Source organism: Rattus norvegicus, chromosome 8, assembly GCF_021556685.1.
Source record: "Rattus norvegicus strain SHRSP/BbbUtx chromosome 8, alternate assembly SHRSP_T2T, whole genome shotgun sequence".
In the NCBI taxonomy this organism is placed as follows: Eukaryota; Metazoa; Chordata; class Mammalia; order Rodentia; family Muridae; genus Rattus; species Rattus norvegicus.
The window spans coordinates 123,704,526-123,848,704 of NC_141541.1; the positions used below are offsets into that span (position 1 = coordinate 123,704,526).

The following is a 144,179-nucleotide window of genomic DNA, read 5'->3' on the forward strand; positions in this document are numbered from 1 at the left end:
TCTGCGATAGGGTGGGGCACTCTGGGTCACCTACACTGTAAGTAGCACTCCATATCGGTACAACCCCAAGAACCCAGAGAACTCATCATTGGCTTCTCAGGTTGAAGTTGGGTGGCATTTTTACTTTGGTCTCATCCTTGGTGCCACATCTGCGGTGGATAGACATGTGTTGGCATCATCCTAGGAAAAGTCACAGCAGAGACTGTCACACTGCTCTGTCCTTGTCATCCCCAGACATAGTAAAGAGTAACAAGTAAAATATACAAAGGGGGAAATGGAGTTCTGTGTTTTCTGGAGTTACTTAAATACTCCCTCCCACAAGTTGTCCTTTAAATTTGACTTTTACATGGCCTTAGGAGGGAAACACATTTATCTTTGTGGCATTGGAGATTCATGGGTTTTTAAAAGTAGACAATGGACACCAAGGACAAGGAAAAGAAAGCATTTTCTTGCCCACCTTCTTCTCCATTTCTCCTGTCCTGCAGGTAAAGTGGAGAGAGACTTTCTTGTGCTGTCAATAGGGCTTCTCCATTTGTTATGTCAAGGATAAGTCACAGTTTCTAGATCCTCTCATTGCAAAGCCAGCAAACAACTGGAACTGTATTATCACAACCCTCAGAGTGTTTGTTGTGATTTCCCAGTGACACACAAGGCAGGGGCACTCTGTCTGAGGAGGATTTTCCTACTCAGCCCCTCCATTGTTTTCTTAGCACCACTATTTAAATAAGTGAAATCAGTTAATTAACTTCTCAGATAGTACTTGCATTATTCAGCAGATGGTTCATTAAAACAGTCTTCTCACAGCCTAGGTCTCTCCTCCCTGACTGGGCATGGCTGCACATGTCCTCACAGTAGGATCCACATCCTGTCTGTACTCAAGAGAGGACTGGATGAAGGGACATGGTGACCTATATTGAGAGCATGGGTGAGCTGGGAAGGGTGTGCATGGGTGTATGCTGTGAAGAAGTATTAAAAATTCAGAGTGATTCATGATTTGAGAGAAAAAAAATGCCGTGGTTGATTTGTGGTCTCCTGGGCTTTTGTGTCCTGAGGAATTTCCCTTGCTGCATTGCATCTGCTTCTCTGTGACCCACTGGTCATGACTCATGGCTTTGTGACAGTGGGCTGAACATCTGCTCAGGTTCCTACACATAGAGGAGATTTCTAACCATCTCAGAGATGCCGAATGTAGCTGAGGCAGCAGGCCTGATATGCCAGTGGGATATTTGTCAACGTGACCCAACCCACAGTCATCTGGGACCCTCAACTGAGGAAATGGCTCCATCGCATTGGCCTGTGGGCTAGTCTGTGAGGCGTTTCTTTCTAAATTAGTGATTGACATAGGAGGACTCAGTCCATAGCGGGGAGATGATCCTGGGTGGATATAAAAAAGCAGTCTGGGCGAGCCTTGGAGAGTAAGACAGTAGATGGAGATCCTCCACAGTCTCTGCTTCAGTTTCCCTCTCCTGGTTTCTGCTTTGGTGTCCCTTAATAATGAGTTATAACCTGTAGGCCAAATAAACCCTTTCCTCCTCCAAGTTGCTTCTGTCATAGTGTTTTATCACAGCAATAGAAGGCAAGTTAATATAGCCGGTAACTTGCTTTCCAATTCGCCGGGATTCTGAAAAGTGCAGTCATCTACCCCTGGGTTTGAGAGTCCACGCCAGTGTGGCAGTAGGAGCGTGAGATGTCTGGTCATACTGTGTCTACAGTCAGGAATTAGAGTATAGACAGGATGTGCAGCTCAACTATAAAACATCAAGGTGTGTCTCCAGGTACGAGCCTCCTCCAAGAACCACCAACTTCTAAAAGTTCCATAACCCGTCAACCCCAGCACCAGCTGGAGAACAAGTGTTCACACACGTAAGCTTGTGGGGGACATGCCATCCCCAAAGCACAGCACATGTGTTTCCAGAGCAATTGGTTTCAGTCTGCCCCAGATCAAAGCACGCACCATCACTCCTGTAGGATTGGCCTGAGGAGTAGACACTCCAGAAGAAGCCCCTGGTTCTTACGGCTGCTGCGTGTTCTGTCTTTGCTGAGTTTGAGTATTTAGCTATGTCTATACCACTTTCCTATAGCTTGGCCAATCGTTCCGGATGGAGAGACTGAGACTCCTCCACCCACTGTATCACAGGGTAACTGTCACTACAGTGAGAAGCAGGGCATGGTGCACGGAGTGCGTCTTGCATTTGAAGATGCTGTGTGGGACTAAGGGAAGTGCCAGGGTCTTTTCACACAGACCCCTCCATGTTCTGAGTTTTGTTTGAGAAAAGACTCAGGGACTTATGGATCCCAAGCTGGTTTTGAGCTTACTACGTAGACTCAGGTAGCTTTGAATTCCTGATCCTCCCAAGTACTGGGGTTATAGGAATGCACCGATGTGCACCGCCACACCCAGATCTTCCTGCACATCAATGGCTAATATGTCACACAGATAATCAGTCCACATGCCATCTGTGAGTGCTTCTTCCACAACCCCTTGATCTAGAAACCGGAAGTCACCTAAATTCCAAAGTAAAAGAATGTTGTTTGGGGCTGGAGTGTGTTTGCTAACATGCATGGAACCCAGGGATGGATTTCTAACACCACATGTTATAATAATCACTGGCCTTAGGAGGCGAGGAGGAGGCCCAAAGAGGTTCAAGGTCATGCTTGGCTCTGTAGTAAATTAGAGGCCATCTTGGGCTACAAGATACATTGTGTCAAGATTAATGAAGAGAGAGAGGAAAAAAGGAAGGAGGAAGGAAGGAGGAAGGGAGGGAGGGAGGGATGGAGGTGGGTAGGAGAGGGAAAGGAGGGAGAGAGGGAAAGGGAGAAAAGAGAAGACAAGAAAGGTTGTTTGAGAATAACATGTTGAGTTGACTGCATTTGCTTGCACCCTTGATAAGCCATTGTCTGTGCTCTGAAGGGAAGATGCATAAATCCTGGCTATGCATTTCAGATCTTTGTCCTTAGCTTTTAGGGTGAGATTTGGGAATCTGCCAAAAGCAAAGAAATACCATTTCTTGGTCAGTGAGGAGAGAAAAGAAGGCAGACAGTCATTTCAGCATTCACAGCCAGGCCTTTCATAGGAACAGATCGTCTGCAGTGTTGTAAAAATAAGGCTTGGCACAACAGTCATGAGAATGTACTATTCTCACAGAAGACTCCAGTTCAGATCCCACGCCTGGCAGCTTGGGACCTAAGCTCTGAGAGACCAGACACCTTCTGGCATCCTTGTATTGTAAGGTACCCACCAGTGAAGACCGCTTAGACATGGGTTTAAGCCAATAGAAAACCTTTATCAGCAGCCAGTGACTACACTGTGCTTTTGGGATCCCAGAGTAGCTTTAAGCCTTTTTGAGGGTGAGCTTTTAAGCACAAAGGCCATGTTCTGGGTCAACATCAGTTAACAAGAACGGTTATCCAGAAGCAGAACTACAGAAGCAAAAAAAAAGCAAGGTTAGTCCATTCGAGGCTTTCCCAGAGACTTTGACGGATTAGGTCTTTATTTTCATTTCAGGCGGGTGGTGCTGTCTACGTGCTGAGTTGTATGGACTGAATGGCACCTCCATCATCATGGAGTCAGTTGTGCTAAGGTCTGGGACCCTGTTATGTTTGGGCACGGCACATACGTGGTACACATACATGGTACACATACTAACACACATTTCCACCCCATGCACAATTAAAAATAAAAACGAGACAAGACGCAGAGTAGAAATGTCTAGCAACTAGAATGTCTGTTCAGGGACAATAGAAAGAAGAGGAACCTCAGGGCTGTGAACTCCCAATGAGAAGCTCGTGAGGATGAGTGGTGTTCACTAAGAGTCAGTCATGCACCAGATGTATCTGTGCACAACCTTCCTCACAAGTTTTTCCACATTCCACAAGTAGAAGAGCTGAGACTCTGAAGTGACTTCCTCAAGACAAGGCCTGTCTGGCGGCAAACCACCACTTCCCCACCGCTCTGGACACACAGGTCTGGTTACCTCTAAGGGGAATTGTCAACCGGTGCAGCCCATTGTGGCTAATGGTAGTCTAGTCCAGGGCAGCGACTTTTCTAAACCGTCCCCCAGGACTCCTTTACCTCAGAATCCTGCCTGCGAGGAGGAGGGCACTCCATCACTTAGAGCCTCTATGAACATGTGAAGCAGTTTTCCAGATGTTTTCCAAATCAGGACGTGTGAAAACCTTCAGCTGTGTGTGAGCCCCGCTAGGAGAGCCAGGTGCCAGGTTATTCGAGGAATGTAGAATGTTTGCCAGAGAGACACAGCTGTCGATGTTTCCTTCTGATGCCATTTCTCCTCTGAGAAGAGTCTAGAGGAGGCTGAACCTCTCGAAATTTCCTTGGAATTCCCTTTCTTCCAAAGATTGCATAGAAACTGAACAGCTGTGGTCGCCTGTCCTCATTGAGATAATTTCCAGTGTTGTTAGATAACTTCTCACTCAGAGTAATACAGGAGGGTCCTGCACAGAGGGCCTCTTAAGAAAGGCTCAGAAAAGGGGGATCCTCACTCTTTTCCTCTCCACAAAAACAGTAATTTCTATTACACTAGCAATTGTAGTCCTTCATGATTTTTCTTTTTTTTTTTAAAGTTATTGATCCATTTTGTGTCTCTCTATGTGTGTGGACATGTGTGCAGGTGTCTGAGGAAGCCAGAAAAAGACATCGGATCCCTGAGAGCTCAGTTCCAGGTGGACGTAGGTGGATACTGGGAGCCATCACAGATCTGCAAGAATAGCAAACGCCCAGAACCACTGGATCTGTCTTTCTTAAGGAAACTCTTGGGCTATAGATACACAGTTCAGAAGTAGAACACTTGCACAATACACAAGAGGCTAGGACTAAATTTGTGTCTGAAATTCAGGATTAGAAGTAAAAAAATGAAGGGGTTGGGGATTTGGCTCAGTGGTAGAGCGCTTACCTAGGAAGCGCAAGGCCCTGGGTTCGGTCCCCAGCTCCGAAAAAAAGAACCAAAAAAAAAAAAAAAAGATACCATTCCTGTGGCCTTTCTTGAAAGATGAATATCCATACCAGTACTGGTTTTCCTGCTTCTTAAGAATTAGCTACATGGATGCGCATGTGTGAGTGTCTCAGTGTGTCTCAGTGTGTGTGTGTGTGTGTGTGTGTGTGTGTGTGTGTCCCTTTTGTGTTTGTTTTTTATGTCTAAGACAGAGTTTCATGTGGCCTATGGTAGCCTCAAGTTCACCATGTAGCCACGACTGAGCGGTTCAAGAGACAGGTAGACAGAGATAGCAGACAGAGTGTCCCTGAAGTTTTAGGTTCTTGTTTTCAGAAGCCATTGCAAGAAGAAAGAAAGGGAAGGCACGGTGGAAGGTCATCTAAATAGGACCAATAGGGGAGAGGGGAAGGCCTCTCTAAGCTAAGGCAACACCCAATAGTGGACCCAGCCTTAGAGCCCTTCCATCCAGAAGAATAAAGCTGTTATTTTCTTTTTGTCATCTGTCTTTACTTGATATCTGTGCAGGGAAGGATCTTGGCAACCCCCTAATCCAATCCTCCTGCCTCCACCTCCCAAATGTGATGATTAGCGTCTCCCCTCACTACTCCTCCTCACAGCAGGAGACACACTGGGTTCTTGATCTCCTTAGCCACTGGATACCTACTTTTCTCATTGCTGCCATAAGTTCTTGGTAATATGCCTCTTCAGGGGAAGAAGGTATTATTTTAGCTCATAGTTCCATGGTGGGAAGCCATGATACCTAGGGCTCCCACCTTGCTGCAGGAGCCCGAGGCAGAGTCAGGGCCAGGTTGGAATCCCTAAGATATCCTCAATGACCAATTTCACCTCTTAATTGTTTCAAAAACTCCCAATACATCAACAAAATCTTGGGAGCTGAGAGTTCAAATACCTGAGCTCGGGGTATGTCTTCTACATTTAAACCATCACATGACAGAGCCCCAGAAATGAAACAGGACAGAACCGGAACACAGATACCCTTTGCCAGGCAAGAGGACATTCAGCCACATACCCACTAGATATTCCTCTGGGTTAACCAGTGACCTCTTTCCCCCTCATGAAGCACTTCAGCAAAGTAGACAAATATGACATTTTTGTGTATCAACAAGAAGTCTCACGCCAGGAAACTTGGTCAGCTTGAGCGAGTTGGAAGCCCTGGAACCCAGAGAGGATGGTAGGAACTTCACCTGCATCCAACTAGGGCCCTGTCATGGGACCACACCCCTATGACCACATAGATCTGAATAGAGTTCTCCATGCTAATGAGGTACCTAGAGACCCTGAGAGTTAGCCAATAAGCTTCCATTCCTGGAATTCCTTCCTGCAAAAGGTATTTAATATCTGGTCTATGCTGAGGAGGTGGTTTGCACCCATTTTGCACGATGAACAGTTAATAAAGTTTGGAACCAAGGACTGTCTCTTTCATCAAGAACTACCATGAGGAGCATGGAGAAGGCACTCGTCTACAAAGCTGAGCTGTCTAAGTCTCCTGCAGAAGGCCCCTCTGTGCTTTCAGACAAGTACGGACAAGCTAAGGAGATAAGATACGGATAAGATAATCACTGATGGGCTAAGGAGGAGTTCCCTTCCTTGGGCCCCAAGCTCCTCAGCCCAAGGACCTAAGTCCATTCCCAATTCCCTGCGACTCAGCAGCATCTGGACGTCCAGGAGTATGGAATCCCCTGGTCTGCTGGACCCCCAATCCTCCATTCCCAACTCCGCTGCATGGTTTCCAGTGGTGACTGGACACCCAGGAGTCAGGGAACCCCAGCTTTGACCTCCCACATCTTAGGCTGCATTTTCCCACCCCTTTGTATCAGTGCTTCCTGCTAGCCCATCACAAGATGGCGGGTGTAGAGTAAATGCCTCCATGTTTAGCTTGTCCAGCGGCCACGTTCCCATACCCCAGCAGTGGGGTTAAACACAGAACCACACAGAAGAATTAGTAATGTGAAGTCTTGTGTCTAGGACCTAGAGCTGAGGAAACGGGAAGTTGAAAGCTACAGCACACAGCAGACCAGGGTGCAGTGTTCTTTGTACCAAAGTGAGGATGGGAGCCATGGAGGGAGTGAGTCTTCCTTTATGGAGAAACCCAGGGATGGGTGGACGAGTAGGGGCAGAAGGAATGAAGTGTGTGTGTGTGTGTGTGTGTGTGTGTGTGTGTGTGTGTGTGTGTGTGTTATGCAGGTGTGTGAGCAACTCTTTGTACATGCATGTGGAGATCCCAAGATGAGGTTAGGTGTCTCTTTGTATCATTCTCTATTTTATTTATTAAGGCAAAGTCTCTCACTTGAACCTGGAGGTGGCATTTGGCTAGTGTAGCGAGTCAGCTTGCTCTAGGAATCCCCACATCTCTCCACCTTCTAAGCGATGGGACTCCCGCTTGCCCGTCTTTCAAGTGAGTGCTGGAGATCCAAGCTTCTGTCCTATGCTTGGTTCAAAGCACCTTTCCTCCCCTGTCAGCACTGAGAAGGACTTTCATGAATGAACATGTGGTGATGCCCATTTGTAGTCCCTAAAATGACACGTGGTGACACAGATAATTTGTTTATTCACATTGTCGGCTATGATTGCTCCTACATTAAACATCAGTCAACTTTGGGAATCTTTCTTTTTCCAGTCTAGATTAAATAATAAACCACAACAAGGAAAGGACTGGAAAATAAACACCAAAGCACTTTCTGAGAGAGTCAAAGGTGTCAGTGGTGTGAGCTCTGCACTCACAAGGATATGACTTGAATTACGCTCCGGTCATCATGTGCCTGTGGCACAAGTGACATTTGGAAGTATAAATTGTTCTACCAAGAACAGACTTGGAGGGGTATTGGGCAACAATAACACCTCCTCTGAACTGTTCTTATGAAGGTTCTCAAAGGACATGCTGCTTCTCCTGTGCCTTTCCAGTTGATAAATCTGTCTCTTCTCAGTTGAAGGTGTTCTTCAGGCAATACACATGGGGATCAGTCAGGCAGTGAATCTCTGAGGGAAGACTGCATTGAGAAGCCTCCTGCATCTGTAGCCACAGTGAGTTTTTCTAAAACATGCACTTTTGAAACAGTTCCCTCAAGAGTGGGTTTGAGTCTGTGGACCAACCTGTGTTCCTCGAATTGGCATTTTAGCTCTCAGGTGACGCTGTGTAGTTCATGTAGTTCATGTTCTCTGTTCTCTTGGGGAAAAGAACAGGTAATGGATATGTATTATAAATGAAGATATGTTACATTGGATTACAGGCTAGGGGCTATGTAGTTCAGCAGTGTCTAGAAAGGTTGAACATCTGGCAGCTCTTCAGTCCATGAGGATTGAGCAGAACCTTGAGGACTGGATCTCTCAGTAGCCCCAATCTGATGCTGAAGTCTTGGGAAATTCCTGGAGAGCAGCTGGTCTTCAGTCCACATTGGGAAGCCAAAGAGGCTGGCTTCTAAGGGCAGCAAAGGATGGAGGGGCAATAATAACAAGGAGGGAGGGAGGGAAGGAGGGAGGGAGGGGAGGAGGGAGGGAGGGAGGAAAGGAGGGAGGGAGGGAGAGAGAGAGAGAGAGAGAGAGAGAGAGAGAGAGAGAGAGAGAGAGAATGAGAGATGATTTTGGTGAGCATTTTCATTTGTGGGAATACAGAAGTTGCCTAGAGAATTCTCCCAGAATGCCAACAGTTTGATCTTTTTATTCCTTGAGCAAACAGCCATGGACATTTAATAAAGTGATTCTGTTCTCGCCTTCGTTAGGCTACATCTCCTGGTGGGCAATTTAGTTTTTACCTGAGAGAAGCTTCTAGAATGGTTCAGGAGGAGACATTTATTAAATTAGCTTTGGAATCATGCTGTCTTCAGAGTTAAAGTATTGCTCCCTGCTCTGCTTTTCTGTTCACACATCCCCAGCCGTGTCGTCTGTTACGGCTCAAAAGTCATTAGCCCCCAAAGATAGCACAAAACCATTATGAAGGAACAGAGATGCAACAGAAACAATAGGATCGTTTCTTTCTTCTAACTAAACCTGTGGGGCAAATCTAAGCCCCACCCAAGATTCAAACTTCTCGAAAGTTTAAATTAGTATCTAGAGAAATGAGAGCTCCAGGCTTGGGGAGATGGCTCATTTGGCAAAACACTTGCCAGTTATATATGGGGACCAGGGACTGGACGGGCATGGTGGCTCTCCTGTAATTGCAATACACAGGAGTGAAAACAGGAGATCTTTGGAAGAGCTGGCTTGCTAAACTAGCCTGTCTTTAAGCTCTGGCTTCAGCTGAGAGAAGCTATCTCCAACGAATAGGGTGGAGAGTGATCTACAGACACCTAGACAGCTACATGCATGTTTAAATGTCTTTCTATGTGCAGGCGCCACCTACACACGTGAACATACAGACACGTGCACATCACATACCCATGTGTTAGCCTGCGTCACACCAGTTTGTAAAGTTCCTCCACTTTGGTTCAAATGTGATAATCCCTGAAATGACAGTATTTGGTTTTCAGAACCGAAACAGTTTGTTCAAATGCTTGCCCTCCTGACTTTCATAGCTGATTCTGAGATAGCCTGGCTTCAAGCGTGTACTATGACCAACTCATCAATAACTCACATGGAATAGGACCTTTCCCAGAAACCTATAAAGATGTGCCCCCAATCTGTCATGTAGGACTGAACATGCAGAGTCCCCACCATGCTCTGTCAGCTTGTCTACAGTGATAATAACTCTTCTAAGGGACCTCTTACCAGAATGACAATCTACCTCACTATCTCCTTTTAACTCCAAATCCCATGTCCTTTCAATATACATGCAGATCTCTCTATATATCTATATATTTACATATCTCTATATGTCTGTATATAGATCTATTTGTATATCTATAGTTATATATACCTATTTATCTATATACATATTTATATATACACATAGATAGGTAGATAGGTAGGTAGGTAGGTGGGTGGGTGGATGGATGGATGGATGATAGATAGATAGATAGATAGATAGAGAAAATAGGTATAAATATTCCTTTCCCATACTTTTTTCTGCCCATTGCTGAGACGCTAATGGAATACTTCCTCCACTTCTATCTTAGATGTTGTCTCATGAGTGATTTCTTGCCTGGAGGTTGCAGTCACTCAACATTGACTTTCATACCCACAGGTGCTATCTATTCGAGCCAATAGGACATGCCTTCTGTGGTAACAGAGAGCAGCTTTGAAGCTACTTCTGTCCTTGCAGAGTGGCTGAGTCCCAGCTTGGTTTGCCTGGGGAGTTGACTCTGAAATGGGGTTTGGCATGTAGGATATTTATTAGTAGTTTTCCAGGAAATCCGCATACGTAGATGGGAGGAAAAGGAAGCAGAAATGAGCAGAAGATATCGAGGTGGTGATGCAGGCCCAATGTTCATTCAGCCCAGCTCCAGAAGGAGCTAGAATGATCCAGAACTTTCCTGACTGTAGATATGGATGGCACAGTATTTGCCCAGTCATGATCACCACTCACTGGAGGTTGACTGTAAATGAAAGAACATGGCCTTGTGCTCCCCACATCTGAGGCAAAACTCAAAAGATAGATCAGGTAAGCTGCCTTCCCTAAGGATTCCTGTTCAGACAATCTAGCCTACTTGGCAATTTCCAGACCAGTAGACCAGTGCTCTACCTCAAAAACAAAATGAAAAGGTAAGGACATGCAAACTTGTCTTCTGGCTTCCACACATGCATGCACCTGCACACGTAAACATGTACACTCTGTGTGTGCGTCTCTGTCTGTCTGTCTGTCTGTCTGTCTGTCTGTCTCTGACTCTCTCTCTCTCTCTCTCTCTCTCTCTCTCTCTCTCTCTCTCTCCACTAATATATTCTGTAGACTCAGAGCACTATTTGGCATCTCCCAGGTGCTCATTAGAGATGTGTACGTTTGCATGAGTGAATTTTTATACAATCCCCATTAAAGCCAATCTGCAGCCATCAAAATGGTTCAGGGCCATTTGCAGAGTCACACCATAGCTCATCCCTGTTATAAAAACAAAACAAGGCAAACAAACAAGAACCCCAGAGAGAATACCATCCAACAGCCATGGAGTAGTAACAAATTACCACAACGGAAATGCGGCGCATCCCGAGTTCATGAAACTGTGAAGATTTGGGTCTAATCCTTCTGCCCTTATGAACCAATAACCTTCTTTGTCTCCATGGACCCCATCGACAATTTCAGGCAAAGTGCTGGTGTTTACAACTATGCATCAAGGCTCCCAACTGATTCACTAATTGGGAGTTTTTATGAAACAATAAATAACATTTCTCCTTGTTTTTCCTGGTACAGAGATAAAGACTAGATAAATGGATTCATCAGACAGGCGTCCACATGTTAACCTTATTTATGGCGGAAAGCAGGTGGCTCGGATCCATGGCCCTAATCAGGTTTCCGGATACATCCCATTGCTTTCTATTGTTCATTAATAACCCCCCCCCCCCGCAATTCTCTGGATCAATTCAGGACTTGCAAGTACTGGGTCCTGAGGAAAGGAGCTGCCTGTGCTGTCAGTGTAGCTAGGAAGAGTGGCCAGAAGAGAATGATAAATTTTATTAATTGCAAGCTTTTGATAAAGAATAAGCACCCCCCCCAGCTGCATCCAGATCTTAGAGCTTCCTAGAATGGCACAGACCAAAAGGCTCCATCAAATATCACCCAGCTGTAAACTCTCTATAGTTTTAATCTGTCTTAACTTTTATAGTTTTCAGAAGAATGGGAAGGACGGAGCATGTTGATTTTGCCACTGGATTTGATCTATTTTATTTCCATTTTCCTTCCCCTTTTCCCTGCCCCATCTTTCTCCCTAGCTCCTTATTTATTTTTTGTCAGAATCTCCTGCAGCCTAGGATGACCTGGAACTAGCTATCCCTTGAACTCCCACCTCTTTCCACACCCCGGGTACTTCTTCCTGCACACATATACAAATGAGCACACATACATACATATACACAAACACCCCATACATCATACACACAAAATGTACACACATACACTATACACCACACACAAATACACACACACCATATACCACACATACACATACATACACACATAAATGTATACAGACAGTATATACCGCACACAAATGCACATTCACACGCATCATACACACACACACACATGAATGTGCACACACACTATACACCATACAGACATACACACATAAATGTACATGCTATATACCATACACACCACACCACACACACACACACACACACACACACACACACACACACAGAGGCAAAGGAAGTGTGTTCTTTAGCTACTGCGCCCCTCCCCCTTTCTTCCCTTTCTCTTCCTGACTGCTTTTTCTGTGGATTTACAGTTGCTTTCTTCTGTGTCACACCTTATAACCCCAGATGTTTAAAGTTAATTCCAAAATGTTTTTTTTTAAATTTCCAGCCATTCTGGAGATACTGAATCACTGATTTATATAAACAAAGACCAAGAAAAGCACACCAGAACTTGGAAGCACATTCACAGACAGCAGTGTCGGCTTGTCAGGACAGCAATGAGTGTAGGTACAAAATGTCAGAGCCTCAAGACCTGGAGCTGTGAGTAGAAGAAGCTCAACATCTCTGGCGAGTCAGTTTTCTTGGTGTAGGCTTCAAGGTTGGGAGAGAACTGAAGATCCAGGGGGGGAGGCCAGGGGCTGAGCCCCAGCTTGCTTCACTATGGTCCCGGAAGAGTACAGATTGCTTCACTAAGGAGTGTGGCACTTCCTGTGTCCAGTGGCCACTTCTGTAACCCCAGCACAGTCCAGTCTGAGGCAGGAAGACCTCCCTGAGTGTCAAGCCAGCCAAGGCTACGTAATGAATTCCAGGTGAGCCTGAGCAGTAACTCCAGACCTGTCCCAAAAAACAAAACAACAACAACGCAAACAAAAAACCAAACCAAAACCAAAGCCAGGTTAATGAATGAGTAGATAAATACCAAAACCGCCGAATCTATGCCAGATTGAGGACCTATTCATGACAGACAGTAGGTAAAATTCTCGGGCCATGTAAACAAATCCTCCAACCTCATTGAGCTAATGCACCTTTAATTCTCATCAATTCTAATTACATCTCTGATGAGCAAAAGTATTTCCGTACACTTTAGAGACACCCAAACAGGGTGGAAAACATGTCTGAGCTGTGGTCTGTCGGCTTGCAACCAAATTGCGGAGTTCCAGGCAGAAGCAGAGGGAGGGGCTGGGCAGATGGGGGACCTGGTATGTGTGGTGACGGGGCGGGGCAGAGGCTTGGAGAGTGACAGATCACATCTCACAAGTCCTGTGTTAGTCTGCATTTCAGCCCTCATTTGCTGTGTTTATTCTTGACTTAGCACCGTGCTGATGGCATTTTGAATATTACTTGTGTCTTATTACCTATTATCTTCATCTTAGCCATAAAGATTAAAGGGGATCCAAGAATTCATCCGTGGTATTACAGACAGTAGCTGATTTGTATCCGATCCAAGGCATCCTCTGACTTCTGTGACTTATTTTCTTTAAGATCAGTGAAGACAGGGGAGCCAAAGGCTAGCCAACATTCAGTTCGGTTGGTCGGTCGTTACCCATAGGTGGAACGGCAGCGACAAAGGTCTTTTCTGATCCTTCTTCAGGGATCTGAGCTGAGCTAGGTCAAATGAGAAAATCTCAACAGCAGGGGGAACAAACAAACAAAGCAAAGCTAACAACTACCTTGAACAAAAACAAACAAAAAACACAAATAAAATAAAAAACGAAAAACTCCAAACTTTTCCTCTTCCAGCCCAGTTCTTTTCACTCCTTACAGGAGGCCTCGGCAGGTCTGGCCCTTGTCCATCACTGTGTGTGTGCTTACTGCTGTACAGCTGTCTGGGGAAGTCTAGTCGGCCACTTAGATATCTAAATGGGAAAGCCACGAAGACAATTATGAATGAGAAAAAAGTCATGCTGTGGACTGCTCCCATTAAAAACCACCTGTTGATGCAGTGACAGGCACAGAGATAATATTTATTAACAAATGATTTACCCCTCTGATGTGTGGGAGGCTGGGGAGCATGTTTGATGTATTTATAAATGATCGGTTCTCCGTTTGCACTGTTTAATAAACAGTGCTGAGTTCTATAGAGCAGAGACAGCTTTTTATTTTCTCCCCCCAAATTTGTTCTGGGATCTGTTTCCTTTTTGGCCAATTGACCTGAGAACTCTTGAGTGGCCCGGCTTCTCTCTCCACTTTGAAAGACCTGGGAAATTGTGTCTCCAACTTCTGGAAATGAGAAAAATCTTCCTGTCTCTAACTGAGCTGTTTTTTGCTCAGAATGGTCTTTTGCTTTATTTTTCTTGGAGTGTTGGGGACTGACCCTGGTGCTTCATGCAGAAAAATCATCCTTTTATAATATGTTTCTTGACTAACTGTGATTCCCTCCTTTCATTTTTCTCTGATAACATTTCAGATTCTAGAACCATCTGAGCATTTCGAGAGGGTCTTAATGGCTACAGAGTTCACCTCAAACTCCTTTGGGCAAGCACAATGTTTAAAACCATTCATTCTGGCTGATGATTTAACTCTGTTGGTAGAATGATCGCTCAGTACATGCCGAGCCCTGGGCACTGTAGAGAAACAGATGCAGTGGATACCTGTGATTCCAGCACCAGGGAGGCAGGAGGAGGAGGATCAGAAGTTTTAGGTCCTCCTCAGCTTCACTGTGGGTAGGGAAGCCTACACTGCACAAGACCCTGTCTCAAACAAGACTGAGCAAAGAAACAAACAACAAAAAAGAAAGTTCAAATGTTTAATGAACATCCATTTCTTACTGTAGGATTAAAGAATGAAAGGGGGCATTTTTTGAACTTTAAAGGAACATTTAGGGTTTATGGAGGCATTGTATGTGTTAATGCTAATACAATAAGGTGAATGGGATAGGATTTATTTTAGGGTGAAGCAAAGGGGTGCCTCATTGTAGGAATCGTCTTATGGGGTTTGTTGCCTGTAACCATGCTTAGCACACATCGTACACTCTTCTGTCAGTCCCATTGCACTACCTGGGCTTTAGAGATAGAAATGCAACAGAACCTAAGCCAACCCACGCTTTCCTTGCCCTTGGAATACGTTGATAGTGCATGGTCTTGGTGAAGAGAAGAAAAGAACACTGGGGATTTTGCAGAGAAACTTAGGTCAGTGTCACTCCCAGATTCTTCCTGGAAGAAAGGCAGGAAGCTTGATGGCCCGGGAGCTGGCATCCTGGCAGTCATTTAGGAAATAAGAGGAAAGCTGAGCTCAAGGCCGATCTTACATCGTGAAACGATGCTAACAAACACCAGGGATAGATTCTCTGTTGAGATTCAGAGCTTGAAGATGAAGGTAGTGCTTCACGGGTAAGCACCGGATTCAGAGAAGGGCTACCTCCTTCTATTCAAGCAAGATTTTATATTCTTCACTGAAAGACTGCCAAGGTCCTGAAGCCTGGGCTCCCCTGATCTGATGCAGGCCCCACCCTCGGGTTCTTGTCAACTGTGCTTTTCCATTCCGACGTTCTCTCTTGCAGCTTGTGCGTGCAACCCCCTGGATGTGCTGCTTGTGGTTTTTCCCAAAGCAAATGCCTATGATTTGCTTCCGGGACTCTCCTTCTCTCTTCAGTTCTCGGGCATGCCGTCTGGATGTCTCCAACACGAATCCGGGCTCAGCCAGTAAGTGCAGTGCGTTTCTCTGATTGCTGGTCTCGGGGACATCATATACACCTGTGGCCAAGCCGGGTCAATCCTAATGAGCAGCACTATCCGTAGGGCTCAATCAGAAAAGAGGCTTGAGTAGTAATTCAACAGAAGATCTACTGTAACGAATTAGACAGGAGGGGCTTTCAAGACCTGCAGAACCCTGGTGACTTGAATTTGAGCCCTAGAACTCACTAAAGGTGGAAGGAAAGAATCAACACCACCAAGTTAACCTTTGGCCTTTATACATGTGCCATAAAATGTTTGCCCACGGACACGCCCATCGCTGACACTACTAATAATGTTTTTAAGGAAATAGGAATGATGTGTAGAGAATTAGCTGTGAGGGGATGACAAGAAAATCTCTGGAATGTCAAACATTTTGTTCCAGGGTCATATTAATTATAATGGGACAAAGGGGGCTGGAATTGAGAGGTTAAATGAAAATGGCCAAGCCAGTTCAACAACAGAATTGGGGTTCAGAACACTTCCCATCTGTTTCCTGCATTTGATGCAATTCCTTTCTGAGTGCAGTTTTCAGAGTGAGCCTAAAAGGGAAATGGAGACCTAAGCATTACCAGCCTTCCTTGTGCTTCGAAGGGTTTGCTTGGTAGTTTATTTAATTTTTTGTTGGTTTGTTTGAGACAGGGTCTCCTGTAGCCTCAGCTGGGCTTCTCATATAGCCTAGAACAATCTTCCTGCCTCCACACCCCCATGCTGAGATTACGGGCACCACCATGCCCTGTGTGGTGGGTTACCAATAATCAAACCCAGGGCCTTCTGCATGCTAGCCAAGTAAGTGTTCTACTAGCTGAGCTTTGGCCCCATCCCCTGCACTAAATCATTTTAATCTGAATGACAAATGAATAGAAATAAGGCACTGAGAATGTACATGTCGGCATTTGAAGACATTGACTTGCTTTGCATGGGCCCTTCTTCTCCAGCTTCTGGGAGGTAAATTACCCGGAAGTCAAAAGCAAAGGAAAGCCCACAATAGCAGAGTCTGCAGCTGAGCCATGTGCTCTGCTTTGCGGCCTCAGTGCTACAGGACACTGACAGAAGGCTACTTGTATCAGTCACAGTCACTCATGCAATCTGACGGACACGACATCGCCCAATGAGAACATTGCCAAAACACGGGATAGTCCAGAAACACTTCTCAGAGCAGCTGGCCCTGCTCCCAGAAGTGACAGCCTTTGGAAGCCAAGCTTTCTGTTTTTTCTCAAATACTGCCCAAGTGAGAAGGCTGTTGGAGCAGAATGGAACTTGACACTAGGAACACAGAGGGCTGGAGAGGTGTCTCGAAGGGTGAAGAACTGGCTGGGTGCCTGCAGCTATGAAGTCCTGAGCTCTAAAACCAGGACAGGTACGATACCACACATTTGTACTCCCAGTGTTCCTGTGGTAAGATGTGAGGTGGAGACAAAATAAGCCACAGAATTTTGTGGACAGCTAGCCTGACCTTACTCAGCAAGTCTACAAGAGACCCTGTCTAAAACAAGGTGAAAGGTGAAGATGGAGATCTGAGGATGCTCTCTGACTACCATATGCGTACTATGTTGTGCTTTCATCTCTGTGTACACACACACACACACACACACACACACACACACACACACACACACTAGAAATAAAATGAGAGAGATGTTCCAACCTCCTTCCTCTTATTCTTTAGATTTAATTGTCTATGTTTATTTTATCTGTTGCGTGTCTGTCTGTGTGTATGTATATGTACCGTTTGCATGCAGTGCTAAAGGAGGTTTAAAGAGGGTGTTAGGTCCCCTAGGGCCGGAGGTATGGACAAGTATTCTGCAAGAGAACAAGTACTCTTAGCAACTGAGCCATTTTCCCAGCCCCTCTTTATATTCTACATGCAAGTCTGGCCTGAGGCGGGCACGGGCACGAGAAAGGAGAATGAAAGGCGTGAATGAGAACCTGAGGCAGAGGCAGGAACCACTAAAGACTAACCATTAAAAACTGAGAATGTGACACAGTTAGGAAGATTGGATTTCTATTCTTCCCCATTAGCATGGGAATCTAACAAAATGTCTATCCTGAGAATTCTGGAAGACCAGACTACATTGTTGAGTGTTCTCCCTGCAAGGAAACCCAAGCTCCTCAGAGAAAGCATGTATGTGCAGTGACTACAGAACATGAGCCGCAGGTTCTCTGGTAGAAGACAAGCAGCCTCTCAGCCTTTGAGAAAGATGGATTCTCATTTGTTCTGAGTTCAGGTAATTCTAAGAAAGAGTGGCCTAAAAAAATACACAGCTTGGGAAGAGATGGCTCAGTGGTCACCTGCATTTGCTGCTTTTGGAAAGGACCCAGATTCAATGCTCAGTACCTACAACCAACTCACAAATACCCTTACCTTTCTTTCTAAGAGATCTGATTTTTTTTCTGACTTCAGGAGTAAAGGAGTGCTGTACAGGCATACATTTGGGCAGAACACCCATACCTATCAGATACACCACTGTGTGATGACAGCTAGCATTTCTCATAAGCACTGACTCCTGGAGGGGGCTCATGGGATTGTTGTAAGTTTTTCAAGAGGAAGAATTTTCAAATTTGGGAGAATCACCTAGCTTTTGGAAGACTGAAAGGACACATGACCAATGACGAGCCTGCTCATTCAAAAAAGAGTGAAACAACTTGGCTAACTTTGTTGGTGTAGCCAATGGTTGGCAGTAGACCAGCTGTCCATTATGTGATGGATAGATGCATACTATGATGTTTCTATATAAAGCACTGCTGTTTGGTAACTCAAATCAAAGGAGCTAACTATAGGATACATGTAACTCCAAGAGTAGGTTTCTAAATAAACATGGTGAGCGTCAGAAGTCAGAGTAAATGACTGTGCAGGCTGAAACCTGACATACTTGGAACTCTAGATACAAATGCTATTAGGCCCATAGTACTGAAAGGGATGCTCTTCCCCAGGTCAGGGAAAGTGGAGGGTGGGAATGGTGAATTTCAAAGGCACATACATAGCTGATTTTGGAGGGTGATGTATACACTTGTGGTCTGGCTTACTGTGAGAGTCTCAGAAGCATGTCTGCATATCTAGAATCTCAAACATCAAATCAAACAATTAGATTTGTTTGCTCCAATCATGTCTCAGTAATCTGCTAGACAAAGGGGAAATTCTACCCATGTCTTAGTCATAATGATGAATTGGATATTAAGAGCACCTGAAAACGAAGGCTACCTGTTAGGTTGAGGAACAGAATGTTTCTCATGGAGATGAGGAGGTCCATCATGGTGGGAAAGGCTCAGTAGTTTCCAAGATGTTAGAGCTATTCAATGTGCCTTCTCTGTTCTTGTGTACAGATGTGTGTGTGTGTGTGTGTGTGTGTGTGTGTGTGTGTGTGTGTGTGTGTATGTGTGTGTAAAGGCACTTACATGTAGAGGTCACAGAACAGGGTTGGATACCATTCCTCAAGAGGAATCCACTTTGGTTTTTGAGATAGTGAATTTGGATCTTCCCAGGTATGCTAGTCTTGTGGACCAGTGAGCCAGTGAGCCTCATATCTCTAATTTTATGATGACTAAGAAAAGATGGGAGTTGGCTTGGGTGAGTCTGGAGTCCAGAGAGGGGAGAGAAGACATTGATAACATCTATTTCCAGGAGGATAGGTAAGCAGAGAGAATATGGGTTGGGGAGGGAGGCAGGCAGGAGAAATGCATGGGCTACTCTGATAAGATAGTAGAAACTTGGGAATGGAGCAGCAAGGGTGCATGTGATCATCATTGAAAATGCACTAAGACTATAAAAGTTGCAAATTAGGGCTAAGGAGATGCTCAGCAACTGTATGCAAACCAGAGGACCAGAGTTCAAGTCTCCTAGAGTCCATGTAAAAATCAGTATGAGGCCATGTGTGCCTGCAGCCCCCAAGCTGTGAAGGTTGAGGCAGGAGAATTGATTGGCTCTTCTGTTCACTAATCCGGGTTTAGTGGGACTATGTCTCAAAGGAAGGAGATGGACTGAGTTAGGGCAAGATTCCCATCCTAGTGTCCTCCTAAGGGAATGAGATGGTCAGTGACAGAGCAGGATGTCCATCCCAATGACCTCCTTTGACCTTAGCACATGTGCCCACTGATGCACATAGCCACGTACATACACACACATACCTCACATGCACATGCACTGCATACACATGCACACAAAGACATGTAGACACACACTGAATACACATGCATGCTCATGCACAGCTCCCCAAACAAACAAACAAAAATATAAATAAATGAAAAATATGATCCTTCTTAGGTCCCAAAGCTTGTTAGATGTTGTACTGACTGGTTTTTGTGTCAACTTGACACAAGCTGGAGTTATCAAAGAGAAAGGAGCCTCCCTTGAGGAAATGCCTCCATGAGATCCAGCTCTAAGGCATTTCTCAATTAGTGATCAAGGTGGGAGGGCTCAGTCCATTGTGGGTAGTGCCATCCCTAGGATGGTGGTCCTGGATTCTATAAGAAAGCAGGCTGAGCAAGCCAGGGGAAGCAGGCCAGTAAACAGGACCCCTCCATGGCCTCTGCATCAGTTCCTGCCTCCAAGTTCCTGACCTGCTTGAGTTTTTGTCCTGACTTCCTTTGGTGATGAACAGCAATGTGGAAGTGTAAGCTGAAGAAACCCTTTCCTTCTCAACTTGCTTCTTGGTCATAATGTTTTGTGCAGGAATAGAAACCTTGATGAAGACAAATGGTACCAGCATAGTGGGGTATTCTTGTGACAACCTGACCATGTTTTGGGGAGGACTGTGGAAGGACTTTGGAATATCTGTGGGTTTGGTTAGCTAGGGCTGAAGAATCAACTGTGATTAACAAGATACCAGAACTACTAAAGCGAACCTTTGCATTACCAAGACTAGTGATGCTGGTCAGCTCGAGTTAAGAAATTAGCAGTGATTAAGAAGAGACCAGCATCACTGAGGTAAAATCATCTGGGAAGTGTTTTTTTTTAGAGCTGTGTTCCAGAGATCGCTAAGGTTGTACCTCATACTGTGGCTGGACTTGGTAGTGTGTAAGAGTCACCCAGGTGGTACTGGTTTTGAAGGCATGAAGGGTTCATGAAGAGCAGCTGAGGCTGGGCACTGGGAGAGGCCATGGAAGGCCATTGGTGAAGGTGCAGCCTCAGTTGCAGTGGCCCAGGACTGAAGGGATCATGCAAAGGAGTTGAAGCTTGGCACCATGAAGAGAGCCTATGAGAGGCTATTTATTGGTGAAGCTTAGCTGTAGCAGAAGACAGCAGTGATTTGGAGACACCAGTACCATGAGATGACCACCAAGAGCAGCAGCAGCAGTGGAGAACAGGCAGCTGGAGCCCAGAAGACAAGGTGTGTGCTACAAAGGGAGAGCTGGAGAAGTGACCCAAGCCCTTGGAGGAGCTCAGAAGATCATGAGTGGATTCCAGGCATTGGATGGTTAGAGTTTAATTTTGTTTTTGATTGTAACTGTTCCTTGATATTTTTCCCTCTTGAAGGAAGAAAGTATTTTAGGGGAGCCCACAATTAAGAGACGTTGAATTGTAAAAAGACTTTGAAATTTAAAAGAGATTGGATATTTTAAAGGAATTGCAATTTTAATATGTAAGAATTTGTAAAGACTGTGGAACTTTTTTTTTCTTTTTTCTTTTTTTCAGAGCTGGGGACTGAACCCAGGGCCTTGCGCTTGCAAGGCAAGCGCTCTACCACTGAGCTAAATCCCTAACCCCGACTGTGGAACTTTTAAAGTTATTTAGATCTTGAGGATGAATAAGAAAGTAAGGGTTGAGGCTTAATAGTTATGTGTTTGTGTGTCAAGGTGACAAGAGGTTAATTGTACTGGCTGGTTTTGTGTGTCAACTTGACACAAGCTGGAGTTATCACAGAGAAAGGAACCTCTCTAGAGAAAATGCCTCCATGATATCTAGCTGTAAGGCATTTTCTCAATTAGTGATCAAGTGATGGTACCATCCCTAGGCTGGTAGTCTTGGGTTCTACAAGAAAGCAAGCTGAGCAAGCCACAGGAAGCGAGCCAGTAAGTAACATCCCTCCATGGCCTCTGCATCAGCTCCTGCTTCCTGACCTGCTTGAGTTCCAGTCCTGACTTACTTTGGTGATGAGCAGCAATGTGGAAGTGTAAGCTGAATAAACCCTTTCCTTCTCAACTTGCTTCTTGGTCATAATGTTTTGTGCAGGCATAGAAACCCTGATTAAGACAGATGTATATGTCTTTTAAGTTTATACCCGGCTTTCACTTTAATTATTATTGATTTTATTGAGACAGATAGCCAGGCTGGCCTTGAACTCCCAATGCTCCTGCTCTGCTTCCAAACTGTTGGACCTACAGGCACACAGCTTCATTAGAGAGCACAGCAGGCTTTCTCCTATGCTTTCTGCTTCCTGGCTCAAGGCATCCTGGAGCTTTCCCTTCATCTCTAATGATCTTGGGTAGAATTAAACCCCGAGGAAAGAGCACTTCAGAGAGGCTCACAAGGCCGAGAGCATGACTTTGCTCATGAAGGACGTCTTTGATACAGTAGAACAACAATGATATTATTGTCACCCAACAACTTCATTCTGAGAACAAGAGCTATATATAAGTCCTAAGAACGCGTTCACTGGTCTCAGGAAGGGCAGCTTTGTGAGTGAGAAAAGAAGCCGTTTCAGCACCAGAACAAGCACGCTTTCTGAAGAGCATGTTGCTGGGGTCACAAAAATGGCAGCTGGCTCCCTTAGATGTTCCCATCAGTTCTTCCTCTCCCCGACATCTGCGTTCTTCAGAGGCTCAACATTGCGTCTTTGTCTCCTGCAGATCTCCTCGGTCCCTCGGACTCCTGAGTGATGCTTGGTTGTCACTCAGCATTTACCCGGGGATCCGAGAGCAGATTGCTCAGGCCTCCGAGCCACGGCTGATTAGAAAACCCAGCATTTAGTAATTAAACGGTGAGATGGGTGTGAACTATCTGGAGTTATCACAGAATGAGTCTGGCAGCTGCTGAGTATGAAGGCTTTTTTTTTTTTTTTTTTTTTTTTTTTTAAGAGAAGCACTCGGTCTTCAGGATGTCTCAGGGACCCTTCTAGCTGCACCTTGGCTCTAGATTTTCTAACACTGCTTAATCATCAATATGAATCACACGATTACATCATGGTACGTGGGCATCCTGGGGTTGGCTGAATGGCCTGGCAGTTTTCAGTGCTATCTATGGGAAAGAGTGAGGCCTTCTAAATTATCTCTTCCTTTCATATACCCCAACAGTAATGGGTTTTGGAGAAATATTGACCCTTTACTGGTCTGTATTAAAATGTGAACATCACCAGGAGTCGTGAAGCATGACTTTATCTCCTCAGAGCTTGTACCATTTCCAAGCATTCTCCTGCTGAGAACCTTGCTAATACTGTTTCTTTCCTTCCCGGAGCTAGTTAACAGACTCCCTTATGCACGCTGAATTGTAATTGCTGCTCGGCTCCTAGAGACTGACTTTTCCTTCTGTTGGATTGATGGTCAGAATTCTTTTTTCCAATTTTCTGGTTTCCCATCAGCTTCCCATTCAAAGAAAAAAAAGTGGGGCTGGGGAGATTGCCTGCTGTGCAAGGGCAAGGACCAGCATTCAAATCCCCAGAACACACAAAAGATAGATCTGGTAGCACATATCCATAATCCTAGTTCATTAGATAATGTTCACTGTGGGCAGCACCATCCCCTAGGCAGGTGGTCCTGGGCTGTGTAAGAAAGCAAACTCAGCAGGAGCCTGGGAGTGAGTGAACAAGCAGGGCACTGTTCCTTTTGGTTTCTCTTTCAAGTTCCTTTCCAACTACCCTCAGTTATAGACTGGGACCTGGAAGCTCAAATTAACCCATTTCTCCCCTTGCTTTTGGTCAGAATGTTTTTGTCACAGCAATAGAATGGTTCTATAATACAACCTGTGGCTCAAATTCCAGGTCTTGGTGTCATAGAATATGTGGTACAATTTTACTCAGGATCTGAGGACAGCAGTAAGGGAGTGGCTCTGTTCAGAAGGATTTAGAGGTGTGGCTTTGTTGGGGTAGCTGTGTCCTTGATGGAGGAAGTGTGTCGCTGAGGGTGGGCTTTGAGGCTTAGGAAGGCGCAAAGGAGACCCAGCATCTCTCCCTCTCCCTCCCTCTCTCCTCCCTCTCTCCCCTCCCTCTCCCCCTCCCCATCCTCCGTTTCCTGCAGATTGGTTATAGAATCTCTCAACTACTTCTGCACCATGTCTGTCTGTGCCCCATGATTTCCACCATGATGACAATGGACTAAACCTCTGAAACCGCAAGCCAGCCTCAGTTAAATGCTTTCCTTTATAAGAGTTGCTATGGTCATGTGTCTCTTCACAGCAACAAAACAGTGACGGAGTCAGGGTCCATTTTACATCCTGTTTTCTTTAAGCTGGGGATCTTCCCATTTTACATTCCCTGTCCAATTTGAAGATTTTCCCCCCACTGCCTTACCATGTATTTAAACCAATATCTGGACTCAGTAAGTCCTTGTTTTATCTTTGTTTTTTTTTTCTTTGTGAGATTCTGTAACTCAGGATAGCCTGAGACTTAGGGCTACTCCCCTGCCTCTGCCTCCCGAGTGGTCAGATTACAGGCAGTAACCACCCAGTTCCGTTTATACAATATCTCACTGTACATCCCTTAAGCTATAATCCATTCTTGTTTTGGACAGCCACGGTGTAATAACTACAGTTATTTTAGCTAGCATTTGTGCCGGCTAGTTGTAGGTCAACTTGACAAGCCAGAGGCGTTTGAGAAAAGGGAAATTCGATTTAGAAAACGCTCCCACCAGACTGGCTTGTGGACAAGCCTGTGCTTGCATTTTCTTGATGGATGGTTCTTTGATCCAACTTACTGTGGGTGATGGTAGCCCCGGGCCGGTGGTCCTGGGTGCTATAAGAAAGCAGGCTGAGCAAGCCAGTGATCAGCATCCTCCATGGCCTCTGAATAATTAGTTCCCATCTCCTGGTTTCTTCTTCTTTCAGTTCCCTCCCTGACTTCCCCGAATGATGGACTACACGGTGTAAAATAAAACCAATTCGCTTCCTCCCTAAATTGATTTTGGTCATGCTGCTTCAGAAAACCTCCTTAGTTAGTTAGAAACCTTAACTAAGACCGCATTTATTTTAAAAGTGCTATTTAGCAGGTACCGTGATGTGTTCGAGATAAAATGTACATCAGGGACTAGCGAGTTGGCTCAGGATTGAAGACCACGAGCTGCTTCTCTAGAGGACTTGTGTTGGATTCCCAGCATCCGCATGGCAACTGGCAACCAGCTGTAACTTCGGTTGGCACTGAAGTTCTAAGAGACCATACATCCTCCTGTAGCACAGGAAGGCGCTGGGCACTCATGTGGTACACAGACATGCATGCAGACAAAACCAGACATGCCTATACACATAAAACATTAGATGCAAATAAGACATGGTATTGAACATGTCATCCATATTTACATATGGTCAAGTAACCAGTTAAATAAATGACTACATGTATTGTGGCAAGATTTGTGTTGTTAGGAGTCTCAATGGGACCAGATATCGGGGGCTAAAGCCTGACTACCTCTGTGTGCATCACTTCTGTATGTATCATGTCTGTGTGCATCACCTCTGTCTGCATCAGCACCATGTATATCACCTTTGCTTGCATCGCTCCTGCACACATTACCTCTGCTTACACCACCTCTGGGTGTATCACCTCCCTGTGCAATGCATTTGTGCTTGTGCTGTTCTTGGAGGCAAGGCAATAGCTGAAACCTTTTCTGTGTAAGCGGGGGATTCTTTCAAGCAAATAAGACAACAAATGCAGCCTGGAACATTCCAGGAAGATGCAACATGAAGCAAGGAGAGCAGATGTGGCAGTGTGAGGTTATGTTTCAAACCCTCCTAAGGGCATCCACTCCAGGAGTCAATGAGCAAGAGGAAGGGCAAGGTGGTGGGGATGGAAGGGCAGCATTGAGACTGTGCAGTAAATTCTGTGAAATGACATTTAGGCTCTCTACTATGGGTCCTTGACTCTCACAACAGGATCTGAACACTAGGAGTATCATCAGCCCTGAAGGGCTTGCTAGAAATAGACTAAGATTGCTTTTGGGTAAGGGTCATAGCTAGGGGCCACATGACACACTCCGGGTGGAATCTAGGGCCAAAAAGACCTTAACCCTCCTTTCTTCCCTTAATATATGCAAACAAACCCTTTCGATCTATGGCACCCAGTGTGTGTGTGTATGTGTGTGTGTGTGTGTGTGTGTGTGTGTGTGTGTTTGCCTATCAGGGCAAGAAGGTGACCCTGGAACCCTTGGAGCTAGAGTTACAGGCATTTGTGAGCTGCTGACGTATGTACTGAAATATGTGTACTGAGCTATCTCCCCTGTCCCTTGAGCACAAGTTTTAGTGCCATCGGGGTGGACTGTGAGGGTTAATCCTGATTGTCTACTTGGTGGTATTTATAATCACTGAGGAGACAGACTTCTGGGCATGCCATTGAGATATTCCCAAGGAGGTTTAACTGAACAGAGAGACCAACTTCTTGCTGTGTCCCCATCCCATCCCATCCCCTGTCAGATATTTTGTCCATAGCAACAAAAGTTAAGGCAGAGGCCTAACAATATCTTTGTGTCCTTAGTAGAACTTATTAATAGCGTTAGAAGATGATGACTTTGAACGGTGTATGGTTATCTCAGGGTCTTATTGCTGCTTTAGTCTGAGATAGCCCATGGCTCTTATCCGTTACCAGGATGGTTTTCCTGAGTACAGCCAGACTAATCCCTTAGCAGCCAGTGTGAAAGTTCTTTAACTTCAGTGGCTTTGGGAGTGTGCAGAGTCCATCCATCAAGAGCTGGATATTGCCGGTTTCTCTGGTTCATTTGTCACAGACAGTAATGATCTAGAGGACCCCGTTTCCTGGTGACTAGATATTTCTTTCTCCACACATCTCTCTGGGCTGTCACATGTGACAGACACTGTGCTCTGAGGAGGCTTGCTGGGTTCTCCTTCACCGCTGCTGAGGGAAGTCCTTCAGTGAGCTTCTCATTCCTCGCAAATTTGCTGTAGGTCACTACTGATGCCCAGTGATTGCTTAGCTCTCCCAAGGCAGAGACTCGGATTCCACTGCAAGTTGCCAGCACATGCGACAGAACCATGGCTTTTACGTCCATAAGTGGCTGTACCCTGTCCCCCTTTCCTTCTTGCCTCTGTCATTTTCCTCCACAAAGCAGGTCAAGCAAATGTTAAAGAATGTTGATCCATGTGCAGTTAGGGGCTTTTCAGGACTTCTCATGCACCCCTGAGGTAAAATCCCACCTCTCTTTTGTATCCTCATGGATCCTCTTGCTTTAGTCCCACACACCCCTCAGAACCCCATTTGTACCATTCTTCTGTCATCATCATCATCATCATCATCATCTCTTCCTCCTCCTCCTCCCTCACCTCCTTCTCCTCCACCTCATCCTCCCCATCTTCTCCTCCTCCCCCACCTTCTCCTCCACCCCTCTGCCTCCATTTCCTCCTCCTCTACCTCCACCTCCTCCTCCTCTATTTACTCACCATCATTACTGCTCATTGCTCCAATCTAAATACTCATACCCATTCTCTCATTCAGTCCTTTGTTTGAAGCCTTTAGAGCAGCCAGCCATTCTCAAACATACGGCCCACGCCTGCCCTCTCCACCCTTGTTTTCTATCTGCCCCCCTGAAGATCCTTAACATTGATCATCACTACTTTACAATTTAGAATACATACCAAGCGCAAGGCCCTGGGTTCGGTCCCCAGCTCCGGAAAAAAAAGAAAAAAAAAAAGACAAAGTAATTAGAATACATACCATACTTTTGTTTTGCTTTTTTGGCATTTTGTTTGTTTGCTCGCTTGCTTGTTCTGTGTTTGTGTTCTGTGTTCCTGTTGGTGGTGGTTTTCAAGACTGGGTCTCCCTGTGCAGTGCAGCCCAGCGCTAGACTCCAAGTTGCTTTTCTCAGTGCTAAGCTTTCGGGCGTGTACCCCTGAACCTGCCTCCAGATGTTGGTTTCAAATAGATACCACACCCTGAGGTCTGAGCACCATTTCAAGAGGAAATCATGTAATCCTTATTTATTTGCTTGGGACCCAAAGAAAACTAGAAGCAGCTGCTCTCGCCGGTGTGCGTTCTGTTTACTGTTTTAGGGTCATTATTTTCTACATTCCTTCTGTAAGTTCTCCTTGAATCCTTCTGTTTATAGAGCCAGTAAATAATTATGTGAGAGTCAGCACAGCCGAGTGAAGAAAGTCATTGCAGATGGAGGGACAGCATTCAGTGGCCTGCTGTGGTCCAGCAGGCCTGTCCAACATATTGTTCAAGACAGGGTTGCAACACTTTTTTAAAAGAGTCTTTTTTAATTTAAAGTTTTGAGTGAGTATGTATGTGAAAGAGGAGGAGGAGGAGGAGGAGGAGGAGGAGGAGGAGGAGGAGGAGGAGGAGAGGAGAGGAGAGAGAGAGAGAGAGAGAGAGAGAGAGAGAGAGAGAGAGAGAGAGCAGTCAAAGGTTTCCTATCTCTATAATTACAGTCAGTTGTGATCTGCCTGATGTGGGCCAAACCCTGGTCCTCTGCAAGAGCAGTGCATGTTCCTAACTGCTGAATCCCCTCAGCCCCTGTACAACTTTGTGAGTTTTGGTGTGAGTCCTCGTTGGCCATTTGTGTAATGAAAAAAGAAAAAAACAATATAACAACCAACCAATCTCCCTCCACAAAAAATGTCATGTGTGCGTGTGTGTATGTGCGTATGTATGTGTGTGTTTATATATGTATGTGTGTGTGTATGAGTGTGTGTGTATGTGTGTATGTATGTGTATGAGTGTGTGTGTATGTGTGTATGTATGTGTATGTGTGTGTGTGTACATGTACAAATGAAAATCAAACACCTTGGTTTTGTTTGTTTGGTTGGTTGTTTTGCTTTTGAGAGTGGATCACTGACCCACCTCAAACTTATCAAATAGACCAGGCTGGGGCATCAAGACCCTGAATCTTCCTATTTCTGCTTCCCCCTTAAGGTAGGTTCTGGGACCAAACTCAGGTCCTTGAACATTTGAGGGAGACATTTGACCTACTGAGTCCTCTTCCCAGTGCAGGCAGGTAATCTTAACCCATATCAACATATGGGTTGTGTCTAGAATTTATGCAGCAGGATGGTAACCAGGTTTCTGGTTCTAGAATTCTATGGTTTGGTGGCAAAACAAACTAAAGAAAGATCTCACAGGTCACTACAGGACTAATGGCTTTCTTGGAATTTTTTTTCTTTCATTCTGAAAGAGAAGAGCTTGGGCAGTATTTGGAGTCGGGTCAAGGGTATACTAATTATTAATTGTGGGTTAGAGCTTTCATGTAGAAACAACGAAGGTGCATTTGACATGCTTACTAATTACTCCAAAGTTTTTTTTAATACTTGGCTCATACTATTTCCCTACAGCTATGGCAGGGAAAAATCTAAATCAGAGCAAACTAATTTCCTTAGAGATACAGTGGGACTATGTTTTGAAACACTGCCTGGCGTTCGGTGGTAACACTGGGCTTTTATTCCATGGTCGCACCTCTGTTGTTCTGACATTTTATTCTTAATTGTTCCCTTAGTGACAGTGGTTGCTACTGCCCCTGTGAAGAAACGATAGCAGGGGAAGAGAGCTGGGAAGAACGAAATCGGAAGATAATTCTGGAAATGGACTTTCTTTTCTATTGCAAAGGAGGCAAAGTTTGCTTGTATCAAACGTCATTGCTAAAGTTCTAGTAAACTGACTGTTCTCCAGAGGGCGGCCTCCATAATGAAAAGACTGATTATTTTGGCCTAGCCAGGAAAGATTTGGTCCATTAGGCAGAAGTGACTTTGTTAATGATAATACAGCCTTCCTCTTATCAGATAGAGCATGAGGAGGCCCACACAAGTGACATCAGTGCATTTGGAAACCTGGTGAAGAACTGTGGTGTATTGGTGGCTTATATCACTACTATGTCAAAATGCCTGACAGGAAGTGATATAAAGGCATGGAAGGTTTTCCTGCCTTACAGTTCAGGATGATTCCTTTCATCCTTGTGGAGAAGGTGTGGGGCAGGAGCCAGAGTCTGTCTAGTCACATTGCTTCAACAGTCAAGAAGGAGAGAGTGAACAGGAGGGAGGGCTGGGCCAGAGAACCTCAGGGCCTACCCTAGACTTCAAATAGCAAGACTCTACCTCCTGATGGTTCCACAATTCTACCAAACAGCCAGCAGCTGGGGAGCAAGTGTGCAAAGACAAGGAGGCATGAAGGGCAGACCACATAAACCATAATGATAGTAACGGCCTCCATAGAGGACTATATGGTTAGTTAGCCTGGCTAGCAGCCCTTTGATGGGTTCTCCCATGTGGTGTCTCTCTCTGAACTGCTCCCAGGTAACTGACAGGAATTGAACCTATCAGAATACAGAAAACTTCTCTCCATGTTCCTCTGTGTCTCATACTTCCTGTGAAGTAAGCTAGCCTTTGCTTCAAAATCTCCTCTCTTCTCTTCTACATCAGCACCTTGGGAACTTCCTGTAACTAAGGAGCGGTGTGCGTGTAAAACCAAGGTGTCTTTGTCTTAGTGAGCTTCACGATGGTAATTATCCCTGACAGTATTGACAAAGCTATGTGAGCGGGATGACATGGTTGAGGATGCTTAGGATTCAGTAAGAAACCACAGGCTGGCTTTCTTCAGGGCCAATGACATCCTTAGACACAGAGCAGAGCATCCCTGAGACCAAGCAGGACAGAAAACACCTGCAGCCACCATTTTGGCATAAAAATGCCTCTTCTGGCATTAGCAAATCTTCATGCCTCTCAGAGAGGCATAAACTTAATTTCCAGTAGAACAAGCACCAGCGAACTATGGTTTCACATGAACAGCTAAGCAGAAATCTGTGTTTCTGCAGCTGGCTCTGGAGAAGACTTCAAGCTCGATATCTCATGAATACCTCAGAGCAGACTGGTCACATGACCCGAATCCCAAAAGTACTTTGATGGAGGTCTGTGGAGAGACTCTCAAACGCCCCACACTGGCAGAGTTGGTGGTGATTGTACAGCAAGAAGTTCATAGCGTGGGTCTCTATGGGTGTGAGCAATGTGTGGACACCAGCTAGGAATGCCACTCCACTGTCCGGGCTGCGGCCGTGCTTGTTAGATGGAGTGTGGAGGGTGGGAGATGGGGGAGTAAGGAAGGAGGAGAGAAAAAAATAAAGGAGATGGGGAGAGAGTGAGAAGAGTAGAGGAGAAAATGAGAATGAAGAGCAGACAGGAGAAGAGGGGGGAGGGAAGGAAAGAGCTAGGGAGAGAGAGGGAGAGAAGGAGTGTGAAGGAGAGAGGAAGAAAGAACAAGAGAGGAAGAGAGCATGGGAGAGGGAGAGGGAGAGGGAGGGGGGAGGGGGAGGGGAGAGGGGGAGGAGGAAAGGGGGAGGGGGAGGGGGAGAGGGAGGGGGAGGGGGAGAGGGAGAGGGAGAGGGAGAGGGAGAGGGAGAGGGAGAGGGAGAGGGAGAGGGAGAGGGAGAAGGAGAGGGAACTTTTGTTCTTAAATTGATGGCACCTCTCCCTGCCTGGAGCATCTTGAGAAACAGGAACTTTTTTTTTCAAGAGCAGTTAGCACCTGCAGGAAAAGTTCCACCAGGGAGCTCCTTAGAGGGGAATGTGTGTGTGTGTGTGTGTGTGTGTGTGTGTGTGTGTGTGTGTGTGTGTGTGTGTGAGAGAGAGAGAGAGAGAGAGAGAGAGAGAGAGAGAGAGAGAGAGAGAGAGAGAGAGAAAGCTGCTTGCCTTCCTTTATAGATGAATATTGCTTCCAAGGACTCCTGTGAATGTTTTTCCAGCCTTGCCTGAATCTTCCTAGCTCACATCTGGCCCAAGTTGCCATCCATTTATCCTGAGATGACTTTTTTAAGGATGAAAAATGAAGGGTTGCAGGATGATGGCTCCCTGCTGGGCAAGTGGTCTGACTAACCGCTTGGGTCTGTTTGTAGAGTGTCCGTGCTTGGCTTCAGGACTATATCCGTGCTTTAGCCAGCGTGGCAGGAAATACTCCTACCTCAAGGAAGCTTTGTAGGATTGGATGTAAGCTTCGGGGACACATCTCCGCTGCCATCCATGAGGTATCATGGTAGAGAAATGCAGGCCCGCTCAGAAGGGGCCCTGGGTTTGAGTCTCAACTTGCTACATTGACAGGGGCACCTGCAGAATGTGGAACTTAGAGAGAGATCCACGCTCAAGGCTTTTCTAGTGATGTGTTTGTCCCCCTGTCCCCAATCTCCCCTCTCTTGCGCATGCGTGTGTGTATGTAAGTTAGAGGACTATGCCTTCCTTAATCATTCTCTACTTTTGGGGATTTTGTTTGTTGTAGTTTGTGTTCAGCCTTCTTGTGTGTCTGTACACCACATGAGATTCTGGTGCCCTTGGAGGCCAGCAAAAGGTTTCAGATCCTCTAGAACTGGAGTTACAGATGGCTGTGAGCCATCTTGTGGGCTCTAGGAACTAAACCCAGGTGCCCTGTAAGAGCAGCGAGTACTTTAAACCATGAGACATCCTTCCATCTGCCCCATTTAATGATTTGAGACTGGATCTCTCAAAGGAACCTCAGGCTTGCTGCTGGTTCAGCCAGGCAGGCTGGGCAGCATTCCCCAGGAAGCCTCCACTCTCTGCCTGTCCAGTGCTGACATCACACGTGTGCACCAGTACTTGTGTTCCAGGCCTTTTATGTGGCTGCTTCAGTTCTGAATGTGTCCTCAGTACTTGAGTGACAATTGCCTTCTCTGGGGAGGAAGCAGAATTTGGAGATGTGTTGTGGCCACTGAATCACTTTCTGTGTTGTGGCATGTACTAAGTTGCGATAGGTGGCGTGGGGACAAGGAACCAGGCAGAGAGATAGCAGCCCAAGCGTTTCTCACACTTCCTAGCCTGAGGTAACAAACATTGGGGACCAAGATTATTAAATGAGCCATAACTCGAGGCGGCTTTAAAGTCCCAGAGAACGGCCACTGTAGAATTCTGTGTGGATCCTGTTTTCTCATGCAGCACTGTAAGCTGTGCACACAGCCCAGGCATCTAAGGAGGCAGGGAGGAGAGCTGAAGGCAGGGCAGGCTGGAGACGCTGATGAGGGAGAATTTTAATATCAGGGCATTTCAAAGGAAGGTGCTCTGCAAATTCGCAGTTCAGAGGCTGGACGGCTGTGTCTCGGGAGGAGGGCAAACATCAGAAAGAGCAGGCCTCAGCAGAACAGAAACTTGAGTCCTGCCAGCTCCAGAGTGAGTCAAGGTGGTCTGCCCTTAACCTCTTCCCCTCCGGGAAAGGATGCAATCTCTGAAGACAATGGAGTCACGTCGGCTGGGTCTTACGTGGCTGAGTTTCTAACACTGGCACTGAAGAAAGATTGACCTATTTTGAATCTGACGCTGCAGATCAAAGTCTTGCGTGTTGTATTGATAGAAGAGCCTTCGACGATACCTTTTCCGATAACACCCGTCAATGATTTTAAAGTACCACATGCAAGTAGGGTAGACTTCAGAGAAGTCGGGTATCCCATTGTTAAGAATCAACTCGGATTCTTATATTTATAAAAATCAAGAAGGGATGGTGATTATCTCCGGAATTGCAGGTAAGATGTTTGATAAAGTCAACCTATTCACAGTTTAAAGATTATTTTTTAACCTACTTCAGTAGAAAAGACCTCTCTAGGTCTAAAAATAGAATTTCTAGAAACTATCAATGAAAGGTATACTTACCTGACACATTGAAAGCACCTCTGTTGGGGTTAAATCGAAGCATCATCCTGTAGATCTTTGACAGTGCGATGTCATATTAAATGCACAGTTAATGGGTATGTTGGTTATGATCACAGGGTAAAAGTCCCTATGCAAATACAACTGATATTCAGGTCGGTGTGAAATCAATAAAACAATGAAGAACAAGCTGGAACAACCATGCCAAGAGAGGAAGAGGCCAGCGGACCTGTGCTCTGTGAAAATTAAGAACTTACCCGGCAAAGAACACAATTCACGGTAACGAATGGCAGGGACCATACAGCCGCATGTGAGAGAAGGACACTGAACTCACAAAGGCATCAACTTAAAATGGACTGAAGACTCAAACAGAAGGTCTAAAGCCACAGGAGGAAGCAGAGGAAGCTTCTCTGGCATTGGTCTTGTTCTGGATGTAAATGTCAGAAGTCCAGAAACAAGGAAAGTAACAAGGAAAAGCCGTAGCTCTGTTGCAGCAGACAGACAGCTCACAACATAGAAGGAGCCAACAACGCAGAGGGAGGACTTGCAGGCCAGATGTCAGGAAGGTCACTATTTCAGGTACAAGAGCAAGGTCTACCTCTCGATAGAAAGGAAAACTCAGTGTGAAAATGGGCAAAGATACGAGTACGTATTTCTCCAAAGGAGACCCGAAAATTCCCCAGATTTTAATATCGTCATCAAACTGAATTCTTTAAACACTACAGACTAAACACAGAAGTCTGTTGATTAGACTAGCCAGTGAACTCTGACCTGACCCTCAGTGTTTGCTGAGGGACCCTGGGTTGCAGAGTTGAAGCCTCAGCAGCAGCATGTCTCATACCTCTCCATGTGAAGTGGCTGTTCCTGCTCGCCCCTGATGATTCAAGGCTCTTGGAACAGGTTGTGTAGGGAGACTTGGGCCGACTTGAACAGCTGCTGCCTGAAAGTTTTCTTCTCTTCTTGTCTCCTCTCATGGTCATGGTTGTCCATCAGAATCCAGCCTGGATGTCAGTCCTGTCACTCTGCCTTGGCTGTCACACTCCCACGGAGGAGAGACATCCCTCCATCTGTGTCGTCGTGCCCATTTCCTCTTATTAGATGCGAGAAGTCATATTACTGCTTCTTTGCCTCCTGTTGTTTCGTGAACTTATTCTGAAAAATCAGTGCGAATAGAATTAAGGTTGTTTGCACGATGCAGAGTAAGCCAGTCCTTACAGAAAGAAGTGCATGAAAAAAAATAGGACAAAGCAGTCTAAGATAGATCTTGTATCAAGATTTTAGGACCAGGAAATGCCTCTCTGGGGTCCCATCATCTCCAAGGTACAAGGGAGAGGATGGCACCACTGACTTCACCTGTTCTCCCTATCCACATGCACTGTGGGAAACTGTCCTAGGTATCCCACCACAGGACCCCCAGTGAAAACAATGATGTCCCATTCTTCACTTGGCATGGAAGAGAGGCCAAGTAAATTAGCTTTATCATCAGAGACAGAAGGCAACCTACCAGGTAATTAAATGTATATCACTGCATCCTGCATCGGTAAGACATCTGTTACTATGACCAAACAGCCGATGCAAATGCCTTCAAAGAACGAGGGTGTCTTTTTGGCCCATGCATGTTTTTTTGGCGCCTGGCATTACCAAATGTGTCATGTCACTGACCCTTTGTCCAGCAGACTGTAGTGATAATGGCATTTTACTCTTCAGAGTCCCAAGCAGACCCATTTCATTCTCATCAGTAGGAAATATCTGTTTCTTTCATGTCAAATGCTTCTTCCCCCCTTCCTTCTCACTTTAGCTCCAAGGTCACCTCTTCTCAAAGACATTCCGATGCCATGTCCACACAAACTTTCCTCTAGATTCTCCATTGCCCCAGGCTATATGATGGTATACTGCATGTTTCACGGTACATTTCTTGATCCTTGAGGGGACACCCACCAAGTGAAAGAGGGTGGTTCTTTAAAAAAAAAAAATCTCTCAGCCTACCAAGCTGGTCCAGGATGTTATAGTTAATAGGGTTACTCTGACATCATCTAGAACCACCCAGGAGACAAGCCTCATGCATATGTAAAGATTTTCTAGATTAAGCTAGCCAATATGGAAATAATCATCTGAAATGTGGGCGTCTCCATGGGATGGGGCCCTGGGCAGAATGAAAGAGGAGAGAGCAAGCTGAGCAACTAAGTTCATTCCTCTTGGCTTCCTGACTGTGGATCCAGCATAACTCACTGTCTCACATCCCTGCCGCCATGCCTTCCCCACAATGATGGACTAGAGCTTTGAACTATGGGATGAGATAAACCCTTTCTCAAATTGCTCTCGTCATTTCTCCCCTCCCGACAGGAATAAAGAAAGTGACTAATGTGTTAGCACCAGCTGAAGAAGTAGATTAATTGGAGAAGGAGAGCGAATGAACTTAGCAAGGTGATCCTGATGATGTGGAAACAGGACAATGTCCTCAGCTTTAAGGGTGGCTGTGCTGGACTCTGGGACTGCTATAGCCGAGCGGAAGTACAGCCAATTGCAAGTTTCTTCTATAAAAGTTCAAGGCTCTGAAGCACGGTCTCTCTTTGTGATCCCATTCAACTTAGCCCTCAATATGACGCTGATGCACTGGTTTATTTTTCTCGGTGTTGTGAGAACATACCTATGGAAGATGCGGTTTACTCTGGCTCATAGTTTGGTAGTGTGGTCTACCGAGGTAGGGATGGCATGGAGGAAGGGGATTGAGGCAGCTACTTGTACTGTACTCATAGGCAAGAAGAGAAGAGAGATGATGCTGGTGCCAAGCTTGCTTTCTCCTTTGTGTTCCACCCAGGACTCCTGCCATTAGGAGGGTGCCACCCACTTGTAAACCTAATTTTTTTCTAAAGATTTATTTATTATGTACATGAGTACACTGTAGCTGTCTTCAGACACACCAGAAGAGGGCATCAGATCCCATTACAGATGGTTGTGAGCCACCATGTGGTTGCTGGGATTTGAACTCAGGACCTCTGGAAGAGTAGTCAGTGCTCTTAACTGCTGAGCCATCTCTCCAGCCCAAGCCTAACCTTTAACCTCAATCAACCTGATCTCAGAGGTTTGCCTGGTCAGCGGGTCTAGATCCTATCAAATGGATAATCACTAGTAACTATTCCATCCTTCATCTCCAGATGCAGTTTTGTTGGGGGTTGACTTTCCTATGTGTGTGAGGACCCCAGTGCATTTCATTCTCTAAGCCTGTGTTTGCTGATAGCATATCGTCCTTTCCCTAGACAAGCCTGTGACCAAGTGCCATCGTGGGCTACACCATCATTTCAATTTTGCTCAGCTTCACAGTATAGGGACTTTGAAAAGGGATTAGGAAGTGGCCATTTTGTTAAATATTAATGAGTTTTCAGAGAATCTGGGTTCAATCTAGATGAGGATAACAAAGGGGGCACGATCTTTCCTTTTACCCTAAGACACACTTACATATTTTCATCACTCCAACAGGCTGGCTTTGCTTCCTCCACGGATGGGAACACTCAAGGAGGAAACTCTCCCATTAAAGAGCCTGTTGTTCTTTGCACACAGCACAGAGGACCTGAAAATACAATCTAATGACTTAAGTGGATCATGTTATAGGGCATGATTGATTAACATGTGGCTTACCTAGAAAAGCAGTTCACATTGGGGAATTTAATTCCTGCCGTGACTTCCTGCCCATGAATGGCTTTTCCAGAGTACTTTCCATTCACAAACACCCAACAATGAAGATCAGCCACGATGCTCATTTTTCAACCCTCAGAGAGCTCATCCGAGCTGCCTATGTCTTTGTTATTTTATTTGGAAAGCTGTATCAAATAAGAGCATGGAACTTTTTTTTTTGTCTTTGTTTTTGCTGCTGTTGTTTTTAAAGATGTAATTTCCCATGGATTCCTGTATGAGAAAGCATGTGCAAAAAAAACATTCTCTTTTTGCTACCGTGCAAAGACTGGTCATTCAACAGATGTCTGGTATTGCCTCAGGCTGATTGTTACAGTATGTGATGGTTCATCTTGATGATTCAGAGTCGCAATGGGAACAAATCTCTAGGCTTGTGTGCGAAGAAGTTTAGTGATTAGGGTTAAACGAGGAGGGAAGATTTGGGAGAGTTGGATGATTCCACTCTGTGGGAGGGATTTCAAGCACGAATAAAAGGGTAAAAGGAAACTGGGTGTCCACCTCCATTGCTCTAGGCTTCCTGACCGTGGATGCTGTGTGACCAGTTACTTCCTGATGCCAGGCTTTCCTCAACACAACGGGCTGTATTGTTCCTCTTAGAGTATGAGACAAAAAAAAATCAATCCTTCCTCTCTCAAGTTGTTGAATATGGAGTTGGGTGTCGAGAACAGTCATGGATACACAGTAATGTGCTTGTCTTTAGGGAGAGCCAAATACATATAGCATGCCTGTTTCGATAGGAATGGCTTCCATAGGCTCATCGCTTCATCATTAGGAGTGGCACTATTTGGGAGGGATTAGGAGGTGTGGCCTTGATGGAGTAGGTATAGCTTTGTTGGAGGAAGTATGTCATAGGGGGCAGTCTTTGGAGTTACAAATGCTAAAGCCAGGCCCAGTCTCTCTCTCTCTCTCTGTCTCTCTCTCTGTCTCTCTCTCTCCTCCTCCTCCTCCTCTCTCTCTCTCACCTGCCTGTTGATCCAATGGTAGAACTCTTAGCTTCCTGTCCAGAGCCATGCCTCCCTGTGTGCTCCCATGCTTTCTACCCTGACAATAGTGGACTACACCTCTGAATGGAAGTAAGCCCCAATGAAATGTTTTCTCTATGAGGGTTGCCTTGGTCACGGTGTGTCTTCACTGCAATAGAATACTGACTAAGACACATGGGTTGGAGGTTTCCATGTTGGTTATTAGATCCCTATCTAGGGGCTATGTTACGTTACACTGAGTCCCCCCAAAATGCTATCCTGAAAATGTCATGTTGGACCAAAACTGGAATTCACTGAAAAGCTTAATAGCTTCCTTTTTTAAACTAGGGGTTGAATTAGAACCTTCTAGAAAGTACTGGTGATAACCCAGTGTTCTTCCAGTTTGGAGGACTAGAATGTCCCTGTGGGTTAAAGTCCTTGGTGGTCTTGACTTTTCTGCTTTGGTCTAACATGAGCAACATCTGGAGAACATCAGGCTTGGGAAGGTAATTTGTGAAGAAGTTTAAATATACTTCAGCCCTCCAGGTTTCAGGTTCCTCACACAAAGCTGCAAACCTGGCCAGAGAGTTTCCTACAGGAATGGTGGGGATGCCCCTGCACATAGAAGTATCCTTACTTCACCAGTCCAACCAGCTTCCTGAATCCCTGAGTCCACCCCAGTCTGCAACCTCTGATCAACACCTTCAGCTGCTGTGCAGTCTCAAGTCTCCCTAGCTCTGTTTCTCTTTCTGTCTCTTTCCCTCTCTCTGTCACACACAGCCACACAAGTAACACGCACACTCACACCCTCTCTCACGCACATTTACACACATTCAAATGCACTCATATGCACTCACACACATTTACATGTACACTCACACACAGTCATACTCAGACATACTCTTCTACGTGCACACACAGTCACGCATACATACTTACACTCTCATACACTCACACTTACATACTCACATACAAACTCATACATAAACATACACACTCAAACACATTTAGTAAGAAGTATCTCTTGCCGGAGACAAAGCTCAGTTGGTTGCCTAGTATGCATGGGTCTTAGGTGTGATCTCCAGCACAGAATGAAAATGGGGACACAGTGATGTGTGTCTACAATTCCAGTACTGGAGAGTTGGCAGTGGAGGTGGAGGTAGAGGTTCCTTCCATCCTCTTGCTCTCTCCCCCTTCTCTCTTATCCTTCCTCCCTTTCTCCTTTCTGTCTACCTCCCCCTCCCCCTCCTTTTCTCACTCTTCTCCTCCCTCTTGTTTTCTTTGAGAAAGAATATTGCTATATGTAGCCCATGCTGCCCTTGAACTCACTATATAGCTCAGGCTGACTTCATCCTCAAGTGTCTCTCTTGCCTCCTGAGAGCTGGAACTATAACACACACTGCCATATCCAGTCCCGCCCCCCATTTATACCATGTCATATTGGGATGTGTCTCCTGGGGCCTGGAATATGGTTGCCCATTTAATGCGTTGAAAAAAGAAGTTGAGATATACTTCGTAGAAGTGATATGTTTATTCTGGAAGGATTTTAAAGGGCCATTAGTGAATCTCTAGTAAAAATTCACGTTTCAATTGATTGTTGTTACACCATGGAGGGAGCTGCTCCTGCCTTGTGCACAGCTTCGCTTCTAAGGGCTTGGTAGTATCTTCGTCACCATCCTTGCTCCATGGGAATAGAAGATCCCAAAAGCCAACCCAGAAGAGCTATGGCAACAAAAGGGCACCAGGTGGAGGCCGGGGAACTTGTGTCAGTGGGAGAGAGATAAGAGAGTCCCTGTGAAAGAGCTCAGGAGGGTTATTGCTCTGGGACCCAAAGCAAATAAAACATCTGTCTGACTTCACTCTTCTGTTGAATATATTTTCTCTCCAGAGAGTCATAGTCCTCCCCAAAGTGCCTTCCCTCTGCAGAGAAATTTCTGGAGTTAGTTGCTTCCTGCCTTGATGTTTAAATGTTTATAGTGCTCCCTGTTATAAAACCCAATAAAATGTCTAGGCTGTTTGGCTAACTAAATCTCCCAGTGAGTTTAATGAATGTTGATTTCATTTACAGAAAGATTTTTCAATATGTTCCTAGCCTATAAAAACCCAGGAAGAAGTGTTCTTGAGGTCAACAGTCAGGTGCACACGTGCACTTCTGCCCCACCTGCTGTCTTTACACCCAGGGTTTTGGCCTCTTTTTGCTCTTTGTTAAGAAGTGGAAAGTTCTGGTGTTGATCTGTGGAGACAGTTCCCTTGTTAAAGTGCTTGCCCCACAACCTGAGTTAAACCTCCCGGAGTCATGAAGTCACATAAAAACACCACGTGTGCTCAACACTGGTCACCCCAGTGCTAGGGAGGCAAGACACACTGATTGTTGGCATTCATTGGTCAGTGAATTTCAGGCCAAAGAGAGCCCCTGTCTCCAAAGTGGTGGATGGCATTTCTGAGGATGGCACAGACTAAGGAGACTGTCCTCTTGCCTACCTACACACATGCACATATGCACAGAGACCCACTTTGCCATCTGGGCCAAACATTTTGCATTCCTCGTGTTAATTTCTAACCTCTTCTTTGGTAAGACAAAGAAAATGTAGACTATTGTTTTTATAATAATTTTTTTTCCTAAATCTTTTCAAACTCTTAACCTTTTGCTCTTTCCCCTCCTTGCTACTAGTTCCAGGAAGACTGGAATTCAAAAGGACACACACACACACACACACACACACACACACACACACACACACAGTCTTCTGGTTTCTCTGTTCCAGTTGATCTAAGAACACTTTATATTTAGCAGACAAGCTATCAACTTCATTGTCAACCTGACTGGGTCTGCAATCAGCCAGGAAAGACCTGGATTGTGTGTGTGCAACCTGATGAGGGTTGCATTTATGGGCTAGGGTCCTAAGAAAAATACAATTGAAAAGAACAGAAACCAGTGAGTGACAGCATTAACTTCCCTCTCTCTGTTTCTTGATCCTCGGAGATGTAAACAACCTGAAATCCCTGAAGTCACACATGCTCCTTACTAAGGAGCACACATACACACAGACACAGACACTGTGGTAGACTGTGTTCCTTCAAACTGTGAGCCCGAATGAATCCTTCCTCCCTTATATTGTTCCTTGTGAGACATTTGGTCACAAAAACGAGGAAAATCACCAACACATTAGTCTTTTTAAAGAGATAAACAGACTTGAATCCATGCAGTGTATCTAGTTTCTGCTAATCTTACTAATTCACACAATTTAATTAGGTGTATAATTCTCTCTCTGTTTCTCTTCCTCCTTCCTTCCTTCCTTCCTTCCTTCCTCTGTCTGTTTTCTTGTAACAGGGTATCTGTATGTAGCCTGAGGTGACCCCATCTGCCTCATACAACTTCTAAAATTGCGCTGTTACTCATTTTGTTGTTGTCTAAGAAGTTTTCAGAAGCTGCAGTGTTTTTGCGTACATTGCTGCTGTCTTAGACAACATTTTGCTTCTTGAACGCACTGGCAATCACCTTAAGATCACCACCCCTAGTTTAGGAATCACTCGTTTCAGCCTCTGTTCAAGTTTGAACCTGTTGGCCAACCCATTCACATCGGGTATTCATCTCATAGACCCACTCTCTCATGGCCGTGGTGAGGCAGAAACAAGCTTTACAAAGCATTCTTTGGCATCATGGTCTAACCCATATCCTATTTCTGACTCCCACTCTCTATAAGAAACCCTTGAATGATTCATCTTGGTAAACAAAATTTCTGCATTGTGTTCTAACTTTATATGCATATATGTACACACATGTGCACATACACATACATAGATATTCATATATGTAGTAAGCATCCATATACATACAGAGATACAAATAATTATATACATTATATACATATACATACACACATACATAAGCACACACATGGACACACACAGACAGACAAACAGATACATATACATATATACTCACATATGCACAGTGCACCCATATACACACAGAGATTTGCATAAATATGTACACTATATACATAAACATACATAAATACACACACATATATTCATCACACACACACACACACACACACACACACACACACATCTTTTTGCAAGAGGATGGAAAGAGATTTTTTTCCGTCTTTGGAATTCAGCTCAGATATCCTTCTAACACTCCCTACCACCACCTCTTTCCTTTTTCATATCATGGACTTCCTTGAGACATATTTTGTATTTAGCCAAAGGACGCTTTCACTTTCTTCCTGGAGACGCCAAGAGCCTCTGGAACAGAGACCTATTGGGCGTGTAATACATAGTGGGCTTTTAACTTGCTTGAGTGGGTGGATGGAAGGAGCAATGGATGCTGGGCATTCCTTGTCACATTGAGAACTCACCTACCTTCCTCTCCATCTGTTCCTAGAAGCACATTATACATGCTCCATGTAAGCAGAGATAACTTAGCCTCTCCCTTCTTTGTGTAGAGAAGACAAACCAAAGCCCTTAGGCAGCTCTAGAATAGTCTTTCCCATTGGCCCTTACAAATTCCCACATGGCATTAGGAAATTAACCTAATAAAATTTGCTTTGACACTTCTGGAGGGAACTGGACAACAGAAGTAAGAGAGAAACCATTCCTAATGGTTAAAACAGGAGCACAAAGTGAGGAGAAATTATATATCATTTAACCACAAGCACATTGCCGAAGGATGATGAATTCCACACAGCGAATGGAAGAAAAGAAACACTACCCGCCATCTACATGGACAGACCCATGGCTCCAGCTGCATATGTAGCAGAGGATGGCCTTGTTGGGCACCAATGGGAGGAGAACCCCTTGGTCCTGCCAAGGCTGGACCTCCCAGTGTAGGGAAATGTCAGGGCAGGGAGGCAGGAAGGGGTGGGTGGATGGATAGGGGAGAACCCTAATAGAAGAAAGGGGAGGAGGGATGGGATAGGGGGTTTATGGATGGGAAACTGAGAAAGGAGATAATGTTTGAAATCCAATTAAAAATAAATAAAAACAACCTGATTTCCCAAGAAACTTTGTTCAGTATCTCAGACTGAAAGTGACTAACCCTGGTGGGGCCTTAAATAGAAGCCTCTTGTCCCTATGAGAACACAAAAACAAACAAATGAATGAATGAATAAAAACATCTTTTTCCAAACACTGTGCATGTCTTCAAAAGTGGGGGTTCTGATCATTGTTACACAAATAATACCTGAGATAGTCTGAGTGAAGAGTAAAATTAAAAAGGCCAACTAAAATTTGGAACTGTGGCTAATCAATAGGCCAGACATGACAAATTATAGGTATCACCAAACTTCAAATCCTTCTGATTACAGTCCTGCTTTTAGAACTGCACACAGAGACTCATGGCCAAGAGGAGCAGCATTAACTATCCCCCAGTAAACACGTCTCCAAGCTCTTTGCCTTCTGTAGGTCTTTTTCCCCTCTGTGAAGTGAGGATTAGGAAATTATATGGTAAAATTCAGACACCATTTAGATATGAGGCGAGGTGACATGCGATTCTGTGTTATCAAGCAAGTTTCAGGAAAGCGCCATCCTCAGCTCTAAGGAGGAGGGAGCAAAGGGGAGTCTAAGTGTTCAGAGATAAGAATGGACATTAAGTTTCGTCACAGTGGAGCACATTGCGTTGCCAGGGATGAGGAGGGCCAGCAAGACTGTAATTTCACTTTACAAATTCAGGTGTGGAAAACATACAACCTCAGTTTTCCACACAAAACAGGATTCCATTATGAGCTGTCTCCATCTGGCCTCTAGAAACCTCAGCTCAGTTGCTTCCTCGCTCTTCCTGCTCAGTTATTTCCTAGCTCTTCCTGTTGGTGTTCTAAGTCCTGATGGGTTTCCATGGCAACATGAAGCCCCTAAGGAAAGCCTATAGGTTGGGTCATCAGCTGTGCATGTGGACACTTCCTGACCTGTTCTCATTCTTGCTTTCCTTGCAAGTCCTTCTTCAGATGTCACTGGTAATAGGTCCCAACTCAGCAGCCAGATCGCAACTCAATTTTCAAATCTGGACCACATTGTGCTAAGGAACCAGAGTCAACTATGGCTCTTCATAATTTTTCTGCCCTTCTCGATGCAAGCTCCCTTCTGATACTATGTCATCCCAAACCTCTGAGGACATCTGACGCTCATGTGACTGACACACCATCCTTTCCAGTCTACATTTTCTAGCTCCCTAAACCATCCCTAGACAGGAGAACAGAGGTTAGCCTGGCATCCATTATTCTCCTGTTCCTATGACAAAGTACCTGACCAAAACAACCTCAAGGAGAAAGGTCTCATACTGGCTTACAGTTCGAGGGATACCATCAACCACAGTGGGAGAGGGAAAGTATCTGGTCACATGACATCTACAGTCAGGAAACAGTATGAGCAGGAAGTAGTGTTAGTCTCTAAAACCTCAAGGCCCACCCCTTACAGACTTTAGTGATGCTCTACCTCTAAAGCCTTTATGATCTGAAACAGCGCCGCCACCAGCTGTTTAAACCCATGGGCTTATGGGAGTTATGTCACATTCATGTCATAGCACCCCCACATTCAGAGTTACCACATGATCTAAGGCCTCCGCAGCCAAGTCATTGTGACAGTGGTGGGCTAGTGCAGTAGGACTTCTCGTATCCCACACTGCCCCTACCCCAGTGGTCCCCCAGTTCTTGCTCTCCCCTCATTGAAGTTACAGATTTTGGTGAAAACACTGCCTTCTCCTTATTGCTATAAAATAACATTTTCTCCAAATTCTATTATACTTATTTATGTACCTACTTCTTTTTCCCCATGCTCGGATTTCTCAAAGAATGAAAGGGGCGATCCTATCTTTCCCTTGAGGTAAGGAGCAACATTCTGCAAATATCTGCCAGCAGAGAGGGAACACGAGGTAATGGGAGGACATTGGACTCTGAGCTACTGGATGGTTTTCTAGGATGCTATTCTGTCCCATCCTACGATAGACAGAAGGAGCAGGGACAGGACTGACTTCTGAATAAAGAGGAACCATAGATGAGAATACTGATGGAATTAAAGTGGGTTCTAGGTTACGGTCAATGTTATAATGTGATCCTAGAGAATTTGAGGTGGGAGGAAAATAAAACTAATGACAGATAGCCAACCATACCCAAACTTGGTAGGCTATCTTTTATCAATGAAATATCTACTCTGGGTTAGGTTCAGGCAAAGTTTTAAATATTATACCTAACCCCCAACGAACAAGGAAGCAAGAAAAGAACAAAAATTAGGACAGAAACTCTATGTGGTGGTTTGAATAGGTTTGACCCCCATAGATTCATGTGTTTGAATGCTTGGCCATAAAGAGTGGCACTATTATGAGGTGTGACCTTATTGAAGGAAGTGCAGTCTTGTTTGAGAAAGTGTGTCACTGTGTAGGTGGGCTTTGCAGGCTCCACCCAGTGTGGAAGCTGGTCTTCCTGGCTGCCTTTGGATAGAGATGCAGAACTCTTAGCTTCTTCTCCAGGACCATGTCTGCCTGGATGCTGCCATACTTCCTGCTATGATGATAATGGACTGAACTCCTGTAACTGTAAGCCAGCCCCAATGAAATGTTGTCCCTTATATGCCTTGGTCATGGTGTCCCTTCACAGCAATGAAACCCAAACCAAAGCACTTCGATTGTCATAGTCGTCAAGAGTAAAGCTTATTATAGAACATTGAGCCACTAGTAAGAAAACTTAATAGAAAGTCAAACAGACTCCAAAAAGTCAGGGAAATTAGGGGACACCCCCATATTTACTCTGTCACTCAGGTAATTAAAAGTCAGAAAATTAAAAGCTCTTTGACTGGGCTCAGTCAATATTTTCAAGAGATAATTACATTTTAAAGATCCAATAAAGCAAAGCAGAACAGGCCAAAAGCAAACACATAAGTGATATATTCAGTACATGGTTGACAATGGTGAAAACTGAGGTCCAGGGAGACAGAGATGGCTTTATCAATCCTCTACCACCTTGGCCTGAACCTAGAGTGCTACTGAGGGACTGGTTCACACCTGTAATGCCCACAATTTCAAAAAGCCAGGAAGGCAACACAGAGTCTCGCCTTAATCACTCCAGAACTGACGAGCACCACAAAGGAAAGAAAATGATCAGTACAGTTCTCTCATGATGAACGCTGCAAGACAGGAGTCCAGGCTGTTGAGAGGGCTCAGCGGATGAAGGCCAATGTCACTAAGCATGAGGATGTGAGTTCAGTTCCCAGAGGCCTTTAGCGGGAGGAGAGAACTATCTCCATACGAGTTATTCTCTGTCACATGTATGCTGTGGGCTGTGTGCTTCCCTTCATTAAATAAATGCTTGGTTCTCTTCTGCTTTGGAAAAAGCTTAGAATATGCTATAATCAACAAGAATGCACTCAGAGAATGGAAAGAGAGCCCCATGTTCAATATTAGGTGTTGCGTGCTAATCATCCCCAGGGAGGGACCAGGATGAGGAGTGTGGTTTCCTCCAAGTGCTACCTGTGGGGTCTGTTTCTTCATGACAAGCACTCCCTGGTTTGAGTGCCCTATGTACTCTTTTGGCTTGCTTTCATACTGATCACCACAGCATGGAGTGAAGGGAAAGGCTCTGCCTGTGTAGCTCATCTGCTACGTAAAATGCCTTAAAATTCAATACCTGTCAATTTGGGGGACTCTCAGAAGATCCTGATCAGAAAAGAAGCACCCCTGCACCCCCTTCCTCCCCACACACATGCTTTCCTCAGAAACTCAGGCAAACATCAAACACAATGAGACACTTCAGATCTGTTTTCTCTTAGAACCCAGAAAAAGATGGGGAGCCCTTTCATCCCACACACTTTGGAGGCTCTATCCAATTAAAGTAGGGCGCATACGCCCAAGCCTATGGAGGGGAAAGGCAAAAGTGCTCGCAGCAACTTAATCATCCACCTCCAAGTTCCCCCCAAATCAAGAAGATCACAAAATGATTAGAGTTCACAATAGAATTTTAAAGCAAGAATTAAGTGAGATTGCAGGAGATGCAATTAATCTTCTCTTGCAGCAGTAATAAGTGGGAAGTTATAAACAAAAATATGATGATATTTACAAAGACAGGCCCACCTGCTCACAAAACTAGACTCCGTTTGGGATTAAACTCACCCTCTGCAGGACAGGAGAAACCCTCCACAGCTTCGATGAAGAATACTGATGAGGGGCGGAAGAAGTGCAGAGCTGCAGACTTTAGAACGTATTTGCAAGGACTTAACAATGATTCAATCTTCAGAAAATAGTCTATACATTAAAAAATCACTCTAAGGAAATAGCAAGGCAACTTTAAAATTTGTGTGGAAGGGTTAAGGCACGCTTGGTTTGAAAACGAGAGAAGAGAAGGTGGGTTTTCTGGCCAAGCTCTTTATCAGAGTGTAATGGGAAATGGTTGTTTTAATCAAGTCCTGCTCCATCATTAAACTCATCAGGCAAAAAGTAATCAACTTGTCGGCACCCAGATTAGAGTTGTGTCCAATGAAGGACACAGTGAAGTAGACATTGAGGTGCTATGGTTGGGGATGGAAATTTCAAGGAAGGAAACGAGCCCACAGAATATATCTATAATCAAGAAAAGGAAAGCACATATAACTTCAAAAGATTAAGACTGGCAATTGCCAAAGGGCCAAATCAGGGTAAAACAAAATATAATATTGGAGAAGAGCAGAGTCAGATGGGTCTAGGCTAGAGTTATGACCTAAAGTGGGGGGTAGAGCTGTTTTTCACTTTGTTCTTTTTTAATGTTTATTTTACTTGCTCTTTAAAATAGGTTTGTTGTTGTTTTGTTGTTGCTGTTTTCGCTGGTGGTCCCTGTAGAGTAGCAGCAGGGATTGGGTTTACTGTAACTAAAATATGTCCTTGGCTGAAATGAGTTTTCTTCCTCCCTCCAGGAAAAAAAAATTGCTTCTAGAAGAAGCAGTCACACAGCACTTGGCTTGGCAGCGCTCCCTCTTTGCTGTGCACCAGCTGCTTTCCTGTGACTCCTTCAGTTTTGACAATGCTGTCACTTGGACCTCAAATGTCCCTCAGAGGCCCCTGCGTCAATGGCACGGTCTTTAGCTTAGCACTTAGGGAGCTGGTAGAGCCTCAAAGAGGTGGGGTTTGGTGGGCATTCATTATCTCATTGGAGGCATATCACTGGAGCCCCTCCCCCCAGGTGTGTATTGCTTGTAGGCCATGGAGTAGTTAATTTTTCTCTAACACATGTTCCCTTTGGTCAAAGTATGAAACCAATGGGCCCAATGGATCACCTTGGAAATCTCTGAAACCATAATAAGCCAAAACAAAACACTACCAACCACCACCACCACCACCACCACCACCACCACCACCACCACCACCACCACCAAGAAAAAACATTTGCACTTTATACATTGATCAGCCAATTAGCTCAAGTATTTGTTGCAGTAACCGGAAACTACCAACCCTGATGAAGACTCTGCAAAGACCTCTGGGCTTCGCAGGGCTAAGGTTGTTTCCTCTCTTACTTGAGTCTCACATACCCACATCTTTTTACCTGTTTCGTTGGGCTTCCCACGAGGAACAGACCTGTCCCCACGTGGCTCTGTTAGGGGCTCATCTGTGTCTATTCAGCAGTCCACCCTTTGGTACTCAGTCTCTGCCAGGAATGTAAGAACCGCCCAGAAGTGTCTGGTTGGGAAATGTGCTTATCTTTTGTGGGTTTGAAGACTCTAGCCAATTACACAGCAAGAGGACTGTCGAGTATGGAAGTGAGAATGACTACAGTGTTTTACGGTTTGGAGTTAATCATCTAGGTCAAGCTTCCTCCAAAATTGAGAAAAATCAAGATGGAGTAGAGTTAATAAGAGAATTGTTCTCAAACAAGAGTTAAATTGTAGAGGGGAAGCAGAATCTACCATCCCAGTGCAGACACCAGATCATGTCTCTCTCTGGTCCACTGGAGAAGTGGGAGAACGTAAGGCCAGAGGTCACGTCTGAAGATGGTAGGAAAGACACCGGGACAAATAAAGGAATAGGAAGGCAGATCTATTAAAAAAAAACGTATTTCTGCTTTAAAGTTCTATTTGCCATCCTGTAACACTAGTCCACTTGCTCAATGATGCTTGATGCCTCTAACAACTCCAACTAGTCCCCACATGCTCCTGGCTCTGCTAAGAGAGCTTTTCTTCAGGAGAAAGAGACAAACATCTCCTGACTGAACAGCCTAAGCTGCATGGCTGGCTGAATGCTGAAAAGATAGCTCCAGACACAAGGTCATCTCCCTGTCCTACCAATGGTAGCTGCTTCTATTCCATCGTTTCAAGGCTTTAGAACTGTGTTCTAGACTTCAGGCAAGAATTTTTGAAAATTAATTTTAAATATAGTCTCAGTCCAATTTTAAAAAATAACATCCTTTTAGGGCTGTGCACTAATGGAAAGAGGAGAAACAGAGGGAGAAACACAGTGGGGAGACCAGACAACTACGTGAACTGCTCCAACAGAACCAACACCAAGTTTTACAGCATAGATGATATGGCCTGACACAGTGTCGCAGAGTGTGGTGAGCAGACAGAATCTCCCTGGCTCAGCCTTATTAGCACTGGATCATACAACCAGACTTGGTCGCAGAAAGGTAATGTGGCTGGCAGATTCAAATTCAGCTTGAGGCCTGTTCACATTTTCCCGTTCCATCTTGTGTTGTTTTGGGGGTTAAACTGCAATTCAAAGTTAGTTCATCTAATTTGTTGGCATAAGCTTGTTTCCTGTGGATTCCTTCTACCGTCTGTGGGATCCGTAGTAGTTTCTCATATCATCAATGTGTTTTCCTGTCGTCAGTGTTTTCTTCTAGTGGTTCAGTTTATCTTTCCAAAGCAACCTTACAAACGTTTCGTTTTCTTTTCTATTGCATTGGTGTGACAGTGTTGTACCAGACTCATCGCCTGGAAAGAGGGAACCTCATTTGAACAATTGCCTCTGTCAGATGGGCCTGTTGGCATGTGTGTGGGGGTAGTTTATGGATTAGAGATTGCTGTGGGAGTGCTCAGCTCACAGGGGCTGGGGAGATGGCTCAGTGGGTAAGGGCACTTGCCTAAGCAAGAGGACCTGAGTTCAAGTCTCCAGAACCCATGTAAAAGCCAGGCGTGGCCAAGTGTGTTTGTAACCCAGCATTCTGAGAGGCAGACACAGGCACATCCTAGAAGCTCATTGGCCAGATAGTTTAACCCAGATGGCAAGCTCCAGGTTCAGTGAGAGAGTCCGTGAAGGGAGTGAGGCTGAGGGTGGTAGAGACTCAACCATCCTCTGACTTCCATGTGTGCTCATGTGTGCGTGTACAGCTACATGTGGAGACACACAGATGCCCAGATGCACAGGCACACACAATGAATTCATGAGGGAATAAATAAGTGAATTTACAGGATTATGATCTGTTACTGCCCCCAAGTCTGCCTCGGTCATTGGGGGAGGTTCTATTGGCATTTTTGAGCCATGGAATTCTCTGTTGTTGAGAGTTTCCTATGCAATGTAAACACTTAGAAACCTTCCTGGGCACAACCCTTCAGAGACCAAAAGCACCCATGGCTTGCAGTTGCGCAAACCAAAAGTACACTGAGACTTGTCCAAGTGTTCCCTGGACAGGACGTGGGGAACAAACTTGGCCCTGGCCAAGAGACAATGGCTGTAACAACAGCAAATGGCTGTAAGCAGGTGACATGACTTCTGGAGTTGATGACCACTTCACTCAGCATCTGTCTGGTCCCTGGAAACACCAGCTGGGAGAGGCATGGCGCTCTCTGCTGAGGGGCCAGGCAGGATAGAGCATGCTACATGTCCTGAAAGGAAACCTGAGCTGAGTTCAACTGCCTGCTTCAGGTAAGTTCTAGCCAAATTCTCAAAGCTGTAGCCCTTGATGAATTAATAAATCTATCTTATTCTGCTACACGGGTGTGTGTGTGTGTGTGTGGGACGTCGAATGGGGACATCCTCTACGGTGCTGCTTCACTGTTTCCTGTAACGATGAAGAAAGGAATCCCCATGAAGAAGGTCCAAAACTGTTTATTTATGAAGCAAGTTGCGGGGAAATGATACCTGTTGCTTTAAAAAAAAAAAAAAAGAGTCCCGAAAACGGGATTGCTCACAAGCTGGAATTGCCAGATATTTGGGTGTGGACTCATGGTATGCTGAGAAAACAAGATTCAGCCTTCTGCGTTCCCGCTAATCTTTCTTCAGAGAAACTATTTTGAAGATGTGAGGGTTGAAGAAAACATCTGGTTTATGGGAAAATCTTAAGGACATGCTTTCTCTTCCCACCACTCCCGAGGCGGGACACGAGCAGATTCACGGTCCTTAGTAACAAGATCAATAACAACAGGCTGATGAAATTTTTCCGGGCAGAGGGCAGAAGGCATCATCTATGACTTTATAAAGCAAGAGCAACTCGTGAGGAAGGGCGGGGTTCTAAAAAGATAGGAGAGGGGGAGGGGGGCTCAGAAAGAGAGCAAGGCGCGGCATAAAAATGCTGAAGGAGAAGAATTAGGCGCACACCCCAGAATGGCCGGAAAAAAAATGTTTACCTACTCTGGCTGATTATTTGCTTAGCGATAACTTAAGATAGATGCCTTGGCTCCCTTTCTGCCAGTTCCTCTGCTGTATTTAGTTTTACAAAGAGGAACCATCTGATGAAGACGCTTCTTCTCCTCTCACTGGCGAGGCACTTCACGGGTTTTGCCTTGTGCGATCCCCCTCTGCAAGAGTCAGAGACACAGACAGCCCAAGGTTTCAACCTGGTCTAGATTGTGTGGCATGTGCTTGGCACCTTTTCATCCTTCTACAAAACGCTCAGGGAAAAGTTTTGAAATAACGTGGTTTGATTACAATTACCACTGTTCAGAGAAAGTCAAACTAAGGCAAAGGCTTGGATCTTTAAACCTTCCTCTCTGCAGTCTGATTGCAAAGTGGGTCCTGAGGAGTGGGTTGGTCACTTCCCGTTCTTCCTCAGACATTTCCTGGTCATTTTCTGCTATGTCAAGTACCACCCTGGCCCATCCTTCTCTCCCAGCTCCCTGGCTGGCTTCCCTGTCACCTCCTGCTAATTAGGAGCAGACAACAGTAGATAAGGAGGTCCCTGAAGTGTGGGACGGCAGGAGTAGCTAGAGATGGCTCATTGGGCTCTGTTCCTTCTAGACCCCAAGAGTCTCAGTTCCCAGCAGGAATCTCTGGCCATGACCAAAGTTATACTTCATAATCCACTTCTCCTGCCTTCCAGCATTACGGTTAACTGACTAAAATTCCCAGTACCAGCTGCATTTCCACTCCCAAGTTATTCTCTCTCTCTCTCTCTCTCTCTCTCTCTCTCTCTCTCTCTCTCTCTCTCTCCTCTCTCTTCTCTCCTCTCTCCCTCCCCCTCTGAGTGTGTGAGTGTATGTTTGTGTGTGAGCATGAAAAGAAAAATGTAAACATTTCACTGTAGAAGAACAGACAGAAATGGTACCTAGCCTTTCTGAAGAAACCATGCAAGCAAGAAAAGTAGGATTTTCAGAAAGAAAATGCAAACCTACAATTCTATATGCTGCAACATAGAATTCTATATCCCCGAGACTAGAATGGCATTTGTGATGGGCCCATTTTCTGGCTAGATATGGTGTGGTTGAGATTATTCATTCCCATCTCAGGGCTTCTACCCTGCCGTAGACCATTTAGTTCCCAGATGAAAGAAACACACAACCTCGATGTTTTCAATAGGCCTTAAGCAGTCCAATGGTTGGGCAGGTACCTGCCATTTCCTATTGATAACCCTGCAGTATTTCTTACTACTTACTATGCCTCATGGAGCTGCTCCTGACTCCAATCAGGCAGCCCTCGGGACCATGTTCTCTTGACTCCTAATACATGGTGCCTTCTCCTACACTCTTTCCTCCTCATGGTTCTCCTCTCTCCAAGCCCACGACAGCTAAATCCCCCTTCTGTCTCATCTGCCCAGCTATTGGCTGTTGGCATCTTTATTTACCAATCAGAAACTTCTTGGGGTCAAGATGTATGTAAGGACTCTCTCATCTCTGGGACAACCAGGTCTTGGGGCCTGCACTTAGCATTACATAGTTAGCAGAAGACCAAACTCAGCACTACACTAAGACCATTTCTTTAGAGAGAAGAAAAACAATAGCAGTCAGAAGTGTACACCAAAAGAAATAAGTGAAGGTAAAAATGGAAGCTGGGGTGTGTTCTGTTCTTGGTTGGTCTAGCAGATGGTTTTGTCTGAAATAGTAATATAGTCAACAATGCAGGAGAACATGAACCTTGGGGTCAACCAAATATTTTATTTGGGAAAATCTCTTTAAAGATGACAGAGAGGTGGTTTTTTTTTCCTTTGTAGTTTTAGCATTTGGGAAGTAGAGGCAAAAGGGCCAGGGGCTCAAGTTCATCCTCTCTCAACTTCATGGCCAGCCTGGGCTACCTAGAACCCTCTCTCAAAAATGAAAAACCAAAGCAAGCAAATGGAAAACGAATATATTGAGCTGTTGCCATGCAAAATAAGGAAGGGCTGCTGTGACTTTCAGGCAGAATAGTCAGTGATCTGGAGTCTCCTTCCCAGCACAGGCAGAGCTTTTCCTCAGGGGGGGAAGATGAGCTGGGGGCAAAGGTCAGCTCCATTGTTTTCTGTGCCTGTCTGGGGAAGCCCTTCTTATTCCCACACTTCTTATCTTGAGAACATTTGTTTCACATTTTATCCTTGTATTGTTTCAGACAGGGCAACTCTCTGTTGTCCCGAGCTTGGAGGAACAAGCTCATCATCGCTATTGCAAAAGGGACCTTGGTTTTTTTTTTTTTTGTTGTTGTTGTTTTGTTTTGTTTTTTGTTAAATCTTGAATTCCAGTTGGATACTGTGTGTGTGTGTGTCTGTGTGTGTGTGTATCTGTGTGTGTGTATGTGTGCGTGTGTGTGTGTATTTGTGTGTGTGTCTGTGTATGTGTGTATGTGTGTGTGTGTGTGTGTGTGTGTGTGTGTGTGTGTTGTCTACCAAGGCTGTAGTCTACTATGTCTAGACAGCTTTCCTGAGCTTGGCACAAAACAGAGGACTCCCTTTTCTTAGTGGGGCTTCTCCACCTGATCTGGGGAGCCTGACCCCTCATCTTCTACCTGAGGAATGTCACATGGTTCTTGGCAAAATTACAGGTTCAACTTCCTGGAATGTTTCTCCATGCATGTGAGGTATCACCAGAACCTTAAGCCTCAGTCAATGAAACCTCACCCCAAGAACCCCTTCCCACTCTCCAAGGCTCATATATTTAACCCTTAATTCACCCTGAGGAAAGTGTATGTGCACAAGCCGCTTTGTCGAATATAATCTGAGAGCTGTTTTCTAAAGGAACTGTAAAACTGAAAAGCTGAAACACTAAAATCTTCAGAGTAAGACCACCGCCTATGGCATTCGATGCTGAACTGGGATCCTACGAAGCCACTAGTTCTGGACTTTGCTCTATCCTTCTCCACGTGGTGTACAACAATATCTGGATATCCTGAAGAAAGAAGCAGAAAATGGAAGTGTGTGTGTGTGTGTGTGTGTGTGTGTGTGTGTGTGTGTGTGTATGTAATTTCTTAGCATAGATGCTCTTTTTTATTCTTCCTTTCATTTTTATATAGATGAGGTGTCATGCAGCCTAGCTTGCCCTCCTTCCTGTGTAACTGGCAATGACCTTGAATTCCTGATTCTCCTGTTCCCATCTCCCGAGTCCTGGGGACACAGGTATGCACCAGTGCACCTGCCAATGCTGGATGCTCTTTCAAATGTACTTTTTGGTGAGATTTTGGGTCAGGGACAAAAGTTGTTAAATACTTATTCATATATAAGGTGATTATACACCTATAAAAGGTGATCACATATTTGTGTTTTCATTGTCTATTAGTTTAGTGTATAATTGATACATTATAACAGTTGACATTTTAATAACTTTAGTAAAATGTAATTCGCATACTGTTAATTGTGTAGCCATTCTTGGCTACCTAGTATGTTTGAGGCTACCCTGGGTTGCATAAGATCCTCAAAAATAAACCAACAATGACAATAACAAATATTTAAAATATTTTGATAATTCTAGTCAAATAAGATGTTACTCTATTTTTTAGATTTTTGGTATGTTTTTATGATTGCTAATAGACTTTCTCTTTGAGAGAATTTCTCTTAAGCTTCCTTCTGACATTTCTTTTATTTTATGTGCATGTATGTTTCTGAGAATATGTGTGTACATCATGTGCACTCAGTGCCAACAGAGGCCAGAGTGAGTATTCCCTGGAGTTAGAATTACAAATGGTTGTGAGCCACCACGTGCATTCTGAGAACTGAACCCAGGGCCTCTTGCAAGAATGATAAATTCTTAACCACTGAGCCATCTCTCCAACTCCAATTTCTCAATTTACTATGTATATATATCATATATATACATATACATATGCATATGCTTACATAATATACATGTACATTATACATATGCCTACACATACACATATACATACACATACACATACACATATACATATACATCATATACATACACATACAAATATACACATATATATACAGTGCCAAGGGTTTTGATACCTTCTTTTGACTTTTGCTGGTACCAAACAAGCACACTGTACACATAAATACATGCAGGGAAAACAGTCATATGCATAAAATAAGATAAATCTTTAAAACTTTAACACCCAAAAGTAATACAAAAGTACCCTTTAAGAAAATTATGTTTAGGTGTCTCTGTACACCCCACATGTCTGTGCATGTCAGAAGATGGTGCTGGATCTCCTGGAGCTGGAATTATAGGTGGTTGTGAGTCAATATATGGCTACTGAGAACAACACCAAGGTCCTCTGGGAGAGCAGTAAGTGCTTTTAACTGCTGAGCCAGCCTCAAACCACATTTCATATTGGAAGATAGTGCTCCCAAGTATCCTACAGACAACAGAATCAAGGTTAAGTATTGAACTAGAACTTGAGACAGTGTTCTACAAATACTCCCCTTACCGAAGAGGTCATGAATAGGACATCTCCAAGTAGTTCCTGATAGTTCCTGACTGTCAGCTAGTAATGGGAGTACTGCGTAATTTTATGTGTTTTCAAAAGAAGTTCCTAGTGGGAAACTAGAATTACTTCTCGGAATATCATAGTGTGAGGCCTATTTAAGATGATTCATGAAGAATGGGGTTTAGCATCTGTTTTATAGCATATTTCCAGTATCTAGGCGAGCACACAGGTAGGAAAATGACTGATAGAGTGAATATTTATAAACCTCATGGTTAGGGTCTAAAACAATGGCTCAATGGCTAAGAGGTCCTACTGATCTTTTGGTGAATCTAAGCTCAGTTCCCAGCACCCACATGAAGAGGCTCACAGGGCATCAAGTGTCCGATTCTGGCCTCTGAAAGGCACCATTTTCATATGCACAAGCCCTTAGAAGAGTATGCACATATATATTGTAAAGTGGGTTGGAGAGATTGATCCCGTGGCTAAGAGCACTGGCCACTCATGCAAGGACCCAGGCTCCACTCTCAGCTCCCATATGGCAACTTACAACATCCAATTCTAGGGCATGCAATAGCCTCTTCTGTCCTCCTTGAGAACCAGTCACACAAGTGGCCCACACATTCAAGCAAAGCATTCAGACACACAAAATAGAACAAATAAAAACAATTCTCTTTATAAATGAAATCCTTACTGATGACTAAGAGAAATCGCAAATAGTGAGTATTGGAATGCAAAAAGAAAACGAGAGTACTCTTGCTTGGATGCAGCCAAGCTTCTGACTTCCTATCCATTGGAGGGAGTTATAGTTATGAGTCTTAGCCTTCCCAGTGTGCTTGTCCTTTGAGTTGCCTTGGAAACAAAGACGAAGCAGCACAGGTGCAGACACAGGCATGGGACGGCCCCGTGTCTGTAGGATGATTAAGCATGGGCTCCCAGAGAAGGGTGAGAGAGCAAAGCATCAACACAGACCATGGAGAGTTATGATAATAAGACTGGATGATATCAATCCCCAAGTTATGGCTCTGAAATGTTCATTTGACTTCACGTGTCTCTGAACATCTCAGATCTATTTCCCCACGTCACAGTGAACCTAGTGACCTTGACCCATGAAATTACCTGCATGATTTCTCCCACATCAGTATCAACCCTCTATCCTATGTCTGGGAGCCAGCAAGGTATATGATCAGAGGCAGTTGTTGCTGCTGTATCATAATGAATGCTGGGAAACTTAGCTTAATCTTTAACTTATTCAAAGCGATTCTCCAGAGTGTTGGGACCTCTAGAGACCCAGACTCAGTCTTAGACCTTCTCCAGACCCCAGGCTTTGGATCCAGCCTGTGTTTGGGTTGACTGGACAGCTTCTCCATGAGTGTAACGACAATTTAGGATGCCAAGTAGGGGCTGAGGAGATGGGTCAGTGGGTAAAGTGTTTGTTGTGCAAGCATGAAGACCCATGTTCAGATCCTTAGCACCCACACAAAGATTCATGCATGGTAGCCCACAGCAAATGAAGCACCAGAAGCAAGCAGACCCAAGGGGCTTGCTGCCCAGCTAGACCAGCTGAACAGTGGTTCAGCAAGAGTCTCTGCCTTAAAAAAACTATAGTAAAGTGGGATTCAGGGAATGAGGAAGACACTTAATGTTGACAGGTATAGTATACACATATACACACTGCCATACAGGAACTGAAAGGAGTCAGTGGTTAGAACGCTTGTCTTACAGGTACATGACCTCTTGTCTGATACCTAATACAACAAAAGAAAGAAAAAAGCTACAAGACCCAGAGAATTCTTCTTGACACTCCCTGGTTTTATCTACAGCAATGCTATTAATCATCTACACTTAGAGTAATGGAATTATACACTTAAGTAATGGAGGGTTTAGGAAGTGTATAGAAGGTACTTCAGGGCTAAATTGTCCCTTCTCTAGGGTTGAACACCCTGCAAGGATGTGAACAATGGGCACCCATAAACCAAGCATTACATTCAAGAAGAAGTGGGTCTTCTAATTAAATAAGGGGAGAGACTCAGTTTTCTTGTCCCAGGGATTGTTGGTGGTGTTAAAGGATCATTCTGGGGGGCAACCCATTCAATGAGAGTCCTGACTGACAGCCTGGGATCTCAGCAACCCCTATATACTTTCAGAGGCTCAAGTTTTGAGATCAACACACCCTGCAACCCCAGGAAAGTCCTGCTGAGTCTTAGATTTCCAACCAGTCAGGGGTATGTTCCCTTCTAAATGACTGCTGGTTCTGACCTCATTCAGTGAGGGCACCTCCCATCATGTGAACAGTGACACCAAGGTCTGACATGAGGGGTCAGCATAGAGAAGGACCTTGAGGGAACCAGGTTGACATTGATGCCATTGAATTGAACGAAGGTGAACACTCTTCCTGTAAGCGCTGACATCTTGATGTTATGATTATGATGTTAACTTTAAAACCAACACAAAGGCTCAGATACAATGTTGCCTATCAATACAATCCAAGGATTTCCTCTGTTGTCAGCTAAGAAAAGCAGGATTTCATTAAATGTTAAGGAAGTGGGCCAAGGAGGAAGCTGAGGCCAATGCGGACCTCCCAGAAGCCCTGGGAAATGGGGGATATTTTCAATGGCTATTTTTAACAGCACGCTATTTTTATCTTGCAGTATACAATGGGATTCTATATTTTTATGATTTCACTTACTCAGTCTCACTGGGGGTTTCCTGTGGTGATCTTATTCCTACCTCTGCTAGCAGAAGGTGCTGGGAGAGCAAGCATTCCCTTCACACTTAGGGTCATTCCTACTGCCTCCCCAGAGTTAGTCGGACTGAAGCCCTGCTAGAGGTAGAAACTATACAAGCTCTTTGTCAAACGGCAGGGGGAAGGATGTTTTCTGTGCGACTCAACCATCCCAACCGTGGGTATGCAGCTGCAGGAAGTTAATGACACACAAAAGCTAAACCTGAAATGCACGTGATGCTGATGGATTATTCACAATAACCAAGACACGGGAGTCAGCTGGAGCGCACATGCGCAGAAGAGTGGAAAGAGGAAATCGGGATGCACACAATGGGATACTTATTATTCTCCATGAGCAAGAATGGAATCCTGCCATCTGCAGCTGAATGGTCGGACCCAAAGGATACCGGGGTCAGATAGGCAAGAAGTATATGTCGTCTCTTAGACATGGAAACCAAAAGAGACAAAGAAATGACCTGAAAGTGAGATATAACTTATGAGGGAAGGACTGGGAAGGTGAGTACAGAAGGATCATAGACACCATCATTGCGTCCCCATATACATATGTGCTAGTTGACACATTGTCTCCAGCAGACAGGCCTATGGGAAAGTTATGGTACAATCTTTTGATTGAAATTGATGTAGGAGGGCCTAGCCTATGTTGGCAGTGGTATCTCCAATCCTGGTGGTCCTGGATTGTATAAAAACGCAGACTGAGCAAGCCATGGGGAGCAAACTAGTAAGCAGCATTCCTCTGTGGCCTCCATTCAGTTCCTGCCTCAGATTCCTACCTTGAGCTCCTGCTCTGACTTCCCTGGTGATGGACTAGAAGTCCTAGTATGAAATAAATCCTTTCACCCCTAAGTCACTTCTAGTCATGGTGTTTTATCACAGCCAAGGAAAAGTAACTAATGTAGTGGGTTGGTCTGGTGCCGCTCATATTCTAATGCTGAATACTGGTTCCTGAAGATGTGGTTATCTCCGAGGAGCAGATCTTCACGTACTCAAGTGATGATGCCACAGGAATCTTCTCCTCAGTTTAACCTACCAATAAAAGGCTAGAGGTCCCACTGGGCAGGGAAGGGAGAAAGGTGGGACTGGAGGGGGTTGCAGGTAGAGAGAGGGGAGGAGAAGTCATGGACCAGATCCACGAGGCCTGGAGAAACAACAAATAACAAGGGGCCTTATAGCAAGGGAATAAGTTAGAATAGCCCAAGATCTGCCCAATCCAGGCTTGTGGCTTGTAAATGAAATATCTGGATCGTGTGTCTTTTATACCGTGTTCTTAGGATCATAAATTTCTACTACAAACTAAGACAACGGCAAACAAAGACAATGGAATTCTGCACAGAGGATAGAGCAGGCACATGGTAAGCTGGTGCCAGGCTGCCCGTCTGCCTCGCATCTTGGGGTGTTACAGCTGCTCAAGGGAGATAGAAAACAGTCTGTGGTAGGGGTCTCCATGTGGCAGTCTCTGCAGAACCAAAACAGATATTCTGCACATCTCTGGTCCAGCCTAAACAAAAGGTTCTGCGGGCTATGGTTTGGCTGGAACAGCCAAAGTGTTGCCACTCTCTGAAGGGAATCATGTGTAGGGGAGGTAGCCAGAGTCTCTCCCACTACCATAGTAGCACCAATGTCAGTAGCAGCAGCAGCAGCAGCAGCAGCAGCAGCAGCAGCAGCAGCCACAGTCACAGCCAAGAGCTACATCCAAGAACCACAGCGGGAAGAGGCAGGGGCATGAGTCTATGCTGGGTGGATCCAAGGTCCAGCAATGAATGCTTTAGGAGCGCAAACTCTTTCCCAGAGTGTTACAGGTCAATAAAACAGCCTCTCTCGAACAATTCTTGGTGCGGTAACTGTGCACTTTATTTCATGTGGATAAGGACCTTATAAACACTTTAGGAGCAAGTAGACTGGGATCCAGGGTAGAGGCTTCCTATTGGCTCAGTCTGAGATGTTAGGGATGCTCTATTTGCATGGGGAAGGACTTCAGTTGTTGTCTCTATGTGGCTCTCTCAGTGGAGTTCTTTAGGTACATGTTCCAGGACAAGTAGAGCTTGGCAGGACAAGTAGTAGCTGCCACTACTGCTGTTCTCTGAGATTCCCTGGGGTCTGAGCCAGCCTTCTGTCTGGTGGTCTGGTCCACTTGACCCACAAGCTGGGACTGCAGCTGATCACATAGGATGAGTAAGTTAGAGAAGTGAGTCCAAGGCAAGGCAGAGTTATATGGTAAGACCACACCACACACACACACACACACACACACACACACACACACACACACACACACACAAAGAGAGAGAGAGAGAGAGAGAGAGAGAGAGAGAGAGAGAGAGAGAGAGAGAGAGAGAGATCGCAAGCCAAGTAAATACCCTTTGAGAAGTACCAGAAGGATGTGGCTTCCGTAAAGCAGGTAGGCCTGCTGTTGAATGATACCTTGGTAACAGCTTCGCAGAAGACACCTTCTGGAACTGTTGGTTGCAGGATATAGAACATGCATTTGTGAGCTTGGGGGATGTGTCTGTTTTCCAGCTGCTGTGAACAGTCAGGCTTGCCTTGGGAAGTGGCACCCAGAATGCTTAGCGCTGTTCCGCTGGGAACCATGGTCCCCAGAGAGGGCTATTCTGGGAGAGAATGCAGAGCAGGGGGCAGGGGGTGGCACAGTGATGAAGTGTTGCTTGATGCTGTGTGAGCCCTGGGCCAGGCCTAGTGCCCTATTCCTGTAAGTTCCTTGGCATGTCACCTAGTCTCTAGTAAACAAGACCTCCCAACATGTGACCCAAGAGTGAATGAACAAACATAGCTATTCCCCAAACAAAAGGAAATGCCTAAAAATTCCTATCTTCCCCTACAGAGTTCTTAACACAGTAGGCCACAAACCCTGCCTGCTTGTTCCAGCTATTAGCAACAGGATGTCTAACATTTTTGCAGGGTACTGAGTGGGTACCAGGGGACCTTCAGTTCGCCTTCAGTAATAACCACTTGCAAACTGGGTACTGGCTGATTCATACAGAACAGAGGTGTCTGTGTGTGGTGGTGGTTTGAGGCAGGGGGGGTCTGGATCTGACCTCTGTTTATATTTTCTTTTCCCATGTAGGTTTTAAAACTTTAAAGTGTGTGCTTTGAATTAGATATTTAATAAACTAATAGGACTAATTCTCATTTCTGCCCCCCCCCAGGGATACTAATCTGAGATTATTTCCAACCAGAAACAAATGTTTATTGCACTGTGTTGAGATTAAAACCATAGCAGCTATTCTGTCTTCTTGTGTGCTTCCAGATATAGACCATAGAACATTGCCCATGGGAGTCTCTTGGGCAGGGTGATCGTGTTGACATCATCATACTCACAGGCCTGGGAGCATGATGAGCATGTGGGCAAGCTAAGCTCTTAGCTCACTTTTAATACAGGTCTATTGCAGTTTTAGAGAAAGCTCCATTCTGTTTCTTGGTTCAGATATAGCTTCCTCAGACCACAGGTAGGTGAAGATTTTCCGGAAAGGGCTATAGTAGGCACTATATGTTATGGAAAAACTGGTCTCTTCAGTGACACCTCAGCCATGCTAACTGGGGTCTCCACAGATAATATGCAAAGGGGGATAGTGGCTGTTCTCCAACACAGCTGCATGTGTGAACATTGCATTCTTGAACTACATATAATTCATATCAACTATTACAAAATAAAATGTTTTCAAGCATTCTTTACCTTCACATGTTTGTTTTCTTTTAACTCATCCTCCCTCCTTTTATTTTTGACCATTTCATGTATGAGTAAAACATACTATGATCACATGTATTTCTCCATGACCCTCTCCCTTAACTATCCCACACTTGCCCTAGTATGTATGCAGGGCATGAGTTTGCATTCACAGCTGCACTGGTCACGCCATGTCGGGAGCACAGTGTTTCACAGCACCCCCACATTTGTTTGGCTCTCACAATCTTCCCAGCACCTTTTCTACAATCTTCTCCTGACTTTATTCAAAGCATTTGACCAGATACGATTCTCTGTATTAACAATTGCCCACTATAAAAAAATAAAGAAGCTTCTCTGGCCAAGCTGTAGAAAGCAATAGTCTGTAGCTATAAATATAAGCACTTAGGAGACAGCTTAGCTATATGTCTATTTTTTAACAAAATATCTACCTTTCCCCCTAAGGCTTATGACTTTCCCAGTCAATGCTTGGTTTTAGCTTGTGGGGTCTGTTGGCTTGAGTCAGAATTCTGCTATGCATTGCATGATGGCTTTGAACTTGCTCTAGCTCAGCATGGCCTCAAAATTAGAGAAATCCCTGGCCTCACAGAGTATTGGCATTCCAGGAATATATCATGATGCTTAGAGGCAGGTTTCTTTTGAACCATTGACAAATGTAAAAGTTACTCTTAGTTTAATGGACCAAACAAACAAACAAAACAACAAACCAAGCAAACAGTGGGTAAAAATAAAGTCAGGTGGAAGGCAAGATGGTGTGAGAGCAAGAGTAGGCTGGCTACCACCCCAAAGTTCCCATACATGTGTTTGCTTCACTATTGTGGCACACACACACACACACACACACACACACACACACACACACACCCCTTGGCTAACTAAATGTAAGTTAACAATGGATATGGCTGCTTGGCGATACAGTGTTTGCCTAACTCTGTGTATAAGGATAAATATGCACACATACCTTTGCAAGTGCACATAAATACTCACACATCTAAACGTAGAAAGTGGACCTAAATTCCTTGAGGAGATCCAGGATTCTAGATGTTTCCAATGGTTGGTTTTACTTCCTCTGAAGGGTTACTTAGCAGTGTCCCAATTTTCTGGCTCTATAGCTGTGTTTTCATGACTTGGTTTTATCCAATCTCAACACCTCCATCCTCCCTCACTCAACCATCTGGTTGGTCACCAGGTCAAGCCCAGAGTCAGATCACCTAGAGTCAGATGACCATGGGTGGGTTTGGTTGTAGGGATATGGAATATGGTACTGTAAGGGTCCATGATTCGCTGAAGAATGATAACCCAGACTCAAACAGTATGTAAACGCAAAGAGTGTTTTATTCTGCAGAAGTCCAGCATGCTGGGGTCTCCCCGTTACCAAAATAGAGAGACAACCAAGTGAGCTTACAGACCTGATTTATAGCATAGTAGGTAATTCAAAGGGAGGTGACCTCCATGGTAATCTGTTGGGTCCTTCTCTATGGACATTCCATTACCTGGGTTCGGGAGCTGGGAACTTGCAGGGGAGGTCTGGAAACTGTTGCTGAGGAAGTAGCTGAGGAGGTCTGGAAACTGTTGCTGACCCATTGTCCTCACCTCAGGCCCGGTGGCGGGGCCACTTCTGAGACCTGGACTTGCCTGGAATTGCCCAGTTCATAGAAACAGAGACTTAGGCCTAGTCTCCTCAACTGCCAATATAAAATCTGCCATGAAATCAGCCTGGCCTTCTTGGTAACTATCAGAGAGATTTGGCTTTTCACGGTTCCAGGAAGTAGTTAAGTAAATTCTATATTCTGCTCTTGTTCCAACTGGCATAGAGTCTGAAGTGAGTAGGAATACTAATCAAGGAGGAAGAGCCAACATGAATGTGGAAGAGATCCAGGACTGTGGCTTAGAGGCCACAAGGACAAGCTGGAATTCCCAGAATCCTCTGCCTGATGCTTCCAACTTCAAACACACAACTGACTTGCAGGGAAAGCTGGTATACTTGGTTATTTTCTAACAGACATCTGACCCGGATTAGGAGTTGGGGAACCTGAAGGAAGAGACCGGGTAAGAGACAAGAAACTGCATGCTTGGCTTCTTCCCTTTTTCAGAAGGGAGGCAGACATCCGCAGTTCCCGTGTTACCCACAGCGCCTGAGTCATGTGTTCTGAACTGTCCTATCTCAGTTGGTAAAGTGCTTGCAAACCCCTGGGTTCCAAGCTCAGCAAGGCATAAAGTGGGTATGGTGTCATAGGCCAGTCATCACAGCACTTGGCAGGTAGAGGCAGGAGGATCAGGAATTCAAGGTTTTCTATCTATTGCTATCTAGTAAGTTGGAGGCCTGTCTGAGCCATGTAAGACCCTACATACAAAAACAAACAAACAAGCAAACAAATGGCAGATATCTAATGTGGGCCTTCCCAACCCCACATTGGATAGATTCTTGTAGATTCTTCCTGCCCTGAGATTTTGCAGAGATAGAAATCTGGTCCTCAGACATCTCCCTTAGCTAAGTCAGCACAGAAAACGGACGATGTAAACTCCCTTTCCCATAGAGCCGGTCGGAAGTGATACATGATGGCTTTTGTAAGACCTGGTAAGGTTTCTTCACCCTCATTCCAGTACCGTCCTAGGGAGGGGAGTCTTTATCCTTGGCATTGCACGAATTTAGTATCTGATCTTACATGAAGGGTGAGAGAACAGCCCAAGAAGTCACCTCTTCTCTGCCTGGGGCTATTTCTTCCTCCCATGGGGGTCCACAGAGGGCTTCTCCTAGAAGCCCAGGGTCAGCAGGTCTAGCTTCCTGTCTTTCTTTAAGCAGGGTGGCAGGGGGCCGGCATCTGCCTCCCAGCAGCCTTCCTGTGTTGACAGCACCCTTTGTTCTTCCTTCTCCCATGGGTAGATGTTGGCTTGTCTGTTCTGGACAACACATTTGGGAAAAACACACTTTTGTCTTTTAAAGGAATTTATCATTGTCCTTCTGAAGACTCAAAAAGAAAAGTTACCTTATGGCCCCAAACACTGATTTCAAAAGCAACAACAACAACAAAAAAAACAATTGAAATTTCCCTTCAAAAACAACAGAAAGGCCTGCTTTGGGCATGATTCAGACCATGCAGTTTTGAATTACTGTATCCACAAAAATATGGTGTGTGTGTGTGTGTGTGTGTGTGTGTGTGTGTGTGTGTGTGTGTGTGTGTGTCTGATACAAATAATGAACAGGCAAAAGAAATTTGCAATGTTTCACCATCTCTCCATTTTCTGACACACGTCTCCATCAGATTCTTTTTAAAAAGAGTCTTAATTACGCGTCTGTGTGCCTGTGTATGGCTTTTTGCACTTGGGCAGGTGCCAGTGGAGACAAGAAGGGTATCCAGTCTTCCTGGAGCCGCAGTCAGAGGCAACCGTGGGTCTCCTGATGTTGGTGATGAGAACTGAACTCTGGTCCTTGGAAAGAGGAAAGGAAACTCCTAACCCAGAGCCGCGCCATCTCTCCAGCCCTAGATGACTTTCTTGATCCTTTTACGCCAGCCACTCCAGAAAGCCTTGCTGTTCGTCTATTCTTAAAAGGCAAATTGGAAATCTGTAGGGTTGTGTAATTAACTTTACTGTGCACTTTAATACAGCATGAACCCCAGAACAATCTTTGCTCCATGGAGTATATAAAGATCCCAGAGACAAGATGGAGTCTATGACAACTTCCTGAAGTTCGTGACAGGAAGGGTAATGCAGCCCATGGTTGCACACACTTCCCATCGTGAAGTGAGATTTTGACTGTAAGGTTATATGTCTTTCCCTGAGTAGATTTTGTGTGTAGTGTCCTACTATTCATAATGATATTTTGTTGGAGCTAGAGAGATAGCCAGATCCGTTTGGTTCCTGGTCATGTTGGGCTGTCATCTGTCTTCTGTAACTCTAGCTCCAAAGAATCCAGTGTCCTTTTCTAGCCTCTACATGTATGTGCGTGAGTGCGTACATGCATGCGTGCATTTATGTGTGCGTGTGTGTGTGTGTGTGTGTGTGTGTGTGTGTGCACAAGTAAAAATAAAACAAAATCAATTTTAACCAAAAGTAAAGATACTGTCTGAAAATATTTGTTGGTCTCGATGTCAAGTACCTGTGTCTAATTTGGAATTAGAAATGAGTCATCAGAACATTTCTGGAATTAGCTGGTAAGAGAGATCTGGAATTAACAACAAAAACAAGATGAAGTGTTCCAAGTAGGGACAGTCAGAGTGTACCTGAGAAACTTAGAGAGACAGGGCTAACTCTCCAGTTTGTCCAACTGGAGGAAACTCTCCAGGTGAGTGAGAGGGTCCGGCTTTGGATCTGTGAAAAGTGGTAGGAGTGAAAACACCACCTCAGAGGCACACCACTCATGTTGGCCATGCCACTCATGTCAGCCACACCAAGGGCTTTGCTTTTCTGTCAACAGCTATGTCTTCACTATCTTGTCCTTGTTTAGAACATGTTGGACTACTCAACAGGGACTCTATTTTACTAAGTGGTGGAGCAGAGTGAAGGACAGCAGGGGTGGCCATGATCCCGTATGCAAAGGTAAGGAACAGTGAGCACTGGGTCTGTCACATGCTTGCTTTCCCATTTAACCTTCAGGAGCCTTCTGCAGGAAAGTAAGAGTATTGATGATTCAAGAGATCAGGACACACGGGCAAGTCGCAGTTAGTAGGTAATGGGAAAGGCTTTAGATATTTGGATCTGGAGGCTGAGCTCAGCCTATGTGATGACAAAGAGTTCTATTCAATCATCTCATTCTACTGTTCTATGGGATTATAGGGACTTCTTTGTTCTTCTCTGGGTGCCAGATGGACTATGCTAGTGTAGACCAATCAGAAATGAATTCCGGCTTTGCTTTGAGTGCCCACATGTCACCTGGCCCATGCCTGGGCTTCACCATACCCAGAACCATTTCTTTCAACTTGTTACTGTGCCTAGAAAATGCAATTCTTCCTTCTATTCTTTCCCCTAAAGCCCGCTGTTCTTTTTGGAACCTTCTATCAGCAATCTCTTGAGACGAACAGTCTAGTTTTGCTTCAAGATCCAGTGGTAGGGAAACAGTAAGTTGGTGGAAGAATCTTTACTCTTTAGATCAAAAGGGAAGGGAACAATTTTTGTTCTGTGTGCTGCAGGGTGCTGAGTGGAGATCAGAGTAGCATTAGAATTGTGCAAGGCTGCTCTGGTGCTCTCCAATTTGAAGGGTCTCTCTTTCAGATAAAGGGAGCCACATGTATACAATTTCCCAACGTGCGATTTCCGCAATGCAAATGAGAATGCTCCTGATTGGTCGGTGTTCAGTCCCAAGTGTTTGTGGCTAGATCTTTGGGGGATCTAGTCAGTGTTGCTTGGCCTCGGTTGCTTTCCCACGCTATCCCTGTTTGCAGTTCCTACACAAGGAAGTAGTTTCCTGTATGAGGAGCTTTCCAGTGCCAGGATTAAGTAGGTGAAAGATCCGGTCTTTTCCCTGTCTCTCAGCCATGGCCTTCTTGAGACAGCTTTAGTTTCCGACTGAAAAAGAAAGCATAGAGCCTCAGTAGGCCACAGCTGTAACGAACAGTTCTTCTAATTGTGTCTGAGTCTGAGGCCAATAGCCAGTAGGAGAATCTCGAGAGGTTCTTTTGAAATAGCACAACTCACCTTTCTGAAGCCTTACTGTCTACAGGCTGAACATTTTAGACAGCAGGCCACCAACACCTTAAATATTAATTTCCTATGACATAGCATTCTAGTCACTGTGGTTTCTGGACCCCATGTGTATTAAGAAAAATTGTGAAATTTGTGTTCAATCATTCACATTCAAAACCTGACGGGCGCTATTCCTCGGTGGATTAAATCTCAATGTGTGATGGAAATGTGGGTTGGTCTTATTCCAAACGTGTCTCTTCCACAAAACTACGATGCCATACTTTGGAAGAAACAAAGCACCATATTTTATAACAGCCCTAGAGCTTCTGTCCAGGACACAGGTTCCTTCTTTGTTGAAACAAATCTTTGTGAATGATCCCAGAAAGATCCAACTCCACCTGAACTTAATGGATCCAGGCTTCAGTCCTTCTCTTTACTACACAGTTGGCCGCCATGCTCTGTGCACCTGGTGACACATTTCACTTCCTCTGGCTTCATTCGCCTTCCTCTCTTCCCACAGGCAGAAAATTACCAGTATTAATACAGCCTTAGACCAGGTAATTGGGCATGCACAAACCTTCCCAAAGGGTGCAGCACCTAATTGCATTTTCAAGGAGCCACCTGCAGGCATAAATTGTGAGCTTAACACGGCAAACGGTGAGGGACAGCCAAGTTTCTAATGCCATCCAGTTGTCTTGGGAGCATTGGGTTGTTCAACAGGCTGTGGGTACGTTTGCAAGATCTCCATTTAGATTTATGAGCTTGGAAGTGTGGGAAAGAGGGGGAGGAAGACAGGGAGAAGCCAGCATCCCCCTTCCAGACTCACAAAATTAAAACTCTGAGGAGACATCTTGAAAACAATCATAGCTGCATAGCCCTACCAAAGCATCCCAATTTGAACTTCATCCTCAGACAGGTTCAGAACTAAGTAAGGCATCTGTGGAGCGGTTGCCATCAGATACTACCATTCGGGTGAGCTGGGATTGAAGTAGGCAGTGTACTTTTCCCTAAGTCAGTCAGTTGAATGAGGCTTGATATGAAATATGAAAGAATCAGGAAGCTGATGAAATCATTCATTTGTGTTGACTTTCCCTGTGATAGCTCTTTTGTTTTGTTTTTGGTAGCCCAGGCTGACCTTAAATTTGCTATGTAGCCAAGGCCAACCCTGACCTTCTGATTCCCATGCCTCTACTTTCTAAGCGCACCATCATGCCAGGTTTATACGGTACTGGAGAGTAACCCAGGGTTTCTCAAACACTAGACAAGCTCTCCACTAACTGAGCTACATCTCCAGCCCCCTCCTGTGCTGAACTCTTTCAAAAGAAAAAAAGACTCACTTCAAAAGAAGAAAGCAAACATTCCCTGTGTTCATTTTTTGTAAGCACTCACACACTAGCACTGAAAGATCTTAGGGTTTTCGAGACATATCCCGGGCTAGAGTAGCCAGAGAGTACACTGAGAGAAGATTAAATAGCGCATGGCAGAGAGGAACTCACAGCCTTAGGAATGGCACCTTACCTACTCAGAGTCAGCTTCCTTCCAACGATAAGAAAAAAAAAAAAGACTCCTTGCAATCCCAGGTAGGCAGACACGGCTGACTACAATGCAGGGGATTTGATAGAATTCACTTCCTAGTTTTATTTTGAAGTCCATAGTGGTCCTGGTCCCTTATGGAAGTCTGCATTATAATCACATCTGCACGGGAGGGAAATTTACCCTCTGCTAATTTTCCTTACATTCATGTGTCTGCTGTTCCCACCTGCTTATTCAAGCTATCTTTTTTTTTTTTTTTTTTTTTTTTTGCATTCTGCAGAAAGCCCCAGAGCTGGGAAGACACTGGGCCTGGTATCCAAGCACCATGACTTTAAATAGTCTGTGAAAGACACAGTCTCTCAGGAATACAGCCCTGGTTCCGTAGTGCCCTGATAGACTTCAGCCACTTGGGACCCTTAGAGCAGGTGACCAGCTCTGGCTTTGCTTATGAAAGGCCCAGGACATCAATCTCACTGCTTTCTGGCTATCACAGACTCTACTCTTTATAGCTTGCTAGCCTCCAGGCCACCCCAAGTCCAAGGCTCATCTCTGGGGTATACATACGCTGTGAAGTCTGTAGCTTTCCTTAACAGAGTGTGTTCACATACCGTACACTTCCAGAAACATCCCTGTGCCCAGGTTGGTGTGTGCATGCATGTGTGTGTGTGTGTGTGTGTGTGTGTGTGTGTGTGCGTGTGTGTGTGTGTGTGTATGTGTGTGTACTCGCGCACACGCTAGGATTACAGATTGCATCTGGCTTTATCTGGTTTGTAGGGATTACGCCCAGGTCCTTGTGTTTGCATGGTAAATACTTTGCCCTATAAACCGTATCTGAGTCCTGCATTCTGGTTTATCATGGGATTTTCTTTTTACCCGTTGTGTAGGAAGATGTTGCCCATTCATTTCTTTTTCTTCCAGGGCTATCCTACTTTGTAGCACAGCACATTGGTTAGCCATTTCCTTGTCGATGGCCATGTGTGATGTGTCCCATGTAATTCTAGTTTACTTTGAACCACTTTCATGGAGATGGTAGGGTCTATCTAATCTTAATTTTCTTTTATTTGGCCCTTACTTTCAATATGGCTCTTTGCTTTCCCACTGTTACATAGAGCGGGAACAAGTACCTACTAAGCCTCGATCATAGACTTAATGATACCATGGATTTAGATTCTTCAGTCACAGATGCCAGGATTTGTTGTTGTCGTCTCCTGGATCATACTTGACAGTAGGCTAGAGCCTTCCAATAAAATGTTTTCATTGTCCTGAGGAGATGTGTTCTCTTGGAACACCTTAATAAGCCAAGAGCTGATGTATTCACTAAGTTAAAAGCTGTTGTTCTCCTGTACGGAATGCATTCTTGTGTCCACAATAGAATGTGGGCCTAGACATGTAAGCCGGCCATGATGTATCTTGTAGGGGCCTCACCTACTCCTAACCAAAGGTAACTGCTGACAGTCACTCTAAAGTCTCGATTACCATAAATGACACTTGGTTCAAGGATGTGGGCTCAATGCAGATGCAATATAGGTTGGGAATTTGGCTATGAATCAGAATTGACCACAGGAAAAGGCTGTTTCCATCTATCTCGTGAGAGATTTCCCCTAGCCAGGTTTCTGGTTACACTAACAACTCGACTTCCTCTTGTCAATTCAAAAGCATACAGTTACCTTACAGTATGTGTTGAGAAGCATGTGTGTGCATGCATATGTATATGTGTGTGTTTGCACACACGTGTATGCGTGTGTATGTATATGTGCTTGTGTGTGTGTGTGTGTGTGTGTGTGTGTGTGTGTGTACTTTGGCTGTCATCCATCCTTTTTTATTTTTTTTCTTGAGACACAGTCTCTCAGTGGCCTGGAACTATGAAGTAAACTCTCTGGCTGGCTAATGATTCCCTTACTCCTGCCTCTAAGAGCTAGGATTACAGACACATGCCATCACGTTTATTTTTCTTGTGTGAGTTATGGGAATCAAGCTTATCCAGGCCTTCAGGCTTACAAGGTGAGCACTGTGCCTACTGAGCTGTCTCCCCAGCTAGTGAGAAGATTCTTGTCAGGAAGATTAGGTATTGTGGGCCCCAGGACTACCTTCCATGGATTTGTTCCTTCATTTCCAACCCAAAGAATGTGGTGGGACTTGCCTTCCTCCTGTTTACAAAATTGTCCTTTCTATGGATTTGCTATTATATGTGTTTATTTTTATTTTATAGAGACTTGAAGAACCAGTGGGCTTATAGGCTGGATATTATATTTCCCATTCCATCTCTATTAAAAAAGACTTTATTTATTGTTTATTTTAATTGTATTTCTAGGTGTATTTCTCCCTCATGTTTGCAGGTCTCCAAGGCTAGAGAATGGGGTCTACAGACTTTCTACAGTTGGAGTCATAGGCTATTTTGATCAGCCTGATATGGATGCTGGGAACTGAACTTGGGTCCCCTAGAACTCTTAACCACCAGCTCATCTCTTCAGCCCCTCATCTCTATCTTTCTTTCAAATGACAAATGCCTTCTTATTCCCAGTGACCTCATTCTGGACAAAATTGGGCCCTTGTGGCTGAGGCCAAGCTTTTACTGTGACTCGGTTTCCTGTGTTCTGGAAGAAGTCCTTTTTCTTAATTAACTGTTGTTCTTCTTTTGTTAAGACTTAAGTGGTATTAAGGTAAACCCTCATGTTCTCCTGTAATGGCAACTTGGCCCTTGCCATGAGTTGGAAGGACTCCCAAGGTGAGTTATGTTCCCACAACTTCCCAGCAAAGACCAGTGCTCTCTGCTCCTAGGTGCAAGCACAAAAACACTCCTCTCCCATGTAACAATAGTAGCTACTTTCCTGAGGACAGGGATACCTGTGTCAGGAACACTGTATTTTACTAAAGAACAGGATATCCTGGTAAAGTCCACGTTCTTTAGATGTTCTTGTTATGAGAACCATTAAGGTTCCCTTTGACTGATTATGGCCTTGACATACTCTCTCTGCCTTTGAAACTCTCCCCTACTTAAGACGTGCAAAGACTCATTGGATGGCTTGCAAATTGTTAGAGAGACCCAAGTTTTCTAATGTGAGTCTCATGGAAGATTTCTCAGAGAGAAAGTTTTTCTGACTGACCAAAGTGAAGTTGTTTCCATGTGTCCATCTCGGGTGAACTTTTGCCTTATGCTGGTCTTAATTGGGTTATTTTTGCTCTTGACATACATCTTGATGTTTACATCTGACAGCTCTAGAATTTCTGGTTTTCTTTGCAGCTCTACTTCTGGACAACTCAACTTTTGTTCTTCCTCCCTCCTTCCCTCTCTTTCACCTTTATATGCCACCTTTTGGCCTCCCCTTCCTTTTCCTCTGTCTCTGTCACTCGTCTCTGCCTGGTCCCTGTCTCTCATCTCTGTCTCTATCTCTGTCTCTCTGTCTCTGTCTCTCTCTCATTTCAAGGCAGAATATAGACTTTGTCATATCTATAAATAGATTCTGACCCAAAGAACATTCCCCATGCATTTTTCATATGCTGTTGTTGTGTGGCTGACTTTGCTTTGAGAAGTTTTTAATGAGGTCACCATAAGTATTCGGTGGGGTGGCTGAAAAGCAAAGCCCAGTGCTGAGGAAATGCTCCAATGGCGACATATACACCTTGCCAGTGTGAAGACCTGAGTTTGATCACAGAACCCATGTAAAAAAAACATGAGGGTCACTAAAAACCATCGCATTCTCGGTTTCAGAAAGCTTGCCTAACTTGCAAAGAGCCCAGGCAAGCTCCCCAGCAACCCCCAGATAAAGAGCCATGGCACAGCTATGTGATCCTAGTGCAAGGCTGGTGGAGAATTCCCCTAGCTTGGCAGCCAGTAATCTGTTTGGCCAACCTAGCCTACTCCAAGCCAGTGAGAAACCAGCATGAATAATGTTTTTAAAAGATACGTAAAGGGGTTGGGGATTTAGCTCAGTGGCAGAGCGCTTGCCTAGGAAGCGTGCAAGGCCCTGGGTTCGGTCCCCAGCTCCGAAAAAAAGAACCAAAAAAAAAAATACGTAGAATCTGGTCTGAGGAATGACAAGTGAGGTTGTGTTCTGGCCTCTGTGTGCCCCATAATACACACACACACACACACACACACACACACACACACACACACACACTAGTACAAGGACATGCACACACACGTATACACACAGCACACATTTACATAAAAGCAATGTCAGCACTTCTGTAAAGATCCAAATACATGTATATTTGGAAAAAAACATTGAGCTGTAGCTCTTTTCACTCCAGTTAATATATAGTCATTTGCTTTGCAAAATGACAGTACAACCAGGAAATTGTACCCACTTGATGGTATTATGACTCTACTCTATTGTACTCATGAAGGAGAGAATGTCTGGGGGCCTCCAAAGTTGCAGTTTCCACCTAGAATCTGGCTCAGATTCTAAATCTGGTCAGCCTTCAGGAGTGATTAACGAGTGACTTAATACAGACCATAGTATACAAGGGTCAAGCCCTGTGAGTTCTGGAATCCAATCCACTGACCTGAGGGTATAGCTCAGCTTAGAAGCTCCAAGCATAGTCCTCATGGGTTTTAGTTGATTACTCCATTTATGCCTGAGATTCATTACATAGCATGAGGATGGGGTAGTCTAACGTGTTTGCACACAGACTGCAGGTAAGATGCCGTGAGGATCATAGCTAGCTATCTTCAACTGGTGAATTGCTTTAAAGCAGTATTTGCAGAAAGTGATATATTCTATGAGGCTCATGAAACGAGAATAAGCCAAATTAAAGACAACGCGTTACACTCGGAAGCTTTGTTGTATAAACACCGAGGAGGAGCGGAGGCAATCAAATCTATTATGCAAATTTCAAATGAGTCAAATTATGACAACTTAATGTTCCCATCTGTACAAGATGAATCAACCTGCCTCTGGAGCCACAGATAGAATGAGGAAAGGGCCTCCCAGGTCTGAGGTAAGTCTCATTAGTTGTTCAACTTGTTCCCATTACTCCACATCCCACCCAGCCTTCCCTTACATCAAGACCTCCAGAGCCATGCACAGTAGCTACATCTGATTCTTGGTGTCTTGTGGGACCTCTCACAAAGGCTGCTATAGATTTCTTCTCTGATCCATCTCGGGGAAAGAAGATCTTTATTCCCAGTTTGCTGATGTGGCTGGGAGATTCAGGGTGGCCTTGACATTTCCTCTGATATGTCAAAGTGCAATGAACGAACCGTGCCTAATCGGGGTCTCAAAACAAACTCACTTAGTACAAGGAGTAGGGTGTTTCAGCGATGGGTTGATGAGGAGTGAATGGGTCCCTGTAGGCAAAGGAGAGTTGAAGATGTTTTGACCCTGCATTGATTTATACTCCAGCGAGGGAACTTAAGGAGTCGGTGGTGTATATATCTTTGACTTCAGACCTGCTTGCCTAGACTTTTTCTTGTGGGAACAGAATGCAGAATCAATAGCACTGCCTTCAGTTTGTTGAGCTTTTCTCTCGGCTCACTATTCTTGCTTCTGGTTTACACATCTGCAAGCCAGTCAACAACTCAGAGCTAATTCACCAAATGACTGTTTCTCCAATGGCAAAGATGGCAGCGACCTGTCCCTGACCTTCTGCTCTCATTCCAAGATACTTTGTGATGAACGTTTTTCTCCATTGCCTTCCTAAGGCATGCTGAGGAATATTAGCAGGTCCCCTTCATCCTCCCCTTTCTGTTGCTACCTCCCTACTAGGTTGACCACAGTCAGTGCTGGTAGGTAGACCGTACTCTGGGGTGCCCCACACCGTATGTATGTGAACACCATTGTTTGGACCCAGTGGGTTATAAGAACAAAAACGGAGGTTATGAATGGGGAGGGTGAGGAGTGGCATGTGGGGAGAATTTCGAAGGGCTTGAGGGGGGGAGGACATGAAGTGGGTCAAATATGATTGAAATATTATATGTGTGTGGGAAATCCTCAAAGAAGAAATAAAATATTTAATTAGAAACAAATACAAAAGTATCAATAAAAGGCCTCTATCTCTTGTCCTTGCAGACTCTCCCTTGGCCTCCATATCTCATCTCCCTTTTTTCTTCACTCCCCTGCTCCCCCTGTGCTTTCTTACTCCCCCCTGCCCCTTTGTCCAGTAGCTCCCACTGGAATAGGGCAGTTAAAGAAATTCAATGTTCCTTAAAGATGTTGTAATGGGGACAAAAAAAAAAAAAACCAAACAACCAAACAAAAAAAACCCTCATAGGTTCTACCTAAACAGTTACGTGGTGGTAAGAGAGCACCAGGTCCTTCAGTACTGGGAGGACGGACAGCCCACTTGACAGGGTTCACTTCTGGTGAATTTGCTGAAGCATCACCTCAGTCCCAGTAGGGGTGAACAGCGCTCCCCAGAGTGCTGAGTTATGCAGCAAGTGAGTGGAGGCGGTGTCTCTGGGCGTTCTAGAATACTCTTTTTCAGGACATGGTTTAGCAGCATAGTTGAGGGAAGGTATTGTGCTCACTGTGATAGCTAAAGTTGAATGCTTTTCTGGCTTTGAAATGAGGAAAATGATTTTGTCTCCAGGTTACGCTGTAATAGGCGAAGCTTGTGAAGAACTGTAAAATGTTCTCAGTTTAGAGATAAACTCCTCAATTGCAAGAAAAAAGAGAAAGGAACATAAGCAAGGCAGTGATGGTCACTAGAGAAAAGGCAGATCACTGGCCATGTGGGGATAGCAAGGACACAGAGCTAAGATGACCCCGTAAGCCACTGGTGTCCTTTCTACTGTGTGCATGGGCATCTGGCCTCTGAAAGGACTCTCCATAGTAGCTGCCACAGTATGGAGAAGCCACTCTCTAACCTAGAATGTAGGTCAGAGTTCCTGCAGGCGGGGTGGACCCAACCTCTAGCTGCAATGTTCATTCTTTGTCCAACTGTGCCCTGCCCTAACTGAGATCTCCTGGGAGCTTTTCAATAAACCATTTGTACAAGGGTCAAAGATAACTTGTTTGTACAATGCAGATGCCACCTGGGTCCTGAGGTCCTGGGAAACTAGGCTCAACTTGGCTTGAACCCTAGTTCCATGACCTGCGGTTATCTCTGCCTGCATCTGGCTCCTCTTCAACAGGCTTCTCTACTTCTTCTCCTGAACCTCTTCCTGTTGACAATGTCTGCGCTCTCAGTGGTTTTTTGACTTATTAGCGGAAATGTAGTAATAAACTTTGCGGGGTACCTCAAAAGTAAGCACACCCGTAGCAGACATGCAGAGACTTAAAAGGGAACCGAAAAAAAAAAATAGAAAAGGAAAGAGAAACAAATGACTGAGAAAGGCTGTGCTGTGGAACAGAACCTGGGTTACAGAGCAGACAGCTGGTAGATTTGCTGGTGACGCACGGTGGCCTTTGTTCTGTTTATTGCTTATTACAAAAAAAAAGTTTTAAGTTTAAACAGTGATTAGTTCTAATTGTCACCTTGATACAATCTAGAATCACCTGGGAAGACAGTATCAATGAGGGATTATCTTGATCAGGTTGGCCTGTGGATGATTATATTAATTAATATGGAAGACCCAGCCCACTGTGAGCGGCACCATCCCCTAGGTTTGGTCCTGGGCTGTATAAGAGTGGAAAAAAATGAACTGAGACCTAACCCCATTCATTCATCCATTCCTCTTTGCTCTTGTCTCAGGCCTGACTGGCTACATCAAATTCCTGCCTTGACTTCCCCCTAGTGATGACCTCTCACCTGGAATTGTATGCCAAATGAACCCCTTTCTGACTTGAAGTTGCTTCTGTCAGGGTATTTTATTCCTTTACTCTGTAAGCAGCAAGGCAGGTTTGCAGGCTTCAGGATCTAATTCTTCTGGGTGTCTCCCAGGCAGGTATTTTTCAAACCATTCATTTCCTCAATTGCAGACTTTCATGATCCCGAGGAGAGACAAATTACTGACTCCAAGGAGCTTCGCCAGCAGAAAGATGGCACTCGGTGGCCTTCACCGATGGGTTTCCAGTCTGTTCTGGGATGCAAAGAGCAGAACTGAGACATCTTCAGACATCCATCTGCCCTGATGGCATGGCTAGTTGGTTCTTGCTGTGACGAGAGTGAAACTGTCTTTTGAAACACCTGTTCTTCAAGCTCCATGGCTGTGTGGGACTCCTTAGATGCTGAGGTAAGAATAAAAAACAAACAGAATCCTCTTTTTTTGGAGCGGGGGGACAGGTTCTTACTCTACAGTCCAGTCTGCCCTTTGTATGACTCAGTTTGTGTAGACCCTTGAACTCATGACAATCCAGAATGGTCAGTCAAGCTCCTGGATGCCTGATTGCCTCCCCAGACTCCAGAACACAGCTTTGCTGACTAGCCGCATGCCCCAACTCTTCAGATATTTCTGGGGAGTTTTTGCACTGACTCCTGGAGACACTTGACATTAACTCTGTCCATTTGCCTTCAAGTTTCACATGCAGAAAAGGGAAACATGCGTTTTCTAGCAGACTAGAACAGTCCTGAGTGTTTCCTGTGAATGTCTCTGTGTGGTGTACCACAGGTCTGTCAGAGTGGGAGGAAACAAAGGGCTTGGACTCAAACAGGACTTCCGGAATGTTCTTTCAGACGAGTTGTGCTTGGTCCAAACTGAAACTTGGATGGGTTTATTTTTTTCACCTGTGAGTTGAGACTGTCGCTGTTTCTTGTGTTCTCACAGGACGTAATTAGTCGCATTTCCCACTGCTGTGACAAAATGCCCGAGGGCAGCGATGTGAGGAAGCTAGAAGGTTTATTTTGGCTCAGGATTTGAGGGTAGAGCCCATCATGGTGGGAAACACACCATGGCAGGGATGTGAAGCTGCTGGTTGCCTTCATCCAGTGAGGAAGCAGAAACCGATGCCAGTGCTCAGCTCCCACCTACTTTTTACTCCTCAGTGTGTAGAGCAGTGTCGCCCACAATCAGGGCTGCTCTTCCTTCTTCCCTTAGCCCTCACAGACTTGCCCAGAGATGTGTCTTCCAAACCCAGCCATTTTGACAGTAAGTATTAACTATCGCAGGGACTAAAATCCCCCCCACCCCCTGAAAGGACTATTAAGTAAGCATCAGGCATGATACCACTCACCTGTATCCTGTATCCCAACCCTTAAGAGACTGGGGCAGCAGGAGGGTTGTGAGTTCAAGGCCAGCCTAGGTCACTTGGAGAAACCCTATCTCAAAGAAACAAAACAAAACAAAACAAAACAACAACAAAAACCCCGGGGGCTGGAGGTTTGCCTCAGAGTTAAGAACATGTGCTGCTCTTCCAGGGGAGCTGGATTCAATTTCCAGCACCTCTATGGTGCTTCATAACTCTGATAACTGCAGCCTCAAGGGATCTGAAGCCCTCTTCTGACCTTCCTGAGCACCAGACATATAGGAGGTGCACATACATATATGTAGGCAGAAACACACACGTAAGATAATAAAACAAATGTTAAAAAGTTAAAAAAAAAACCAAAGAGTTAGCAAAACCCAGACAAAAAAGTCATAATCAGGATAGCTGAACAGGCTGTGAGTTTCATCTCTCTGCCCTCAGCAAGATATCCTAAGGGAGAAACAGCAAGGACGACAGGGTGTGATAAGATGAAATAATCATATTTTGCACTTAAGTAAAAAACAGTTTTAGATCATAGATCTTCTTCCTACTTGCTGTGCAGTGTTGGGCAGGTTTCATACTTGCTAAGGTTTTCATTTTCATATTCAAGGCTAAAGGGTTAGATAGACGAATCAATGGTCGAATCAAAGGACGGGAGTTTGGTTCCAAGAACTTGAGGGTAGCTCATTTCCATAGGAACAGGGATCTGATGCCCTCTTCTGGTCTCTATGGGCACTGCACTCAGGTACACACACACACACACACACACACACACACACACACACACACACATTTAAAAAGAAAATAAGGTCATTGCACAACACAGTTAAGGACAGTTACTTGTAAGTTAATATGAGGGTTAAATGAAGATGATATTTATGAAGTTCCTAGAAAATATCTTACACAGATCAAAAAGACCAAGAAGATGAAATTGCTTCTGTTTGAATTATAGTTTAACTACTTACTCATAAAAATGACTAATATTTTCACGTTAACACAAGTGAAACTTCTGTGTAGAGATGTATTGATTTCTCTAAAGCTCTACTCTATAAAGAACGCTCTGAAGACAGGGATGGGATTGTGGGCAGTGTTTGGTATCCTGGCTTAGAGTTGACCCTATGCTATGTACTCTGGAAGTGAACACTTCTTTATTGTTTTTAGTGGTGCTGAGAATCTGGAATTTCCAGTCCAGAGAGACGCCTCGGTGACTAAAAGTGTATACTGTGTTTGTAGAAGATCTCAACACGTACATCAGGTAGTTCACAACTGTCTACAGCTTCCGCTCAAGGGGAATCTGCTATTCTCTTTGGCTTCTCCAAGAAAATGAATGCATTGCATAGATACAACACACACACACACACACACACACACACACACACACACACACTCATATGTACGTTTAATTTTTTAACTAATTAAAGTTTATGTGCATGTGAGTTTTGACCGCATGTATGTTTGTGATTGGTCCAAGCTCTGCTGGAGGCTGTTGCATTGCTGTACTTAGATTATCGACGGGATGATAAAGACAGTGGTCACACCTGCCAATTCCAAGGACACAACACACAATGCAGCCCTTCCTTTTTGGCTGTGCCCCCAGGAGAGCTCACATAACCTCTCAGAGTCCTCCGAAGTTGCTTTCTCAGGCATTTTATCAGCGGTAAGAAAAGTAACTGTATCTTGGGTATTCTGAGCTTTTGGGCTAATAGCCACTTATCCGTGAGTGAATACCATGTGTGTTCTTTTGTGACTGGGTTACCTCACTGAGGATGATATTTTCTATTTCCATCCATTTGCCTAAGAATTTCATGAAGTCATTACTTTTAATAGCTGAGTAGTACTCCATTGTATAAATGTACCACATTTTCTGTACAATTACAGACCACATGAAGCTCAAGAAGAAGAAAGACAAAAGTGTGGATGCTTCATTCCTTCTTAGAAGGGGGAACAAAATAGTCACAGGAGGAAATATGGAGACAGAGAGTGGAGCAGAGACTGAACAAAAAGCTATCCAGAGACTGCTGCTCCTGGGGATCTCTATCCCACATACAGTGACCAAACCCACTGGTGATGCCAAGAGGTGCATGCTGACAGGAGGCTGATAAAGCTGTCTCCTGAGAGGCTCTGCCAGAGCCTGACAAATACAGAGGCAGATGCTCACAGCCAATCATTAGACTGAGAATGGGCTCCTAATGGAAGAGGTAGAGAAAGGACTGAGGTAACTGAGTGGGTTTGCAACCCCATAGGAAGAACAACAATATCAACCAACCGGACCCTCCCCCGACACCCAGAGCTCCCTGAGACTAAATCACCAACCAAAGAGTACACAGGGAGTGAGTGGCCCATAGCTTCAGCCACATATGTAGCAGAGGACAGGCCTTGTAGGGCATCAATGGGAGGAGAGATCCTTGGTCCCGTGAAAGCTCGATGCCCCAGTGTAGGGGAATGCCAGGGCAGGGAGCTGGAAGGGAGTGGGTGGGTGGGGGAGCACCCTCATGGAGGCAGAGAGTGGGGGGATGGAATGGAGGGTTTCCAGAGGGGAAACCAGGAAAGGGAATGACATTTGAAATGTAAATAAAGAAAATATCTAATAAAAGAAAAAAAGGAAAAAATAGAAAAGTAAGTGACTGAGGCATATGTGTGTACATGGGGTAGGATTAAGGATATCTTTTTAAACTTCGGTCTACCATCAACCTTTCCAGCTTTCATTATTTCAACCATATTTACCACCAACAAACTACTTCTGTATCTTAGCTTTTCTGCTAGCGCATTTTAACTGCGTTTTGTGCATTGCCTCCTCTTTAGTTAGAGTGAAATCGGGGGTTGAGTTTGGGCTTTTGCTCTGCTATCTAATCTGAAACAGTTACAACTTCCATTTATTTTTTTGTCCTATTCTGATATGATAAATATCTTCCCCGTGTGGGAGAGCAATATTTACACACTACTTCCTAATGGAGTTTGGCAATCTCTTATTTCCTTCCTCCGAAGCTCTTCCAAACTCCACATGTAAGCCATGCCAAGAAAGAGAGCTGGAGGACCCCAGAGGTTACCAGTGAGGAGGTGCTATTGGGAGATGTCCCTCCAAAGGGAGAAGACGGGTAGCTGCCATAAAGGGCAAGCATTGGAAAATCACGAGTCCAGGCACGTGGATCAGAGCTCAGAATTTCTTGCAGTCTAGCTTCTTCTGCCCAGCACTGGCACAGACAGATACCTGTGTGATCCTCGGAAATTCTCCCAACTTCTAAGCCGTACACACCAGTTGACTCTCTGAGACTCTGGATCCTGAAGGACTGAGGTCTGGGTGACTTTCACCTTTCACCGTGCCCGTAACTATCTCTTCCAGTGGAGTACTCCGGGCTCTTTTCTTTGCCCTTTGTTTAGTTTACTCACAGACAAATGATTCAGACTCCCTAGGATGAATCACCATATAAGCACATGATAGCTTCTGCTTCTCCAGTTTGGGGGAGCAGCTGGGAAAGATGCCCATGCTTTTATTTGAACAGTATCCAGAAGTAAGGCAGAAATCTGAACGTCTAGGGAAGTGGGTCCTTTTTGTGTCTTTAGATTTAGCTCCTGACAGAATCCACTTTAGGGATGCCCCAGAGTTTAGGATGGCCTTCAGATGTGGTCAGGATGTTCTCTTCCAGATCTTTTGGGAGAAGCAGGCTGAACATTCCTGTGACACATACCACCATTTCTGGCATCCTCGGATGTGTTTGGGCAGAATCACAGGATCATATCTTAGGGTGATTCCTTCACACTCAGGCATCAAGTCCAGTTTAGGAAGAGGCAAAGATTTAATTCCCATGGGCTGTTTATGGATGAATTCTCACCTGTGGGTAAAAGTGCATACTCTAGATGGTGTGTGTGTGTGTGTGTGTGTGTGTGTGTGTGTGTGTGTGTGCAGTTTGAAGCACAAGCATCTTCCCCTGTTTCTACCTACCTTATTTATTTGAGACAGGATTTCTCATTGAACCTGGAACTCACTCATTCAGCCTGGCTGACTGGCCAGCAAGCTCTGGAATCCACCAATCTCTACCCCGTGCTCTGTCATGACACTATGCCTGCTTTTTTATTCTGGGGACTTAAGTCGAGTCTTTGTGCTTATATGGTAAGTATTTTACAACCAAGTCATTTCTTCAACCCTCTAAATTTATCTTCATGTTAAAAAGAAAAGTCTTTATGTGCGTTTATGTGTGACAAAACTCTAGCAGCTATCTGAACACACACACACACACACACACAGACACACAGACACACACACACAGACACACACACACACACACTTAATATCCAAAACACAAAATGGTACAATTAATAGTACTTTTGAAACTTATTATTAATGTTATGAACTTTCAATTAACTGAATGAATGAATAGAAATAAAACATGACCCCTCGAACAGATATTAGCTATAGTATAAATTTAGAAAAACCTTACAACTTTCCTGAGTCGGGCTATATTTATAAATTTTAAATAATAGTGATATAAAGCAGAAAATAGAATTTAAGTTACACTAAGCCCTTAATCAATGGAGGATTGTCTGTGGTATTGTTCTTCATAATGTTAAGTAAGACAGTATTGAAAATATTTAATTTTTAAAATTTAAAATTTAAAAATTTTTTAAATTTAAAATTGTGTGTATGTGTGTGTGTGTGTGTGTGTGTGTGTGTGTGTGTGTGTGTGTGTGTGTGTGTAACCAGTGGGCATAAGAACAATGTTCAGGATTTGGTTCTCCCCTTCCACCATGTGGGTCCTGGGAACTGAACTCAGGTGGTCAGGCTTAGCAGCAGGTAGGTGTCTTTCCTCTCTTGGCCATCTTGTTAGTCTCTGTGTCTAATGTTTGTATATTTATGTCTTGGTTATGACTCTCTGCGGAGAAAATGTCTTATTGAGGAATTATGCCTATCTCATGAGACTGAATGAGTCAAAGGCAGAACGTCTGCTTTCCAGCTTACAGACATAAAGCCAGTGCAGTGTCACAGCTCTATCCTTGACCAGACAGACACGGAAGTCTGAATGATCAGGCACCATGTGCATTCTCATCCCCTCTGCTACATGACTGGAAACATTTGTAGCTACGTGGACTGCCCCAGCTTTGCTTGTTATGGACAGGAAGAGTGGCTGCCATCTTCATTGTCCGTAGGCAAGAGGTGAGCTCCCTGAAATGTTGGTGCTCCTGCCTGTACCTTTACAAACTGTTCAAAACAAATGGATTGCAGCTGTTGCGTTATTAAAATCAAAACTGTGCAAATGAAGAAACCCCTCATATGGGACCTTGCAAATAAACACAGGAAAGGCAGAGGACTGTCTATAGGGAAGAGTGTTTGTTGGCGTTTACTACAGGATAAAATCAACTGGTGATCCTTGGGTGTGTGTTTCTTATGTGTGACCCAAAGGAATAAAAAGAAATGTATTGGCAGCTGGAGATATGGCTCAGCACTTAAGAACTACTCTTGCAGAGGACCCAGATTTAGTTCTCAGCACTGACATGGCATCCATAACCATCTACAGTCTTAGTTTCAGGGGATCTAATGCCCTCTGATGGCCTCCTCAGGTCCTGCATGCATGTGATGCCTTTATTTATGTGCAGGTGAATATACATGCATAAACATACCATTGAAAAATAAAATAGCCAGTCAATAAATGAACACTATTAGTTTATTTTGTTCCAGGAAGGATACATTGACAAAGGGCAGCTTCATGGAGAGTCAGTGTGATTGTTTCAAGAAACAACATAAGCTTCGCACCATAGCTGCTCTCTAGATAGTCCTCATCTCAGAACTGTCTCTAAGACTACGCCTGCATTCCCCTATCCAACATCACACCAACATTGAATGAATTCATTTCCAGGTGAGTGACAGCTCACAATGCTGGTGAATTATCTTCACTCCTGTGGAAAGGGGGCTGAGAGGTCTCAGGGTAGGCAACAAGTTATTTGCATCAGGTTATTGGCATAAACAGATTTTTAAAGGTCTCCTGAGATACCTGGTGGGTACTTCTTCCATGGATAACTGTTTCTACAGAGTATCAGAAGACAGCGAAGACATCCCTCCAAGAAAAGGAGGAGTAACATTGAAGGCATTTTGAGTCCAATCAAAAAGAATGCTTCAGCTGAAGAGAAAAATCAGCACATTTTTAGTAAATTTCACTTGGTTGTAATTTTAAAAATGTAAGAGAGGATGGTGCCCAGTGGTACCCAAGGCAATAAGAGATCCTGAATTATTAGACACTTGGCTTGGGATCTGAGCAGTGCTATTTCATGGATAATAATGGTGTGTGTATATGTGTGTGGCTTTCATGGACCAGATACCTCTTAGTCAGTTTGTCAGCTTTTGGCAAACGCGTAAGTGAATCCAGCTACCATTGATCGAGCCTGATCTAGCTCAGCTCACCCATGGATTCATGGACTTAAATCAAACTCAACTCTTATTTTCCTGGAGACTTACTAGATGCTAGCTGGCTAGGAAGGGATGAGGGTAACTGAGACACATCTCATTCTCCAAGTGCTTGGCATAGACTTAATTTCAATACAGAAATGTTAGCACAAGAACAAACAGTAAATGGTTATGGAGACAAAGCCTTGGTTGGGGCCATTTGTAACTCAGAATCTGTGTGATCAGTCCAGGCATGGCACATAACAAGAGCTTACATTCATGAACAGAGCACCCGGTCCCTTTATAAGAGTGGCCTCAATACTGTGGATCAAAGATGGACGGCTATGGCTGTCCATGCAACCTGCCACAGTATATAAGCCACTGCTGGCATCCCAGCAGAGACCTATCACTTTCCTAGTGTAGAGTAGGCTAGTGAGAGTTGAGTCCTAGGAAGGTAGGCTCTAAGGGTGAGAAGCTGTCTGCAGACTGAAAATTCAGCTCCAGAACCCTTACTGGGCCCTGAGCTTTGGGTATGAGGCCTGAGCTCTGGCAGTCTCCAGGACACACCAGCCTTCCCCTGCATCTCTGACTGATCAAGGTCAGGTAATTGCCTGTTTGCCCCATTTCTACTGTTTAGATACCAGGACACCTCAATTTCTCACTCTGTAGTTGAAAATGAATAGTCTTGTCTTCCCAGGGAGACCTTATTTATCACAATGGAAAACGGCTCATCTACCCAAGGTCACCGCTCAAATTGAAACCTGAAACACATCTATAAGTGAGTCGCTGTCTCAGAGCCAAGTCTTCTGACAAGGCCAGGGTGAGTCGTGTTCATAGAAAGAGCTACTTATACAGAAGATACTGTTTTGATCCGCACCCCTTGCTGGCAAGCTTAACAGGAAGATTGTTGGAAAAAGCATAGGGAAAGAAAGGTCTTACTGAATGCTGGGGGGGGATTCTTTGCTTTTAAAACAGTGTATGAGTTGCCGACGAGAGCCGCTGAAAGACTATGGGGCTTTGGAGGAAATAAAGAGTTATTTTAGGAAGACAGAAACAAGGACCAAATGTTGGACTGGGGAAATTCATTACAGACATGTCATTCATTATAAATGAAGAGAAACACAGCAATCTCCTAGCACCCAGACCCAACACAGCCATGTCTGCAAACCCAGCCCACGGATGCAGAAGGGATGTGGTTTGATTTGTTCTGTTTGGTTTTAAGGGGCAGGATTTGCCCTCACTGTCTCCTATCATTCCACGAAGCGTTAGTTTCTGGACACTGATTTGCTGGACTGTATTTAAGGTAACATCTCAGAGCACAAATAGGGAAGCTATCTTTCCGAAAGACTTTCTCCTCAGCTGTAAGGGGCCTCAGGAAACGGCACAGTCCTGGCAAGCCCTGCGTCCTTCCCAGATCCTACTCATCACCACCTCTGCATCATTACTGGGCTGGAGAATAAGAGGAATATGCAAATCTGCCTGTACAGCTTGCCTTTAGGCAGAAGCGATCTCCAGAGCCCTCAAGCCATCTGCCATGGTCAAGATTAAATGAGAAGAAGCTCAGGGGCAGAGACCTTTCCATTCCCAGAGCTTAGCATTTGGCGTTAGTTCCCAGATCTTGTTGATTTTCAGAACACTCAGCACTAACTGTCCTTCATATCCACCACGTGGCGCACTCACAGCTTCTTCCTGCCCCTCCTAGGAAAGCTCAGTGAAGTTCGCATTTCTCCTTTGGAATTGTCTCCCTAGTGACCAGGAGAGCGGTAGCTCAGAACAGCCACTCAGTACTTCTTGACCTAATCGTCATCAGCAAGGCCTCATACCCGTTTAAAGGTTGAATGAAACATATCTACCAGACACACCAACATATTAACATGAGTGCCTCTGACCTATAAGAGGCGGTAGGGAGAGTTTGGCAAAGTGTGTTCATGTAAACCATGAAGGAAAATGATTTATGACACTCCTCAGATGCATCAAACTAGAGGCAATAGCTGATAGTACTCAGCAGTCCAAAGGATAAGTTTGCAAAGGGTAGGTCCTTGAATGGCAACAGCAAGCAGGGATGCCTACTAATGTCACAGCAAACATGTGACAACAGCAAGGACCAAACTCCTGCTCCCACTGAAATGTGGGGCTTGTTTGTTATGGAAGCATGGTCTAGCCCACCCTTGCTGATACATACACCATAAGACTTAGAATGCTACCTTGAAGGGGACAATACTATACTATTCTATACTCCATTTACTGACATCCTAAAGTTACAAGACAAAGACAGCCCCGCTCCCCAAGCAAAGAATACATGCAAACTCTTCAAGACCCTTGATCCATATCTGCCTTCAATAAAGTATAAAATAATTAATGGCTATTTGCAGCAGATATCAAATTGTTTATCATCCATCATCAGGGTTTTCAATCTTTATTGTAAGGTGAATCCTTCCTGCAGTGTCATCCCCAGTAACCATTCATAGAAACAGGAAGGAACCTTGGAGGTCAACTGCATTCTCCAGTTGATACTTGTCACTCTGCCACTAAAATTCTGATTCTGCATTTCCCTGGGTCGCCTCTGCTCATCACTTGAACTCACTAATCGTTCTGTCTCACCTGCACACATCTTGCTCCCAAACATAGACACTGTTTGGTTCCTCCAGTAGCCAAATCTGCCCACACTCCTGCAGTGTGCAGTAAAAGACCCACTCCCGCCAGAGCTAAGATACATCTCATGGGGATTCTGGAGTTGCCTGTCTTCTTCCCCCTGTAAGTAGCAAACGTCTTTTTGCTTTGTGGCTCACATGGTCCTCCTCAAGATCATTCGATACCTGCTGCAGCGTAAGCAATTTTAGACATCACACGTCACATGTACTCTGGTAAAATATGATATATGGAATACAGGGAGCCACACTGGACAGCATCCTGGTCTCTGGCTTGCTGAGCCTTGGATTATAGTATTCTAGTCTGCTTATTGTTGTTTTGATAAAGACAATGAGGGAAAGCAGCTTGGGTGTGGAAAGGGTTTATTTCGTCTTACAACTCATGGTCTATCACAGGGAAAGTTAGGGCAGTAACTCAAGCAGGAACCTGGAGGCAGGAGGCAGCATCCCTTCATAGTCTTTGCAAGCTGAGCTTGCCTGCCATAATTGTTTAGCTTACTTTCTTATACCATCCAGGCGACCTGCCCAGAGGTGGAACTGCACATGGATCAAGTAAATGTCTCACAGACTTGCCCAGAGCCCAGTCTGACAGGTATACTTTCTCTGTTGAGATCTCCTCTTCCCAGCTGACTTTGGCTTGTGTCAAGCTCTATCTAACCAGCTTGGCTAGTATGCACAGGGTCTGGAATGTGAACCTGTCTAACATTAATTATGACGGCGTAGACCTGTAAGGCTAGTGCTCAGGAGGTGGAAGCAGGGGGATTCAAAACTCAAGGTCATCCTCTGCACATAACAAATTTCACAAAATTTTGTGAAATGTTCTTTCACAAAAAGAACATTTTTTAAAAAAAAATCCCCTTTTTGTTTGTTTGTTTGTTTATCTAACTACCTTCTCAACTTTCTCCTTTGTCCCGACTCTGCCTTTCCTAGGAGAAGGAGCCATTTATGTGCGTTTGAAGTCCAGGAGGAAAAGGGTCAGAAACACAGGCAAGCATGCAAGCTGGTGTGCACCGCTCTCTGTGTTTGTTTATTATGGCCGTCAGGCCTCCCAGGGAAACCAACACACAGTTGGCTGGAGAAGCCACAGCTGAATACACTCAGGCGAGGATTCCTGGGAGCCATCATTTCCACTGTAGGTTGAAAGTCAGATATTTTGTGTGGCTCTCAGCTCCTAGTTGCTTCTTGCTTTTTGAAAAAGAGGAAGTCAACAAAATGAGCAAGTTATTTCCAAGTGGAGTGCCTTCCTCCAGCTCAGAGGTCTATGGAAATTACAAAGTCCAGGGAAAGGAGCCTTGTTCAGAAGTTCCAAATGTTCTTGGAGTGGTTTTTACCAGTCCTGAAAGAGCCCCACGTGACTCACGGAGCAGGACTGGAATAGCCCCACGTGACCCATAGAGCTATCACCAAGTTACCTTATTTGAGACTTTTAATCCAAGCAGTTTATAAACACAGGATGCTTTCCAAAAGTGTTCCTCCCTTTCTCTCCCATTTATGGAAACAAAAGCAAATGTTTTACAAGGGCAGAGGCACTGAACTCTTCTTCTTTTGCTGGATGCCTGAGGAGCCCTGGGAAAGTATGGAGTAGGTAGAGAGGGAGGAAGAAACTGGACCCTGGCCAAGCTGGCCCTGCTGCTTAATGGTGCCCCAGATGTCTGAAGCAGCCTCAACAGATGGGCCAGCGCTCTTTGTTTGAATTTGAAATTATAAGTAGAAACATAAGGCAGATGTTTGCCTCCCTCAAAGGGAAGAATATTAAGAAGGAAGGCATTTAGAGAATAAGGAAGCCAAAGCCATTGTCCTAACTTGCATTGAAGTTTCTCATTCAAATCCCCATTAGGAAACTGCCCCTCTCTAGTCAGAAGTTAGGGCCATCGCTACCTTCTTTTGATGGTTAATGTAAGCTACCAACGTGGTTCGATTAGTCATCTAAGAGGCATTCCTCTGGGCATGACTATAAGAGCATTACTAGAGATTTTTAACTGAATACAAACCTACCATGATTGGGGGGCTCGGGACTATCCAGAGTCTGGGGCTCTAAATGGAAGTAGGCAAGAAAATGAGCTGAGTACGAGCATTCATTTCTTCCTGCTTCCTGACTGCGGATGCGCTGTGACCAGCTGCTTCAAGTCAATGACCACCGCGCTCTCTCTACCCCAGACAGCCTTCCATGTCAAAATAAACTCCTTTTCCTTAGGGTGTTTTCATCATAGTGATGGGAAAAAGAAAGATAACCAATACATTGACCTTGTTTGTGGGTGACAGAGGAGACCCTCTGCCAATTCGATCTTGGGTTGACACCCTGGAGAGATTTTCTAAAAGGATAGTGTGCCCTCCTTTGGCTAACAACACACCGTAGAAACAGTAGGAATTGAACCTTGGTGGTCAGGCCTGGTGGAAAGGACCCTTTACCCACCGAGTCATTTTGCTGGCCCAGGGTGTGGATTTCAGAGGTTAATAAATAAGATCAAGACAGAGTGGCATCGTTGTGGGTTAGCAATGAGGCCTCTCTTAAAAAGAACTCCTGGAGGTCTTGCATGGGCCCCTCTCTTCCCAACAGGCAGACTACTCTGATTGCTAAATGAATTCTTCAGGGTCTAACATGACAAAATCTTTATTGTTTTAATGAGCGAGTCTTGGGTCTTTTGATTCCAATAGCGTCTGCAGATGTAGGCTGTGGGAGTTTATGTACTGCCTCAGGAGTGGTACTGTACCAAGCTCTGGCCTGCAGCTTGATTCTACTTGAGGGTACAGATTCCTGTGATCTTCCTCCATTCACTTCAGAGAAAAGGCGAGCTGTAAAGCTGTTTTCAGAAAGACTACAGGATGCTGGGACCACAGACCTAGTACGGTATCTCTCAAGATGACAGGATCCCTAAGAGGTGGGAATGACTATGTCAAAGTTGACTGTGCTTTATACCTGGTGCACAGGTTTGTTCTCCAACACCATACACGATACATCCTTCCTTTTTATGGTAGTGCTGCCTCTGGACCCCACTTGACACTTCTTGGTGGTCCACTGAGGTTGAACTTGCTTTGAGACACATTCTTCTTCTCCCTCCTGATGTTCAGACTTGACTGGACCATCAAAAGGCAGTTGCTTTACCCATTCATCCTTTCTCCAGACCATCTTATGAGATCTGGCACTTTTCCTCTTGCTTGGCTAAATGATGACTGGACAAGGACATCACATCCAGTTCAGCAGAGTACAGGACTTTCCACTTGTTCCAGAAAAGAGGTGGGGAAATAATCCTACTCTCTTTGTTCTAGGTAATTTTTATCTCAAAAAATTGTGTGTGTGTGTGTGTGTGTGTGTGTGTGTGTGTGTGTGTGTGTGCATGTGGTGTTGGGTAAGGATCGAGCTGAGTGTGATGTCTTTGGGACAAGGAGAAGTACATGACTCCCATCTAGAAGGTTCAATAAAGGCATAATCTGAGAGGTTATTTCATGCCAGACTCTTGAGAAAGATGACAGAGAGCCAAGCACGTAGCACACCACAGTAGCACACAGCAGGGAGCATTCCCTGCCTTGACTAGCAGAAGAAAAATGAGATGTTGTTGCACAAGGTCCTTTTGGAGTGAGAGTTAGAACACTGGGGAGTACGGTTTGCACTCCCCAGGAAGCAGCCAGGAAAGACTCAGCCTTAGAATTCGAGTGTGGTTCTCGGAGACAATGTTAAGCACCGGGCCACTTACTTGCTTATATCCCAGCTGTGGGATTGCCAGTGACCACCCATTTTACATGACTAGATGGCGGTTGCCATAAGAAGCTAACAAATCCTGATGCAAGGGGCAGCTAGCATGCCACTCCAGTGTCTCCCTCCCTCCTTGTGGGTTATCTTCCATCCCAGAATAAATCCTGAAAATTTCAGTCTCCCAATCTCAGCTGAAGCATCGCCGTGGTATGCTTCTCTCCAATCAGCTAAGATCTAATAACAACGACTATAAAATATCAAGTATCCATAAACTGCTTGCTACAAAAACCATGAGGAACTTTGGAGAGATGGCTTAGTGGTTAGGAGCCCTGGCTACTCTTGTTAGAGGACTGAGGTTCAATTCTCAGCACCCACATGATGGCTCACACCATCTGTAACTAGTTTCAGAGAAATCGAATGCCCTCTTCTGGATGCTCTTGGTACCAGGTATGTGAGTGGTACACAGGCATACAGGTAGGCAAAAGACCCTACACATAAACAAAATAAAATAAAATAATAAGAAACTAAGGAATCAAGAATGGGCAGGGTGAACGTGGGGAACATGGGTAATAAAAACATTGAATCTTGATAGAAATTCTGAAGTAACTTAAACAACAGAACCTGTGTTGAGCTGGATTCTGAGTGAAGATTGATGGCTAGAGACAGGGGCACTACTTGTGTCCCAGGTAGACAGAAATTCATGAATCTGAAGCCTCCAGATGTAAGAAGTAAACAGAGGGCTGGCTCTGGAAAGAGTCACGTTCTCCATGACTTACTTGTGTGTGGGCCTTGGTGATACAGGATTGTTAGGAGAACAGCTCTTAGAATGATCGTAGAATCATTCACCTGAAGTTGACTACGCCAGTCCACTCACAGTGCGAGAATGGCTGATTGCAAGGCTGTGGGAAACTCTAATTATTAGGAGGCAAATTGATTTACTGTCCTCACAAATGTGTCTCCTCCTTGTAACTTCTCAGGATGAGAAATGACTCTTTGAGAGGAAAAAAAATAGAGCTTTCCTCAGCATGCAAAGGGTGAACCAGGAGCGGATTAGTGAAGGGCAACTACATCAGAGAGAGCCCGGAGCCAAGGGCAGTCACGTTACCCAACACTGCCACCAGAGCGCTCGCTCTGGTTCTAATGATTTATTCAGCATTTGAAACATCCAGCTCTCTTCAAATATTTATAACACTTCCTGGTTGCTTTGAGGCTTTTAATAGGGCAGAATAAATCTGTAAGTATTGAAAAATTGTCAGCAAATGGGCCATAGTGTGAATAACCGAAACGCAAGCTGTAAGGCTGTAGCCATTTGCTTTATTTTGGCCAGAGAAAAATGTTGCAATAATCTTTTCCCAGCATCACTGCTTTGGATGAGTTTGCCTCTGAGTTTCATTAATCAGGGGCTCTTTAATTACGTGATAAAACTCCATTGACAGGATGATGCTCTGTCCACTCAGCAAAATGTTAAGAGAGCTGATATTTGTCTTTCTCTGTGTGCTGTTCTCACTCAGCCCAAGGCCTTGATGGTGCCCCTAAAGTCAAGGAGGGTTTCCCCTCATCAGTCCGACCTCTTTGGAAAGATCCTTGCAGGTGTATGTCTCCTAAGTCTACTTAAGTTGATGAAGATTGGAGATTGTCCCTCCACTGTGTGTGCCCCTCTGTCTCTAATTCATGTGCTTCGCAGGATGACTGACCATGTGACCGTCTTCGGGTCAGTCGGAATGCAGAATGCCCATAGTTACTGTTCTGTTTCTTCTAACATTCACCTTTCTATAACTTTCCCACATGGCTAAGGCACTGCTACTCAGCTTGGGGGAAAATATAATCTCCTTCAATCTTACCCCCATCTTGTCTTTAAGTCATTGACTTAGTTATGTCTCTTTTCCCACCCCTACAGAACTTGATGAAAGAGATACCTTGTCTTAACTGTGGATCTATTTGCATCCCTTTCTTTCTGTGTTTGTGGGTCTGTGTGTCTCTCTGTCTCTCCCTTCGTGTTCTCTCTCTCTCTCTCTCTCTCTCTCTCTCTCTCTCTCTCTCTCTCTTTCTGTGTTTGTGGGTCTGTGTGTCTCTCTGTCTCTCCCTTCGTGTTCTCTCTCTCTCTCTCTCTCTCTCTCTCTCTCTCTCTCTCTCTCTCTGTGTGTGTGTGTGTGTTTTGTATATATGGGGTTTATTAGGATGGCTTACAGACTATGGCCCAGCTAGTCTAACAATGGCTGTCTAGCAACAGAAGGTCCAAGAATTAAGTAGCTGGTCAGTTCACGAGGCCGGGTGTCTCAGCTTGTCTTTAGTATACACCAGAATCTTGAAGAAGAAGTAGACTCTAATGCCAGTGCAGGAATAGACTTGCCAGTGACAGGGAGACAGAAGGCAGGCAGGAAGGTATTGGGAGCACTTTCCCCCTTCTTATACGTCCTTTATATAGGCTGCCAGCAGAGGATGGCCTAGATTAAAGGTGCATCTTCCCATCTCAAAAGATCTGGATTTTAAATGTGAGTCTTCCTACCTCAAATGGTTTCACGAAGAAAACTCCCTTACAGATGTACCCAGAAGCTCGGGTTTTAGTTAATTCTAGATGTAGTGACCTCGACAACCAAGAACATTCATTACAACTATAGAATGTCTGTTTGCTCTGCTCTCTCTTGGTTCCCTAAATGCTGGCACTCCACCTCACCTGCTGTGCGGATTGTGCTTGCTCCCTCCTGATCAGGAATGACTGCGTACCTCTCTACTAAGGTCCAGAATATGTGTCTAGTACCCTTCTCTGCAAGTGATTGTTTTATTCTGTTGTATTCCTTCCTAATTAGTAAATGTGTGTGGTGGTTTGAATATACTTGGCCCATGGGAAGTGGTACTGTTAGGAGGCGTGGCCCTGTTGGAGGAAGCCTGTCACTGTGGGGTGGGCTTAGGAGGTCTCCTTTTTTGTTCAGGCTCCACCCATTGTGAAAGGGACCTAAACCTCTGAAAGTGTAAGCCAGCCCCAATTAAATATTTGTCTGTATAAGATTTGCCTTGGTCATCATGTCTCTTCACAGCAATAGGACCTCTAACTCAGACAATGTGCATATGCTATTTTAATCAGTCAAAATTCTGTTTCTTTACCCCAACACTCCATGTGTCTCTGGACCCCACTGGACAGTAGGAGCTATCATGCAGTGTCTACCACAGCTGGTTGCTATTCTGTGCTTGCTAGGAAGCATTTTGCTTCGATGCTTCTCACTATGTCTCTGGAACAAACTCTTATTGACTCTGTTGTGTAGAGAAAGGAGGAGAGCACCAGAGTGGAGAAGGTTCCATAGGGTCCTCAGTCACAAAGACAGCCAATAGTGGAGCCATGATGCAATGTGGGAAACCTAGAGGCAGAGGGAGTCTAAGCTCTTAATGATTAGACTTGGTCTATGATCTAAATATTTGTCTTTCTACTCTGTTGTTGTTGTTGTTGTTCCAGGCATTAGCAAATGTTAAACACCTAGAGATATGTAAAAACTGATCAAATTTGATTAAACCTATACCATAGGCAATAGTACTTTATAAAATCATTTTCCTGATTTTGATGATATATTTCAGTTACATACCTTATTCTCATTCAAAGAAGACAGATGGGGGTGTAGGGGAATCTTCAGAACTATTGTTTCACATCCTTAGTGTCTATAACTCTTTCAAAATTAAAAATTAAAAATACCAAATTTGTTTTTTATGGTTTCTCCACTGGGGTCTCCCTGCCTTTTATGTGGAATTCTTTAGCTTGTGGTAGTTAGGGAGACTTTTCTTCACTTCTGCCCCTCATCTGCCTGGGGTTTCCCATCCCTGTTACCCAGAAGAATGATGCCTGTATTCAAAGCTTTGGCTCCAGGCTAGATAGGGTGGAATCCACAGTTTATAAAGTAGCTTCAACTTTCAATATACCCTCATTTTAATATTTCAGGTATCATCTAGCAAAGAACCAGGTCAAGAGAAAAAAACCATCAATATGAGGTGTGGAGTATTTTTTGTTTTTGTTTTTGTTTTGTTTTGTTTTTAACATGAGGGACAGTAATTCCTAGGCTGGTTGTATCCAGAAGTCATGTGCGTTGAGGTTTGGTCTGTTGTATGTATTATAATGCTAAACTCTATTCCCAAACTCTAGGTTTCTCATGTTTACAAGCTTTTGCTGTGCAAACCTTGTTCCTTGATTTAAAACAATTGGTTAAATAAAGTGGGCTACAGTGAAACCACTGGAAGGATTAGAGGTAGGTAGGCTTGGAGTGACTTGACTGGGTGAGAGAAAGGAGACAGGAGAGGAAGGAGGAAGAGGGAGAGAGGGAAAGAGGGAGAGGGGGGGGGAGGCCATGAGGGGAGATGGATGATGAGCCCATGGCCGGAGAAACAGCAATATCTGGGGCACACCACTGGAGAAGTACCCAGGCTGCTGGGGAAGTATCCAGGCCAACAGTTAGAAGAGTAGATTAGGGGCCACTTCTTTGTAATTGTCAAAGCCTAGTAAAATGACCATAGTCTGAGACTCATTCCTTTGTAAACTAGTCTGGGATAAGCTTAAATTGGCTGTGCTAGACTTGGGTTTATACAGGGTTGTTGCTAAAGCAATCCAGACAGCTGTGTTTCAATTACAAGAATCTCTGCTCAGGGATGCCCTCCTTGAAAGAGTTTCGCTCACAGCAGAGCCATCACTGTGAAGACCAGGTGAGATCCAGGGTGAGGCAGGGTTAGTTCTCACTGAAATGACTCACACACTCATTGAGACACTTTTGTCAAAACTAGGATGAGTCCTTGATGGGTAGGAGCAGGATCCTGAGGTTTCATGACATCTGATTAAAGTGCAAAGCAATGATTTCTTTAACATGATGTTGTAGGGTGCTTTTCCTGGGGAGACAAGCCGTAGGCATCTGTTTAGCCCAGATAAAGAGCCAACAAATGTTATATTATTAAGCAGCTATAGAGAGATAGAAGGCAGAAAGGAGGAGGCTTGATCTGACCTTAGGTGGGACCATGTTTATTTGTGGTGAAGGACACTTTGTCACCCTTACATGTGCAGACGGCCAAAATGCCTGCAGAAGAAGATGGGCGATAGGCTTTTTCTCTCCTTCGGCGAGACCGATATAGGACAGATTAAAATAGATAAAGGCAGGTTTATTAGATGGTGGTCCCAAAGAATGGGGCTGAGGAAGTTATGCATGTACGCTAGGAAGGAAACAGTTTATTGACTGTAGGCAATGGGTGATGATGTGTCAGCCATAAGTTATGTTTGTACCAAGTACGGTTAAGAGCTGAGCACTTAGGCAGGGATTTGGGTGCTGGCAGCATCAGGAGAGGAGGTTCTGATAGCTGCCAAGAAGGCAGAATTGGGCTCTTGGAGTCATTCCTTGTTATGAGGTGGGTGTGGAGGAAGGAGGGTGGATGGGGTTTTCCAGCTTATGCAGCGGCAAGCAGGGGTTCCAGCCTAATAGAAGGTGACCCCTTATAGAAATTGAAATGACTGACTTCTGGAAGGGAAGGTGGGAATCATAATATTTCAGCAGGAATGATAAGAAAGGGAGTAAATAACAATTATAATGCAGTCCAATTTGGCAAACCATACATTTATTGGGGTTACATGCAGGCACATGGGTGACTCAAAAGGCATTTGTACTTCTGAAATGCATGGATAATGACTCACAAAAGCTACATCCCTGGAGCTCTGTGCACAGCTGACAGGTCAAAGACAGTTTCCTCTAACCAGCTTACCTAGCTAAGAGTCTCCCCCCTCAACAGGTGTTCACTGCCTCCTAAACCTAGGGAAGAGGCTCTGTATATTTTGTCAATCTCAGGAACTTCCTGAAACTTGCCAGTTGTTTACTTCCTTCCTGGCCTTCCCAGAGGGAGTGTTTCAACTTAGAACTTCCTAAGTCTTAAGGAGGCTTCCTCCAGGAAACTGATTTAACTTGAATTGCTATAGAATACACAGAGAGTGTTGAGCTGAGACTTAGTATTTATACAATCATCAAGGGTGAATAATCTGAAGTCGGGAAGTGCCTGCAGCACGAGAGATATACTGTCTACACTGGTGACTCCTTCAGAATGCAGTTATATCATTAGATCTTCTGATAATTCTAGTCATTGCATTGCTCTGAGTTCATAGCTTGGTAAAGACGGCACAGCAGGGTACAGAGTCTTATCTAAGCAGCTCGCATCTGTTTCCCTATTTGATCAGCAAAGAACGCTAGGAACAGAGGTGACATCATCCCATTGTTTCAGATGAGGAAGTCGAGTCCCAGGGAGGATGATTTAACTGGTCATGGAGCAGGACTGAAGCCAGGTAGTGAGGCTTCAGAGCTGAGTGCTAAGCTACTTTACTGGTCAAATCCTTCATCACAGCAACATGCTGGACTGCAGTCCCAGTCTGTGGATGACTCTACGGACTTACTTTGTACATTCTATGTTCCATGTGCCACAAAATGTCTGCCAGTTGTTGGCTCTGTAAGCAGTTGGTGTGCTGTGGATGTGACTGACTGAATCATCTGTTGTCTGTGCCTTGGACTACTCACTGCCTGACCCTACCTACCCTTGAGGGTTGGAGGTGAGGTGGCGCAAAGACAACAGCACAGACTCTGGGAGCAGGTGAGAAACACCATAAGCTCATCTGAGCACTGCTGCAAGCTCCTTTAACACCCTCCATCCAAACCCCATTGATCCCAAGAAAGCATCTCTTCTAAATAGCAGTTCCTGTGTGGCTGGCGTTGTCTGCATCTCTCAGGCAGTCCTCAATTAGGTCCTTCCACAGGAGATAATTTTGTGGCTGCATAACCCCTTGCTCTGCATTTACATAGAGGCAGCCCTGCTGTTCCTGCTACAGTCATCTTTGAAGGAAGACATAAATGCAAACACATGGAAGGAAATAAGGCAGAGGGAACCCTAAGAAGTTTCCACAGAATATGCAAAGATTCCTTGTCAAGAGGAAGCATGGCCAGCAAGAAGGAAGTCAGAGGATTCAAGTGACCTTGGAATCTCAAGGTCAATGACACTTCTGTGCGGAAAGCACAGGTAGTTTGGAATTCATTGTAATTGTTAAGTTTTTTTTTTTTTAAAAATATATATTTTAAGGAATAAATTCTGAATTATTGTGTGATGCCCAAACTGAGTTCCACTATCCCCAGTTTGCTCCACATAGTCAGGGGATTATTTGCCTGACTTAACATTTGAATGTTAAATCCTGCCTTGTATACTTTACAAATTTTTCAAAAGATTCAGGTATTTTAGAAATGATATTGACCCTCCCTACAGTACCTTGCCCTGAGGTACGCCAGTCAAACATTATCAAAAAATAGTGAGGTATCCAAAGGGAAGATTGGGAACGGAAAAGCAATTGCAGCCAGTTCTTTTCTCAAAAGTGAGTGGTGCTGAGACCCCCTCTAAAGAATGGAGAAGCACTTTTATACTCTGAGTTACCGCTGCTCTGAGACGCCCCTGGAATTCCTCAGGAGGGGAAGCCGGCTTGTTCTTTCTCTAGCTGTTAAAATAGGTCAGGGCGCGTGATTATTTGAGCATCTCTATTTCTCTTATTCTATTCTACACTTTCCCAGTGTGCTTGCGTCTCTCCTGGGGGACCACAGGGAAAACAAAAATGTCTACTGAGCAGTTTTTCCTCAGAAATAATATCACAAATATAAAATGTATCCTGCCATGAACTCACCAGCAGGGGAGGCAAGTTGGAGAGGCAACATTCCATCAGAACTCCTCAGGAACCACCAAGGATAATAGTCTCAGGAGGGAAGCCAGGAAGTGGCCTTGGAGGGATGTGAATTAATGAGGAAGAGGCATTGCACAGAACCGCCACACCCCACGCCCCTGCACACCATGCACACTGCCTTTTACTTCTGCAGATGGCTTCCGTCCCCAGGTGGAGTTTTTAGGTGTGATGGCAGGCCCATGGGATGCAGGTGTCTGATGGGGACAGTTAAGATGTCTAGTATAAAAGATTGGGACACCATTGAGATTGCGGATATATGGCTTCTATGGGCAGCTTTCATGTGACATATTCTCCTGATAGTGGCGAGAGACAGAGATAGAGAGGTGTGTGTGTGTGTGTGTGTGTGTGTGTGTGTGTGTGTGTGTGTGAGAATGGGTTGTGTGTGCAGAACTGTTTGTCCATATGTGTGTATGCTACAGAGCTCTGTGTGTGCTTGCATATATTTTCATGTGTGTGTGTGTGTGTGTATGTGTATTTGTCTGTGTGTTCACACATACATGCTGCAGAGCTGCCTGTGCATGTGTACAAGCATGCATGCATCTGTGCATGTGCGTGTGCGTGCGTGTGTGTGTGTGTGTGTGTGTGTGTGTGTGTGCTGCAGAGCTGATGTGAAAACTTCTAGTTTTTTTGGAAAGTTAGCTGGGGCACACAAGTGAAAGGATGTCTCGCTAAAGCAAACATGTGAAAGGCTGCTTTCCTGAAGGAGGCACGGGTGGAAGGATGCTTGATGGAGCATAAATATGATACCACACACACTGGAAGACAAGTGCCGAGCCTTGGTTTGGTTGGCTCTGCCTCATCATTCTTCCCTAATGACACTCACGTATTGGTTCACCTTACATAGTGTTGTTGAGCTCAACTTGTGGTAACACCCCATTGAGAGAAGCTCGCCCAAAAACTGCTCCTGAGGTTCCTGCGGCAGCTTGCAGCTTCTGAGGCCTCACCTCAGGCCAGTTGGAGAGCCTGGAGATTTCTTCAGAATTGAACTACAGTTGCTGGTTCATGCCTGGTGTTTGCCGGCCTAGAGGGCTGGTCCGTAGCTGCTGAATTGTATTTGGTGTTTGCTACAGGACTGAACTGCTGAGAAAGAAGATCAATCTAGGCCCAAAGAACTCTTGCTGAATAAATCCTAATAACATCCTAACCCCCACATCCTAATAACTTTTCTACTACCTCTGCTGGGTGGTGGGCTAGATGAGAGGTTAAAACCTTATTTAAAGTAGGTCGCAAAAATTTTATGCCTACACAGAGCTTTTATGAAGAGCAGAAGACAGCTTGTAGAAAGTGATCAATGTCATTCTCCCAACCCTCATTCAATCTTTTTTTCTTTTTTTGACAGTGTATGTCACTGGCTTGGCATTTGCCAAGTAGTTTAGAATGATTGGTTGGCCAGGTCCAAGGATCCATGTCTACCTTCTGAACTCTGGGAGTCACAAGTATGTGCCACTACAAAGAGGTTGGGTTCTGGGGAATCTAACTCAGGTCTTTATACTACCAAGGTGAGCATTTTGCCCACTGAGCCATCTCTTACCTAAGCCCTTTGATACCCATCCTCTTAGTTCCTAGAAATAATGATTCTGAGATTGAGTTATTTGTTATTAATAAACGCTTAGGCCATAAGCTTCAGCTTCTTTCCTAACTAGCTCCTTACTTATAAAACCCATTTAAATTATTCTATGCCTTCCATACAGTTAGTTACTGCTCCTCAGGTTTTGGGATTGTCTCCTCCTCAAAGTTCCAAGTGGAATCTCCCACATCTGACTCTTTCCCAGAATTCCCCCCTCTCTCCCTGCTGGATATCCCACCTCCTATTTCCTGCCTCAGCTCATTGGCCATAGGCTTTTTTATTGACAGGTGAACGTTCCATATATTGCACTAAAGATTCCATCTATAATTGGGTATCTGATAGTGGCCAGATCTGTGTAAAGTTCATGGTAATCCACCTTGTATTCTCTCTTACTCTCTTTTGTGTCATGGCTGGTATGGAAGACTGAAATTACTTATGTTTTCATGGAGCCTAATTAAACAGAAATTCCTGTCTTTGAAACAAGACCAATTGGTTCCTACTGACACTTAATGTAAATCTTACTAATCCTCTGGTCTCAACATCAGACCACGTTGCTCCCGTGCTAGGTGAGATGAATATGCATCCTTTAAAGTAATGTACAATTGCTGTTTTAAAAAAAATCTAGAAATTTAAATAATCTTACATACAAAAGAGTATATGACTTGGAGCTAGAGAAATGGCTTCATGTACAAGGTATTTTTATATACCAGAGTTCTTTTGCTGTGAAGAGACACCATGACCACAGCAATTCTTATAAAAGAAAGCATTTAATTGGAGCTTGCTCAGAGTTTCAGAGGTTCAGTCCATTGTCATGGAGGGGAGCATGGTGGTGTGACAGCAGGAGTGGTGCTGGTGTGGGAGGAGTCGGTGAGAGTTCTACATCCAGATTCACAGGCAGCAGGAATACTGAGTCTGGCTTGAGTTTCTGAAATCTCAAAGCCCATCCCCAATGACACACTTCCTCTAATAAGGCCACACCTACTGTAACAAGGTAACACTTCCTAACCCCTCTCAAGTAGTGTCATTCCCCAGTGACCATGCATTCAAATATATGAATCTATAGGGGCCAATCTTATTCAAGTCACCACAGCACTTGTCACACAAACATGAAGTTAGGATTTCAATCCCCAAGGCTCAGGCGAGTATGTTAGCCTGCCCATAATTCTAGCACACAGGAGGCAGAGATAAGGGTTCCCCTGGAACAAAGCAGCTGTCTAGACTATGAGAACTCTAGGTTCAGAAAGGGTCTGTGCCTTAATACATAAAAGGTGGAGTCTCATCAAGGAAAATACCCAGTGTCAACCTCTGACTCCCACAGGCATGTGCATATACACCTTCATGTACATGCATGTAAACACAAACATACAAATACACATCCCACACACATGCACAATACACATACACACACACTCACAAACATACACACACACACACGCAAAGGAAAGTTGATTAAAAAAATGGGCTTAGAAAGATGGCTCAGCAATTAAGGGAACCTACTGCTCTTGCAGAAGACTAAGGCTGGCTTCCCAGCACCCACACGGCCTCTCATAGCCATCGGTCACTCTAGTTTCATGGCGTCTCACACCCTCTTTACCCTCTTTGGACACCTGACATGTACAGTGTACAGTGTACACATATATACCTAGTCAAAACACCCATGCACATTTTAAAAATCAAATCTAAGTAAATATGGGGCCAAGAATTACAGATTTCCTTTTGTGTATGCAGCAGAGTTCTCTCTCGTTCTCTCTCTCTCTCTTTCTCTTTCTCTTTCTCTCTCTCTCTCTCTCTCTCTCTCTCTCTGTGTGTGTGTGTGTGTGTGTGTGTGTGTGTGTGTGCGTGTGCATAGAGGCTCTGCAGCACACACATGCATATGTGTGCTGTAGAGCTTCTATGAAGATCAGAAGAGGGCCGTTCTCTCACCGTGTGGGTCCCAGGTGGAGCTCCAGTTGTCAGGTTCAGAGGTATTCAGGTTCCCTCAAACCTTGACCTTTCACACTTTAAAGTCTCCTTTCCCCGTGAAATCCCAGGACCTTCCATGGAAAGCTCACTCCTCCCCTTTTCCCTCAGCATTGTCCCCTCTGCCAGAACCTGCAAATCTCAGTGCTAGTCAATATCTATGATTCACAGTGCTGCCAGGCGAGAGGGCATTTATCAGTCTGCAGAGTTAATCAGTGTCATGCGATCCTTCTCTCAGGAGGAGAAGTTGGATTTAGAAAACCTGGCAGGAGCCAGGAGGTCTTGGGGAGCAACTGTACCGAGAAATGGAGGCTGGCTTAAGAGGACAGGCTCCTGGTGCTCTGCACTTCCTTGGGAGCTGCCTTCTGTGGAAGAACATCTTTGTGACAGGGAGGCACAGGTGGGCTCCTAGATCAGAGAGCGGGAGGCTGCAGGGGGCAGGCAGTGAGAGCAGCAGAATGTAAATTTGATAAGGACACGCAGAATCGATAGTGATATAAGGAAGTAAATGGAACTTTGATTTATGTAATTATTATTTTTCAGAATCTATTTGCAGCCTAATTGCCTGTGGCTTTAAGACTGGAATACAAAGTAGTACTAGCCTCACATCTGTGACCTTTGCACGGAGGACTCTATTGTGTCTGTCTGTCTGTCTGTCTGTCTGTCTCTCTTCCCCCACCCCCTGTGTTTACAATAAGCCTTCTCATTCTATGTAAAGTTTAATTCTCCAGACAGCACGTGGGCCCTGTAATCCAACTCAGATGGTCAGGTCTGGCAGCAAGTGTCTTACCCTTTGAGCGACCTCCCTACTTCTGAGGAGCCTGATTTGGGCTGCACGCCTGGCTCACCCCATTGAGAATCGGCATGTGAAATGGACAGCGGTCGGGGTCCCTGGTCTGTGTGTGCCCTGACATCTTGGCTGATGACATGGAAAATGGAACTAAGTGTTTATGCTCTGCGTTACTGGGAAAGTTGCCTAACGTACTTGTGGACCTGGTAAAGTGCCGAAATACAGCCGAGTTGAAATGACTTCTCCTCCTCCTTCTTCTCCCTCCCTCCCTTTCTTCTCTTCTTCCCTTGTTCAGAACCTCTTCCCCTTCCTTTCCTCTGACTTTTCTATGTTTCCATGTCCCTCGGACGTCCCCACCTGCTCCCTATCCTTTCCAGTCCACATTCGTGAACCATGCACACTCTTGAGTGTCTTCGGAGTGGCTTCTGCAGCTGCTGTTCTAGAGGTCGTCTGTGGCTTCCCTTCACCAAACCACAGCAGCTGCAGTTGGTGACGCAGGCGCACAGGAAGCCACGCTGGTACTTTCTCTGCTCTCTTTCCTCTCTGTCTCTATTCTCTGGTGATTCTTGAAACTGTTGCAGGAAATGAAACCAGGAAATCAGACTGAATGTAAAAAAGTATTTCCAACAGAAGGACTCACCTCCGAAGACCGTTAAAGCTTGAGGAGGCCTCAGAGACGACGCTAGGGAGCCAATTAGTGTGAAATTTAAGGAGGAAGAATATGGAGAAGAAAAAGGATTTTGACTTGGTATTTTCTGGGTTTCTTCCTTCAATTCATCGTTACCTTTTGATGTAAACACTGTTACTCAGTATGGGAGGTGTGGAGACTGAGGGCCAATGACGTCATTGTCCTGTGCTGTCCTGTGCGTCCACTCAGAAAGTCCTAATACAGCAAGGGTTTCTTTCCTCAGTAACCAAAAGGCGAGTAGAAGTAACCCAGCACTCCCACTAAAGGAAGAACTTCCCAGGAAGGGTTTTCAGAATTGGAATGGAATCTAAGGTTGCACGTAGGATTTACTTCTTAGGCAACAGGTTGGTTTCTCCTTTTTCTTTCTTTCTTTCTTTTTTTTTTTTTAAGATTTATTCATTTATTATATATAAGTACACTGTAGTTGTCTTCAGATACACCAGAAGAGGGCATCGGATCTCTTTACAGATGGTTGTGAGCCACCATGTGGTTGCTGGGAATTGAACTCAGGACCTCTGGAAGAGTAGTCGGGTACTCTTAACCACTAAGCCATCTCTCCAGCCCTTGGTAGGATTCTCCTTTACTTGCACTTCCCCCTACTTTAACGGTCTGATTTGCTGAAATGAACTTCACACACGTTTTAGGAACACTACTTTTGCTCTTAAAAATACAAAACTGGGACAGAACCTTTTGTGAGGGGCCAAGTGAAATGCTGCAAGGTGCCTTCTAATAGAGCAAGTCCCTCTGTATTCTGAGGTGTGAGACACTTCTCAAGGTTAAGTCAATCTCTCTCTCTTTCTCTCTCTCCCCCTCTCCCTCTCCCTCTCCTTTCTTTCTTTTAAATTTAAATTCACCCATTGTTCTATTGCCACACCCATGAGAAGAACTTAGTCTAGGTATTAGAGAAAGAATAGTGTCTGTGCTTTTTAGTCCTCTCCTTCTTCCTCCCTGTTCTCTCTCCCCTCCTCCTCCTTCCTTTCCTCCTCCCTGTCCTCTTTCTCCTCCTCCCCACCTCCTCGCATCCCTTTGCAAGCTAACCCTGCCCTTCACAATCTCACACTTTTCTGTCAACAAATTCTAGCAGAGAACGTAGTTATGTACATTTTCTTATATCTCAGTATTTTCCCCTTGAATCTGCTTTTCAACTTCTTACTGTTTGCAAACAGTTAGATCTTCCTTGTACAGACCTGTTATTAGGAACTCCTGGACTTTTCCACCTGTGAGGTCTCCTCCTTACAGGTTGAAATGCTGTAAGGGTTCAGTTACCCTTGCTAACAGTCACCCTCCCCACCACCCTGTTGGTACTGGGAGAAAACGGCACCTCCGTTATGGACTTTGAAACACACTTTCAAAGTCTAAGGTTCACGCTATTCATTGTACATGGCATTGAAAGAGACTTTTGAGAAACTGGCATGGTACTTTCTTAGGAGTTTGGATTTTGGAGTCAAGTTTTCTTGGACACGGATGTAGGCTTTTCACTTTCAGTCATGAGTTCTTTAACGGTTCAGCTGCCTTCATTGGTCTTCCGTTTCCTTCTCAGTGAATAAGGAAGACACAGGAGGAATCACAGAAAGGGTTAGACAGCACTGTAGGGGGAAAATACTTAGAGAATTGACTGAAGAACATAGGGCACCACCTCACCCACACATAACACTTCTCACACCAAATTAATCTTAAAATACATTTACTTACTATGTTTATATGTGTGACTATTTGCCTGAATGTGTTTTTGTCTACTATGTACAAGCCTGGTGTCCAAGGAGGCCAGAAGGGGTCATTGGATCCTCAGGAACTGGCATTGTAGTTGTGAGCTACCATGTGGTTGCTGGCGACCAAACTCGGTGTATTTAACCACTGAGCACCTCTCCATGCTCTGAATGGTTCTTTTAAAGAGATAACAACAACACTACTTAGTTTCAAAGCCAAATTCAGTAATCACATTACACAAGATGCATGAAGTGTCTTGAAAGATCTTGCTAGATTGCATGCTGCCTTTGATGGCTGCAGGATGTGTGGGAATCCCCCTCCCAGAAGTGTGGAGAGCCAGAGTGTCTCAGCCTAACACAGGGAGGCTTACCTTGAGTGCCAGCTGCCTGCCATCTTCCTTTTGTGGGGAATCCTGAAGTGACAGTGAAGCCAGAGACAACCTTGTGGTTCAGGGGGATTAAAGCGTTTGAGTCACCTCTGGTCTGTTTGGATGGATGGCAGAGAAAACTGTTGTGCTTGCAGGTTTGTTAACAGTGGTTAACAGCACACTGGTGGATGGAAGGATGGCTCGTGGACAGCCCTCTTCCACTCCCTTTAAAAATCTGCATAGATCTGAGATGAGATCACTTCGTTTTAACATTTCCTTCAGTTGCCAAATTGTTGTGGTTTGAATAAGAGCGCTCCTTACAGGCTCAGGTATTTGAACACTCATCCTCAGGTGGGGGCTGTTGGGAGGAGCCGTTCAACCTTGCCAGAGGAAGTACATCCCTGGGGACTGGCTGTAAGGGTTCATAGTCTCTCCCCATTCCAGTTCTCTCTCTCTCTCTCTCTCTCTCTCTCTCTCTCTCTCTCTCTCTCTCTCTCTCTCTCTCTCCTTGTTGTTTGGAGTTAAAGATACAATCTCTCAACCTCTTTCTGCCATATCTCTTCCACCATATGGTCTCTGCCTCTAAAACCAAACCACAGGCAGAAATAAACTCCCTTAAGTTGCCTTTGGTCATGGTATGTTATCAGGACAACAGGAAAGGAGCTGCATCAAGTATGCACGGCCTTTTCTCTCTCTCTCTCTCTCTCTCTCTCTCTCTCTCTCTCTCTCTTTCTCTCTCTCTCTCTTTCTCTCTCTCTCTCTTTCTCTCTCTCTCTCATGTTTAAAGATCACTTAATAGAATCTCTTAGTATCCAGAACACCGAAGTGTTCCGTAAACATTTTAATTTGAAGAATGAATGTGAACTGGATGTATTGATAACCAAGTGTATATGCTATATTCTTTAAGGGTGGGGGGAGAAGATGTGGTTATAGATTTATAGATGAATGAGATATAAATTTGTGCTCTTAATTAAATGTACATTCTTGAAAATTAATAAAGTCATAAATAAAACAAAAATGAATGGGGTGCAAAATAATTAGAAGGGTGTTAAGAGAGAAAAGCCTGGGTGGGGGAGTGGGTATGTGGAGGGATGGATGTAATACTGGATGTCATTTCAGGACAGAGCTGTCAGGGAAAACAGGCTTCCTGTGTTAATATTGTATTACTTAAAGGGAGACTAACAGTGACCTCTACGACCACACATGTAAATGTCCCAACATTATAAATCAAAGTCCTGAAGTCATTATGAAGACATACTTTTTCCTCAAACCATAAAATAAGTCTTCATCATGACAAACTTGAAAGCTATGTGTGATGATGTCATCTGGCTGGAATCTGCAAACATTAAGGAATTGAATTATCAATGCATGTTTCTGGGTTCTATGTTCATGTTTGATAGGCACGTTCAAGCAAATAATCAAATATAGATGTATAATTCAAGATATTTTATGTTTAGTTTTAATGAAAATATTCCTTTTCTTCCTATCAGGAAAATATCTGTGTTGATAATCACATTCTTGACATAATTTTGTTTTAAGAACCTTCACGATCAAAAGGAGACTATAGTTTTATTCTAGTAATCAAATATAATATTTTTCAACAAAATAAAAATAATTGTGAAACATTTTGAATAAATTGTTTTATAAGCACTTTCAAAGACATACTTTTAAGTATTTAAGATCATAAACTAATTTTAAAAGTAAAATATGGCACAACGCACAAATATTGATACTTTACACTGACGTTTATCCTAAAATGATCTTTAATAGTTTTGTTGAAAACACACTGAATTGTTTAGAGTCATCTTCTGAAAATGGCACCACCCCGAAATGTCTGCTTTCAGTGCCTGTCTGGTCTTTAAAGAGAAAACCTTGTACATTCAGTCTGTGCTTCCTTTAGTGTTCTGTATACAGAGACTTTAGAAAAACAAACTGTGTGTGTGCACGTGTGAGTCTAGTGGCGTTAGATTAGGATGTTCTCTAATTTAAAGAGATAACTTCATTCTGTTAAGGTGTGAGAAAACTCACATCATAGGCACACACACACAACATGTATATACACAACATGTGTATACATGGTTATATATTTTTTATACTGCACCTATCACATTTTCTTTATTTATTCAGCTGATAATGAAGGTTTGGCATCTAGGCTTGTACCATGGCTTGGTAATTGTGAGTAACTCTCGAAAAATTAGGGGCACACGCATCTCCACTGCATGGGCACATACATCTCCACTGCATGGGCACATACATCTCCACTGAATGGGCACACACATCTCCACTGCATGGGCACACATGTCTCCATTGCATGGGCACACATGTCTCCATTGCATGAGCATACATGTCTCCATTGCATGGGGACACACGTCTCCACTGCATGGGCACACACATCTCCACGGCACGCTGACCTTTTCCTTCAGGTGCATACTCTGGAATGATGCATTTGGATTAAACAGGTAGCTGCCTTTTGGTTTTAGCTCCTTTTTTAAAAAGAAATACCATATTCATTTCTTTTTTTAAAAAAAGAAGACACCTACCTTAGTATTATGAATAATGTGTCAACCACTCTTGCCAACTGTCACGAATGTTACACTAATACATGAGTTTCCCCAGAACTACATATGGGAACAGATAAAGAAATAAGGAAATGGATTTTCAGCATTATTAGAAAATTATATTTCATTAAGCAAGGCACTATGGTATTCATGCCCAGAGGAAGGACTCAGCATCTTGATTAGATTATCTTTCCTCTTCCTTAATACATTAATTACATACCAGTATATGGTTACTGACTGTAAAATTTCCCTATGCCAAACTGTATGCATTGTCAACCAGCCCACTCTCAGGAGGCGGGAGCTGTGGTTCACGGCCTTTCACATCTCTCCCTCCCATGCTGGAGACAGTTGGAGCCTCAAACTGGGGAAGGTTTGAGGCCCATTACTGCAAAAGGACAGCTATTAATAAATGTACACAAGGATGTCAGCAACAACATGCATGTTTGGTTGGTTTCCCTACAACTGGCACCTGAAGATGTGGCAAGACGCTCTGTGCCACACAGGATGTCAGGGCAGCAAAGGAGCGAGGAATAATAGTCCATGTCTGCAATCCCAGCACGCAGGAGGCAGAGGGAGGAAGACTATCACAGATTCAAGGCCAGTTTGGTCTACATCGTGAATTCAGGCCAGTAAAGGCTTCAAAAACACCCACGCATGCATGCATGAATGCACGCACGCACGCACGCACGCACACGGGGAGGTGAGGTGGTGAGCATGCGCACACGTAGCACTCATATGGTAGCTCGCAACTTTAACTTCAGTTCCAGGGATCTAACACCTTCCCCTGGCTTCTACAGGTACCCGGTACAACATGGTGTGCACAGATATGCATGCAAGCATAAGACCTATGCACATAAAAATAAACAGGAGGTCAAAGAAGCCGTGCATCTTCCTTGCCGCGTATCCTCTATCTGAGAATGACCAAAGCCCTTCCGATGCGGATGCGGAGAAAAGCTGGGCTAGTCCCTGTGTATTCCTTCATACAAATAGCTTTTTGGTGGTGTAAGTGGACTCACATTGGACTGTTTAAGGAGAAAGATGGGCTCCAAATGCCTTCTAGGGATGGAGAGTGGCAATCAAGACCTTTGGGATGGACCTAGCTGCGCTGTAACGTAACTAGATAAGAGGGAGACTCAACGGAAATCGAATCTGTTTGTTATCATCCAGGAGGGGATACTCACCTTTAGGATGGTATAAATTACTATGGCATTCTAAACCGCAGTGGCAGCCTAGCGACAGGTTAGTAATAAACACACTAAAAATAGCCACGTGATAGAGTTAGCTCTCACCAAGGACTCAGTAGAGATGACCTTGAAGTGTGCTGCTCATTGACGCAGACCCTGTGTGTCTCACCCCTTCATCTAGAGGAAGAGCCGTGGGTCTCAGTGTTTAGAGCAGGGCTACATCCAGCCACCCTCTGCCTCTCCTGCTTTCCCTTGGCAAGCGTCACAGAGACCAGAGTCATTGCCTGTTAGAAGCTAAGAGAGCTCCCTGCAAGGAGAAAATGTTTACCCTCAAATCTGCAATCTAATTCTTCAGAATGCTTTCATTTCTATTTGAACATACTTTGTACTCATATTAAAAATCGATGTGTGGCAATTCTTGAAAAATTGGGTGTGTGAGCATTGGTTATGTTTTCACTTGATTTTTTTCCTTTTTCCTTCTATTTTTGTTTTGTTTTAATACAGGGCTGGCCTGGCACTTGCTACATGTAGCCTGAGATGGCCTCAAATTTGCTGCAAGCCCCCCTGCCATTGCTGTATCTTGGGTATTACTCAACATTCATAGATTTGTTTTTTTTTTTAATTGAATGGCAAAAGTGGTGCACATCTGTGTCACTGAGAAGGGTTGATCTTGGTGTGAAGTGAGGATCTATGGGTAATTGACAGAAACCGGATACACCGAATGTATTTTCAGCGTTCCACTTTTCGGCCTCAAGAGGGAGAAGACTCAGCTTCTCAGGGGCGGTGGAGGAAAGAACAAAGGGCGCACACAGCCTTTCTTCTTGTCAGGATTATCTCCCCCTTTTTCCTTCCGTGCAGTCTCATCTGATTCCACAAAATCACAACCATATTATTTATGCATATTGCATGAGTCTCAGAAGACAATCTTCAAAGCTGTGGTAGTGTGGTCTGCCACCAGGAGCCTCTTTATCTTAAGTGTCTTTCATGCTCCTCTGGGGTGAGTGACAGGGATTTTGTGTTTCGAAATATGTTCCCAGGGCTGTATAGTCATATGCTGTAGTCTTATTTTTAAATTTCACAGTGAACGGTACTTTTCTTACTCCCGTTTCAGAAGGCCCCCCCCCCCAAATTATATTCACTAGTTTCTTTTTAGATAACGAGCTATGGAAAAGGCAGTCATGTGTAGATGAATTATATATTAGTTAAGACAATAAACATTCCGTTTTTATGAAGATAAATGATAAATATAAAAAAATAAATTATTTTTAATTCTCAGACAGATACAATTTCACTTTGAAAAGGGTTCATTAATGTCAGAGTTTCGTTCTGATTGCTCTTTCAATTTTCAAGAAATCTATTATGAAAATATTTTTGCTAAAAATATAACATATATATATTTCCACTGTGGTTGCATTCTATTCATTTAAATTTTTTTATACTTTGGAGATTGAACCCAGCACCCCTAGAATTACCTTTAAACCCATTAGGAGTTATTCAAGTAGGGCTGTTGCTGTCACACCTGACACTTTGAAGGCTAGTCCATTTTCTTAAAATTATATGACATTTTCCATGAAAAAAGCAAGAAACATTCTTAGTTTGCCAATAGGTGATCATACAGATACTTTAACACATCTTCCAATAGTCACACAAGCATTGCCCATGTAAAGACTGAATCAGCAGCAGCAATGAAGACGGACAGACGGATGTGAGAAAATGGCTGGATGATTCCTGCCAGGGGCTGCTTTGGGTTCGATGGTTTTAAACAAAGGCAAGCTGTTTCTTATCGGATGACTCATCATATTCAGGCTGACATAGCAAAATGTTTATATGCGGTGCCTAAAACAGTGTTGTGTCATGCTCGATGCAAGAAAGCGAGGCAGTGAGTTGTGTGCCCTTCATACTGACGCTGGGCTGCAGAGATGGCTGGCTCGGCAGTTAAGAGCATGAACTGCTCTTCCAGAGGACCTGAGTTCTGTTCCCTGCACCAGGCAGCTCCCGACCATCTGCCTGGTCCAGCTCTGACTTCTTTAGATATTACACATATATGTACACGTACACACATGTATATACACATGTACATACATACACTTACACAATATGTACACATACACACATGTATATACACATGTACATACATACACTTACACATATATGTACACATACACACATGTATATACACAGGTACATACACTTACACATATATGTACACATGCACGCATGTATATACACATGTACATACATACACATACACACATGTACACATGCACACATGTATATATACATGTACAAACATACACACATACACACTCATACATGCATACACATACACACATGTAATTTAAAATAAAAATAAACCCTAACAATAAATAAATAAATAGTATGCTTCTATCCTAATTAAGATACTGATGCCCCAAAACCAAAAAAGATACTGATATTCAATTTAAAGCAAAGTGATTTTGATTTTTTTTTTAAATCTAACGAAACATCCCCCTTTTGGAGGCTTCCTGGGAGTGGAAATGTATTTTATATTCTTTTATTTGACTTCTGTTTGTCCGTTATTTGTTTATATGCTTTGCAGATAAATAGCTCTCTAGATTTATTTCCTTGGATTCATAAATACAGTGACTGTAGGAACCAAATGGCCAGCACTCTGTCTAGAGAAACAGCTCATTTGGTGATGGGGTGGGGTTAGAATATAAAAGCCTTCTACATAAGCCTACTGAAAAGATACCCATTTCATTTCCTTGGCTTCTCACAGAAACACATTTTTTATATGATTTTCTTCCACAAAATATAACGTTCTCTTATGTTCTCTTCAAGAAGAAAGGTTTCTCACAGAGCAGAGTCAAAATTTGTCTTTTAGATAGTTTGAATTTAGCAATTTCGGGCTTTCTAAGTCCCCAGGTACTGCAAAAATTAGATAACTTGCGGGTGGAGAGATGGCTTGGTGTTTAAAAGCGTTTGCTGCTCTTGCGGGGAACCTGGGTTTGGTTCCCAACACTCAGGTTTGGTGGTTCACAACCTGTAACTCCAGCTCCAGGAGATCGGACACCCCCTTCTCAGCCTCTTTTGCCATCTGTGCACATGTGTGCAAGGCCCCTTCCCCACATATACACATAGTTAAAACCAAAAAAGTCATAAAAATAGATAAATTCAGTGTCACAAACTGAATCCATGTTAGGTGCCAGGAATTGAACCCAAAGATGGGCTTTCTAAAGTGTTCTACCAGGGACTTGTGTTGACATTAAAATGTCTCACTGGTAGTTGGAAGTTTGTAATTAGATGCTATGGAGTCATTTCAGCACTTTACGTATTTTGGTTAAGTCCCAGAATAGCCTGAAGTCCGGTGAGTTTATAGACAAATTACATTGGAAAAGGCTTGGTTTCCAGGTGTGTGTTGCTTCCTTCCCCAGAGAGGCTGATGTTTATCACCTCGAAGTGACCCAGTCTTTGGATTGTAAAATGGGATAATCCACAAAGAGATGGCAGGCTTCACCTCAAGGTCTGTTTGTTTTCTCCTTTGCTGAAGCTGCCGGGTGGAAGCTGGAAAAGCTCGCTTAACTGCACATGCGCAGGTCATCTGACAGTCAGGCTTTCTTGTGAATGCGAAGTTTGAAGAGAGTCCGAGCGAGCGGCCTATGTGAGCAGGACTCAGGCAGGATTGTGGCTGCCTGCCGCTGCTTTTACTGGCAAAAGGTGGCCATGTGCCAAATCCTGCTCGGCTCACACAGCTGTTGGCCGTGAATCATTTCCCTTCATTTCCCAGCTGACCCATTCAACAGGCAGATAGAAAGGTTTTGAAACCCATTTGCTAGCCTCATGCTGCACCGTGTCCCCCTTTTGAATTGTGGGAGATTTTAAAGGCTCTTGTCCTCAGAGGCAGGGTTGTTACTACTAGCAGAGTGCATCAGCAGACAGGAGAAGCTGAGGAGAGGCTGTGAAATGGTGATTTTTATGGTCAGGCGTTCATGGCTTCATATCATCGTCTGCCACTCTCCTGCTCTCTTAAGTCATTTCTGACATTAGCATGACATTCTAGCTATGTTGGCAGGGCTCAGAGTAGAGAAGGGTCTCCACAGTGGTTATCATGGCTGCCTGACTAGTCAGAACTGGGCTGGAGAAATTCTAACTCCAAGGAGGTCAGCAGAAAGCAATAGGTCCGCTGGGGCCGGAGTCACAGGTAGCTGTGAGCTGTCACACCTGGGTGCTGGGAACAGAACTCTAGTCCTCTGAAGAGCTAAACCACTGAGTTTCTTCACCATCTCTTCACAGAAACGCAAATCATGGAGTTGGGCTGATCTCTCTGCTGGTGACGTGCTCGCCCCATAGTTTGAGGACCTGAGTTCGATCCCTAGAGTTTATGTAAAAAGATAGGCATGGTGGCCTGTTTGTAACCCCAGTGTCAGGAAGCAGGGACAGGAGGAATCTCTGTGGCTCTTGGCTCCTTAGACTAAGAAATGGTGAGACCACAGTCCCCTGTGAGGGACCCTGCCTCAAAGGATAAAGCGAGGAAGAATTGAAGAAGACATCTGATATTGGCCTTTGGCACAAGGGCACCTGTTACCTGAATACTTACATGTAAATGTCACACAAACACACACACGTGATTTTGGCACATCCCTCTGCATCATATAGCAAATGACTGACTCTAAAGGGCAGAGAGTGGTCATGAGCTTCCCAGTCTGAAATAGCATGTGTGTTGGAGAGTTTTACGTCAGGCAATTCCACCCAAGGTAAAGTCATTTGGGAAGGCAAAACCTCAATTGAGAAAACGCCCCCATCAGATTGCCCTGGGGGCAAGCCTGTGACATTTTCTTAATTCATGATTGATGGGGGAGGACCCAGCTTACTGTGGGAAGTGCGATCCCGGTCTGGTGGTCACAACTTCTACAAGAAACCAGGCCCAGCAATCCATGAGTGAGCAAGTGAGCAGTGAAAAACATCGATCCTCCATGGGCCTTGCATCCACTCCTGCCTCCAGGTTTCTGCCTTGACCTCTCTCAGTGACTGATTATATTTTGTGAGGTGAATTAACCCTGTCCTCCACAGGTTACTCTTGTTCATGGTGTCCCATCACAGCAATAGAAAACCTAACAAAGACAGTACATTTACAGTTAAGTCCAGCTTTTGTGTGCAACAGATGACTTAATATGGTTAAAGTGTATATTATCCATTAGTTATGCATTTTATGTTGTAATAGTTTTATGTAGAAAGATTAGAAGGAAGCAAGAGGTGCTGAAAATATAAGCATTAATTGTTCGATTCATGTGGGTTAAAAGTAATTCAAATAAAGGAGAGGAAAAAGCCCATCGAATTCTACATTTAATTGCCCACTCACTTTAGCCAAATATCTGTTGACCCCATGTGTAGAGGCACAGAAGACCATCTGCCAGGGGTCTGTCGGGCTCTCTACTTGCCAGGGTTGTATTTGCTAGAGGAGAGAAAACCACAGAAGTCTAAATCAGGATGCTAAGATCCGCTGTGAAAGCTATCAGCAGCTCACTGATGGGTACCTTAGGAAAAAGCTACCTTTATATGGTGTAATCCCCCACCCCTTCTCTGTCTGTCTCTGTCTCTCTCTCTGTCTCTCTCTCTGTCTCTCTCTCTGTCTCTCTCTCTGTCTCTCTCTCTCTCTCTCTCTCACACACACACACACACACACACACACACCTGAGGAATGCTACCTTTGTATGGCGTATTTTGGATGATGCTAATTTCATTCCCACATACACTCTTATTTTTGAGTTTTCATGTGAGGACCATTACTATCTGTGAACGATTTATGCAATAAACAAGCACTGAAAGCAACCAATCACTCTGTCTTTAAGGTCTGACGACCGAGATCTTTAGAGTTCTCTAGATTCGAAGTCTCATCCCTAAGAGCTGGCTAGCCCTTTCTTGCAGGACAGTGACTGGCAGGCCAGATACTGTAGCCCATCTGTCCTGGTTGTGTGACAAGGATCCCTTACATGGAGTGCTGGCCAAAAGTTCTCAACACTCACCTACATGCAATCCCTCCGACAGTGAACATTTGCTAAACAGCCAACATGGATCTTCCTTAAACCCCTTTATCTATCGGGAATGCCTAGTACAGATTTTTGACACAATGTATCAAGCAACAAGCATTAGTGGAGGACATTCTGGCTTTGGACTGGGCGATAGGAGAGACACAGAGGCTCCCGAATTTCTTTCCTGCATTCTCCTGATGAATCCTCAGCACAGAAGGACCGGAGGGATTGAGCCAAGCTTCTAGAAGAGACTGACCACACCCAATCTCTCAGTCAAAATCCAGTGTGAGAATGTGTCTCCTTACACCATCAAACAAACAAACAAACAAACAAACAGAACTGACACAAAACCCAAGTGGACATTCTTTTCTATATTAAATGGTAACCAAGTAGGAGGGAAAAAGGAAAAAATAGACTTTCATAAAACAGGTCGCCACCTGAGCAGCTTACTGATTAAAATGTGATACAGGTGATGCTGGCTACATGGTTCTTTCTCAAGGTTCTTTCCTTCCCATTTACTTGTTACCTTCTCCCACCCATCCCTCTTTCCCTCCCTCTTCCCTCCTCCCTCTCCCTCTCCCTCTCTCTCTCTTTCTCCCTTCCTCCCTCCATTTCTTTCTCCCTCTCATGGTCTATCTTTATCTCCCTCTCCCTTTTTCTCATTTAAGACATGGTCTCTCTGTGTTGACCAGAATGGCCTCAGATACAATCATCAGCGTCTTGGCCCCAGTCTTGTGAGTACAGGGATAACAGGCATGCATGCACCTCATATCTGGAAACCTAGACATTGCCCAGAACCTATCATAGGCTCTGTGCTTTTGCTAAGGAAGCAGATTCACTTAATGTAGACTGTCTACAACTCCCGCTTAAGTCAGGGTCCCAGCTAATGTACGACAAAGTCCTTGTCAGAGATGATGTGCTTAATTTTTAAAACCTAAATTACTATTATTATTTCCACTAGTGGCGATAACTAGTAGGTGCACAGGATTGGGTTTTTTTTCTGAGTTATCTAGTGCTTCATCAGAGCACCGATCTCTCTAGAATTTAGCAGGTAGGCAATGCCAGGATGAAGTCTGACATATCATAGTTGGCTTTCAGGTTTCTTGCTACTCTTCTCTTATGTTGATGAGATTATGATGTATACATTATTTAGATGATATATATGTGTGTGTGTGTGTGTGTGTGTGTGTGAGACACAATACTAGTTTCAAAAAGTGAAATGGGCTGGAGAGACAGCTCAGCAGTTAAGATCACTTACTGCTCTTCCAGAGGACCTAGGATTGATTTTCGGCACCCACATGGTTGCTCACAACCATCTGTGACCCAGTTCTAGGGCATCCGTTTCCGATACCCTTTTCTAACTTCCATAGGCACTGTACTCACGTGCACATGCTCACACAGAGACCCAAGCACATACACATACAAATGACAATTAAAATAGTCAGACAGGCTGCCTGCCACCTCCTCTCTGCCAGCTACTGATTGACAAATCATTAGTCTGCCTTACATCAAGGAGTAAGAGCTAAAGGTGGGATAGGAGAATAGCCATGCAAGAAAAACAATTCAAATGCAAGCCTTACTGTGGAAGAATAAAGTAGGTGCTTTTAGGCTGAAAGGATGGCTGGGCAGTTAAGGGCGCTGGAAGCCCTTCCAGAGGACAGGGATCAGAAAGCAGTACTCACATCTGATGGACCTGTAACTCCGCGTCCAGGGGGTCCGATGCCCTCCTCTTGCCTCCTCAGACACCTGCACACACACACACACACTAAAAATAAAGTATCAAAACAACAGCTAGAATGTTTTAAAAATGTTTCATTGTTGCCTACTTTGGAGGCTACAGGTTACCCATTGTTAGCCTGTGTGGTGCACACCTGCAACACCAGTTATCGGAACAGGAAGAGTCAAGGTGGAAGGGAACTGATGACTTCTTTGTTTGTTTGCTCGATTGTCTGTTTGAGTTTTTGTTTTTGTTTTTTTTTTTTGTTTTTTTTTTTCTCTTAAGTTGGCATTTGGGTTGATCTTAGGACAGCGGGTAAGAACTTGAACATTTTAAACATACTCATTTGGGACATTTTTCTCCAGTGTCTGTGAATTTACACGTTTGGTATGTGGCCTTTGTTTGTCAGGCCACATTTCCACTCCGGCGCTAAGGTTTTCCCACGCTGGCAGCCGCTCCGTGCACAATGTGACTATGAGCTTTGTTGCCAAGGTCTGACCTCCAGTTCCTCCCTTTCTTCCTTTAGCTGAAAAAAAAAGATTTGCATTATTATCTCCCACCCAAGAGTTATTTCAAAAACAACAGTCAAGCAGGCAACCTGAGTTTTAAAAACTGACAAGCTGTTAAGAGCACAAAAGGAACAGAGAGCCCCCGCCCTTTTCTTCCATAAGTAATGCAGCTTCATTATTAGTGTGTAAAAAAGCATTCTGAAAGCTGTTTGTTTAGCTTTGTTTTACATGCATTGGTGTGAGGGCATCAGATCCCCTGCAACTGGAATTGCACACAGTTCTGAGCTGCCATGTGGGTTCTGGGAACAGAACCTTAGTCTCCTGGAAGAGCAACCAGTGCTCTTAACCCCTGAACCATCTCTCTAGCCCTCCTAAAAGTTATAAAAAGAAGAAAAAAGGTCATACATATTATTTTGAAAATAATCCTAAGGGCATCCCTATTTAGACACACTTGCATGAATAAAATCAAATCAGAGGTATCATTTTGTAAACTGTATGCTTCCCACACTTAAGACAAGTGTTTCATGAGCAGGCACAATGGCTCAGTGATTGACGGTGCTTCCAGTGGACTAGAGCTCCGCTCCCAGAACCCACAGCTACTGGGCAACCCACGACTGCCTGTTCCTCCAGCCCCAGGAGAGCTGATGTCCTCTTTGTCCTCTACAGGCTCCTGTATACACATGAACATGCCCACACACAACGCACATATATGTGCATGATCAAGAGTAAAACAAATCTTTAAAATGTTATTATCATCATTATTTGTGGTGTGTGTGTGTGTGTGTGTGTGTGTGTGTGTGTGTGTGTGCGCGCGCGCACGCACCACAGTGCCTGTGTGAAGGTTCAGAGGACAACCTCATAGAGTCACTTCTCTCCTTCTATCTTTCTTTGGATCCTGAGAGCAAACTCAGGTCATCAGCCTTGTGTGGCTTGTGCTTTTACCTGGAGGGGTCTACCCAGACAAACATCCTGTCCTGTTAAATTAATTAAATTAACCCTTAAATGAAGAAATGTGATAATTCTTCCAAACATGAGTTATTTAACAGCTGAAACCATTGATCCATTACTGCCCTTGTTAAAAACAAAACCTTGTTTATTTTTTCATTTGTTCGTACATTTACTTATTGAGACAGGCTCTCGCTAGGTAGCCTGGGCTGGCCTGGAAGTCAGAATGTTGATGAGACTGACCTTATGCACAGAGATCTGCCCACCTCTGTGCCTCTTAAGTGATGGCAGGCAGGTTCCCTGGACCTGGGGTTGTATACAGGGGGTTGTGAGTTGCCCGATGTGAGTGTTGGGGACCAAACTTGGGTCATCAGTAAGAGCAGGAAGTGTTCTTAATTGCTATGCCGTTTCTCCACCCCCCACTCCCACCCTAGTGAATTGCTGTTCTTGCTCTGACAAATTATTTGACAGAAGAAACTTGAAGGAAGGAAGGAAAGAAGGAAAGAAGAAGGGAGGATGGAAGTAAAGAAGGAAGGAAGTAAAGAAGGAAGGGAAGAAGGGAGGGAAGGAGGAAGGAAGGACGGAAAGAAGGAAAGGAAGGAGGGAAGGAGGGAGGGAAGGAGGGAAGGAGAGAGGGAGGAAAGGACGAAGGGAGGGATGGGTTATTTTGGTTCAGGGGAAGCATGGCCAGAGGACCTTGAGGCAGATGGTCACTTGCATCCAGTCAGGTAGCAAGGAGATATGAACTCTTCTGCTCAGTTCAAGTTCTCTTTTTATTTGTCCAGGCTTTCAAGCCAGGGGACAGTGCCACCCTCACTCATGGGGGGGGGGTCTTTGCTACTCAGCCAAATCTCTCTGGAAACTTCCTCTTAGGCACACCTAGAGGTGTGTCTCCTAGGTGACTCCAAACCCTGTCGGGTTGACAGTGAACATCTTCCATCGCACGTGTCCATCACAGAGTGTGCACCACATTTCCTTGTAGGCTCTTCATTGCCCGGGACAATGTCCTTCAAAAGATACATCCTACTGCAAGCTGTGGGATTTTCTAAAGAGGAACCAAGAGAAGGTTTGCTATTCAGTGAGCAAACTGTAAGGAGAGAAAGGCTACAAGACCAGGACTTGGATCTGGTGGGGACAGAACAGTGATGTCTGGTCTGATTGTTAGAGCATTCACAGGGCAGGGCTCAAGCAAGTCCAATGGAAAGGGCCACAGCAAATGGAGAGCCACCACACTGAGAGGGCACAAAATCACAAGGGATGGGGAGCAGCCTTGTGAGTGTCAGTAGCACTTGGGTGGGGCACTTGGCAAATCCGTCCTCGGATCTTAAATCTTTTTTAAAAGTTGGGCTAAGATTGTGAACCTCAACCTACAAGGTAGGATCTCTGGTTTGTCCCTGAGGAGAGAATTGCTTGAGTAACCTTGGGTTTAAAAGAGTCTATTTGGGGTAGCGTATTTGTTTATTATTTAGAGTCTCAGGTAGTCCAAGCTGGGCTTGACCTTGATACATAGTAGATTATATATTCTGATTTCAGGCTGCCACCTCCTCTACTCCTTCTGGCGTTCTGGGATGATAGACATGTGCTGGTGTGCCGGCTTTACGTGGTGTCTCCATTGCTCTGCAACCCTGGCCCCTTACTCAGGACAGGGAATCTTCGGGCGTGGCCCCAGAGCCAGAATGCCAGCATTATCTTGGGCGTTCCTCTGCTATGCAAATTCCCAGGCCACATTCCAGCCCAGAAATGCACTCAATCAGAAACACAGCGTCTGTTTTCAGTGAGCCTCCAGGTGATGGTGATTGGCACGCACACTCACGGACCAGTGGACCGCAGAGGAGGGAGGCATGCCTTTCCCATGAGTCACCTGATAGGGCTTGGATTTATTGCCTTCAGGTGTTTTAAGTCAAGGGTAATTCAGCCAGTGGCATGTTAACACATTGCCCACAGCATAAAGAGAGAGTAAAATGTATTCCTCCACACAAAGCACATAACTAGAGCGGTTTCCTCCTTCTTGGCTGCATTCCATGCAAGTGATACAAAACGAACGCTGACCTCAACTATTTTCTAAGAAATTAAATAGGGGAAAACAACAAACCCACGGGTTCCACCTATCCCCAGACACCACTATTTCTAACTGGCTGAGTGCTGGTGCTCTGGAAGCATGTGATGTCCTCGTGCCAGCTCCGCTTTGGATTTCCGCGCAGGGCTGTCTCTCCGAGAGTTCTTGATGGAGTCTGCATGAGCTGCTGGCAGGAGTCAAACACAGGAGTGCTGGCTCTGCGTTGTGCTGGCCAGGCTTGGCAGGAGACCTTTCTTTAGGTTCTGCTGAATTAGTTACTTTTCTCAGTGTGGTCAAAAACAGGAGAAAAGGCAGCTTAAAGGAGAACCAGTTTATGTTGCTTCGTGGCTTAAGGGGTGGGCGTGGGGGTGGGGTGGCGGTGGAGGGGCAGTATTCCAGGTGGGGAACACAAGGAGGCCGGAGCATGGTCCATTAGGCTGTAGTTAGGGAGCAGAGAATGAAGTGAGGCCGGAAGTGCTTTCATAAAACCTCAAGCCAGCCTACAGTAACCCACTTCCTCCACTGAGGCTTCAGGTTCCACAACTCTCCCAAAGAGCGCCACCAGCTGGGGCCAAGTGTTCCAACACAGGAGCCTAGGAGACGCGTCTCATTCAACCATCACAAACTCTAAATGTGCTCGCAGTGTGCAAGCCGGGGCTCTAGGCCTAGTGCTTCTGAGAAGATGGAGAAGGCACGGCACGCTAAGCCAGTGCCTCTGCTCCCCCAGAGGGATTCCCTCGACACTCCGGTTTCAGTAAAATTACAATCCCCGCGAGCTCTGCTTTTCCGACACCTTCTCTTGTTTCATAGACTACTTATAAGTACAATCAAACACCCCTAGTACCTGAAGGAAGGCATAAGCCGTAAAGAACCACCCTTGTTTTCTTTGCCAGGAAATACCACCGAGCTTCCTCGATCCTTTCCAGAGGTGGGCCACACATCACATTCCTTACTGGCCATCTGGAACAGTGGGAACCTTGCAACTGTGGAGAAGTCAGCCACGCCCACGTTTCCAAGCACATCCTTAGACCCAAAGCAGAAGCCACGGGATTACCCAAGAATCAGCTCTGAGGCTCTGAACAGACCACCCAGCTCTCTTTACACATAGTGCTGTAGAGGACTGCTGTGGGTGTTTTCTAGTTCTTCCAATATGGAAGTATATTAGATATACTAGATAATATAGTATAATATATATAATAATCCATATAGAGCTATTGTGGGTTTGTAAAATGTGTTACATTACTGATCCTAGATCAAGGATTGTGAACTCTGGTATTATGTTAATTTTCTATTGCTGTCCAAACAAGCAAACAAACAAACAAACATCTAAGGAAAGCCCAGTAATATTGCTCAATGAGTAAAGGCGCTTGCTGCCAAGACTGACCACCAGATCTGGTCTCCTAGCTCTCAAAGTTGCTTTCTGACCTCCACACACATTCTATGGAATGCACAGGCACACACACACTCATACAGACACAAACACTCTCACACACACACACACACACACACACACACACTTCACTTTCTTCTTGCTAGGAGCTCACTGGGCAGCTATCTGATGCTCATCCTGAAACTATAGCAACCATCCCTCCAGAGCCCCAGGTTCTGTACGAGATCTCTGCCACACACAGAGACAGATCTTTTGGGACAAGAAACCAAGATCAAATCTCGGTCCTCCGGAAGAACTGAAGAGCCTTGATTAGCCCAGGAGTTGAGAGCTGGAAGTCTGCTGGAGGTTATTTCAGAAGAGAACTCACAGTGTGTAAAAGAGCAGTGACAATTTCTTTACTCCTCAAGAACCAGGGCTCTGTTACTATATAATTTTTCTTTTATCTTAAAAGCTCCAGGCTGCAGGCCACCCAGTCTGAGTCTTCTGGCCCAGAGATTATAGCATGGATGGCTGGAGTGCTTCAGCCATTTCTGGGCACTAAGTCGCACATGTTTTCCTTTGGGGCTGTGCTAGACTGTTGCTTCTGAAGTTTCTGAAGAACCGGCTTGCTCAGGATAAGAAGAAACAGTTACCTTAAGTACAATGAAGGGCCCTGAGGGTGTCATTCACAAAAAGGTGCAGGGGGTGAAGGCACGGCTTGGTGGGGGAGGGGGATATTTGTTTTTGTTTTTAAACTTTCCCCATCACCAGTGACTTTTACAAAGCCAGTCTTGTGCTGAAATGTGGAGAAGCTCTATCGAGATGATCTGATCTAAAGTTGCTGGCAGGAAAACAAAGAATGGGAGCAATTAGAATGACTTATCTCGTCTCACCCCACTGGTTATCAGCAAAGCAATTGGACGATTGGACACAGCATTGATTTCCAATAGATAGTTTTTCTTAAGAATAGTGAACACCCTCTATTGCTATGTAGCACAGGGCATGACGGGAGAGCCTTAATTTCAAAAGCAGCTACCTGACGCTGAACATTCAATTGAAACGTTTATACACCAACAGAGAAGTCCTAATGAGATCCTTCAAGCAGTAGACTGCTTGCCCACCTCACTAACTGTCACACTAGTGCAAAGGGACATTGACACGCCCTCCCTGTTTCCTGATTGGGTACACGTGCAATTGTAAAAACAATTGTATTTATAAAAAAATATGGCTTTTTAAAGAGGTAAATATTAACTATAAAAAGATTTCTCTTCAGACCCACAGAATGCCTTAAGAAATACCCGCTTGACTGTATCCCTTTGGGGGCTTCATCCTCGAGACTCTCAGTTTACCGTGAGTTGACATCTGGTTGAAAGGAGAAAGTTTCTAGCCGAGTGCTTCTGAAACTTGCTCATGAAGTCCGGATCTTGTTTAAAGGCCATGTTCAGATGCAATGGGTCTGCCGTGAAGTCTGCGATGCTGCCTAGGGACAGGTACAGGGGCGCCTGGGGACAGGTACAGGGTCTCCTGCCGCCCGCAGGTCACATTCTCTCTTTTGCTTACAGACAAGGTTTCACTGTAGTCTGGGCAGGTCTCAAACTTTCTCGGTAGCCCGGATAACCTGGAATTTACAATCCTACTGCCTTTGTCCCATCCCTAGTGTTGGCATTATAGACATATGCCACCACATCCAACCGGGCCGGTTAGTTATCGTCATTTTGACACACACTAGAGTCACTGGGGAAGAGGAAACCTCAATAGAGGAATTGCCCCCATCAGATTGGCCTGTGGACCCATGAGGGGTGGGGAGCATTTCCTTAGATGATGATTAATGTGGAAGGGCCCAGGTTCCTGGTAGTGGTGCCACCCCTGGGCAAGTGATCCTAGGTTCTACAAGAAAGCAGGCTGAGCAAGGCACAGGCAAAGTATTATAATAGCAGCATTCCTCCATGGCCTCTGCCTCAGACCTGCTTCCGGCTTCCGGCTTCTGGTTCCTGTTTTGAGTTCCTGCCTGGCTTTTCCTCCTCCGGTTGCTCTTTTGCTCACAATGTTTATCACAGCAACAGAAAGCAATTAAGACACCAGCTATGGGCTTATTTGAAGTACCAAGGACCCAGAAGATCTGTAAACCGAGGCAAGAAGGGAGAAGACCCACAGGCCAGAGCTACAAGCAGCTGCAATCTTCAAAGGCAGGCCTTTGACATAACCACCAGTTGCAGATATATTCCTACAGGGCGTCCCACCAAGCTGTGAAGGAAAGTGCTTTATGGTTTCACACTGGGAAAAGCTCCTCGGTAAAAGTCAGGGATCCATTTCTTTTTGTATTGGGAAACCATCCAGTGTCTTTATTTACTAAAAGCTAGGGATGCCTTTGGGGCTTTTGGTAGCCATAAATGTTCAAGCCCCAAAGCCTCTGGTTCTACCACAGTCAGAGTATGGAGATGCTAGAAGCGGGGGTGAGGGTGGGGGTCTGACTTTTCCTTACTTCTTTTTGTTGGCAAACCGAGACCATCCAGATTCCAGAACCCCGGCCCGCCTTCAGTGAGTCAGCGCCGTTGCCCATCCCCAACAGTCAAACGTGACACATTTCCACCATCAACCACCAAATGTCGCATGGTCTCCCTACGCGCATGCACTATACCTGTTTTAAAGCCTGTTCTTTCGTGGGCTGCTGCTTTCCATTCCTGCTCAGAGGCAGCCATTTTCATACTTCCCCGCCCCCCGCCCCCCCCCCCCATATGAGGTCTGTTGTGTGGTGTGATTTTGTGGCATTCCTTTGCCTTGCGATCGCTTCAAACAACAACAACAACAACAACAACAACAACAACACTACTACTTAATCTTTTTCTGGAGTAGCTCTTTCCTGGAAACCATACAGAGAATGCAAATAAAACTTTGAGGCACCTTGACGCCAAGGAGGGAAGTAGACTGCTCGTCTTGTTACATAGGGGCTTTGTACTTGTATATAAGTGTTCCCTGCACCTCACCTTAAGCTCCCACCTATAAATCCATAATAATTTCTCTCTAAGAGTTAGCCATCGTGGTCTGAATGTTTTGTTCTTCAAATCCGTGAGACAAGAAACCGAAAGCCTTTCATTTAGGGCATCTTTGGTGGCCATCTGGCATCTGGGACTCTTGACTCCCCCCATCCGCCAAAGACTTTACTGTTCTTCAAGACACCCCGATGTACCCATATCATTCCCAACCGTTTGGCAGAGGGAAAGTAGTTGCCGGGAAATCTTTAACCACCATGACATGTGTGGCTTCATTGAGATTCACTTCAACTGGCGACTGGTGACATTCATAGCCGCCTTATGAAAACTGAGTCTGACAGTAATGACTAGGCAAACTGTTTGCTTTCTTGTGGACTTAGGGCTTTCAAGGGCTTTGCAGACAACGGCAGGCCTTGACGAGATGCCACTGCATGCTAGCTGAGCAAACACCCAGTGTGTGCTGGAGGACTTCTGTTTGGTTAATGGAAATCTCACAGCTGAGCAAACTACTGAGTGCTGTTTGTCAAGAGGCCTTTCTTTTCCTGTGTAAACCGACCAGGAAGGTGAACTCCTTGGAGGTAACCCACAGGGTGCCTTCTAGGCAAACAGCAGATCTGTAAAAAGCCCTCTGTCCACTTCTTCCCTGTTTGTACCTGATGGCTTTGCTGGAGTGTTTTCAAATTCCAGTGAGTTCTAATGCAAGGAGTGCATTTATCCACTCTGTCCCTCACTCTCCTTTCACCCCACCATGTAATAATTAGAAACACCGCTATCGATCTGATTTAGTTTGCCCTAGAGAGTGGGATGGTTTTGCAATAAAAGCTTTCAACAATCCTTGTAACAGACTTGGAGTCTCACCTTATTAAACGGCCAGGAAATAACTTTCCGCTCCACAGTGTCTTGACCATGTGAGCTAATCATGTGAGCGAACACTCTGTGCTTATTTTGTAAAATGAACTGAAGACAAACGAACACCCCCAGAACAGCAGTCTCTCTTGAATCAATAAGGGCATGGAATGCTTGTTCAATGAGTGAAAACTTTTTGGTGTTCAACTCAAGTTTCTTTTAAAGAAATAGCTATCTATTTTCTCTAAGTCATTGTAACCTTTCCAGAGATACCTGTATCTGCCCCTGTTTCCATCCTATCTTAAACTGGCCTAGATAGAGCTTGTTCAAGTCACAAATCATGGCACATGGCTTGTCTGCACTGGACTCATCTCTACATATTGAAAGGTCAGCAGAGATATCCATGTTTTTATGTTAAACTATTATCTATATGTGAGTGTTCCTGCTTCTCTGCATCTATACCATGATCATGCAGTGCCAGTAGAGGGCAGAAGAGGGCATTGGGTTCCCTGGAACAGGAGTTGTGAACCACCATGTTGATAAGAAAACATTTCTACATCTCTTCCCAGCATCAAATCTCATTCGTTTATTTTTTTTTAATCTCTCCCCACGAGGAATAAAATATTCTGAAAGGAGTAATTAATCCAGATTATTCACTGCTCTATTTGCAGTGTGGATAATAAAGCCCAGAGTGAGTGTGAGAACATGGATGGATGATGGATGGATGGATGATGAATAGATGGATGAATGGATGGATGGATGAATGGATGGATGGATAGATGACAGATAGATAATGGATGGATGATGGATGGATAGATGGATGAATGATGGGTGGATGGATGATGGATGATGGATGGATGATGGATGGATGGATGATGAATAGATGGATGAATGGATGGATGGATAGATGACAGATAGATAATGGATGGATGATGGATGATGGATGATGGATGGATAGATGGATGATGGATGAATGATGGGTGGATGGATGATGGATGATGGATGGATGGATGGATGGATGATGAATAGATGGATGAATGGATGAATGGATAGATGATGGATAGATAATAGATGGATGATGGATGATGGATTATGGATGGATAGATGGATGATGGATGGATAGATGGATGGATGATGGATAGATGGATGATAAATAGATGGATGAATGGATGGATGGAGGGATGGATGGAATCGATCATGGATGGATGGATGGTAGATGGATGGATAGATAGATGATGGATGGATGAATGATGGGTGGATGGATGATGGATGATGGATGGATGGATGATGAATAGATGGATGAATGGATGAATGGATAGATGATGGATAGATAATGGATGGATGATGGATGATGGATTATGGATGGATAGATGGATGATGGATGGATAGATGGATGGATGATGGATGGATGGATGATAAATAGATGGATGAATGGATGGATGGATGGAATCGATCATGGATGGATGGATGGTAGATGGATGTATGGATAGATAGATGATGGATGGATGAATGATGGGTGGATGGATGATGGAGGGAGGGAAGGAGGGATGGAGGGAGGGAGAAATGCATGAGCTAAATGAAGGCAGGTGGCAGAAAGTGGCAGGAGCCTCCTGTGAGCCATTTCTTCTTTCTGGGACGGGGGTTAACTCAACATCTTCTAGCAACTTATGTCTTGATGTCAACTACACTGGTTCTCAACATCAACAACAGGAGGGTTCTGCTTCACTGTTTAATAGTACCGAGGGCATTCTGTGTATATTTGTATTTATGTGGGTGTTCATATGCACATGTTAAGAAGGGCGGGTGTCAAGGCACCGTTTCTCTCTCCCACACCCTTGCTCTTTGAGACAGAGTCCCTCACTGGCTTGGGTCTTACTCAATAGGCTAGACTGGCCGGCCCGTGAACCTCTGGGAAACCTGCTCTTTGCCTTTCTACCCTGGGATTATAGGCTCACAACACCGCACCCAGCTTTGTACCTGGGTTTCTGGGATCAGATTCTGGGCTGCTTGCTTACAAAGCAAGCCACCTGCCCCGTCCCCCTTGCCCTAGACCCCCGGCTAAGAGAACGTATTGGAAACGACAAAAGCCCATACTAAAGAAGTCCATGAATCTGCACCATCCATAATATAGACCTGAACCTTTGAATGGATCAGGAATAAGGAAGCCATCTCTGTGTCCAGCTTCTAACAGTGGAGGCCACTTTCTGCAGACTCAAACTTTCTAACCTTGTAAAATTCTACTGGAAGGAAGTTACTGAAACTGCAGCGAGTATCAGTCAGACGTGGTGGCCAGGTACCTTTAACCTCAGGAGTGGAGGAGTGTTACAGAGGTATCATACCTTCAAAGCCAGACTGGGCAAAATAGCAAGACCCCGTCTGTAAAACCAAGGTCTGGAGATGGAATCCAGGGGAACTTCTGTTCTTTGATGCCCAAGTACCTTGGCTTACACCTCAGAACCAAAAATCAAAATAAAAACAAGCAGATCAATAGAAAATACTGATAAGACAAATAATGTATGAAAATACCAAGGCCCCAAAAGATTCTGACTTCCATGTGGGGGGATGATTTCCAAGAAAAATATAGGATGCTCAGCTACATTCTAATTTCTGATAAGCAACAGATTATTTTCTGCTTTACTACTTCACAGAGCATATGCAACATAAAAGCTATTCATTGCCTGAAATAAAATTGTAACTGGGCATACTATGCTTTTATCTCCCGCACTCAGCAGTTCTGAAAGAGGACAGTGCCACCGATCCAGAATTTGAATCAAACTTTATTATCTACTCTTTTTTCTTTTGCTCTACGCACACAACCCAAAAGGGAAAACTCTTGTTTGTTTGTTTGTTTGTTTGTGATTTTGTTTTGAACTCATAGAGATCCGCCTGCCTCTTCCCTTTGAGTGTTGGGGTTCAAAGCACGTGAAGTCTGTTATGTTTACAGTTTCTACTTTCTGTTTCATGGATGCAGATGTGTTTCAGTGGTAGAGTCCCTGCCTAGCATGGCCTAGGGCGGTTAGGGTTAGCTCCCAGCTCTGCAAAGCCAACAGGAAGATGCCCAAGATCGTTCAGACACCCTCCAGGTACCAATCTTCTAGGTATTTTCCCATGGAATGAATTGAGATTTTAATGTAGAATAAGGCCAAGAGCTTTTCTAAGTATGCATCCCACAAACCTGAGAGTAAGTATCCACATCCAACAACGTTTCATTACCAGCAAGGGTAATTATATCTAGATAATTCCGTGGATAATGCACTGGGGTCAGGTTAAAGGTCGGCTTCAACACTGGAGGGCATTGTGGAAAATTCACTTACTTTGGATGCTCACTTCCTAATAGAAATCACAAACCTCCCTGGGAATTTGGAAATCATCTCCATGGCAACAGGTTCCCACCTCTGCCACGGAATGGAGGGTGTGAAATTCCACAGAAAAGATCCAATAGTTATGCAAGCCCGACTTCCCAGGCAGTAGAAAAGCAAAACAAATGTTCACAAAATAGAAATAAATATCCAAACTTGAGACTGAATGGCCTTCAGAATATTTACTCTTTTTCCGAAACCGTCCTGACGAGAATGGAGGGATTGCTTTGTGATATTCAAGGACCCCATCCTCTTTACTGCAACCCGTGCCCAGTAATGAAAAGTCACCACCCCAGTATGGAAGCAGGATACATACATTAACAGACAGCCAGATGAGAGCTATTTAAAGGAGCCAAGTGCACACGTTGTTGCACCATTTTTTTTTTACAAGTATATATAAAATGTGAACGGTTCGAGTGTAGCTCAGTGGTAAGATGCTTGCTAGGCTCAAAGCCCTGGGTTCAGTCTCTAGAGGGGATGGGGAGGAGGAGGGGAAGGAGGAGGAGGAAGAAAAGGAAGGTTTCCTTCCTTAATTTCTTTCTTCTCTCCCTCATTTCCTCCCTCCTCTCTCCCTTTCCCCTTTCTCTCTCTCTCTCTCTCTCTCTCTCTCTCTCTCTCTCTCTCTCTCTCTCTTCCTGAAACTAGTGTTGAAAATTACAGTCTATGCTGGTTTGAATGAGAAATGTCTCCCATTGTCTCATATCTTTGAACACTTGCTCCCAGTTGATGATGTTGCCTGGGGAGGGTATGAAACCTTTAGGAGGTGGAGCCTTGCCAGAGGAAGTGTTTGGCTGGGGGGATTGATCTTGAGGGTGTACAGCCTGGAGTTGGCTTTGAGGGTGTATAGACTGATCCGATTTCCAGTTTGTTCTCTATTCCACATGTGTAGTTGAAGATCTAACCCACTCGGGTTCTTCTGGCTGGTTCTTCCCGTGCCTCTTCCGCCACTGTGGACTACCTTTCTGGAACCGCAGGCCAAAATAAACAGTTCCTTCCTTTGCTCAAGGTGTTTTATCTCAGCGACAGAGAGTAACTAATGCAGAGTCTCTGGGCCACGGTTGCCTGGTCCCCGGTTTTGCTTTTGTTGCTTTTATGTTTTGGTCAGTTTTGTTCTGAGATAACTGCCTCACTGAGTTGCCCAGGCTGGTTTCAAACTCGTGATACTCCTTCTCTCGCTCCCCCAGCACCGCCATGCCACCTGCTGTGCAGTCAGTTACCCCGAGGTCCATCCCTGAGGTGTGTCTACAGCTGTTTTACTCTACAGTGTCAGTGCTGCTGATGACAACAGAACCTGGGTTCTGACCTGTCCCCGGCAAGGCTTGCTTTTTGAACATTAATTGGTAGCTGTTCTGAAAGTTTGAAACCCTTAGCAGGTGAGGCTGGGCTGGTTGGAGGAAGTCCCTGGACACATGTCTTTGAAAGTTATTCTGGTTCTGTTCCAGTTCTCTCTGCTTCTTGGGAGCCTATGGTGTTAGGAGTCTCTGCCATGTGACCCACTGTAATCAAGTCTGCTGTGACCTCCCCATTCCGATGGAAGACATCCTCTGAGGACGTTAATCCAAATAAATCCCTTTTCCCTTCCTTTGTTCTGCCTGGTATTTTTGTCACAACTGTGAAAAGTAGCTGATAAACTCTGTGTGTGTGTGTGTGTGTGTGTGTGTGTGTGTGTGTGTGTGTTTAATCGTTACTCATAAAACGGGGGAATCCTTGGTTAGCTAGATAGTAGACTAAGTTAACTGTCAATCTTTGTATCCAAAGGGACACCTGATTTCAGTAAATAGAGAGGAGATGAAGCAATCAAATCACCTGAAGTCAGTCTGGCCTCCACATGCATGATCCGCTTACATATAGGTATACCTACATACATGTAAACATACACACATACAAATAGACATAGGACTCAAAGGAAGAAGAAAGGAGGAGGAAGAGGAAGAGGAAGGAGAAAAGAAAAAAGAAGAAAAAGGAGGAGGAGGAGGAAGAAAGGAAAAAAGAAGAAAAAGGAGGAGGAGGAAGAAGAGGAGGAGGAAGAAGAGGAGGAGGAAGAAGAGGAGGAGGAAGAGAAGGAAAAGGAGGAAAAGGAGGAAGAGGAGAAGGAGGAGAAGGAGGAGAAGGGGAAGGGGAAGGAGAAGGAGGAGAAGGAGAAGGAGAAGGAGGGGAAGGAGGTGAAGGAAGAGAAGGAGGAAGAGGAGGAGGAGGAAGAGGAAGAGGAGAAGAAGGAGGAGAAGAAAAGGAGAAGGAGGAAGAGGAGAAGGAGGAGAAGGAGGAGAAGGAGGTGAAGGAAGAGAAGGAAGAAGAGGAGAAGGAGGAGAAGAAAAGGAGAAGGAGGAAGAGGAGAAGGAGGAGAAGGAGGAGAAGGAGGTGAAGGAAGAGAAGGAAGAAGAGGAGAAGGAGGAGGAAGAGGAGGAAGAGGAGGAGGAGGAGAAGGGGAAGGAGGAGAAGGAGGTGAAGGAAGAGGAAGAAGAAAAGGAGAAGGAGGAAGAGGAGAAGGAGGAGAAGGAGGAGAAGGAGGTGAAGGAAGAGAAGGAGGAAGAGGAGAAGGAGGAGGAAGAGGAGGAAGGGGAGGAGGAGGATGGGTAGACAAGAATTACGAGTAAGGGAACAAAGCCCCCAAGTGCTGTGTGAGCCTGGCCCTTCTCTAGAGAGCTCATGAAGTGTAGTGTGGTCCACTGAGAACACCCTACACCCCCAGACTGAGGAGAATCTACTCTGCTACTGCCGCCCAGATATGATTCCTTGGTCACTCCTCATCTTAAAAATGCAACAGGGCCCCAGACCTTAGTAGGCCCCAGACTTTCGCACGACTGACTCTGACTCCGTGATAGAAGTAGGGTACCACTTGGGCTGTAAAGCTCAGCAAGCAGACAGCACTCCCTGCCAAAACTGAACCTAAGACCTGATCCGTCGAAGTTCCGGGAAAGTCTCAAAATGTTCTAGCCTTGTTTTATAGCTTCTGTAGTTCTGCTTCTGGCTAACTGTTCTTGTTAACTGAAGTATGTCATCCCAGAACATGTGTTTTTCCCTCTCCATTAATTTATTTATTCACTTGGTCACAACTTCCTACCCCCACCCCTTCACCTCTGGGAAGAGGCAGGTCCTGCCTGGGTACCAACTCACCCTGGCACCCAGAACACAGCTTTTGTGTTTAAAAGCTCACCCTGACAAAGCCTTGGGGCTACACTGGTATCCCAAGCACCCAGTGGAGTCCCTGTGTCAGAGCAGTCTTCTCTGGTGAATTCCCCGCAACACAATTAGCTACTGGAGAAGCTAGACCTTCAGGTGTCATATTTTTTTCCCATATGCCACGACTGCATCTGGGGTACATGCTGTGCCAACATCCTAGAGACAACCTCAATTAGATGCTTTCTCTAAGGGATGGCCGCCCAGCAGTTAGCTTTCTCACACAGGCTAGGAAACTATTGACTCAAACTCCTTTGGGTTCTAGTTGCTTACAAGATCTGAGGCGAGCTTCTTGCTCAAGGATTAAAATCACAATAACAAAGCTAACAAGGGACAGCAGAAGAATCTACATGCGTGTCCCTTAGAATGAAAGTGTTTTAGAATTCAGACTTTCCATTTCAAGGTTTTAAGATATTTGCATAGACACAGTGAGAAATCTTGGGGGAGGTACCCGGGCATTAAAATGAGATTACCTCATGTTTTCCACAAAGCCTATACACAACACGTGAGGAGCATTAGATGGGACTATTTTCAGGCTTTGACTGTGTGATCTGTCACATGAAGTCAGATGTGGAAGATTTTGTTCAGACTTTAGAACATCTCAGATTTCAGGGTTTGAGATCAGGGAGGCCCAGCCGGCACGCGAACAGGTCTAGATATTTAGCTTAAACAAGCAGTGGTTCTGAGTGAAAGAAAAATCTTCACATTCAACCCACAGAACTCTTTAGAGGGGTGACTACAGCTTCCTTTAAGTCCTGAGGAATGTTGTACCCTGGTCTTTGGCCCAAGACTATCTCCCCAGTCTTGGACTTGTCGAACTTCCTTATATTAGGGTAATTAGTTATTTTTTTTCTGTTGATATGGTAAAACACAACAATCAACACAACTTATAGAAGGAAAGGTTTCCTTAGGTTTTACAATTCCAGATAGATAAGAGTCCATGGCAGCCAGGCAGCAAGCAGCAGTCATGGCGGCAGGAACAGGAAGTTGAGTGATCACATCTTGGCCCATAAGCACAACATAGAAAGGGTGAACTGGATGTAGCCTAGGACATTTTTGTCCTTAAAGCCTGTCCCCAGTCACATACTTCTGCCCCTCAAACAGTGCCAGTGACTGAAGACCACGGGTTCAAATGCCTAGACAAAGAATCAGATGTGTCTTGAAAGACACACAGGGGAAAGACTGAGGTGAGAGCAGGAGGACTTCAGAGGTGATGAGAATAGAGGAAGGAAAATTGTCTTGAGACCCTCAGACTGCAGTGAGCTGAGGGAAGCTTCGGCCTTCCAACTGTGCTGAAGGGAACACAGAGAGCCCACCTTAGGCATCAATCACTGCCCTGGTCCTCCTGATGTCTCCATTGTGAATGTGTGTCAGATCCTGTTAGATCCTGTCAGATCCCCTTAACAGCAGCATAGAAAGATCAAGTCACAGGTCTTCCTAGAGTCCCTGTACAATGACTAAAACACAAATCTGAGTGTGTTGGAGTGGGCATGGGGAAGGGAACTGTGTACCAAGACAAAGATGACCTAGTTATGTCTCCTCTGAACCCATAGCTACTGCCCACTGCAGGAGTAATAGAACCACATAAACAAGTGTTCTTCTCTAGTTCTGTAGTACCTGGCTTGGAGAGTCTGTCCAGGTTCCAAGTCATGGTCACCATAATGAAGCAGTATATTGTCCTAAAGCATGTCTCTCACCCCTTGGGGAAAGTTCTGAAGTAAGGACTCCATTTTGCTCCCAGGAATCACAGACTAGCCCAATGGCTGAAACATGGAACTTGATAACAGCTTTGTGGCCAACGTGAACGAACAACTTGCCCACCTGAGAACCTCCCTACCTGTCTGTGGAAGCAGCTCTCTCACACCCACCCTTCCTTAGTTCTCCAATCACAGTGAATTCTGAGAAAAGTCAGGACTCATCTTGGGGCATGTGTCTTATGTCTTATACCCATCTTGAAATAAACTTTATACACTCGAGTTGGAGGGAAAGAAAAAAGGAAGAGGAAGACTGTGATGGTTAATATCAACTGACAACTTGATAGGGTTTATAGTCATCCTAGAAACTAACCTCTGGGCAGGTTTGCAAAGGAGCTCCTGGATTAGGTTAGCCGAGGTGGACAGACCTCCCCTAATATGGACAGCACTGTCTCATGCTGGGGTCCCACACTGAATAAAAAGGAGAGAGTAAGTTGGATGCAAGTGTTTGTCTGTGTGTGCGTGCGTGTATGTGTGTGTGTGTGTGTATGTGTATATATATGTGTGTATGTGTATGTACATGTGCATATGTGTGCATATGTGTATGTGCATGTATGTCTCTGTGTGTATGTATGTTCATGTATGTGTATGTGTATATGTGTATGTGTATATGTGTGTATATGTATGTGTGTATATGTATGTATGTGGGTGCATATTTGTGTGGATATGTGTATGTGTGTGTATATGTATGTTTATGTGTGTGTACATGTGTGTTTATGTGTATGTGTGTATATATGTGTATATGTATGTTTATGTGTGTATGTGTATGTGTGTATATATGTGTATATGTATGTTTATGTGTGTGTATGTGTGTGTTTGTGTTTATATGAGAATATGTGTTTATGTGTGTGTATGTGTGTGTATGTATGTGTGTATGTGTATGTTTATGTGTGTATATGTGTGTTTATGTGTATTTATGTGAGTGTATGTGTGTTTATGTGAGTGTATGTTTGTGTATGTGTGTGTATATGTATGTGTGTATGTGTGTTTGTGTGTATGTATGTGTGTGTATATGTATGTGAGTATGTATGTTTATGTGTGTTTATGTGAGTGTATGTGTGTATATATATGTGTTTATGTGTGTGTATATGTGTGCGTATATATATATGTGTATGTGTTTCCTGATTGTGGACACTATGACCAGATGCCTTCCCCATCCTGATGGGCTATACTTCATACTGTCAGCTAAAGTAGCACCTTCCTTTTTAAGGTGATTGTGTCGACTATTGTGCCATAGTGACTACAAAAGCCACTAGTGCAGAGGGCCACCAACAGCAAGGTTGTGCGAAAGCCCAGTTCTTCCACTTCCATCTTCTTTGGCATTGGTTATGCTCCACGTCTGAGTGTGCCTCCAGTGTGGCTGACAGCCCTGTATCGTCTTCCAAATGCAGACCCCTAGATTGCAATTGAACGTGTTCCCAATGGTACTTTACACCTATGTATGCATGCTAATCTACATTGGGCCGAGGCTTTGAGACCCAAAGACTGCATGGGACCCCAACCCTTTTACATGGGCTTCAGTCATCACTGAGAACAGAACAGACATGCTACTGAAGATTACTATGGAAACATTTCAGATTTAAGGACACAGCCTACTGTTCTAGATGGTCATAAAAATATCACACTGAATGTTACAGAGCTGGTAGGAAAGGGGAAAATAAAGGAAAAGGGAGTTGGACTGAAGAGAAAGGAAGGGAAGGAAAGGGAGGAGAAGGGAAGAGACAGGGGTGGGGGTTGTGTGGAGGGAGGGAGGTGATCTCACTTGGCTTGGATGTAAGTTTCTATAAGCCTTCTTAGCAGGAGCATCTGTGACTATGTTGTTTCCTCTGGCCTAGCCAAGTGTCAGGTGACTGTAAAATACATGGTTGTCTTATGTCTGAATCTGTAACATTTGCAACCCATTTTTATCAGCAGACCTACTATACCACTTCTCAAAGCAAAGGCGATCATCTGTCTGTTGGGTTGGGCACCAAGCTTTGCCCTTTCTTGGTACCTCCAGAGTATGAACTGAAAACATTTTATCTACCCAGCTAGGAGTCAGAGAAGAGCCCCACCAGCTCGTACAGAGAACAAAGGGCAGGAAACCAAACAAGTAAGCCAGAACCCCAAGCAGCAAACTGAGTTTGTCAACCTTCTCTCCGCCCAAAGACAAATGGGTCTTTTGTTGTTGACTTAAATTAACCATGTACTTCAAGACCAATAAGCCTTCCTCTGTCTACACACAACTGCCATGTTCCATCCTGTGGACCTTGAAGTAGGAATTTAATCAACTTGATTCACTCTGCCCTTGACTGGTCCATTCACAAAAAGAGTGGTGCTCAAATGAGCTTGAGGTAAGTTTACCAGATAGACATGTGAGGTTTCTATGAGGTGTGAAGAGAATTAAGCACTGGGTTTGTTTTTTTTTTTCTCAGAACTTCAGAATTATGAACTGTACATTATGGGGAAAGGAAGTAGGTTTGCTTAGTTTCCATGTGTCTATTCTGAACCTAACACCCAGGTGGGAAGGGGAAATAAAACATGTATTATTACCTTGTCAGAATGGACTCATGTTGCCCTAGGGGCTGTCTGAGATGCACACAGAAACAGAAGCCATATTACAGAAGCTGGCTGTGGGGAGAATAAGTAAATATGTTTTGGGAAATATGTTTCGATTTTTAAAAAAATGTATTTATTCGGGGAAAGGGGATATAAGATTTGAAATGTAAATAAATAAAAATGTATTTATTCTCTCACAATTACACACACACACACACACAAGTGTGTATACACACTACTTTGATCATATCCCCACCCTTGTCCTTTTTCATCCCCTATGCCCTCCCCACTGAATCCTTTTTCCTTCCTTCTACCTCTTCCTACTTTATTATCCTTTTAAATGTTTTTCTATCTCCACTGCATTCCATTAGGGGTGCCTGCATGATCATGGTGGAGGAGTTATTCAGTGGGTATACCACTGAAGATATGACTCTTCCTGCTCCAGAAACCTTATTGCCTATAGTTCCTTAGGGAGGGTTAGGACTTGAGAGTACTCCCCCATCTCTAATGGAACGTTGATGGGCCCAGCGTTATACAGGGAACCTCCACGGCTTTCCAGGTGCAACAGCGTGTCACATCCAGAAGTTGGTGATTCACAGCGTTCCTTCTCATTACTTGACTCTTACAGTCTTTCTGTCTCTTCTTCCTCAGTTTTCCCCTATCCTTGGGGTAGCGGGATGGCATAGATGCCCCCGTTTAGGGCCTGGTACACAACAATCACTTATTCTAAGCCCATTGGTCAGTTATAAGTCTCTGCACTAAATCTAACCCACTGTGAATGGAAAGTTCTCCGAGAGCAGCACTAAGTGGATTGGTTGTTGCCTTAACTCCAAAGTAGCTTGGGTTCTGTCCCTGGTGTTAGGAGGACCTCAGCAATGAGTAACCCCATTCTCCCCTCTGCATCAGTGAGGTGCTATGTTGCTCTGGCCCAAGAACAACACTTCACAAGTGGAGTCTCTGACCTCCTTTGCGGTTACCCCTTTGCGGTTCCTTCTAGGTTCCAGTTGTAACTGCTGGCTCTGCCTCTCTGGAGTTCTTGCCAGTGTCCTGCAGTCTGCCCAGAGGGTGTTAGAAGAATCTGGTGTATACTTCAGGTTCCACCAAATTTTCAGCTCTTTTAATGCTGTTTGAATCTGATTCAACACGTCACTCACAGCACAGTTTGGATAAGAAATGTCCCAGCTTGAATGTTGGAACACTTGGTGCCCATATGATTGAGGAAGTTGGGAAACTTTTGAAAAGTGGACTTAGATGAGGGCAGTAAGGCCCAGGAGACAGGAACAGAGGTTTATGGACTACTGGCTCTGCTTCCACATCTGACACCACTTCCGGTTCTCTCTCTCTCTCTCTCTCTCTCTCTCTCTCTCTCTCTCTCTCTCTCCTCTCTCTCTCTGTCTCTCTCTCTGTCTCTCTCTGTCTCTCTGTCTCCCTCCCTCTCTCTCTCTCTCTCTCTCTCTCTCTCTCTCTCTCGCACACACACACACACACACACACACACACACACACACACAGTGTGTTTTGAAGGCAAGACAGAGTGTACAGACCAATCAAACAGAGGTATGTGTAATGTGTCCGAGGCACAGTGAGTTCTGTCATACAACAAAAGAATAAGGAAAGCGCACACACACACACACCCCCCACTACCACCACCATTACACACTTACAATGTTTGAATAGATTTGAATGAAAGGTTGACTCTAAGTATGTATATACAATTTGTTCTGGCCACAGAGAGGACTATCAGAGAGCAAAGAAAGAGGTTTGAAGGCAGTGCATAGTTTTTGTAGGGAGCTTGTGTGCCTGGGCAGAACTCAGGGAACTAAAGAGAAAGGAAAAGAGAAATAGAGAGTAGAGAAAAGAATCCTGGGGGAACCTGGAGTCTGTCCTTAATTTCAAACCAGGGAACAGCATTAGAAAGCTGGAAGATTCATTCCTTCAACAGTTATTTTCTGTGCCTACTATGCTCTAGGCGTGCAAGAAAACGGTCATGTGCAGGCCCCAGGCTGCAGAGCTTGGGCTCGGTTTGAGAGCCTAGAGCTCCAAGGTGCCATTCCAGGCTGGGTCATATCCCTGCTTGCCGGGCCAAGCAACAACAATCTTCCTGTGTTTGAGCTGAAGGAAGAAGAGTCAGGTTGCACGACACAGGAAATATTCTGCAGGGGGAGTTTATTTTCAGGTCAGATTCAAGTGCTGAGGGCTTGTTCCAGGGAACAATCATGACCCTTCCCATACCGCGTTCCTGGCAGGAAGTACACTTTGCTATGGATCATGTAGATTTAAGACAGATAACTCAATTTGGTAATGGAGTCAGAGAAACACTGGGCGGGCTACATGGGAATTGTCAAATGGAACTGGAGAAGTCTCTCTTCAATCTAAGACCTAAAGTTGGATTGTTGGCATACAATCACAATCCCAGCACATAGGAGGCAGAGACAGGAGGACCAGAGTTCTAGATCATCCTTGCCCACACAGAAGGGCTGTGTGAGATCCCATGTTGAAAAAAGAGCAGAGCTGAATACTTTCTGGTTCGCAACTGTGCCAGGAGCAGAGCCCTGGCACTGGACCTGGTCCTAAACAGCCCACACCCCAGCTGCAGCTGGACTCCCCAGGTAATCTGACACATCTAGGTTCCTAGGTGAGACCCGAAACCCCACACCCAAACCCAATGTACCAGGATCCCTGTGACCTGGGGATGCAGATTCCCTGTCCAGCCAGAAATCTGCATGCCTTCTGGTTCCCACCTGTGCTGGGAGAAGAGCCCCAGCTCTGGACCTGAACCCACACAGCCCACAGCCCACAGCCCATAGCCTACTTGCAGCTTGACTCCCCAGGTATACTGACACATTTAGAATCACAGGCTCAGGGTTCGCAGGCTCACAGAGGACAGGTTCCAGTCAGAGACAGGGAGGCCAGATAACACCAGAGATAACCAGGTGGTGAGAGGCAAGCCCAAGAACATCAACAACAGAAGCCAATTTGACTTGGCAATATCAGAACACAGTTCTCCCACCACAGCAACTCCTGGATACTCCAACACACCTATAAAGCAAGATTCATACTAAACTCCCATTTCATGAAGATGATAGAGAACTTTAAGAAGGACATAAACAACTCCCTTAAAGAAATACAGGAGAGGGGTTGGGGATTTAGCTCAGTGGTAGAGCGCTTGCCTAGGAAGCGCAAGGCCCTGGGTTCAGTCCCCAGCTCTGAAAAAAAGAACCAAAAAAAAAAAAAAAAAAAAAAGAAAGAAATACAGGAGAGCACAACCAAACAGGTGAAGGAATTGAACAAAACCACCCAGGATCTAAAAATAGAAATAGAATCATTAAAGAAAACTCAAAAGGGAGACAGCCCTGGAGATGGAAAACCTAGGAATGAGATCAGGAGTCACAGACGCAAGCATCACCAACAGAATACAAGAGACAGAAGAGAGAATCTCAGTGGTAGAAGATACCATAGAAGACATCGATACGACAGCCAAGGAACACATGAAAAGCAAAAAGCTCCTATCTCAAAACATTCAAGAAATTCAGAACACAATGAAAAGACTGGACCTGAGAATAATAGGTATAGAGGAGAGTGAAGATCCCAACTCAGAGGGCCAGCAAGTATCTTCAACAAAATTATAAAAGACTTTCCTAGCCTAAAGACAGAAATGCCCATAAACATACAAGAGGCCCACAGAACACCAAACAGATGGGACCAGAAAAGAAATTCTTCTCTTCACATAATAATCAAAACACCAAATGCACAGAATATTGAAAGCAGTAAGGGAAAAGCGTCAAGTAACAGATAAAGGCTGACCTATCAGAATTACACCAGACTTCTCAATAGAGACTCTAAAAGCCAGAAGATCCTGGGAAGATGATACACAGACCATAAAATAACAAAAAAAAAAAAAAATGCCACCCCAGGCTACTATATCCAACAAAACTCTCAATTACCATAGATGGAGAAACCAAGGTATTCCTAGGCAAAACCAAATTTACATAATATCTTTCCATAAATTCAGCCATATAGAGAATAATAGAAAGGAAAATCCAATACAAAGAGGGAAACTATGCCCAAGAAAAAACAAAAAAATTAATCCTTTCACAACAAACCCAAAAGAAGAGAAAGATATAAACATAATGTTGTATCTCTAACAACAGAAATAACAGGAAGCAACAATCGTTGGTGCCTAATATCTCTCAACATCAATGGACTCAATTCCCCAATAAAAAGGTCTAGGCTAATAGTAGATACATAAATAGGATACAGCAATTTTCTGCATACAGGAAACACACTTCAGAGTCAAAGACAGATACTGCCTCAAAGTCAAAGGATGGGAAAAAGTTTTCCAAGCAAATGGTCCTAAGAAACAAGTTGGAGTAGCCATTCTAATATCCAATGAAATGGACTTTTAGCCAAAAGTTATCAAAAAAGATGGGGAAGAACAATATATACCCATCAAAGGAAAAATCCACCAAGATGAACTGTTATGTTCTCAGTTGTGAACACTTATGCCTCAAATGCAAGAGCACCCACATTTCTAAAAGAAATGTTACTAAAGATCAAAGCACACATTGAACCTCACACAATAATAGTAGGAGATTTTAACATCCCACTCTCACTAATGGACAGATCATGGAAACAGAAACTAAACAAAGACACAGTGAAACTAAATGAAGTTATGAAACAAATGAACTTAACCGATATCTACAGAACATTTCACCCTAAAACAAAAGAATATACTTCCTTCTCAGCACCTCTTGGTAACTTCTCAAAAATCAACCATGAACTCGGACACAAAACAAACCTCAACAGATACAAGAACAGTGAGTTATTCCCATGTATTCTATTGGACCACCATGGATTAAGGCTGGTCTTTAATAGCAACAAAAACAACAAAAAGCTCACATACACGTGGAAGCTGAACGACTATTCAATGATAACTTGGTCAGGGAAAAAGTAAAAAAATTAAAGACTTTTTAGAACTCAGTGAAAATGAAGGCACAACATATCCGAACTTATGGGACACGATGAAAGCAGTGCTAAGAGGAAAACTCATAGCTCTGAGTGCCTCCATAAAGAAATTGGAGAGATCATACACTAGCAGCCTAACAGCTCATCTGAAAGCTCTAGAAGAAAAAGAGGCAAATACACCCAGCAGGAAATAATCAAACTCAGGGCTGAAATCAACCAAGTAGAAACAAAAAGAACTATACAAAGAATCAACATAACTAGGAACTGGTTCTTTGACAAAATCAACAAGATAGAAAATCCCTTAGCTAGAATAACCAGAAGGCACAGAACCAGTATCCAAATGAACAAAATCAGGAATGAAAAGGTAGATATAACAACAGAAACTGAGGAAATTAAAAAAATAATCAGATCCTACTACAAAAGTATATATTCAACAAAACTGGAAAATCTGGATGAAATGGATGATTTCCTAGACAGATGCCAGGTACCAAAATTAAATCAGGATCAGATAAACCATCTAAACAGTCCTATAACCCCTAAAGAAATAGAAGCAGTCATTAAATGTCTCCCAACCAAAAAAATGCCCAGGGCCAGATGGTTTTGATGCAGAATTCTATCAGACCTTCAAAGAAGATCTAATACCAATACTCCTCAAACTAGTCCATAAAATAGTAACAGAAGGAACACTACCCAATTCTTTCTATGAAGCCACAGTTACTCTGATACCTAAACCATAAAAAGACCCATTAAATAAAAGAGAACTACAGTTTCCTTAATGAATTTCCTTAATGAATATCAATGCAAAAATATTCACTAAAATTCTTGTAAAATGAATCCAAGAACACATCAAAATGATCATCCACCATGATCAAGTAAGCTTCATCCCAGGAATGCAGGGATGTTCAATAAACAGAAATTCATCAATGTAATCCACTATATAAATAAACTCAAAGAAAAAAAACACCTGATCATCTCATTAGATGCTGAAAAAGCCTTTGACAAAATACAATACCCCTTCACGTTAAAAGTATTGAAAAGATCAGGAATTCAAGGCCCATACCTAAATATAATAAAAAGAAATATACAGCAAACCAATAGCTAACATCAAACTAAATGGAGAGAAACTCAAAGCAATCCCATTAAATCAGGAACAAGACAAGGCTGCCCACTCACTGTCTCCCTACCTATTCATTATAATACTCAAAGTTCTAGCCAGAGCAATTAGACATCAAAAAGAGATCAAAGAGATACAAATTGGGAGAGAGGAAGTCAAGATATCACTATTTGCAGATGATATGATAATATATAAAAGTGACCCCAAAAATTCTATGAGAGAGCTCCTACAGCTGATAAACAATTTCAATAAAGTGGCTGGATATAAAATCAACTAAAACAAATCAGTACCCATCCCCTACTCAAAGGATAAAAGGGTTGAGAAAGAAATTAGGGAAAGAACACCTTTCACAATAGTCCCAAATAATATAAAATAACTCAGTGTGACTCTAACCAAGCAAGTGAAAGATCTGTATGATAAGAACTTCAAATCCCTGAAGAAAGAAATCAAAGAAGACCTCAGAAGATGGAAAGATCTCCCATGCCCATGGATTGGCAGGATTAATATAGTAAAAATGGCCGTCTTACCAAAAATAATCTACAGATTTAACGCAATCCCCATCAAAATTCTGACTCAATCCTTCATAGAGTTAGAGCAATTCTCAAATTCATTTGGAATAACAAAACCTAGGATAAGGAAAACTATTCTAAACAATAAAAAAACTTCTGGGGGAATCACCATTCCTGACCTCAAGCTATACTACAGAGCAATAGTGATAAAAACTGCATGGTATTAGTACAGAGACAGGCAGCCAGATCAATGGAATAGAACCCGCACTTCTATGGTCACTTGGTCTTTGACAAAGAAGCTAAACCATCCAGTGCAAAAAAGTGTTTTCAACAAATGATGCAGGTTCAACTGGAAGTCTACATGAAGAAGAATGCAAATTGATCCATTCTTATCTCCTTGTGCAAAGCTCAAGTCCAAGTGGATCAAGGACC

General features: G+C 44.4%; 4 long non-coding RNA genes across 9 annotated transcripts in view; 2 read left to right on the forward strand and 2 right to left on the reverse strand.

Annotated features, from left to right (window-relative positions):
* Positions 1 to 34,009: 34,009 nt before the first annotated feature.
* On the reverse strand, positions 34,010 to 48,676 carry LOC120094285 (uncharacterized). Its single transcript, XR_015628091.1, has 3 exons — positions 48,514 to 48,676; positions 36,816 to 36,927; positions 34,010 to 34,511 (listed from the first exon to the last, which is right to left on the reverse strand). It is a non-coding gene; the product is annotated as an uncharacterized LOC120094285 (long non-coding RNA).
* A 1,853-nt stretch (positions 48,677 to 50,529) lies between these two features.
* Positions 50,530 to 81,222, forward strand: LOC102549861 (uncharacterized). 4 transcript variants are annotated; one of them, XR_015628089.1, is made up of 8 exons: positions 50,530 to 50,828; positions 54,597 to 54,699; positions 58,835 to 59,211; positions 77,434 to 77,687; positions 78,219 to 78,539; positions 79,798 to 79,891; positions 80,108 to 80,293; positions 80,515 to 81,222. It is a non-coding gene; the product is annotated as an uncharacterized LOC102549861 (long non-coding RNA). The 4 variants fall into 4 exon arrangements; XR_015628088.1 differs by lacking the exons at positions 78,219 to 78,539; positions 80,108 to 80,293; XR_015628087.1 differs by lacking the exons at positions 58,835 to 59,211; positions 78,219 to 78,539 and having other exon boundaries at positions 50,549 to 50,828.
* A 21,659-nt stretch (positions 81,223 to 102,881) lies between these two features.
* Positions 102,882 to 110,312, forward strand: LOC148004370 (uncharacterized). 2 transcript variants are annotated; one of them, XR_015628092.1, is made up of 4 exons: positions 102,882 to 104,135; positions 104,299 to 104,419; positions 108,277 to 108,324; positions 109,505 to 110,312. It is a non-coding gene; the product is annotated as an uncharacterized LOC148004370 (long non-coding RNA). The 2 variants fall into 2 exon arrangements; XR_015628093.1 differs by lacking the exon at positions 108,277 to 108,324 and having other exon boundaries at positions 103,393 to 104,135.
* A 7,381-nt stretch (positions 110,313 to 117,693) lies between these two features.
* LOC120094286 (uncharacterized) overlaps positions 117,694 to 144,179 on the reverse strand; it is a 50,109-nt gene continuing 23,623 nt past the window's right edge. For both annotated transcript variants that reach the window (XR_015628094.1, XR_015628095.1), the window contains one exon: positions 117,694 to 118,142. This is a non-coding gene — a long non-coding RNA (uncharacterized LOC120094286). The remainder of the gene's footprint in view (positions 118,143 to 144,179) is intronic.